Source organism: Girardinichthys multiradiatus, chromosome Y (assembly GCF_021462225.1).
Source record: "Girardinichthys multiradiatus isolate DD_20200921_A chromosome Y, DD_fGirMul_XY1, whole genome shotgun sequence".
NCBI lineage: Eukaryota > Metazoa > Chordata > Actinopteri > Cyprinodontiformes > Goodeidae > Girardinichthys > Girardinichthys multiradiatus.
The window spans coordinates 28,706,569-28,816,126 of NC_061818.1; the positions used below are offsets into that span (position 1 = coordinate 28,706,569).

General features: G+C 38.7%; 16 protein-coding genes and 1 pseudogene across 22 annotated transcripts; 10 read left to right on the plus strand and 7 right to left on the minus strand.

Annotated features, from left to right (window-relative positions):
* Positions 1–6,154: 6,154 nt before the first annotated feature.
* On the plus strand, positions 6,155–21,576 carry LOC124864814 (KN motif and ankyrin repeat domain-containing protein 2-like). Of its 3 annotated transcripts, XR_007037367.1 has the most exons (13): positions 6,155–6,239; positions 9,743–9,821; positions 10,351–11,691; positions 12,632–12,802; positions 12,888–12,996; positions 13,183–13,752; positions 13,830–13,917; positions 15,250–15,469; positions 16,648–16,790; positions 16,917–17,117; positions 17,201–17,299; positions 20,080–20,213; positions 20,912–21,576. XR_007037367.1 is itself a non-coding variant. In XM_047359742.1 (12 exons), the coding sequence occupies exons 2-12, from the start codon at positions 9,785–9,787 to the stop codon at positions 20,134–20,136; spliced, it is 3,036 nt and encodes a 1,011-aa protein (XP_047215698.1). In that variant the 5' UTR covers positions 6,155–6,239; positions 9,743–9,784; the 3' UTR covers positions 20,137–21,576. The 3 variants fall into 3 exon arrangements, 2 of the variants coding, with proteins under 2 accessions (XP_047215698.1, XP_047215699.1); XM_047359742.1 differs by having other exon boundaries at positions 20,080–21,576; XM_047359743.1 differs by having other exon boundaries at positions 12,635–12,802; positions 20,080–21,576.
* A 7,649-nt stretch (positions 21,577–29,225) lies between these two features.
* LOC124864469 (hemoglobin embryonic subunit alpha-like) lies at positions 29,226–29,977 on the plus strand. The gene is made up of 3 exons (XM_047359256.1): positions 29,226–29,378; positions 29,454–29,661; positions 29,771–29,977. The coding sequence occupies exons 1-3, from the start codon at positions 29,281–29,283 to the stop codon at positions 29,897–29,899; spliced, it is 435 nt and encodes a 144-aa protein (XP_047215212.1). The 5' UTR covers positions 29,226–29,280; the 3' UTR covers positions 29,900–29,977.
* Positions 29,978–32,645: 2,668 nt separating this feature from the next.
* LOC124864001 (hemoglobin subunit beta-like) lies at positions 32,646–33,446 on the minus strand. The gene is made up of 3 exons (XM_047358602.1): positions 33,286–33,446; positions 32,955–33,177; positions 32,646–32,867 (listed from the first exon to the last, which is right to left on the minus strand). Exons 1-3 carry the CDS (start codon positions 33,375–33,377, stop codon positions 32,739–32,741), a joined length of 444 nt encoding a protein of 147 aa, XP_047214558.1. The 5' UTR covers positions 33,378–33,446; the 3' UTR covers positions 32,646–32,738.
* A 1,008-nt stretch (positions 33,447–34,454) lies between these two features.
* Positions 34,455–35,628, plus strand: LOC124863979 (hemoglobin embryonic subunit alpha-like). The gene is made up of 3 exons (XM_047358575.1): positions 34,455–34,615; positions 34,699–34,906; positions 35,036–35,628. Exons 1-3 carry the CDS (start codon positions 34,518–34,520, stop codon positions 35,162–35,164), a joined length of 435 nt encoding a protein of 144 aa, XP_047214531.1. The 5' UTR covers positions 34,455–34,517; the 3' UTR covers positions 35,165–35,628.
* Positions 35,629–40,589: 4,961 nt separating this feature from the next.
* LOC124863961 (hemoglobin subunit alpha-like) lies at positions 40,590–43,039 on the minus strand. The gene is made up of 4 exons (XM_047358544.1): positions 42,907–43,039; positions 42,621–42,828; positions 42,302–42,469; positions 40,590–42,269 (listed from the first exon to the last, which is right to left on the minus strand). Exons 1-3 carry the CDS (start codon positions 42,999–43,001, stop codon positions 42,341–42,343), a joined length of 432 nt encoding a protein of 143 aa, XP_047214500.1. The 5' UTR covers positions 43,002–43,039; the 3' UTR covers positions 40,590–42,269; positions 42,302–42,340.
* Positions 43,040–43,686: 647 nt separating this feature from the next.
* On the plus strand, positions 43,687–44,428 carry LOC124863958 (hemoglobin subunit beta-A-like). The gene is made up of 3 exons (XM_047358541.1): positions 43,687–43,866; positions 43,963–44,185; positions 44,295–44,428. Exons 1-3 carry the CDS (start codon positions 43,775–43,777, stop codon positions 44,424–44,426), a joined length of 447 nt encoding a protein of 148 aa, XP_047214497.1. The 5' UTR covers positions 43,687–43,774; the 3' UTR covers positions 44,427–44,428.
* Positions 44,429–45,307: 879 nt separating this feature from the next.
* LOC124863963 (hemoglobin subunit beta-1-like) lies at positions 45,308–50,040 on the plus strand. Its single transcript, XM_047358546.1, has 4 exons — positions 45,308–45,414; positions 45,882–46,089; positions 46,423–46,537; positions 49,904–50,040. The coding sequence occupies exons 1-4, from the start codon at positions 45,323–45,325 to the stop codon at positions 49,915–49,917; spliced, it is 429 nt and encodes a 142-aa protein (XP_047214502.1). The 5' UTR covers positions 45,308–45,322; the 3' UTR covers positions 49,918–50,040.
* LOC124863960 (hemoglobin embryonic subunit alpha-like) lies at positions 50,026–51,439 on the plus strand. Its single transcript, XM_047358543.1, has 3 exons — positions 50,026–50,155; positions 50,233–50,440; positions 51,234–51,439. The coding sequence occupies exons 1-3, from the start codon at positions 50,061–50,063 to the stop codon at positions 51,360–51,362; spliced, it is 432 nt and encodes a 143-aa protein (XP_047214499.1). The 5' UTR covers positions 50,026–50,060; the 3' UTR covers positions 51,363–51,439.
* Positions 51,440–55,420: 3,981 nt separating this feature from the next.
* On the minus strand, positions 55,421–56,186 carry LOC124863959 (hemoglobin subunit beta-like). The gene is made up of 3 exons (XM_047358542.1): positions 56,030–56,186; positions 55,720–55,942; positions 55,421–55,637 (listed from the first exon to the last, which is right to left on the minus strand). The coding sequence occupies exons 1-3, from the start codon at positions 56,119–56,121 to the stop codon at positions 55,509–55,511; spliced, it is 444 nt and encodes a 147-aa protein (XP_047214498.1). The 5' UTR covers positions 56,122–56,186; the 3' UTR covers positions 55,421–55,508.
* Positions 56,187–57,529: 1,343 nt separating this feature from the next.
* LOC124863962 (hemoglobin embryonic subunit alpha-like) lies at positions 57,530–58,732 on the plus strand. Its single transcript, XM_047358545.1, has 3 exons — positions 57,530–58,122; positions 58,201–58,408; positions 58,514–58,732. Exons 1-3 carry the CDS (start codon positions 58,028–58,030, stop codon positions 58,640–58,642), a joined length of 432 nt encoding a protein of 143 aa, XP_047214501.1. The 5' UTR covers positions 57,530–58,027; the 3' UTR covers positions 58,643–58,732.
* A 4,011-nt stretch (positions 58,733–62,743) lies between these two features.
* LOC124864329 (hemoglobin embryonic subunit alpha-like) lies at positions 62,744–63,393 on the minus strand. The gene is made up of 3 exons (XM_047359086.1): positions 63,292–63,393; positions 63,003–63,210; positions 62,744–62,905 (listed from the first exon to the last, which is right to left on the minus strand). The coding sequence occupies exons 1-3, from the start codon at positions 63,384–63,386 to the stop codon at positions 62,777–62,779; spliced, it is 432 nt and encodes a 143-aa protein (XP_047215042.1). The 5' UTR covers positions 63,387–63,393; the 3' UTR covers positions 62,744–62,776.
* Positions 63,394–65,084: 1,691 nt separating this feature from the next.
* LOC124864326 (hemoglobin subunit beta-like) lies at positions 65,085–65,815 on the plus strand. The gene is made up of 3 exons (XM_047359083.1): positions 65,085–65,233; positions 65,322–65,544; positions 65,627–65,815. The coding sequence occupies exons 1-3, from the start codon at positions 65,142–65,144 to the stop codon at positions 65,753–65,755; spliced, it is 444 nt and encodes a 147-aa protein (XP_047215039.1). The 5' UTR covers positions 65,085–65,141; the 3' UTR covers positions 65,756–65,815.
* Positions 65,816–68,202: 2,387 nt separating this feature from the next.
* LOC124864327 (hemoglobin subunit beta-like) lies at positions 68,203–68,823 on the minus strand. Its single transcript, XM_047359084.1, has 3 exons — positions 68,732–68,823; positions 68,421–68,643; positions 68,203–68,338 (listed from the first exon to the last, which is right to left on the minus strand). The coding sequence occupies exons 1-3, from the start codon at positions 68,821–68,823 to the stop codon at positions 68,210–68,212; spliced, it is 444 nt and encodes a 147-aa protein (XP_047215040.1). The 3' UTR covers positions 68,203–68,209.
* A 2,508-nt stretch (positions 68,824–71,331) lies between these two features.
* LOC124864328 (hemoglobin subunit alpha-A) lies at positions 71,332–72,172 on the minus strand. The gene is made up of 3 exons (XM_047359085.1): positions 72,035–72,172; positions 71,721–71,928; positions 71,332–71,574 (listed from the first exon to the last, which is right to left on the minus strand). Exons 1-3 carry the CDS (start codon positions 72,127–72,129, stop codon positions 71,446–71,448), a joined length of 432 nt encoding a protein of 143 aa, XP_047215041.1. The 5' UTR covers positions 72,130–72,172; the 3' UTR covers positions 71,332–71,445.
* A 5,665-nt stretch (positions 72,173–77,837) lies between these two features.
* On the plus strand, positions 77,838–78,719 carry LOC124864437 (hemoglobin subunit beta-A-like). The gene is made up of 3 exons (XM_047359214.1): positions 77,838–77,999; positions 78,139–78,361; positions 78,471–78,719. The coding sequence occupies exons 1-3, from the start codon at positions 77,908–77,910 to the stop codon at positions 78,600–78,602; spliced, it is 447 nt and encodes a 148-aa protein (XP_047215170.1). The 5' UTR covers positions 77,838–77,907; the 3' UTR covers positions 78,603–78,719.
* A 1,892-nt stretch (positions 78,720–80,611) lies between these two features.
* On the plus strand, positions 80,612–96,568 carry LOC124864896 (GATOR complex protein NPRL3-like). 5 transcript variants are annotated; one of them, XM_047359853.1, is made up of 15 exons: positions 80,612–80,663; positions 80,743–80,999; positions 84,825–84,918; positions 86,110–86,148; positions 86,756–86,903; positions 91,444–91,518; positions 92,157–92,304; positions 92,440–92,521; positions 92,608–92,745; positions 93,571–93,727; positions 94,093–94,199; positions 94,412–94,541; positions 95,482–95,671; positions 95,763–95,955; positions 96,222–96,568. In XM_047359853.1, exons 2-15 carry the CDS (start codon positions 80,804–80,806, stop codon positions 96,385–96,387), a joined length of 1,863 nt encoding a protein of 620 aa, XP_047215809.1. In that variant the 5' UTR covers positions 80,612–80,663; positions 80,743–80,803; the 3' UTR covers positions 96,388–96,568. The 5 variants fall into 5 exon arrangements, with proteins under 5 accessions (XP_047215809.1, XP_047215810.1, XP_047215811.1 ...); XM_047359854.1 differs by having other exon boundaries at positions 80,635–80,999; positions 84,849–84,918; XM_047359855.1 differs by lacking the exon at positions 86,110–86,148 and having other exon boundaries at positions 80,635–80,999.
* An 845-nt stretch (positions 96,569–97,413) lies between these two features.
* On the minus strand, positions 97,414–102,329 carry LOC124864897 (annotated as a pseudogene).
* Positions 102,330–109,558: the final 7,229 nt, after the last annotated feature.

Below are 109,558 nucleotides of genomic sequence, written 5' to 3' on the forward strand. Positions count from 1 at the left end.
GGATCAAGGTAGCCCCTCTGCAGAGCTGAACCAAGAGCAAAGGGGACCATATAAAACAATGGCAGTCTCAGAAATGTAATAGCAGTTTATAAGAAGAGCCATTTTATGAATTAAGCCACAGTTATGGTTGTGTTATCTTGGCACCTAGCATTCTGCCCTGAAAACCTTTAAGTACTCTTGGGCCAAAGGCTTAGCTGATTACACTTATGCTGATTAAAATGTGAGCTAACGCTTTTAAACGCTTTTGTTACACTGCCAAAGGTTTTAATAGTTAACTTTAGGTTATTACACAAACATAAGATAACTTTTTTGTTTAATTTGGTGAACAATTATTTCCTCTCAAGAGTTGCTCATTTCTGTATTTACTTTTTGAGAGACAGGACGGTTTTTTACCAGAAGATCTGTAAGGAGCCCTGAAATAAATTGTAAAGCTGTTGAAGGCGTTTGTTTTGTTTTATTTCATGTCTGCTTGGTGCTCAATGACGCCCTGGTTTAGTCAGGTGATCCTACAGTAAGTAACCGAAACCTGCGCCTGTCCTGGGGGCTGCTGGCCCTTTAAGAGGAGCAGCAGGGAGGAGGAGGAGGAGGAGAAGGGTCGGAGCATCTTGGCTTCGGTGTTTTTGTCTCTTGTCAGTGAGCGCTCCTGGGCCGAGAAGGTTGAAAGGATTTCCAGAAAGGGGGCAGGTAAGAGCTGCCCGTAAGTTTTATTTCCCCTGTTTGAATCATAGCTTCGCATCTCTTTCCTTAAACGTTTCGGGGCACTTCAGACGACGCGTCTTTTGGAGACTTTCTTTGTGAAGCGTCGCCTCTGTCCATTCCGCCGGTCCTTTTCTCCGAAGTAACGGGCTATTAATGCACTAAAACAACCCTAAATGCAAATTTGCGTTTAGATAAATTTCCAGAATTGATGCAAGCTTTTTTTTTATTAGCATTTTTACATCCCCGTTTCTGTTGCTACCTTTGGAGGAATGTGTGTCGGATTCGCTTGTCCCGTTTTTTTTCTGTTTGGAGCATCATCAAACGCGCTCCAAATTTAACCAAAAATGTGTTTAATAATCCCACTAATAATAGAATACATTCAGGCTTTAAAGTAAGGCTCTTATTTCAAAGAGTGAATTAATGTATTTATTTTGGTTGCAGAAGATCTGTGCGTTTTGCAACAGCAGCCCAAATTCATGGTTGGATATTAAAGATGAGGGTTCACATAGAAAGGTCTTTACCTCACAGCCTTAACCATTGTTTATAGATTAAAGCCGTTTCAAACGTTGTGAAAGCTAAATAATAAAGTAACTTCTGCTTTTTTTTATTTATTATTTGGCAGTATTTGACCACCGAAGACATTTGTTTTTTGTTTTTTTTTTCAAAATGAAAGAAAAAAGAAACCATTAGGATTACAAAACTTTTCTCTTGCCAAAAACGTGTTGCCGGATTTCAAACTTTAATTTAATTTAGACATTGAAAAAGTCAATTGAGCCTGGAACTACTCTGGGGAGAGGGTGGGTCCCAGGCATCCCGCGACTTCTCATTACCTCCAGATGGTTTTTTCTTCCTCTCCTTACTGTTTGCTCTCAAATCTGCTGGTCGGTAGTCACTGGGACGAGGTTTTATGGATGAAGTAGGACAGGTGGAGTGTAAATTAACGCAGGTTGTCTGCACTTATACGAATATAGTTCTACTTTTTCTTATAAAGCACACTGGTGACTCAACTTACCAATTAACTAGTATCAGCTTAACAGGCATAACTAATAATTTTCTAAGGAAAATCCATAGGATACAATCGTTTACTATTTGAGAATATATAAATATATATATATTTAAAATAATAAACAATTGTATTTTGTAAGCATGCAATACACTTGTTTACTTCTTGGCCTCTCATGTTACATCACACTTCAGGATCGAAAGTATGTGGCATTCTCTCCAGATTTGTCAGAAAACACCTCAGATGTTGTTATTATGGAGGACATGAAGGTCTTGGCAGGATGTGGGGGTGTACTCATCGGCCTGTTTCACTTCATCACACAGTACTCCACTGTCCCGCTGTTGTATAATGACCAGCTGGCTGTATGTAATCATATAACAGGGCAGCTGCATGGCTTTCAGACTTGGCCTCTGACTTCACTTTTGGCTTGTCACGTGGAAAGAGAAGTTGTTTAGGCCTCTAATGGCGCACCTCGTTAAACAAATTTCATTTTGCCCTGCAGTGATGGCTGCATATGTTGAGGGCAAGAGAAAGTTTTTCCCTTCCTGACTTGTAAAAGTCACAATTTGAGAATGTTTTGGTCAGGTCCGTCCACTGCCGGAGTTCCCCTCACCAGGTTTTGGAATGTGGTTGCCTCATTATAGGGTTTGGACCCAGGGGTGCTGTGGTGGAATGCAGAGCTGTAAACCCCATTTGCACAAAAGGCCACACGCCGAGCATTTAAATGATTTGGTGAGACTAATGAAATTACACCTCATGGACTGGTTTGTCACCGTGTGGCTTTATTACAGATTAACTTCTCCAAGTTTTATGCAATGCCTTAAATTTTTATGGGTATTTTTTGGTATATAAACAACTGAGTTTTGTCTGTTTACCCTATTATGACCCAAAGTCCTAAAAATACTCCTATATTCTCAAAATCTTCTGGAAAATCTTAAACTGTCCTCTAAATTAACTAGAAGCTCAAGCTGAAGTTGTTGTAAATGACTTGACCTGTCCTGTTTTTTTTTTTTTTTATTTATAAAATTTTCTAAAGACGTTCTCACTAAGATTGAAATGCAAAAGCACACATACATACGTTACATTCATCTAGTGTGCTGCTTTCCAAGTTAACTGTCACTCCATGACGTTTATGTCCGATAAGATAATTTGTCTAGGGCTGGATTAGTTTATAAGCTGAGGGATAAGCATACAACTCGGTAATACTAAAGTAATAACGGCCCACTGCAGAAAGGACAGCAAAGATAATGCTCCAACATAACAGTTGATTAATTATACCAGTGGAGAGATGTTTATAGCGAACATATGGTCTAAATCTTGCTCCCAGATCCTGGAAAGAGTAATTAATTATCTTGCTGAATAATCTGACTGATCTCATCTAATACCTTGATGACTCAGAAAAGCCGGCTGAACTCTTCTGTCCAGCAAATGTCTTAAAGATGTTGGAATAATCAGCATGGTGGCCGTTTTGTTGTCCTTATTTTTGCAGAGCATTTTCATCAACGCTTCTTCTCAAATCAGGAAGTTATTGATAAGATTGATGAGGGGAAAATACTTAACCAAACTGCAGTGGGATTGTTTCTTCTCCTCTCTGTGCTACAACAGACGCCAACGTGATCTTTTAACCCTAACTTTGCTCTGACCGGCTCTCCACCTAGTCTTACTGCTGTCTGGAGTTTGTCGCTCTCCACCTCCAGACTGGTCATTTTCCTCAAAACATGGACCCGCAATCTGCTTCCCTGTCTCAGCATCACACTTAACACCCCACCCACCCACCACACACCTCCACAACTTACTCAGAAATCTTATCCAAAAACCTTTCTTTTTTTAGTGTGTATCTTTTTTCCGGTGCTGTTCCTTGCCGCTCAGCCCCACCCTTGCTCAGTTTCCTGTTGGAGGTCAGCACAAGGACCAATAAGCTAGACTGGCGGGTATTTACTCTGCTCTTGTTCTAGGAGTAATATGAGCTGGCCAGCCCCTCCTTTTGGCTTCACTCTGTACCACCAGACGGCTTCAGCCCAGTTACTGTCTGCTCCTCCACACCACTGCTGTTTAATGTGAAAAGCAGGCCTTTATGTTTTTTTAAATGAACATCCCTTTAGGTTAGGTTGTCACTGCAGAGAGCATGTCCCTCCAAACGTAGTGGAACACACTGTCTTACCACCATAATATGAGATCATCTGGCTTCAGCGCAGTTTGGCAAAGGCGCTTTGTGTCAGGCAGAGACGTATTCATTTTAGCCTCTTATTCAGGTGATGACAGCGATTTGTTGTAATATGTTTCTGATTTTTCAGACTCTCAGGATAAATCACTTAGGTTAAGTTTTCTCTCTGGAGCAGAATCGTCTTTATTGACCTTTAAATACATTTTAAACTTCTTGTGAACATCTGAAATGGGTGTCTTCTTTGTGGTTTGCTACTCAGTTCAAAAAATGCTTTCTTGTTGCATTGTGTTGCATGTTGAGTTTCTCTGTCGTCTGTCTTTTTTTGGTGGGTAGAACATGCAAATGACGGTATTCTTTTAGGCGTAACCTTTAAAGACAATGAAAAAACTTTATTTACTCCTTGTAGGGGGCCCTTTTAGTCCTTTTTTTATCTTTCTGGTGTTATTTCTAAATTAAAGGCAGCAGAAGTTTAACTGAGGTTCATTCTGAAGGAGAACTTGCATTTTTCTCCCATTTAAGAAGTTACAGCCTTTTCTTCCTTTACATTTCCCATCTTCCCCTCCTCATTTTTCCTCACATTCTGCTCTGCTCTAACCAGATCTATCCCTCTCTTGCTTTATCTTTTTTCTCTACTCAGTTTTGCTCCCCTTGTTACTCTTTCTCCTGGGCTGGGAGGAAGTGACTGGGTTGTTTTTGTGGCCTTGGGGAATACAGAGATGAAAATCCCCTTCCTGTAACCCTTTTTCTCATCCGATCTCAACCCATTATCTCTGTTTTGCAACATAAATTAGCCTGATATGATGACACAAGGACATAAACTGATAAGAGACTTTTTTTTTTTACTTTGCTGAGCTAATGAATGAAAAATTTGCCTTTTTCTCAGCAGCCTGTCGCTGGTGTTTTCTCAGGGAATTAAAAACTGTTAAATCATTTGGTTTTCATGTAATTAATGCTCCTTACCTGAATAAATCAACTTAATAGCCACAGCTGTGTTGGTCAATCTGTGGGAGTCTGCAGGCCTCAGACAGTGTTGACTTGTTGGGGGATTTGTGTGTTTTCATGGGAGGCGTGGGTGTTTTGTCAGTCTCCTCTGTAACAGTTGGTATTTTTTCTTATTCTATTGCAGGTTTTATAACAAAATCATCTGTACACAGTAGTTTCTTGCTGATCTCAGACGTTCTAACAGTTTTTTATGAACATGACTAAATTAGATCTTGACATCAGTTGCCTCAGTGGACGTTCTGTTTCTTTTATTTCCACTTACTTTCAGCATGTGGGTTTTGTAGCAGCACTTCGTCAACTGTTTGTTTGTTTTGAGGCAAATTTTCTCGCCACACACTCATGTACATACAGTTTCTCTCAGCCTCTCTGTCTCTCAGATGCCCCTCCTTGCTTTATATTAGAACCAGCTGTGGAGCTAGCAGCCGAATGAATAGCTCTTTGTGATTTGGCTGTCGTTCTGGGTCTGAAACGATTTGCTTCTTCCACTACCTTCCCACCCCCCTCTCCACCCTTCAGCGGTACTGGCATGACAACACTATTAAACAATGGACTGAACAACCCCAAGCCCTGTAATGATATTATGCAAAGGTCACCCTTTGGTAATTCTCAGAGCCTGCAGACAAAATGTCGACCGCACTTGAACAGACTGGCCCGAATCTTAGCTGAGAATCTGCAGACACTGTCATGTAGCTTATCCACTGAACACTCATGCAGTAGTTAAGTCTCCATGAAGGGAATCCATTAAAAGCATCATGCAATCCATCTGGGCTGCATAGGTGATGGCTGTTCCCACCAAACTGGAGGGTGTGTGTCTATGCTAGGGATTTGGGAGTGTTAGTCACAAGAAAACAGCACTCATTTCCCAATCACATGGGAAGGCAACTCCCACATGTAGCCTTGAATTGATTAGAGTACCTGGAGAAAAATTGCGGAACAGGGTGGGAGGAGAGGAGCTCTTAAAATTAATCATGCGTAGCTCATCTTATAGGGGTTATATTCTTGTATGTACAAACTTGGCAATTAAGCTGATTCTGATTCTGATTCTTCACATCCGAGTTGTCAGTCAAACCAAAGGAATGTTTTAGGATGTCCCTTTTTCCCACCTGTGTTTAAGGTGTTGTGGTCTGTTGGTGCTGTTTTATAACCTGCCCGTTTTTGTCTCAGTCAACAAAGGTTGATGACTAAGTAAAGATATTGCCCTTATGTTTGAATTTCCAGTCTTCTGAATGCTACAGTAGAGCATAGACAGAGAAAGTTCATGTTTTCTTTGTTCATATTTCCCGCAGGTGTTGACTGTTAAAGGGAAAGAGAAGGGAGGAAGATCGAGGAGCCTGGGGAGGAGACATCCCATCCTCACAGCGCAAGCAGCAAGTATGGAACAGAAAATAAAACCCCTTTTTTTCCTAATTCAAAAGCTTCAGCAAAATACCCACCACAATAAAACCTGAGAGTAGTTATACAATGGAAAAATCCTTCATCCTTGGTCCAGAGGTATTTCTTTTGCAGCAATACCACTTTTTAATCTTTTGTAGTGACAATAATATTAATATAATGAGCTAATGAGTCTGTTAATCTTAGTAGGGCTGACTTCAGAATGTAGCCTGGTATGTTAAATGAGTCCTAAGGGTGGTCTCAGTCCTCTGACACACCAAAGAGACAAGAATGTTTATGCAAGCTGTAAATCAAAGCCAGTCCAAATTCCCAGATGGGATGCAAGAGTTTAGTTAAAAGAAAAAAAAACTGAAGCACCAAAACGTTTGCACAGGAGGTGATGAAGTCGCAGCGCAGTGCGGTTAGTCTCGTGACATCTTACAGGACATACCACAGACATGTAATTTGTGCTGGATGACCTGCATTTTAGCCCCTGAGGGCATGCTTAATCTTAATAGCAGGTAATGGAGGGAGTAGACCAGGCGGTGTGGGCTTCCTTTGGTGTGGATTCAATAGGGGGTCGGGCTGGGATGGCCAGGGAGAGGCTTCTGCAGAGTGGTAGATGTTTGAGAGCTGAAAATGGGAAGAAGGTCAGTTGTGCTACAACGCTTATGGGAATATGTGCACACATGGAGACGCATCTGAGGCACCCCCATTTGCCACTGACGCAAAAACAGATGTGGAGGCCTGGTGGTGTGGGTGTTTTGCGAGGATGATGTGGGAGGAAGAACTTCCACAGAAGCAAAAGGGGGAAGGGACATTTTGAAGCACAGAGTAACTTGAAGGGAAAAGGGAGAGAAGAATGTTTTGGAATCAGGACAAATTTAGCGGACGTCAGCCTTTGTGTCTGGATGGGATGTTTGGTGACTAAACTGCCGGCTCTAATTATATCTCATCAACTTTCCCCCTTCTGTCCTCCACCCTCTTGCCCACAAATTCTCACACTCTGTCACAGTCACTGTGTCACTTTCTCACACATTTAGCCATACTGACACCACACTACAATCAGTTTCAAACTTAAGCTGGAGATAAACAGACTTAAAATAAAGCCTGAAGGTGAAGAGCTAAAATTCTTTTTTCTATCATTATATAATTTAAGATTACCAATCCATCTTTTTTCTCCATAAACGCACACTGTATGTAGTATGTTAATGTTAGGCTGAGGAACAATTTATATCGAGGATTGAACGCTAAGAGGGTATAACTGTTTTTAAAAAACAGTTTTTATTATCACATTAAAACTAGAACTTTAAACACAAATGTATAATTTATTTTAGTTGCTTTTAAAAACAACAGTAATGGTCAACCCGACTGCTGTTGATATAAAATATGAATTATTACACTAAAAATGTTATCTATAACATTTATTTATTACATTATGTATTGTTTTTGGTAACTAGACTTAAGCAAAGATTCTGAATTAACAACTGCTAATTGTTTTCTTTTAACACTTTTACACAAATTATTCACTTTTTTGTACAGAATCCATTAAAAATTATTAGTGGCTGTGTTCTACTTAATATTTACATGGAAATGAAATGGTAAATCAGTTGTTGATTTATTGTAACTATAAAGGAACCTTAAGCAGCCTTACTGTCATAATTATTTACATTGTAAGCAGAGCGGCCATCGCATGGATATGGAATAACTAACTTCGACTCTTCTTCCCTCAGTGAAAACATCCACACTGGAGAGTATTGTTGACCAGTTAAATGTATGGTGCATTCACTGACCTGAAATAAGATAAAATTTTTTTTTCTTACCAGCCGATCACCTTTTCAAAATTGTCAGTACCCGTTTTCCTGTTCTGTTCTTTATAAAGTAACACAAATATAAGAATCTGATATTTGTGGGTTAATTAGCTGGACTACCTGCTCAAATACAGTGTATAGTTGCCTGGTTATCAGACTTGTTGGTTGCTCTTTGACAACAATACCTTTAAAATGGCACAACCTAAATAAGAATGTTGAAGGGTGCTCCTTTAGTTTCTAGGACATGCTTTTTCTGACCAGATATGTTTCCAAACAGCGAGATTTTTCTTTTTTTTGTAAGCAAGTGGAAAGTGTAGGGGCCTAATGTTTGGCCAGCTGACCAGCAGTGTACAGCAAGGGGTGAATGCATCGCTTATGTTTAACACAGTCAGAGAAAACTCTTGTCACTTGCATTCTCGCATCTCAGCAAAAAAAGACTTTAAACTGTAGCAACAGAATGATTGAACATTTTTGCACTTTTTAACGATAACTTTATAAAACCTCAATATACCTTGACCCATTTTATCAGCCCATGCCCACCTGGTGGGGCATTTAGTAAATTCCTTGTAAAAAAAAAACAAAAAACGTTAGTTCATTCTTTATACGCTTTCCAGCTTACTGACCCTTACACCAGTCTGAAAAAGAGAGCTTTCAGTCAGTAAGTCAGTCAAATATCAAATTGTGTCTGTGCATGAATGCATACAGTACTGCATTGTCACACCTCCATAGTATGCAGTCATTTCAGTGTGTATGGGTGATGAAGAAGCACAGATGAGGAGAATCACACAGACAAATTTAACTGAACACAGCACTTCCAAAATACCAAGTTTCTTTAGTCAGTGTTTCCAAGTGCCCTACTTTTCACGAACGAGCAAGCACCAGTTATGGTCACAAGACAGAAAAAGGGAGGGAAGAAGAAAAGAGAAATAACCCTGAGTCAAATTGAGTATGTCTCAAGAAATAAAGCAGAGTTTGTTTCTACTGACACTTTTTATCTTAACTTCTATGAGCCATAGATAAATGATGTTCTACTTCACTGCGGCTGGCTTAAACATTCCTGTTCCCACAAAGTGTTGACCTAGAAAGTTAATCTTTTCCAAGAAGATACAAAATCTAAGTGACTGGCACGAGGGGGGGCTCTTTGTTGTTGCTGCCAGCACGTTAAACGCCAAAAGGAAAATCATTATTTTTAAGAAATCAAATGTATCGCCTTTGCAATAACAGCTGGATTCAAGTAAATTCAGGGAACAGTGAAAAATAAAAAAAGAAATGATCAGCCCCCAAAATCTCCTGATCATCAGCTGATACCAAGAAAGAGATACAAAGAAGTGATGTGGAATTGGAGGTGAGAAGGAGCAGAGAGAGACAAAGTTGGTGTGCACAGATGATTCCTAATAAGGCTGTAACTGGCAAATCTCTGTGCTGGATTCAGCTGCCAGGAAACTTTCCCCCTGCAACTCTTCTCATGCTGCTATGAACAGAAGCAGATACACAATCAGCTGTATTTGAGAGACAGAACAAGTAAAATTAGAGGCTGAGAAAGCCATGCAATGTAGTAAAAGAAACTATAGTGTGAGCCGCTCACTCCTTGTATTCAGATCGTTCAACTATTCACCTAAACATTTGGTATTGTTAATAAAGGAAACATTCAGGCAGCTCATTATTAATTGAAACCTGTCTGTCTCCTCACAGGTGAGAGTTTGTGCGTGACTGAAAAGCAGCTGCTGGTTCATCATGGCTCAGGTGCTGCACATGGATTCCGGCTTCCCAGGTTCACTTTCTTTTATATTTCACTGATAATAATAAGAAGAAAGACTAGACATATGCTACGACACAAAATCTATATAACAAAATCCAGAAAAAAGTAAATGAATAAAGTAAAAATGAGCTTTTGGATTATATAGTAAAAAATCAGATTTTCTAAAGAATTATTCAAAAAGTGAGTTTTTTCTTCTCATCTTTCATGGTGCCACATATATCCTTCAGTGTTAGTAGCTGATGAAAGATAGCTCCTATTTGTCTGAATAAGACCAACTAGATGCTAGGCTATTTGCTGGTTCAGTAAATACTTTATTAAATTATTTCTTTTCTAAATTACTTTTTAATTTTGAAAGTAGTTCGGTTATTTAGGACTTTTAGGCCCTTCTTTCTTAAAGTGAGACATAACCACAATCCCTTTGATGTCTAATTAGGTGGATTTTACAGAGTGCATACACTAATACACAAGACTCCAGAGATTATTCTAGTTTTTTAAAGTCTAATCCCAAGATTAGACAAAGATTGATTTCCTTCCTCTGCAGGGAAACTCAACTCACCTGTTCCTCCAACACTGCACACCAAAGAACAGGAGGCGCCCTACTCAGTGGAGACCCCCTATGGCTACCGTCTGGACCTTGACTTCCTCAAATATGTTAACGACATAGAAAAGGGAAACACTATCAAAAAGGTGCCTATACAGCGCAGGCCGCGCTACGGTTCCCTGCCTCGGGGCTACGGCTATGCTGGCTCCTGGTGGACTTCCACAGAGTCTCTGTGCTCCAATGCGAGCATGGAGAGCAGGCATTCCTCTTATTCTTACTGTGCCCCAGGCTACCACACATCACAGAGACCAAGTTTTAGTACAGCTCGGGTGGAGAAGACCCTGTTAGATGCTCGCAGGAAGCTGGAAGAGGAGAAGGAAGGGAGGAGATTCTCTAACCTTGGCAGCATGAACAACAGTGTGGCAGGCTCCAACACCTCGCTTAGCAGTGCGCACAGCTTCAACCGGGCACATGGTGGAGGTGGGGCCTTTACTCCTATGAGCTCGGGCCTCTCAACACCAGTGACTCCGACCCCTGCGCATTTACAACATGTCAGAGAGCAGATGGCTGCGGCCCTCCGGAAGATAAAGGAGCTAGAGGAGCAGGTGAAGACAATCCCTGTACTCCAAGTTAAAATCTCTGTGTTGCAGGAGGAGAAAAGGCAGCTCAGTGTCCAGCTAAAAAGCCAAAGGTTTCTTGGACACACTCTGGGTTTTAGCCGAGGCCGACCCCGTGGGGAGCTGTACATCGACATTCCTGAGGAGGAGGTGGGCACGGGAGCTAAAGGCACCAACAAGACAGCAGGGCCATTGTCTCCAACTGAAGTCTCTAAGCAGGATTCAGGCTGTGAAATCGAGGACACAGTGATTGTGGGTGGAGCCCGACCAGATGCTAAGAGAGAAGTGCGCACCATTGGAGTTGGACCAGAGGGTTCTAGGGGCAGTTGTGATGTGGGGGTCTGGGTTCAGGAGAATGATTTGGGGCTTCTCCCTGAGACAGAGGTGCTCAAAGATCAAGTTGGTCAGCTTGAGGGCAAGCTAAAAATTACTCTGCAGGAGCTGCAGGCTGCACAGCTGCAAAAGACCCTTCAAGCGGAGCATCCAGTAATGGCCACCAGCATAGGGTGGCAGGAACCACAAGACAGCAGCCTGCACACTATGGTCAGCTTCACACAGCAGCCTCATCAGAGAGAACAGAGAACTGTGGGGATCCAGGTGTACACATTGGAGAAACCTACCGTGGTGGAGGTGGGCACGTTCCTTCGAGCAAAGACCTGCAGCTCTCCATCACCTCAACCAGCGGGTGGAGTTACAGAGGGTCACCAAAAAGGACAAACTGAAGGTTTGTGTTAAGCTGATGAAGTAGATCGAAAGACTGAGGGGTTTCCACCAAAGCAGTTCCAGTGCTACTTCAGAACCAGTGCTCACCTATTAACATCAGTTCCTTCTCACCTGGTGTAGAGACCACCTTGTTAAAAATAATTTAGAGTTGCATTTAGTCTGCTTAATTCAAGACAGAACCACAATAAACCATATGTCACTGTCTTCCATTTTCCTGCAGATTCATGTAACTGGTGCTCAATCAGTTGCACAATGCTGCATTTAGTCATCATTTCTCAACTGAATGTACAAACACAATTTATGACTTTGTTTATAAATGTTGAGTCTTTTGATTTTGCCATCTGGCATTTATCAGTCTGCTCAAGAATGGTTTGTAACGATTCCTTTACCAGAATCATAAATACTACTAAGAAGTTGGAAATGCCAGTTTGCATTGCAAATAATGTCCGCAAACACAGTGTTTCCTAATTGAGTGATAATCAGTAACCGGTTTACAGGCATAACCAGACAAACCCTGTGATATGTATAACAAAGTCCATACACTGCAGTCTTATGCAGATTGTACACAGAAAATATCACAGGGCGGATAAAACAAGAGAGATGTTTTGAATGATGTGGCTGTCCAAAAAAATGAAGCCCTTTTTTTAGCTGTTGTTTTTTTTAAAACCATTTAAAAACTTTCTCAAGAACAAGCACCGAAACTGCTTTGGTCTAAATTAAGCTACGAGTTTCTGGTCTTTAACGAAACATTCATTTACACAGGAATGTGCAGAACCTTGTAAGCATATTTTTCAAAATACCTGGATAGTGAAACTGAAACAGATGGTACAGGAGCAACTCTAGTGCTTTAGAACTGATTGCATCAGACTATATGTTTATTATACTGTTTCTCTTTCTTATTTGGAATGATTTTACGTATTGAAGTTCTTCCCATGTCTCAGAAGGTCCCGTTGAATTACCAATTGCAGTCAGCTCCAAGCAGGTTCGTGACGTCCTGAAAAGTGGATTGTCCACTTCTGTACCTGTCAGTAATCCTGCCATCGTTGTAGCATCTGGCGATCAGATCGGTTTGGAGCAAAGCAAAGAGTCCCACGAGGGCTTTTCTAAAGCAGGTATGTGGTTTGAATTGATTCAGTTGTGCTTACTTGTTCTAAAAACATGTCACTGTACATTTGGTTGATGATGTCTTTCTTTTAGCCTCATCTCCCCAGTCCTCGCTGAGATCAATTATGAAGCGGAAAGCAGACGGTGAACCAGGCTCCCCCTCTACAAAGAAAAACCTGCAGTTCATTGGAGTGAATGGAGGGTGAGTGGCTATTACAGCAAAGCAGCAATGAGCCATTTTTATCCACTGAGCACTGCAAACATTAAAGCCAAAGTGATGCTGCAAAAATAAGAAATCAATTTTAAGAAATAAATCAAAGGCAAAACTTTATTTTCTATGAACTGAGTTACAATATTTCAGAGAAATAAAAGGTGCATTTTCTTGCAGCTATGAGTCCACGTCTTCAGATGATAACAGCAGTGAGAGCTCAGACGATGGAAGTGACTCCAGTGAATATCATGAAGCAAGAGAAAAACTTCCAGAGTCCACCAACCAGCACCAGCACATACCTGTTAGTAAGACGTCCCAGCCCCAAGAAGAAAGCACCAGTGTACCTCAACAAACTGCCATAAAGATACCAGCTATAACCCACCTGCTGCATAGCTCCAGCCAGTCTGCAGCTGTGGACACAAAACTGTTAGAAAAAGCTCCTCAGTCACTAGCAACAGAGTCTGTTGACCCAAAAAGTGCCTACGAAACGACAAATTCCACCTCAGCTGCCCCAGTCAAGGATTCTGTCTCCACTGTGGACCAGTTATCAGATAAGCACACCTCCACTAAGAAGGTCACTTCCACATCTAGCGCCGAATCTGCAACAAACGCCGTTAGGTGTTCTTCAGCATGTGTCGCTAAATCTGATGAAGTTGCCGCTCATTCAGAAACATCTACCACCTCCTTTCAGCCAGAGTCCAAAGCAGCAGCTGAGAGTATTAAACATGACACTTCTAAAGCAGTCAGGTAAATGTAGACACAGTTTAATGACAATCTGCCAGTGAGGATTCATACTGATTGTTCCATTTTGTCTGTTTGTGCAGGCTGGAGCTGAGTGAAAACCTGGTGTCAGCTCTGTATACTCTGCAGAAAGCCCTTAGGGAGCCTAATGCTTTCAGCCAACAAGCAGCAGTAGGTCTCCAAACTTATTCAGTCATTAACTACTTCTAGGAAATCATAGAAATAAATAAGTAATTTTTCTCTTTTGCAACAACAGAATCACATGCTTTGTGAGATTTGATCTTAATTCTACAGTGTTTTGCAGAAGTATTCATGCCCATTGAACTTTTCTCAAAATAAGTTAAATTACAACCACACACTAATGTGTGGCTTTTAATGTGATAGAAAACCACCGAATAGAGAATTTTTGTCCAGTTAAAGGAAAATCTTGCAAAGTTTTCAAATTTTGCTCAAATAAAAACCTAAACTATCTGGCCTGTATTTGTGTTCATACCCTGAGTCAGTATTTAGAGACGAGCCGTTTGCAATTGCAGGAGCCAGTCATTTGGAGTCAATGCCCACTTTGCACATGTAGACACTGAATTTTTTGCCTATACTTTGTTGTAAAATAGTTCTGTCACATTGGATGGCGTTATTCTTAGGGTCGAAAGTGAAGCTCCACTCCAGTCTTATGTCTTTTGCAGCCTATAACAGGTTTTTGCAGGGTTGCCTTGTATTTATCTTGATTCATCTTCCCATCATCTTTTACTGGCTTCATTGTCAAGGCTGAGTAAAGCATCCCCTGAGCATGATGCTGCCACCACCATATGTTTATGTGAGGATGGTGTACTCAGGGTGATGTGAGGTGTCAGACACAAAAAGTTTAAATTTGGTCTAATCTGACCAGAGCTGCTTCTTTTTACATGTTTGTTGTGTCGTTGGGGCAAACTAGAAATGGGACTTCCAAAAGTTTCTGTAAAGCAACGCCTTTCCTCCTGCTACGCTTCCATAAAGGACAGATTTGTATCATCCATGATTAATAGTTGTTCTCTTAACATATTGTCCCACCTGACCTATCTGGTGCTGTTTGTTTACTGATGTTTTCTAAACAAACCTCAGATGGATTTAAACTAGGATTAAATTACACACCGGTGAGGTGTTTACCAGTTAGGCAGCTTCTAATGGCAAATGGTTGCACTTAATTATTTGGGGGGGGGTATCAGAGAAAAGGGGCCTGAAAACGTTTGGGGATTTTTCTCAATAAAATACATTGAAGTTTGTGGTTGTAATGCGATAAAATGTTAAAGGTTTAAGTATGAATAATTTTTCAGGGCACTATTTGACCAAACAACAACTAAGCATCTATTTTGTATTAAATCTTTTCCACAGCTAAAACCTCAAACAATGCAAATAATGCCTTTTGCTCTCGCCTCTGAATTCATGACACAGTCATGCCTTTGTACTCGTCCAGCAGTCTGTTAAACATTTATTTGCCTCAAGCATCCTCATTGTGTGTGATCACAGAGGACCGCCTACACCACCGTCCTACAGGAGTGGCTACGTGTGTCCTGTCACAAAGCAGCCAACATAGCGGTTGTCAAGGCCTACATGGATACCTTCGCCTCCATCTCCCCTCAGCTGCTGGAATTCGTGATCAACATGGCAGACGGCAACGGGAACACAGCGCTCCACTACACCGTCTCTCACTCCAACTTCCCTGTGGTGAAACTTCTGCTGGACACTGGTGAGAGTTCAGATATTTTGTAATCACAGACACTAACCTTTTTTGTCACAGTGTGTTAAATAAGGTAAATAATGTGGTTTTGTGTGTTTTTTACTGAAGCACAGACATATTAAGTATTATGGTGCAATTGTTTCATATTGGCATAAAAGCTCTGTAGTATAGGAGGTGAAGTATTAAACAGTTTGAAATTTGCTTTAAGTATTTTACAGGTCTGGAAAAGTATCGAAAAAGAAAATAGACTATGGAGAAATATTATTATTTCCAGACTTTATTCCCTATATTATTGTCTAATAGCTGTGTCCTCCACTCCTCCCTTTTTGTCTGTTTTCCTTGTGTTATTCCTTCTGCCCTTCCTTATCCTTTTCCTTCCTTCGTCACTCTCTTTCCTGTGTCCTTCATTCCTTCCCCAATTCTATCCTTTCTTGAATCTTTTCTCCATTTTTAAGTCTTTGTAGTGTCATTTCTTATTTTTTTCTGTCTTTTATTGTGTCCTCTACCCTTTGTGTCCTTTTGCACTTCCTTCCTAGTGTCCTTCATTTCTTGTGTTTCCCCTTTCCCTTGTCTACCTCGTTTTCTTCCTTCTTCTCTCTTTCTGTGCTTCTTCGTGTCCTTCCTCACTTTTTGTCCTATTTTTCTTTCCTTTTCTTCATTCCTTGTTTCTTTCTTTCCATCATACCTAATATTCTTCCATCTTTCCTTCTGTTCATTCCATCCTTCCCTGTGTCTGTCTTTTTTTAGCTTCCTTCCTTCACTCCTTCTGTCCTTCCTTGTGTCCTTCCTTCCTGCTTTGTGTTCTTCCTTTCTCACATTCTATCTTATTTCTTTCCTTTATTCTTCCTCCCTTGTGCCTTTCCTGATTTTCTGTAAGTCTGCATAGTGTAAAAAAGTATGCCATAGGATATTTTAGCATTTAAATTTTAAAATGGGTGAAATTAACTGTAGAATATGCAAATTGGAGACTGGACAAATTTTGCATTTTTAAATAAAAATATTTGAACCCGAGAAACAGAACTACAATAGTAGAAACATTTATATTAAGGAATTAATCTATTATAATTATGACTAAGACACTTGATTGCATCTCAATTATTAGTCTGTCTTTTACATGTCATACAATGCCATTTTCATCTTCTGCTGCTGCATCACCTGCCACACTGATTGCCCTCTTTACCTGACAGGCCTGTGTAATGCTGACAAGCAGAACAAGGCCGGCTACACAGCCATCATGTTGACAGCTCTGGCCGCCTTTCACTCTGACAGCGACCTCCAGACTGTCCTGGAGCTGCTGCGCACCGGGGACGTCAACGCCAAAGCCAGCCAGGTGCGCCCCCTGCTGCTCCTTAAAGTTTACTGCATCTATGTGCCTCCTAAAACTAATCCGAGTGAAATATTTTCTTTTTACGAAGAAGTGCTGTCTCAATCTTCGGGTCTGCATGTGTGTTTGTAGGCTGGTCAGACAGCGCTGATGCTCGCAGTGAGTCACGGACGAGCGGACATGGTTCGGGCGCTGCTGTCCTGTGGAGCTCAAGTCAACATCCGTGATGATGATGGCTCCACTGCCCTCATGTGTGCCTGTGAACATGGCCATGTGGACATTGTTCGTCAGCTCCTTTCTGTCCCAGGCTGTGATGCAACACTCACTGATAATGTAAGCATTTCAAGTCCACCTACTGTTATAAATCCCACTGTTGGCCACCATCTAAGTAGCTGTCATCTTACTGTGTCATGCAGGACGGCAGCACTGCTCTGTCCATCGCCCTGGAGGCCAGTCAAAACGACATCGCTGTACTTCTGTATGCTCACCTTAACTTTGCCAAGCCTCCTTCACCTGTGAGTACTGAAATGGGCTGCTAAAAGACTGTTATCAAACTGCATTAAGTACAGACCCATTCAATAAATTAGTATATTGTTGAAAACTTCCATTTATTTCAGTAACTTAGCTCACTAAGTGAAACACATTATATTGATTAACTGCACACAAACTTTCAAGCATTGATTTCTGTTAATTATGAAAAAACAACATTTAATATTAGAATATTACGTCAGACTAATAAATAAAACGTTTAATACAGTAATGTGGGCATTTTGAAATATATGTTTTCTTAATGCTTTAAGGTTATTTTCAAAAAATACTCTTAATCTGTAGATTACGTACGAGTTTAAGTATCTCGGGGTCTTGTTCACGAGTGAGGGAAGAATGGAGCGGGAGATCGACAGACGGATCGGTGCGGCTGCCACATTAATGGGGGCACTGTGCCGGTCTGTTGTGGTGAAGAGAGAGCTGAGCCGAAAAGTGAAGCTCTCGATTTACCGGTCGGTCTACCTTCCTACCCTCACCTATGGCCATGAACTTTGGGTCATGACCGAAAGAACGAGATCCTGGATACAAGCGGCTGAAATGAGCTTCCTCCGTAGGGTGGCCGGGCACTCCCTTAGAGATAGGGTGAGGAGCTCGGCCATCCGGGAGGAGCTCGGAGTAGAGCCGCTGCTCCTCCACATCGAGAGGAGCCAGTTGAGGTGGCTTGGGCATCTATACCGGATGCCTCCTGGACGCCTTCCTCGGGAGGTGTTCCAGGCACGTCCCACCGGGAGGAGGCCCAGGGGACAACCCAGTACACGCTGGAGGGACTATGTCTCTCGGCTGGCCTGGGAACGCCTTGGGCTCCCCCTGGAGGAGCTGGAAGAGGTGTCTGGAGAGAGGGATGTCTCGGCGTCTCTGCTGAGTCTGCTGCCCCTACAACCCGGTCCCGGATGAAGCGGAAGACGACGAGTACGAGTACTCTTAATCTGACAAACACTCCTCACTGGAACACATGGAACACTGGAACACTACAGTGGCTAACTAGTGTTTTTTCTAATGGTCTAAAAAGAACCCTAATGTGAAATGTAAAATGTTTGGTGGTAAAATCCTGTGGTTGCAGAGAAAAATGTTGATAACCCAAAACATGACCAAAAATTATCACCTCGAAAAGACAATTTATAAAAAGGTGGTGCTGGTGCAGATTTAATTAAATTTGATATTTTATTTTCTTGAACTAGTGTCAGTTACTCTGGGGATAATCTGAAGCAGCAACGCCCAAATAAGTAACAATATGTTTTTATTTATTAATATTTATTTTCTGTTGTGATTAGTATTTATTACAAAATAAAGGAAACCGAAATAACATAAAATAATAAAATGTACTTCAGCCTTGTCATTATTTAACACTAATAGTAAATGTCAGTACATAGAGTCAGGTCAGGTTGGTTTAAATAGATTTTTTTCCTTTAAAGATAAAATTATCATTTAAAAACTGCATTTGGTCACATTTAAGAGTGACGCAAAATAAAACCAAAAGAAATTTGTAAGGTGGTAAATGCATATTTACACAACTTTTATGTTTGCAAAGTTGCATTTATCTAAACCATAAGACTTCTGCAGAAATGTTTGGAATTGAATGACCTAAATAAAGATATCTGATCAAAATTCAAAGCACTATCTCAGGGAAAAAGAAAACCCAGAAACAGTCTCAGAATTAGCTTTATTGGCAAAGATTGGGTGAACTGACAAGCAAGTGCTCACAGCGTACAGACGTTAAATACAGTATAAATCTATAAATTTTACATGTATGTGAATGTGCAGCCAAATTCTTTATACATAGAGAAAAGGAAAAAAGAAGACAGGCCGGAGGATGTACAATCTCTGTTGGGCCTTCTTCTGAACAGTGCCTATGTGTGAAGACCATCTTATCCAATCCAATCCAACTTTATTTATAAAGCACTTTTGCACCACAGCAGACCAAAGTGCTGTACAGAAACTAGATTCCAACACAGCTCATAATAAAAAAAAAAACACAACACCTTACACAGTGTCAAAAAGCCAAAGAAAACAAGTACGTTTTAAGACGCGTTTTAAAAACAGACAGTGAAGGGGACTGTCTGAGTTGGAATGGCAGCTCGTTTCCAAAGTCTTAGGTCCCGAGAAAGGGTGGCTCCTAGGAACCGGAAGTGGTCCACAGCAGAGACAGTGCTGTAGGGGAATATGAGGGGACGGGGTGTGGGGGGGATGTGTCTGCTGGAAGTCCACCATCATCTCTACAGTCTTGAGCAGGTTAAGCTCGAGGTGGTTCTGACCGATCCAATTCCTGTCTGTATGCAGACTCCTAATTTGTCCTGGATCAAATCAATAGGAGTGGTGTCATCTGCAAACTATCAGTTCAAAAAAACATCAAATATCAACCGTCAGACATGATGTAGAGGAATGATCATTTGTGATGACTTGACAGTGACTGCTTGGCACCTAGGTCCTGAGCTACCAAACCAACTAGTGATACAGTAAAATAAGCAAAATGAATCTCAATTTATTTATGTTGTCCAGTTGCTTCATCATTGCAGGTCTGTTCCTTGTATGTTGAGGAAAACCTAAATCTTCACAATATTCCCAAATGGTTGCACTTGGGCTTTAGGTCACATAATTAATATTAGGAATAGCATATATTTTACAAGCTATTTAATGACTTTGAATGTTGCTCATCAAACCTCCTACATGGTCCAGCTCCCTGGGAATGTGGCTGCTATCTACTTCTTTTTTTATTGATTGATTTTAGTTATTTGTTGTTTGCTTTTTTTAGGTGACGCCTAAGTCTCCTCTCTTGGGTTCTTCTCCTCCATCTGGTGAACCAAAATAATCCACACTCCTGCAGTTGACAGCAGCTCCACAGCTACTCCACTCATGTTTCTCCATCCATATAATAAAAAAAAAACAGTGAGTTTGTACATGTGTTTGTTTCACCCTAAATGTTTTTTGGTACATTGCAATGTGCATATAATTACATGACAGCTTAAACCATTGTCATATGTTAGTTATTTCTGTCTTTTAAAATCTCAGTTATTGTGGGAAGTATACAGTAGGTATGACAAAGCGAACATGTAGTCTCATCAGTCTAGCATTGCAACATTTCAGTTCTGTACGCTGTTTGTGGTGGCCCTTACAAGTCAAAACTGTAAACCAAATTTCATTATCCTGATTAGTGTTACTCAATTCTCATTTTATTCATAATTTGTCTCATTTTAGATGTTATTAGGGGCAAAACACACATGTAAAAAAGCTGTTCTGCAGTAGCATGATTATGTGTGACCATTACTGCCATTTGGAATAACAAAAGCCAGCCGTCTCATAAATAAGTGTCCTTGCATCAACTAGCTCATTGGTGCTACTAAATAACACAAAGGTCACCACCTCCACATTGTGTCACTATTTACACCAGAGTATTTTTATATTATTTGTTTTTATTCTGACCTCATTCAGGACCTCTATTGATTATGCTTTTATTTCCCAGGTAGTGGGAAACTTATTACCAGAAGACAAATACAAATTTTATGCATTGGCAAATTATACCAAAAGATCTCTTTCCTCAACTTTAAGACAGTGTGTAATACATGGTCTTTTTTATTTATTGCCAGGAAGGTGTCCTCAGCAGTGGTAAGAAGACATTAGATTGTATCAGTTTATGCAACGTGTGTTTGTAAGATTAACTGGGTTGAACAGTGACTGTCAGGGAAACAGGAAGTGAGTTTTTCTGAGTCTTCAAAGTGTGTCTTGTGTAAGATATAAATACTGAAATAATATATGCCAACACAAACTCAGAATGGTTATGTCTGAAGTCTAACTCAACAAACGTGCATAGGCTGTTGATGTCAAAATGTCTTTTCCTTTTTAAGGATTTTTTCACCTTTTCATATCTACTTTCTAGTGAAGATTTTTTGATAAACTTCAGATTTTTTTAAATTTAAGTATCTATCTTTTTTATACATATAGAATTTTTAACTTCACTCCAATTGTATGTAATAGCACAGCTGTTGTTTTTTTTCTGCTGGTTTCTGTAAATTATAGACTTTGTCTTCTGTAATATGTGTGTTTTGAAAAACAGTTACTTAATTAATGTGCAGCACATATTTGTCTTCTATTCATTTGGGATTGTGAGCATTTTGTAACATTACAGCCACATATTTCTATGTGTTTTTGGGGGCTTTGAGTGATAGATCAACAGAAAGTGGTGCAAAGCTGTTAAAATTAGGAAAGATGAGACACACTTTCAACAATTTTACAAATAAATGTCTGAAAAGTGTGGTGTGCATGTGTATTCAGCCCCTTTTGCTCTGGTCCCCATAAATAAAATCCAATGCAACCAAAAGGAGAGTCCTGAACAGGGAAATGGTTTAGATCAAAACATATTTATTAGTCACAATGACCCATGAAAATGAAAAATGTCTTCACATTGTGCTTTATAAGATAAACCTATCCAATTTCTATATGGAAAGAGTCAGTTCATTCCAATCATATAGACAAATTTAATTTTACATTACAGTTTGATCCCAGTTATCATACAGTGCAGACAAGTTCAGTTTATTATGTTTACATTAGTTGAAAGGTTTTCTATTTGAGAGGCTCATGAGTCATGGAGTGCTCCATTTATTGCCTTTGAGTATTTAACCTAACAAAAATCCCTCATACAGGGCATGCATGTGGCAACAGTGGACTTGAAAATTAATATTCACAGATGCTCCCCATTCAACCTGACTGACCTTGAGCTAATTTGGCTGGAAGAGGTTTGAAAAATTGCAGTCTCTAGATGTTGAAGCTGGTACGGACGTACCCAGAAATATTTGCAGCTCTAATGACAATGGAATATGTTTCTTCAACACATCGACCCAGGGAAAATGAATACAAATGGAAGCAAAAAATTTTGAAAAACAACATTTCCCTTCCCCTTCACAGTGTTTGTCTTGGTGCTTGTCTATCAAATTAAACCCCAATGAAACATATCAAATGTTGTGGCTGTAACATGAAAAAACTAAGAAAAGTGTACTCTTACATCTGCATGTTTTTGAGGTTCCTCTGGAGGGCGCCGCTGTTCAGTCCGATGATGAACCTTTCCGTTTGTTCCAACATCCCATTCTTGAAGGAAACAACATTAATACTTACTACTTATCGAGTGTTACCACACTTAATTTAATCTGAACACTCCAACTTACTCCATTTAAAATGAAGCATCTTCAAACTTTGTGAATAATTTACATTTTATTTATATGCTTTATGTATTTTTGTTAGAGAGCTTTAGTGAGTTGCTTTATAAAGGGAAAATATAACTCAAACTTTCCCTTGTGTTATTCCTTTAACGACAGTTGTATATATCACATGTCATCACAAAGCCCACAGTAAATTCTGACACATGTTGGAGCCAGAAAGAAATATTACATAAAATCAAATGATCAGATAAGTATTATATGATAACAATAACTATAAAGCTTATTACAGAATTTCTACACAGTGTTGAAAAGTCTGGAATTTATCTAACCAGTATCCAGGTCTGGATAATTAGGAATAAATGCAACTTTTTTCTTTTCATTTCTAAAGGACAAATAAATGCAGTGTTTTTTACATTAGTATATATTTATTACATTATTTATCGTAATTTTCCAAATCACACCTTGCCTTTAACAGTTTACTTGTTAGTATTTTGGTTTTTGACTTACTGTCTGAATGAACACACATTCAAAAATCAAAAAAGGGCCATTTTACATTAGACTTTAGACGACTTCAAATTCAGGTTACAACACACTAAAATGTTTCTGGATGTTTTGACAAAACAAAAAAACAAAATAAAGATACCACAGTCCTTAACAGCAAAAACTTTGCTTTAAAGAATTTGCTTTTATTGTAGAATACATTAAACCCATCTGTCTATCCATCTATTTTCTATACCCATTTCTTCCATACTGGGTCAATGGGGAGCTGATGCCTATCTCCAGCGGTGTCTAGGCGAGAGGTGGGGTACACCCTGGACAGGTCGCCAGTCCATGGCAGGGCAACATACAGGGCAAACAACCATGCACACACTTATTCACACCTAAGGGCAATTTAGAAAGACCAAACATGACTAACATGGGAGGTGAACTGAGGACCTTCTTGTTGCAAGGCAACAGTGCTACCAAACACACCACCCTGCAGTCCTATAACAAATCCTTATTTAGTTAATATAAGGGTCTTGGATTTTGAACTAGAGCTGGTCTTAGTCCAGATGCCAGGAATAGCAGTTAACTGGCACTATAACACACTTAGTAAACTGAAAGCCAGTTTCAGTTCTGCAGTGTCTGTGATTGCTGGAACTTAAAATGAAGTCTACTGTCAAATAGTGCAAGGTAAATGCTTTGCATTGAAATGTCCAGAATGCTATAAAAATTGCAGAAACAAATCTTGAAATTTGAGTCTGAAATTGTATAAAACGTTATAATGAAATTGTGCAGGTACCCTGTTCTGTCAGCCTTGTTTTTATTTTCTTGGGCACCAGAGACTGCAAACCAAAGCTAAACCAAAACATGATGCTAAATATATTAACTCTGATTAGTCTAGTTTAGAATAATTAAATTAATAAACTGGAAATCTGCATCCCAGGTTTAAACAAGTTTCAACCAAAATGGCAGACTCTTGAGGCACAGGATGACGCTTGACCCCTTTCCTCAAACAACAGTGCACTCATCAGTGGTAAATTTGCACTAGTCGTAATCTCTGAGCAAAACACTGTGGCAGCAACAGCTGTTGGCTTCAGACACCTGCTTGTCATTGGGAGGAGCTGATGAGATAACACACTGCTGGATCCACTGCAAGTGAGTTTACATCATAACAGTTTGAAAGACAAAATGGCTACAAGTCAAGAAAACATGTGTCAGCTGTTACATTTATACATGTTGTCTTGGTAAAAGCATAATTACATTTTCCAAACATAAAAAGAGCTATTCTGCCTTATTATAGGCTTGAGAATAGCATAGTCATTGTACTTGGTATAATATTACATATGTAAAACAAATTAACATATGCTTTTTGGTCATTGTGTTTTTAAAATATATATACAGAGGTTGGACAATGAAACTGAAACACCTGGTTTTAGACCACAATAATTTATTAGTATGGTGTAGGGCCTCCTTTTGCGGCCAATACAGCATCAATTCGTCTTGGGAATGACATATACAAGTCCTGCACGGTGGTCAGAGGGATTTTAAGCCATTCTTCTTGCAGGATAGTGACCAGGTCACTACGTGATACTGGTGGAGGAAAACATTTCCTGACTCACTCCTCCAAAACACCCCAAAGTGGCTCAATAATATTTAGATCTGGTGACTGTGCAGGCCATGGGAGATGTTCAACTTCACGTTCATCAAACCAATCTTTCACCAGTCTTGCTGTGTGTATTGGTGCATTGTCATCCTGAAACACGGCACCACCTTCAGGATACAATGTTTGAACCATTGGATGCACATGGTCCTCAAGAATGGTTCGGTAGTCCTTGGCAGTGACGCGATCATCTAGCACAAGTATTGGGCCAAGGGAATGCCATGATATGGCAGCCCAAACCATCACTGATCCATTATATATATATATATAGTCAGTCATTTTCTACTGCTTATTCCATAGTGGGTTGCGGGGGAGCTGGTGCCTTTCTCCAGCAGTCCATGGGCAAGAGGCAGGCTACACCCTGGACAGGTCGCCAGTCCATCACAGGGCAACACACAAACAACCATGCACACACTCATTCATACACCTAAGGGCAATTTAGAGAGACCAATTAACCTAAAAGGAATGTCTTTGGACTGTGGGAGGAAGCCGGAGTACCCGGTGAGAACCCACACATGCACGGGGAGAACATGCAAACTCCATGCAGAAAGACCCCAGGCTGGGAATTGAACCCAGGACCTTCTTGCTGCAAGGCAACAGTGCTACCAACTGTTATATATATATATATATATATATATATATAAATCTCTGCATGGGTGACATTGTGTGGATAACAAACAGCCATAATAACAATATCAGATTTCTGCACCCAGTTTTTGATTGGAAAACTCTTTAAAGTTGTTTATTGTATGATCTAAAGAGAATGATTAAAAAATATAATAAAAAGCCCAATGTTATTTGTGGCATTCAAGCAGATGATGAGTAGAAAATGTCAACATAATAAACGACATATAGAGAACAAAATTGCGGTATTTCTGAAGGAAAATAATGTCATATCCCTGTTTGTGGCTGACTGGATACTAAAAGCACATGCTGTGTGTGAGATAAATCTACTTAATGGTGATTTAAATGCAGCTTTAATCTGACAGTGATGTTCCTCATAGGTGTGTCAAATTATATTGAGAATGTACAAAGCTATATGATCTAACTAGACCTGTGCTCATCATAACTTTTCAGTTATGTTGTTTGTTCCTTTATGTTTTTTCAATCATGTTTATTTAATCTTTAATTAAAGTCTGATTTATAGACATAGTGTTTCTGTTCAGATCTGTTCAGATTTTCAGATCTACCTATCAATGGCTTGAATTTCATTAAAGAAATTGGGGCTTTTAATGATTTTTCTAAACGGTTCTTTTCAATTATAAAATGATTATTCAACATTCAGTGTCAATGAGTTTGCAAAACAGACATGGGGTGCACGTTTAAAGTTTTTGCAAGTTTTCTGTAAACCATATGGTCTTAAAATTATACAGACACGCACTCCAACTAATATCTGATAATTGTCCCTTGGCAAATTACAAAGAAACCACGCAGGTTTTGTTGCAATCAGAAAGGTTCTTGCATATTTCTGGCTGCATATTTGACCAGTTTTCCTACCAGACGAAGCGTCATTAAAATCGGTTGGTTTAATCATAGTCAAGAAGTTTGTGATCTTCTGAAGCAACCTGGGAACCACTGAGGTTCAAACCTATCATAAACTGGAAGGCGCTGTAACACCAGTGTCACCATTCACAGTGAGGTAAGTTATACAGTCACCGACCACTTTATTAGGTACACCTGTCCAACTGCTCCTTAATGCAAATTTCTAATCAGCCAATCACATGGCAGCAACTCAATGCATTTAGGCATGTAGACATGGTCAAGACGATCTGCTGCAGTGACTTTGAACGTGGCATGGTTGTTGGTGCCAGACGGGCTGGTCTGAGTATTTCAGAAACTGCTGATCTACTGGGATTTTCATGCAGTATCATCTCTAGGGTTTACAGAAAATGGTCCGAAAAAGAGAAAATATCCAGTGAGCAGCAGTTCTGTGGGCGCAAATGCCTTGTTGATGCCAGAGGTCAGAGGAGAACGGCCAGACTGGTTCGAGCTGATAGAAAGGCAACAGTAACTCAAATAACCACCTGTAACAACCAAGGCATGCAGAAGAGCATCTCTGAAAGCACAACACGTTGAACCTTAAGGCGGATGGGCTACAGCAGCAGAAGACCACACCGGGTGCCACTCCTGTCAACTAAGAACAGGAAACTGAGGCTACAATTCGCACAGGCTCACCAAAATTAGACAACAGAAGATTGGAAAAACGCTGCCTGGTCTGATGAGTCTCGATTTGTGCTGCAACATTCAGATGGTAAGGTCAGAACTTGTCATCAGCAACATGAAAGCATGGATCCATCCAGCCTTATATCAACGGTTCAGGCTGGTGGTGGTGGTGTAATGGTGTGGGGGATATTTTCTTGGCACACTTTGGGCCCCTTAGTACCAATTGAGCATCGTGTCAACGCCACAGCCTACATGAGTATTGTTGCTGACCATGTCCATCCCTTTATGACCACAGTGTACCCATCTTCTGATGGTTACTTCCAGCAGGATAACGCACCATGTCATAAAGCACGAATCATCTCAGACTGGTTTCTTGAACATGACGATGAGTTCACTGGACTCTAATGGCCTCCACAGTCACCAGATCTCAATCCAATAGGGCACCTTTGGGATTGCATCATGGATGTGCAGCCGACAAATCTGCAGCATCTGTGTGATGCTATCATGTCAATATGGACCAAACTCTCTGAGGAATGTTTCCAGTACCTTGTTGAATCTATGCCACGAAGGATTAAGGCCGATCTGAAGGCAAAAGGGGTCCAACCCGGTACTAGCAAGGTGTACCTAATAAAGTGGCTGGTGAGTGTACTTCAACATGGATTGAGAGGTTAGCAACAATTCAAGAAGAACCTGCTCCTACATGGACACCTTCACACTTGGTTAAAATTTGAAACTATTCACATGGGTTAGGGTTAGGGTTACCTTCTGGAGACTCAGCTATTTGGCCTCAATGACAGCAAGTATTTTTGTGGCAGTGGAGGTTGAGTCTTTAAAAACAAAAACAACAACAACAAAAACTCTTCCAGCTGTTAAGCAGGATGGTGACAAATTTATGCTAAGGGTATGTTCTGCATCTGGAGGTCGTGGTGGATTGCATAAATTAATGCTTACTTGGACAACTGTGGTTTGTTCCAACAAGAAAATGATCCCAAACACACATCAGAACTGGCTTTGGAAATGTTAAAGCAGACTAAAATTAAGCTTTATGAATAGCCCTGACCTCAAAATATCATAGATTATGCTTTAAAGTAATTTCTGTAGCAGGATAGTAGTAAGATATGAATTTATAATTGAACATGTTTGTACAATTCAGACCAGAAAAAAATCTTGAACTTTTCTTTTAAATCCCAGTAAAGTTTATTAAATATATATAATTCTTGTTTGTCATTAAATTTGTGTGTTTAAAATTTCCACCATAAAATACCAATTCATATACATTTTTAAAAACCCTAAATAATTTTGACATTCAGGCTGGTGGTAAGAGTATGCAAACTTTTTCCCAGAATTGCTGAAATTTACAAAAAAAGAAACCAAGCAAAAACAAGATGCTCATTTTAACCTGAACATGTATGTTGTCACAAATGTACACGTACTTTTTTTCGTTCTTTCTTGTTTTATTATTATAAGCAATAAATTCAAAACAAATACAAAGTTGGTTAACAAAATATTACTGCTTTTCTAAACATTAGAAATTTCTCCAGGGTTTCTTGAAGGGTCTACTCCAAGGGATGGAAACGTTATACTTTAAACGTTTAGACGAATGTTTTGCCAGAAATAACAGAGATAGTAAAAAATGAAACTGAAAGTAATGCTAGTTCAGTTTAATGCATTCATATATGAAGTACAAGTTTTTTTGGTGTTTCTCAGACATTGAATATATGCTCAAAGCATAACTTCCATCAGCTGAACTAGAAATAAGACTTATCTTTTCACCATGTGTGGATCCAGCCCTGCAACTGCAGTGTAGTTGATTAGATAAGGCTGTTACGTACTTCTTGGCAGGAGGAGGCACAAAATAACTAAGCTGGGCATACTGGAAGGTTTCCAGACAAATCTAATAATATTACCTGATTGCAGAGCGTGGATTTTAAAAATCTGTCTGGGTTTCCTCTGTCTGTGTTGTGTTATTTTTTTTAGGTAGGGCATCTTTACACAACAATAAAACTGTAAGTAATAAACAGGACTGCAGGCACCATGACAGGAACAGTTTTTTATTATTAAAAACTGAAAACATAGAAAAAAAAAATAATGACTGATTTTCAAAGTCCTCAAATCAGTTATAAAGTCATCATTTCAATTAGTGGTACATAATTCCTAAAAATGAAATCTATTTCATTTTATTTGTTTTATTATTGATTTCTAACATTGCAATGAAGAAGTTATTTTATGTCACAAAATTAGTTCAGTCCAAGTCAGTATAATTCTATATGGTATATCACACCACTAGTTTTCATTGTAACAAGGAGATCAATTGGGGCAGTTGAAAACTGTTTTACTGGATGACGATTTTGTTTATCTCAGCCTGAATGAAATTCATCTGTAGGACCACCTCTAATAGCCTATCTTAGGGGAGGTACAGGGTGTGCCTACACTCTTTCGCAGGCATAAAACCCCTTACAATCTACACTCAGAACAGTACTTAACTAAAGCAGCCAAAATGACCAGTCTTACTGCTAAGGATAAGGACACTGTCAAGGCCTTCTGGGCAAAAATCTCCCCCAATGCAGCGGCCATCGGAGAAGATGCTCTTGGCCGGTAAATGTGATCCGAACCTTGTTCCTCTCACTGTTTTGAATGTACACACCCACTCTCTGTTTTGTTCCCACTCAGGATGCTGGTGGTGTACCCACAGACCAAGACCTACTTTTCCCACTGGAAGGACCTGAGTCCCGGCTCTGGCCCGGTGAAGAATCACGGTGCCACAGTGATGGGTGGAGTTGCTGTTGCTGTGGCCAAAATCGACAATCTGACTGCAGGTCTCCTGGACCTCAGCGAACTGCATGCCTTCACTCTGAGGGTGGATCCTGCTAACTTCAAGGTGAAGATTCAGAACTACTTAATACATATTATCCTCTGTCATATGATGAGAAGAAAGGGTTGCTCCTATAAATAGATCATAACTCTGTTTAATTTTGTTTTCCTTGCAGATTCTCGCCCACAACATCCTTGTGGTCTTGGCCATCACCTTCCCCAGTGACTTCACCCCTGAGGTCCATGTGGCTATGGACAAGTTCCTGGCTGCTGTGGCTCTGGCTCTGTCTGAGAAGTACAGATAAACAACTGGAGAAAAGACAAAGATGCATGGGTCCACTCTTGATATGATAAATAAACAAATGATTGTATTGAGGAATTGATGTCTGTGTCATTAGTATTTTATTTCCCCTTTAGTTTTGTCAGTTTTCAGAAATTGAAATTGGAATTAAGACGGCAAAGGTGTATTTCAAATGTTTTGCATGTCCTTTTTAGAGCAGTGCCTATGAACTGTTTGGATTCATACTGCAATGAAAGGTGTCAGTCTTTACAGCATACCACAGATTTTAAATTATTGAATTAACGTGTTGCAAAATTTCACCATTTGATTTGATTAGTCTTCTAAATTCAATAAATTATAAATAATTTATCTTGGTGCAATCTTCGCAATAGGTTTTGTTAGTTATAATTAGAGACAAAATGATAAGCTAATATATTTTAAAGCACACCTGTTTAATATAGATTTATGATTGAACTTGTTAAGTAGCACAAGATACCCCCTCAAAGGTGCATCTCAATAAATTTAAAATGTAATTTAAAATGGATTTAAGTTCAACAATTCATGAAATGTGTTGAAGCAAGAGATATAACTGCTGCCTTTATTATTGTTCTTATGTAATATTCTATTTTTATGAGAAACTGAATTTTGGGTTTTCATTTTCTGTAAGCCATAATCATCTAAAGCCCTTGAAATATGTTAATGACTTTTTGATAATATCCTAAATTTTTGACATGCCCCTGTAAAATTAGCACATTTGTCAACAATTTTAACCAGCCCCCAGGCATTTAAGGGCCCTCAAGCAGTCAAAATGTTTGGGAATACCTATGGTTGGCTTTGGATCCTAGTGTTACAGCATTTTTTATATGTACACACCAGTTGTCATGGCTACTCTTCCATCATAATTAGCTCAAAACAAGAAATGTCAGAGTAGTTTCTGAGGATGAGGTTAAAAAATTAAAAAGCACTCGCAGAGAGGTTTCTGGTTTCAACAAAATGGTTTGACTTTACTTATAAGAAAAACAGAGCAGGGATCTTTCTGCATGGAGTTTGCACGTTCTCCCTGTGCATGCGTGGATTCTCTCTGGGTACTCTGGCTTCCTCCCACAGTCCAAAAACATGACTGTTAGGTTAATTGGTTTCTCTAAATTGCCCTTTGGCACGAATGAGTGTGTGCATGCTTGTTTGTCCTGTGTGTGTTTGTGTTGCTCTGCGATGGACTGGCAACCTGTCCAGGGTGTACTCCGCCTCCCACCAATAGACAGCTGGAGATAGGATCCAGCTCCACTATGGAAGAAGTGGTAGAAAATGACTGACTGTTCTTTATTTTCTCCTGAGCCGGAGGTTTGCATACGCTAAGATTACAATGATTTTAAACAATTTGCAAAACCTCAGTAATGATATCATGATTTTGTAAGCTTCTGAAAGGTTAACTCACATTTTCTTTAAATAGAGGTGCACCTGTGGATATATTTTAAGGCACCACCTCAAACACACTGCTCAGAAATCAGACAAGATATCATGAAGAGAAAGATGAACCTCTACAAGTCTGGTTCATCTATGGGTGTAATTTCCTGATGTTTGAATATGTTCATGCTTTCATCTGTTCAAATAATTATATGCAAGTAGAGGTAGGTAGGGAATGTCCAGCCACCATACCATTCAGGAGAGAGATGGGTCCTCTGGCCCAGAGATAAATGTGTTTCAGTCTGAAATATGAACCTCAGAGTAAAAGCAGACAACCTTGATTCTGTAGTTTTATCATCTACAGTCTGGGGCTTCTCAGCAAGAAATAAGCCATCACTTCAAAAGCAGATTAAGTAATTAAAAAGACAGATTACAGTTTGCAAACTAAAACTGAAATGTTGACTGTAATGACCACCTTCACATATGAAGGAAAAGAGAAGAAGCTTGAAAGCTTCAGAACGTCATCCAATAAATTATTGAGGTGACAGCATTATGTCGTGTAGGTGTTTTACTGCAGGAGGAATGTCATACGTAAACTTTTAGGTCACATCTCAAGACATCAGCCAAAAAGTTGAAGCTTGGAAATTACCCTTAAATATACCTCCAAATTAGTTACAATGTTGGCTTCAATACAACATCTAAATGTTTTGGAGAGGTAATTTCTAATCTGTAAAACAGAGCTGTAAAGGTGTATGTGAGCAAGGCAGCCTACAAACCTGACTCAGTTGCACATATTTTTTTTGTCTATGTGGTAGATTACACAAATATTATTATGTCATATTTAGGCATTCTGTGCAATAGTTCATGCACCACCTACCAAAAGATTCAGCTTAGTCCACTTACACTACTTTTATTATTAATATATCCTTTGTCCATTTAAAATGTCTTATTGAGATCAAAGTCTCCTTTCAAGACAGATTGAGCCAGAAAGGCAGTAAGACATATGGAGAAAATACATAATAAGAAAAACAACTGATAATCAGCATAAGCAAGTTAAGAGTGTTACACATACTGAGTAGAATTTCTCGTGTTCTGTTAAAAATGCCTTAAACTTCTCCATTGTAACCACTTCTAAAGGACTCACGTCATTTTGAAAAAGACTCCTGAAAATACCTATTCCACATTTACAAGCTTTATGTGATTGTCCTGTAGGTCCACAATGATTATTTTATTCATTTTCTGAAAAGGATTTGTGTTGGCAATCATTTTATGCAGCGCAATAAATATATATATATATTTTTTTTTTGCAGTGCAATAAATCTAATTCAATTTATTTTATTTTAAAAAACACATAAGGGCAAAAATACTTGAATGCATTTAAATTTTTATTGTTTTATTTTTTTAGATCAAAACAATTAGTCTGTCGAGGATCAGCACTCGGGGTCTTCAGTTGAAGCTCTTTAGTGGTACTGCTTCCTCAGGGAGGCCACAACCACAGCTATGAACTTCTGAAAAGCTGCCTGGACATCAGGGGTGAAAGCCTGACCCATTTGAGAAGCAACCACAATGGTCAGGCAGTCTGCCAGGAGCTGCAAAATGACAACCAATCATGAGAAAACAACCACACCACTGAACATGCACTAAATCATAAACAGTCATGTGTTATTCTTCATTACATTGAAGTTGTCAGGATCCACACGGAGTTTATCAGAGTGGAGTACGCTCAGGTCTTTGTATGTGGTCTTGATGTCGTCCATGTTCTTCAAGGCTTTCTCCAGACCTCCAATGACAACCTTTCCGTGAGCTGCCACTTTGGGGTTTGATGTTATAGCAGCAGCATTGTAGAGGTTTCCAAAGCTGCCAAAGTACCTCTGAGTCCAGGGGTAGACAATCAGACACCTGAGGAAACATTTCAAGGGTTAAAGTGCATCAACAAGACGAGAAGCGTTGGATAAACACACAGAAATGTTTTATTTAGGTCCACATAAAATAAGATAGTTGTTCTACCTGGAAAAAGCAGCAGGCCCCACAACGCCAGCATCAATTTTGGAGAAAATCTCCTGAATGGTGGTACGCTCGAAATCAGTCCACTCAACCATTTTTTCAAGTTGTTGGTCTTTTTGTCTTTACCAGCTGCTGTGCTCACAGGTCTGGCACATTGGGGACCTTTTAAAGCAAATCCATCCCCCCCACCCCCAAAAGGCCATAACTGATAAAGTAGGTGGGACAGGCAAGAAAGTGATGTGATAAGCACTTGGGAAAATGATAATGGGGTGTGCCACGCTCCTGGGGCAGAGCTTTTATCAGAACTAAACATAGAAACATGTCCAGCTTGACTCTGTTCCCTTATGCAATGCCTTGCTGCAGCATTCATATGGCTTAAACTATTTCCCATCAAGTCATGTTAAAACCAAAACTACACTCTATTTGACTCAGAGTTTATGTGATTGACCATATACTGAGATTAAATTACTGTACACTATTTATTTAGGAGTTTCAGATTAAAGAGGACTGAATACATACACATGCCACACTTTTTAGATTTGTATTAGTAGAACATTCAAGAACCTTGCATAATTTTTCTCCCACATCACAAACATGAGCTGCTTTGTGTTGGTCTATCACATGAAATCTTTAAGATTATGGCTGTAACAGTAGCCTGTACTGTAGCCTATTTTAGATGCTGCAAGTATAAAATTACTACATAATCCTGTTAACAAGACTTAAATGGAAGAAACATAGAAGATAAGTACTCCACCAGATCTTTTAAATTCCAACAGCAAATTTCCCTTTTTCCAAGTTGGAACATTTTCAGTTTCTGAGCTTACATTTTTTCTTTCAGATAGAGACTGCCCCGACTGTCATTAACTGTTTTTATTTTGCTTTGTTTTTGTATGTTTTAATGACAAATGTAAGATCTGAGCTCCTTTAAGCATTGAAAAATCCTCTTTTCACATTCAGAAAAAAATATTTATATGAGTGAGCTAATTTTAAAATTACTGCCCAAATGTCTGATCTTTTTTTCTATTTTAGAGTAAAAAAAATAGGACTAAGTCAGAATTATCTTTTGAAATCCAACGTCGTTTCAGAGACTTGCAAAGATTTTATCTCACAAAAATGATAGATTAGGTTGACTCGGACCGCCTCTCATGGACTGTCTTAGGGGAGGTCCTGGGTGTGCCTGTGTTCTCTCAGGCATATAACTCCCACACTGTTTGCTGATTACCAAAACAGCCAAAATGACTAGTCTGAACGCTAAGGACAAGAACACCGTCAAGGCCTTCTGGGCCAAGATCTCCCCCATTGCAGCTGCCATTGGAGAAGATGCTCTTAGCAGGTAAATATGACACGACACCTTTGAATTTCAACCACTTATCATTTAGAATTTACCAACCCACTCTCTGTTTTATTCCCACACAGGATGCTGGTGGTGTACCCACAGACCAAGACCTACTTCTCCCACTGGAAGGACCTGAGTCCCGGCTCTGCCCCGGTAAAGAAGCACGGAGCTACAGTGATGGGTGGAGTTGCTGTTGCTGTGGCCAAAATCGACAATCTGACTGCAGGTCTCCTGGACCTCAGCGAGCTGCATGCCTTCACTCTGAGGGTGGATCCTGCTAACTTCAAGGTGAAGATTCAGAGCTATTAGGAACTTCTTGTCACAAAACGGCTTAGTCTGAGCTATGCACCGGTCCTTGCTTTCTGTCAATGTTGCTTATGTAAAGTCCAAGTCCTGTCTCATTACCTGTCTTCACAGATCCTCGCCCACAACATCCTTGTGGTGTTGGCCATCACCTTCCCCAACGACTTCACCCCTGAGGTCCACGTGGCTATGGACAAGTTCCTGGCTGCTGTGGCTCTGGCTCTGTCCGAGAAGTACAGATGAACTGCTGGAGAGGAGATAAAGACACAGGAACTCACTGTGTGTGATCAATAAACAAATGGATCAAAAAATGCAAAAACTTGACATCTGTTTCTTTACTGATGATTTGTGTGCTGTTTAACACAGAAAAGTTTGATAAAGTTTTAAAGAAACAAAATGCTGGGGATTTACTTGTCTAAAGGTTTTTTATGTACCTGCAAAGTGGGACATAAAAGAGAAATGACAAAGGACAGAACAAAAACTTTGATCTGCTTCACTCTCGTTATCTCTCATTAAATTAGGATATCAATTGAAAAGTTAATGAAACTCAGTCATTTAATTAAAAAGTGAAATTTATGCAGTGCTGTGACAAATTTCTTCTGTTTTGCATTTTTGTCATTGTTAAATGTTTGCCAAAGAAACAACTTACTGAACCCCAAAACTTTTGGAAAACTATTTGTGGAGAAATAAAAGACACAAAAGTGTAACTTTCTGGAATGTGTTGATTCATTGCATCTGGTCTAAAACTAGCAGCATTTCAGAAAAAGAACATCTTGCTGCAGTCATACATGGTGGCAGTAGTGTGATGACGTGGGGCTTCTTTGCTGCTTTAGGGTCAGGACAGCTTACTGTAATGAATCAACCATGAATTCTGCCCTCTAACAGAAACACCTGGAGGAGAAGTTCTTGATCTTAAGCTCAAGCACACTGGGTTATGCAGCAAAATACTATTCACAATACGCCCCCTTTTGTTTTGACTACTTCTCTGCACTCTCCATGAGCTTCATGAGGTAGTCACCCGAAAAGATTATCCAACAGTCGTGAAGGAGTTCCTAGAGGTAGTAATGAAAATAAAGCCAAAGCACTGAATGAAAGGGCGTGTCTAAAATTTCCACTGGTAGTGTACATGAGAAGAGTTTAATACTTTGCTTTCAAGTTGAAAAGCTCAACCTGTCAACTAATGCTATTGTTTTTCTTCTTGTATTCGCATTTATCGTATTATTGAAGCCTTTATGAGGCAACTTGGAGCCTTGATGCTCTCCAAGGCGCTGCTCCTCCTGCTGGTTGTTCACGGTACTCCATCCAGCCCCTCGGACAGCTTCATATCACTATAAAGACCAGTACCTAATAAGTTACTTAACAGTAACAGTAACTTAAAAGATTAGACGTATATTTACATTTTTATCATGCTCTACATGAATTACATGCTTGTTTGAGCCAATAGGCGTAACAACAGCAAAATCTATTTATAACTCATGTAAAATGGTTCGTATTGCATAAGTGAGACTGTGAAATCAAATCATACTCAGAGCCTTTTTTAAAGTTATTTGCATCACTTCAGAATTTTCCTCAGATAGAAATCTTTGGTCCAAATATCTGGGTTGCCAGTTTGCCTATGCAGACTTAATAATTGGTTGAAACAAAAATAAAAGAGCAGATTAGGAATAACGTGTTTAATTATACAGGGGTTGGACAATGAAACTGAAACACCTGGTTTTAGACCACAATAATTTATTAGTATGGTGTAGGGCCTCCTTTTGCGGCCAATACAGCGTCAATTCATCTTGGGAATGTCATATACAAGTCCTGCACAGTGGTCAGAGGGATTTTAAGCCATTCTTCTTGCAGGATAGTGGCCAGGTCACTACGTGATACTGGTGGAGGAAAACGTTTCCTGATTCGCTCCTCCAAAACACCCCAAAGTGGCTCAATAATATTTAGATCTGGTGACTGTGCAGGCCATGGGAGATGTTCAACTTCACTTTCATGTTCATCAAACCAATCTTTCACCAGTCTTGCTGTGTGTATTGGTGCATTGTCATCCTGATACACAGCACCACCTTCAGGATACAATGTTTGAACCATTGGATGCACATGGTCCTCAAGAATGGTTCGGTAGTCCTTGGCAGTGATGCGTCCATCTAGCACAAGTATTGGGCCAAGGGAATGCCATGATATGGCAGCCCAAACCACCCATCCACCCCCATGCTTCACTCTGGGCATGCAACAGTCTGGGTGGTACACTTCTTTGGGGCTTCTCCACACCGTAACTCTCCTGGATGTGGGGAAAACAGTAAAGGTGGACTTATCAGAGAACAATACATGTTTCACATTGTCCACAGCCCAAGATTTGTGCTCCTTGCACCATTGAAACCGACGTTTGGCATTGGCATGAGTGACCCAAGGTTTGGCTATAGCAGCCTGGCTGTGTATATTGACCCTGTGGAGCTCCCGACGGACAGTTCTGGTGGAAACAGGAGAGTTGAGGTGCACATTTAATTCTGCCGTGATTTGGTCAGCCGTGGTTTTATGTTTTTTGGATACAATCTGGGTTAGCACCCAAACATCCCTTTCAGACAGCTTCCTCTTGCGTCCACAGTTAATCCTGTTGGATGTGGTTCGTCCTTCTTGGTGGTATGCTGACATTACCCTGGATACCGTGGCTCTTGATACATCACAAAGACTTGCTGTCTTGGTCACAGATGCGCCAGCAAGACGTGCACCAACAATTTGTCCTCTTTTGAACTCTGGTATGTCACCCATAATGTTGTGTACATTTCAATATTTTGAGCAAAACTGTGCTCTTACCCTGCTAATTGAACCTTCACACTCTGCTCTTACTGGTGCAATGTGCAATCAATGAAGACTGGCTACCAGGCTGGTCCAATTTAGCCATGAAACCTCCCACACTAAAATGACAGATGTTTCAGTTTCATTGTCCAACGCCTGTACATAGCATCTACTCTAGTCTTTCCAACAGAGGGCGCTCCAACATAAGTCATTTAACTAACAGGGTGCTTTTTACTATCAACATAAATTTACATTAGGGTGAAATGATTTGTTCTGCTGTTTATTATTGCATTGCTATTAGTGTTGATTTTCGACTAATAGGGAAAGTGAACAAAATCTGAAAAGTAAAAAATAAAAAAACAACTTTATGGCTACTTGTTTACCATTTAATAGGTCCAACATTTGCTAAAAATAGCAAAATAAAAGAGGGTGTGGGTTTCTAAACTCAGATTCTACCATGAATGCCCACCTAAACCCTTTTCAGAGTAGTTTGCTTGTCAGACTTGGATTATCTAAACCTTTCACACCTTCAGAGATCCGATCACTTAAGTGTTTCCAGGAACAAAACTCAACAGATGGAAGCACTTTGTTTTTATGCATCTTAGCTCTGGAACCCATTAAAAGCCCTGAAATCCTTTAAAAATGTGCAGAAAGCATTGGCTTCTTTAAATTAGTGTTGTACACAATGTTTTTTACTGCAGCTTTCTTTTATTTATTTTTTTATTGTTTTTAATGTAAGTTTCTTACCTTTGTTACTTTAATTTCTTGTAATGCACTTGGAATTAACTTGTTCATTAATGGTGCTATACAAATGAACATACGTTGCCTATTAAGTAATGGAAGACGTATGGTTTCTTTTACAGCTCAGTCAGGTTTAGCATTAATTACGGGTACAGAGAGAGAGAGAGAGAGGGAGAAAAACTCATAGCACAATGTGGAACACTGGCAAGGAACCCTTCTTGTCAAGTAAAAAAATGTAGTTGTTATATTTGAATCAGAATCTTCTTTTTTTTGCATCACATGAAAAAATGACAAAGAACGAGTTTAAACATCTGGAGAACATTGCCAAAGTTCAAACATATTTCTCACATGTCAACGCAGAGGCTCTAACACAAACTCTAGCAACAAGTGATTATTATCACTTGGGTTTCTGATCTTCCAAATATGAGTATATCTCTGCTACAGCTGTTACAAATTTCAATAGCAATACTGCTGATGCAGGCCAGAAAGAGAGCCAACGTCACACTTTGAAATTCTCTGTATTGTATGTTTAGATCCACATTAAGACACTTTATAGTTTTTAAAAGTATTAATAATTTTTATCTGTTTTACTATAACATTACATACCCTCCAGACCCCTGAGGTCTTCTGAGAAAAGTTATCTGTTGGTACCTACAGGTGCATCTAAAAAAAATTGAAAATAGTCAAAATATTCAATATCTTTTGTCACTAATGCCAGAAAATTAAACTCATGTGCTGTATTATATAAATTCATTAAACATACAGTGAAATATTTCAAGCCTTTCTGCTTACAGGTAATAAAAACCCAAAACTCAGTGTCTCAGATAATTTACAAGAATATTATATAAGATCAATACAAAAGTATATTTTAAACAGAAATATCAGGCTTCTAAGAAGTATGTTCAGTAACAGTAACACTGTGGTGCCAAGGTGCCAAGTCCTGCTGGAAAATAAATCAGCATCTTCATAAGGCTTGTCAGCAGAAGGAAGCCTGAAGTGGTCTAACATTTCCCAGCAGATGGCTGCATTGACTGTGGTCTTCAGAAAACCCAGTGGACCAACACCAGCAGATGACATTTCACCCCAAATCTCCTCTGTCTCTGGAGACTTCTTCGTGGACTTCAATTAATGTGGATTCAGTGCCTCTCCACTCTTCCTTCAGACTCAAGGACTATGATTTCCAAATGAAATGCAAAATTTACTTTAATCTGAAAAGAGGAATTTGGACCTCTAAGCAACTGTCCAGTGGTTTTCCTCCTTACCCCAGTTAAGACAGAACCGACATCTCTTTTATATAAATTATCGTTATGTAATATTCTTATTTTCTGACAAATCGAACTTTGGGTTTTCATTATTTGTAATAATTAAAATTACAAGAAATGACGGCTTAAAATATTTCACTCTGTGTGTAATTAATCTATAAACCTGTAAAATTAAAATTTAGCCTGAGGCATCATGTGTTTATTATGGCCCTCACATTCGGAAGTGACCTAAGAGCAGCTAAGAGAGCTGATTTGTTTATATGCAAATCAAAAACGTTTTGAACCGAATACTTTCGATATTATCTAGCTTTTCTGCTCATTTCTAGCATTTAATTTAGATATAGTTTTTAGATGAACAGTAATCTTTTTTTATCTTTCTCTTGTAGTTATACCTGATTTAGAATAATGTTGTCTGTATATCTTAATATTTCTTTGTGATGTCCCCTCATTTAAAATTGCGTTTTTGTGAGGTTTTGATTTATTATTATTATTATTATTATTATTAATAGTAGTAGTAGTAATAGTATTAACAGTAGTATTTATAAATTGTTATGTTTGATTGTCTGAAAGTGCTACACAAATAAAATCTGATTGATATACAACTTTAATTAATTAAATCAAAACAGGTGATCACTAAAACAAAAAAGTATTACATTTTGAAGTGTGCATAGGGAATTAAACTGCTTATAAAGATCTTTGCCTAAACATAGTTTCTGGCATGATGGGGGAAGTGAATCAATGTTTACAATGTTTTCTTTTTTATTCTTTTTTTTTTAATATACATTTAACATAAAATTTAAACCAAATACAAAACAATGCTCAGACTTTTTTTCTGTATTTACACCAGCTTTTTTTCCACATAAACAAAGTAAAAGTAGTTGAGAAGTGTTTATTAATTTATAAGCAGAAAAGGACAGATAAACTAAGTTTACACGTATTAAGCACCAAATGTGTAACCCCGGTTATGAAACTGACTGTTGTACCCAGTTCCTAACCAAATTCACTGGACAGAGTTAAGAGGACTGTGACAGTATGTCAGAGCCAAAGCCACAGCATGGTGTAAGACACTTTACAACAGAGTAAACCCTCGAAAGCACAGTCATCACCTAACAATTCAAGATGCATGAAGCATTTAATTAATAGCAGATTTTGTCATGCTTTGTAAAGTAGGATCAAAATGCAGGCAAGAGCTAGTGATCCGCATGGTAGAAACTTGAACAGTAAGATAATGGAAAATCTTACAGATGGGCACGAAGAAAAGAAGATGGAGCACAGGCAGCAAAACAGAAGGAACCAATAATGAACATTGGCAACCAGTGAGCTTTGATACAGAGGAAAGGGTGGAGATTGGCATAGGAAATAATCAAAGGGGGAATGATGAACAGCTGCAGAGGAGAGGAAAACAAGGAGACTGGAAAATGACTAACAAAAAGGAAGCTGATCTGGACCCAAAGGAAACTTTGAACCAAAAGGAAAGAAGCCTGAAACTGACATAAGAAAATGAACCAAAATGCATTGAGGAAAGGACACCAGAAAAAATAACTAAACATAAAGAAATTAACTCTATGGAAACACACTAACAACAAAAAGAAGCAACACAGATAGCTGAACTTAATGTGGAAAGCCCTAAATAATAACAACAACTCAGCAATGATCAGAAAGGAAACACAAAAGAAAAAAGACAGATTAAGTTGATTTTCTTGCAAAAATAAAAGCAGAACCATCAGACAATAGTCCTTAAAGCTTTACTGCCTGATGTGAGCTGTTACTGACTGAAATCAAACAATGATGGAAATTTGCCCACAGACACCCGCTGCAATCACGCATTAATTTAATAATAATAAATCAAAATGCCAGCATGACTAGGTGGGGATATTTTTCTCTGTCTGCAATTTTAAAATAGATACAGGAAAATATAGATTGATTCTCAATCTTTTGTCCTGTATAAACACAGGATCTTATACTGCTAGAAGGATTTAAAGTTTAACAACTAAAGAAGCTGGTTCATGTGTAACGAAGCACATGAGAAATTACCACAGAAAATATGTTCCAAGTTTAAATTATTCCCAGTCTTACAACTATTGATACTGCTGGTCTTTTTAATACTTTAATAATTAACATTTTTAATACAAAAAATGAATGAAAAAGTAAGTAATTAAAAATATCTGCATATTTTTTAATTACTTACTCATTATTCAAACAATAATTAGGCTTTTTCTTTGTGAACACTGAAGAGCAGAGTTTGAAAACGCTGAATAAACTTTCATGTATTTATTATTGTTATTTTTCCTTGTGTATTATTGGTTGCATTGTGAAGAGGAAGCAGTATTGATGAAGTTTTTTTCTGACAAAATCTTAAAGGTGTTTTTATCATCATTCGTAATGATCATAGTCATTTTCCAACAAAGTCTGTACCTTGAACATTGGAGCACACTTCTGGACCCAACCTATTTTACTTTAGGAAGAAAAAAATGATAAATAATGATAACAGAAGAGAAGAAAATACGAGTTGAACATCATCAGATGTATTGTTTTATTGAACATGTCTCCACATGTCTAAAAGGGTGTTGAGATTGTGGGATGGCAAGCTCCTTGCTCCAAATCAGTGCCTCTGGCTGGAGGGACTTTAGCGGTACTTCTCAGACAGGGCCCAGGCCACGTTCTGCAGAAACTTTTCCACGGAAACGTGAACCTCAGGAGTGAAATCTGCAGGGAAGAACATGGCCAAGACCAAGATGATGTTGTGCCCCAGGATCTGCAGGTTGCACAAAAATATTTAGAATATATTAGAGCAGGACCAAAACGCGCAACTTAAAGTGAACACATGGCACGCCGTTTACTTTCACTCCCTCTTTTCATGTGCGTATATTAAAAAGAAAAAACTCGGTTTGCTTTTAAAAATGTACCTTAAAGTTGGCAGGATCCACCCGGAGCGTGAAGGCATGAAGTTCACTGAGGGCGCTCAAAGTACCAGTGAGATCATCGATGCCTTTGACAGCTTTTCCCAAAGCTGCCATGATAGTGGCACCATGCTTCTTCACTTTGGCAGATTGAGGCCTCAGATCTCCCCAGTGTGCGAAGTAGGTCTTCGTTTGTGGGTAGGAAACAAGCATCCTATGTGGTACATAATTCAGGATGAAAACAAACAGCAGCAACATATTTCTGGAAGGGTTTGCATGACTTTATGCCTACCTGCCCAAAGCTTCAGCGCCTATTTCGTTGCTCTTCCCTTCGGCTTTGGCCCAGAGAGCCTTCACCTCGGCCTTGTCTTTGTCGGAGAGACTCATTGCTGCCTTTAGGTTGTCGGTGAGGAAAATGCTGATCAGTAACGCTGCTTTGGTGAATTTATTATTGCCTCTTTATATCAAGTCTAAATGTGCCACGCCTCATCATCAAATCCATGCCAAAGCTGATAACAAAACTGCCTTTGGCTCGATAAAAGTTACAACTCCTCAAATGTCACGTAATTCCGACGTAAATGCTGGATGGTTACAGGAACTACGCCAAGGCGCCTCCCTTGATAACATTTCTAAATTTTTCTACCTATCTGACGGATTTATCTGTGAAGTATACACAATTCACACCAAACAAGACGTTAAACTATTTGCACTTGCTTCCCCTGTTATCCAAGAACACGCTTTTTTTGTTTTTGCAAATAGATTTTTGCAAAAATTGTTGTACCAGCAAATAATAAAAATCAATAACTTCCGATTTTAAGAAAACCAAACCTTATTCTACAAAAGGATCATGAGATACCTATCTGTAACATGTTAACAAGAACAGTAATTTCTAAAACATTAGAGAATTCAAATAAACTTTAGGCTAATAAACGTTGAGGCCGGTGACGCAACACTTTTTGGCATAAATTAATGCCAACTGTCACAGACGTCATTTTTTTGGCAAGTGGACCTCGTCCAATCAGAACCCATATTGCCCGGAGGATGGATCTTGCGGCTGTGAATAAATGCCGGCCATGTAAACATATCTGGACAGTCTAACACCTTCAACACCATCAAACTCGTTTTTGCGAAAAGTCAGAGAAGATTTTCACACCGTCACTATGGTCGAGTGGACAGACGACGAGCGCAACGCCATCTCCACCCTGTGGTCAAACCTCGATGTGGGTGAAATTGGTCCCCAGGCCCTGTCCAGGTAACCTGCGAAGAAATTTCATTCCACAGAATGATGATGTCTTATATTTTTTTAAGAACTGGATGTAGACTTTCATTGTAATTGTTGTGTTTCCAGGCTTCTGGTTGTGTTTCCATGGACCCAGAGGCACTTTCCAACATTTGGCGACCTTTCCACCCCTGCAGCCATTGCTGCAAATCCCAAAGTGGCTCAGCACGGAAAAACTGTGATGGGTGGTCTGGAAACTGCAGTGAAAAACTTGGACAACATCAAGAACGCCTATGCCAAACTGAGCGTTATGCACTCTGAGAAGCTCCATGTGGATCCAGACAACTTCAGGGTATGTTGCAAACTCTGAGGCTCTCATGTTGAAAAGCACATTTTAATGCTTTCATTTCACCAGTCATGATGTCCCTACCACTGTCATTGCACTACTTTTCTCATTTCAGGCTCTTGCTGAATGCATCTCAGTGGTTGTGGCAGCCAAGTTTGGCCCCAGTGTCTTCACCCCTGGTTTCCAGGAGGCCTGGCAGAAGTTCTTGGCTGTGGTGGTCTCCGCCCTGGGCAGACAGTACCATTAAGCGTCTAAAGTGGCAGACCACTGAAGTGGTGCAGCAGTTACACAAGTCATCATGAGATCAGTTTCTGAGCAATGAAATGCTGCCAAAAATACATAAATAAAAACTTAGATGACATGCATGCGTATGTGTGATTATTCACCTCAATTTTATTTGCAAGTCATTTTTAAATAAAATATCAAATTGAGAATAGTTATATGCTTGGATAGGCACCACCAGTGTTTGATTACAATTTTACAGTATAATACAAAAATATATACTTACATTATATTAATATCTTATATCTGGCTTAAAACTTCTCAATCTCTGCTTGCTCTTTCGTTGCAAATAAAATAAAATATAATTACACAAAAGCTAATCTGGATGTTGCCTTAATAAAAGACGCGAAATAATAGCAAGTGTAAAGTTTGCAAAGTTCACTCTCAAAGACAACCAGACAAAAATAAATAAAAAATACTTTTTTCCTCTGACTACCAAAAAGACAGCAAACTGCAACGGACGACAAGAGTCATATAACATATCAGAATTATGTTTATGTTCAGATATTAAATTTATTCTCATTTGTTATTCTCTTTAAACGTTTATTTAAAAGATTTGCTTAACTTCATCTGTTTGAAATTCCACTTAAAAATGTGATCTTACCATTTCTGCTTAAACATATTAACCAAACACATAAACTTCTCTTCATAACATCGACATCATTTTATTTGGGCGGGGCAGGCCTGATTATCCAGATAATTAACGTTTATGGTTTAATCTGCTCTGACCAGCTGGTGGAAACTTGCTACAACCGCCGGAGGCGGACAAAGACGTTATGTTTGAAAAATTTTTTAGCACGGTGTCAGGTCATCCCTATTCCTAAAATCGTATACCAAACCGTTTATTGATTGCATGGCGTCATGGTGAAATGGATGGAAGAGGAGCGCTGCATCATCAGGGGAGTTTGGGAAAAAGTTGATATTGATGAGGTTGGGGCACAGCTATGGGCAAGGTAAAGTTAGATTGTTAGAGTTTAGTCCAAACTAATGCATAGCAAGTCTTGTTCGACTACTATTTTAAAGTTTAATAAGCTATTGAAATAAATACATTTAGCTCTGTTAGCCAATGTTTTTTGCAGGACATTGACCAAAAGCAATGTGGTATGATGATTGCTTATGTAAAATAGCATAGAAGATATTTTTGTTTTAGTTGTACGGCAGTACAGAAAGTGGGGTGACTTTATTTGCATTTTGGTTCATCCGCATGTCATATTTCAGCACCAGGCGCTATCCGTTCATTGCTTTTGAATGAGCAGCATTTGATTTTGAAAATTGCTTCCATGATGAGGAGATTCTTAGAAATTACATTTTATATGTCTAAAAACGTTGTCAGCTTTCAACGAGAGGATTCACACATTTATTTATCCAGTATGGTGTGCGAGACACAACATATCCAGTTGCGCATTTCTCTCATCGACAGAGCTTTGATCGAGCGGTATTTCGGCACTTTTGGGGACACATTCACCACCACAGCGATTTTAAACAACCCTAAACTGGCCGCTCTTGGAAAGATCGTGCTGGCGGCTCTGGACACGGCCGTGAAGAACATGGACAACTTCAAAGGGGCGTATGCTTCTTTGAGCAGGGTGCACTACGAGAAAATCAAAGTGGATCCGGAACACTTCAGAGTAAATGACTAACTTGATGTTTACTAATAGTCTAATGTAAGGAAAGCCGTTTTAGAATGTATTTGATATATAAAAAAAAAAAACGTTTCGCAGTTGTTCTGCACTTGTGTGGTGTCTGCTCGCACTATTTCAATGTGTGGTCCATAGGAGACAAGTGACACTAGAGTTACTTCTAGTAGTGTTTTTTTTTTTTGTGGTCAACGACGTTTTATTATTGTAGAGAATTGTCAACTTGTATATTATTGAATAAATGCTCAAAGAGCTCCATAGAAGTGATAGATTGAACATTTATTAATCCAGATCGGGTTCATGATGTTTGCATTTTGTTTGCAGCTGTTGGCAGAATGCCTTACCATTGCCATCGCCTGCAAACTCAAAGCTGAGCTGAGCCCACAGGTCCAGTCAACCTGGCAGAAGTTCCTCTCTGCTGTCGTGGATTCAATGAGCAGTCAGTACAAATAAAAAGCAGACTCAATCAAACATGGAGGAAAGTCAACCTTTTTATTTGTTTTGAAAAAAATCCATATGTGCTTGTCAAAGTCTGTGGCATAACAGTGCATTTGTGTGAAGAGTGGTTTAAGCTGAGTGAGGTTGCAGCAGAGACTGTACGGATGGTATCTTGTGGTTAATCTGCATTTTTACGACCCTTGGAGGCAATAAGGAATACTACAGAACATGAATTCAAACATGTTGATCTTTAAAGTTTACATCCAGATAAATTAGATACTAAGATGGATTTAAAAGGACTGAAGGCTGAAGTGCCAACATGAACCACAAGAAAAATATTTGAGTTATATCCAAATGTGTTTAGGTTTTATATTTGACACTTTAGTCTAAATGGGCTGCCTTAAATGTTCCTGCTTTTCTATCTGTGACCAGTCTTAGTTGTCGTAAGTAGAGTGAACAAGGAAGTTTTAAGCCCGCAGAAAAATTAGTGGGATTTTTGGGTTTTTTTGGCAAGAACTTGAGCAAAATTAAGATGCATTTTATTCAAAGGCTTAAAAATGAAAGCAGTTAGAACAACTTTAAAAAAAACAGCAGTCAGATCATCTTGGCGGTGTGCAGCATGGCTACTAAACATCAAAATGTTAAATACAACAATAAGAACTAGAATAAACAACTAAAATTAGCAAATTAAGATCAAGTTACAATAAACAATTTGAAAAAATTCTTGTGAATAAATGTAAAATAGTAGAACAATAGAAACATCAATAACTGAAGGTGGTGTGCACAGTGGTGTGCAGAAGTAACAGTAGCAAACAAGTCAGAAATTACTATTATTATCATTTTGATTAAACCTGTATTTAACCAGATAAAGACTCGTTGAAATCAAGAACTCTTTCACCAGTTTGACCTGGCCAAGAAAGGCAACAGCATATGTCACAGTGGACAAGACGGATACACAACAATAATAAAACAAACAATGATATAAGATAAAAGAAAGAAAAAGATATTGTTATTTTCATCATTTTCTTATGATAGAGCAGGAAGCTTCCAGTAAAAAAAAATATATATATCTGACACTTTCAGGTCAGATTGGAGGGAATCCCAAGCAGAAAGGGCAGAGAGACTGAAATCTTTCCTGTTTCAGTTTGTACACGAGGAGCAGAGAAATAGAAAATGCAATTTGGATGTAAGGCATAAGGGCTCTCAGTTCTCTGAAGAAAAGTGGATAAAAAAACTATGATTCAAGCCAGTAAAAACCTTGTAAGCCAGAGTCATCCCTTGTGTATATCACCTTGCATTTAAGAAGAGTACAGGCAAAAAAAAAAGTTGATTTTATCAAATGCTTCCAAACTGTGAAGGAGAAACACAGCCTGGTTCTGTCATAGAAACTGAGCTTTACTCTTAATTTGGTGATCAAATTGTTAACATAAACTTCAAAAGAAAACTCTTCAGTAATTTATCCCAGGTACTTGTAACTGGTGATCGGCTCGAGAGTTTTACCTTGGGCAGTTCTGATTAACGGGATGCTCGCCGAGGGAACAGATATATTTAAAAAACGTATTAATCTGGATTTTCCAGCATATAATACCAATTTCAACTGCTCTTGACAAAACTACACTACATCAAAGGCCAACTGAAGAAGTTCAAATTGAATGTGCACAGCGGTAAATTACAGAATCATCCACAAAAAACTAGCACGTACTATTACTAAAAAAATCCTATTAAAACGTGATTGAAGAGGGCTTAGAATGTTGTTTGACTCCGAAAATCAAATTTCTAAAGGTTTTTAATGTGCATTGGTTTGTCCACTAGAGGGCGCCACAACACTGTTGCAAAATTTCAAAATGTGTTTTGGCTGACTTATTTTTGAATATAAATTTTTGCTTTAAAAAAAAAACGCTTATTCCATAGTGGGTCACGGGGAGCTGGTGCCTATCTCCAGCAGTCTATGGGCAGGAGGTGGGGTTCACCCTGGACAGGTCACCAGTCCATCGCAGTGCAACACACAAACAACCATACACACACCTAAGGACAATTTAGAGTGACCAATTAACTGAACAGGCATGTCTTTGGACTGTGGGAGGAAGCCAGAGTACCCAGTGAGAACCCACACATACATGGGGAGAACATGCAAACTCCATGCAAAAAGACCCCTGGCTGGGAATTGAACCCAGGACCTTCTTGCTGCAAGGCAACAGTGCTACCAACTGTGCCACCATGCAGCCCCATTTAAGAATGTATTCATGCAAAATCATGGAGTTTTTTAAATAGGTGTTTTAATATTTTTAAAGATGTTTTTTTTACTGTAATAGTCACATGGTTAAGACAGCAGTTTCTAAAAGTAGAAAAAAGTGCTGAAACATAATTTTTTTTAAATTTCATTTACAGCAGTAATTGATGATAATTATTAAAGACAGTGGAAAAACTCCACAACTATCTTTGTATTCAATTGTTGATCATGGTTTGTATTCTATTACTGAATTATTATTATTAATAAATGAAATCAGTTCAGAATAAGACAAAATAATGGCCAACTGGAATGGTTTTAGAAATTTGATCTTGTGAAGATCCGGAAGATGAAGCAACCGAAAATCTGTCCCCACCAAAAAAGCAACTAAACCATGCCTCCATATTAGACTGTCAGATTGATAAAAAACAAAACCAAAAAACCCTTGTTATAATTAAATGAAACAGGCAGGAAGTGGAATATTTAACTGTAGCTTGGGCAGCAGTCAACGAAGCCTCTTTGGTTAAACCCCTAACAGTCTCCTCTCTGCGGTTCCCTCCTTTAAAGTTCAGATAAGCCAAGAAACTCATTTCTGTGCAGCAACGTTTACCGCATCATAAAAAAAATACTGCAATCCACTGATAACCAGGAATTAATAAAAAAAAATGTCTAGGTTGTAAATCAGTACCCTGGAAGACGATAGATTTATTATCTCCCAATTATGTCCAGGCCATTTGCTTTTGTGTGTTTGGGTTTTCTGTTGTCATTAATTAGTTTGTATCTTAGAAAAAATATTTTTAGGACCCTTGAAAACAGATCAGGGATCTTATGACATCTTCTATGATTTTGTGGCTGCCTGTGTGTGGTCCAAAACAATAAAAACAGTGTGTCTTTAAATTTCATAATAGTACAAATGCAGGTATAAAATTGGTATAAAAGATGTACCTAACTGTAAATTTGAATACTGTAGACTGTTTTCAAATCATTAATTCTTAATTTTATCACAGTCAAACAAACAAAAAGTCGTGTTTTATATTTTCTGAGAATATCAAGGCTTTTATTTTAAAGTTAAATGCGGTGCATTTTGTGGCGCTAACAGTGAGCTGGTCTTCAGAGCCACTGTGTCAATTTTGCTTACAGCTTATCTCATCTAAGCTGTAACACATCGCTTGGAAGGCTTCCAAACGGAGATATCTCAGAGGTATCTCTGCCATGCCCATACCGTGTTTGTTTTCTATAAAAAACCCCACCACTTGTTGCTGATTACGGCATTCAACCCAAACAATCAACCAAGAAGATGAGTCTCACTACCAAGGACAAGGAGACAGTCAAGGCCTTCTGGGCTAAAGTGGCTCCCAAGGCTGAAGATATTGGCCAGGATGCTCTGTCCAGGTAAAAAGACCCCAAGGTCACAGATGTTACCTGATCTATATTTTTCCAGGTTTATTTATATGCTCACATTCTTTTAGAATGCTGGTGGTGTATCCACAGACCAAGACCTACTTTGCCCACTGGAAGGACCTGAGTCCCGGCTCTGCCCCGGTGAAGAAGCACGGTGCCACAGTGATGGGTGGAGTTGCTGATGCTGTGGCCAAAATTGACGACCTGACTTCCGGTCTCCTGAACCTGAGTGAGCTGCATGCCTTCACTCTGAGAGTGGACCCTGCCAACTTTAAGGTACAGTGGGTGATCAACCCTTGGAGCATTTCTGTAAATACGGCCTGGGAGCTGTGGTTCTGGATTTAAAGCAGGAACTTTGTACAAAACCATTGAAATTCTGGTACATTAAATAGAATTTGATCAAAAGTGATCACAGTCGTGTCTTTCAGACTGCACTTGGCTTTCATCAGATGCTGACATTTGTGGGTTCTGTAAACAGAGTTCTTGTCATGGGTTTGACAGAAGAACATGTCCTTTAAAATTGGCAAAATCATCTGGTACATTTACTTGAACACAAACCATTTGAGTTTTAGTGTGAACTTTTAAATTTTAGCTTCACATGGGTTAGTTATGTGTTGCAATTTTCTTCAAAGTCTTCAACTAATTTTACATGATGTTCCATAATAATACATGTTAGACATTTGCTTTATTTTTATTTTATATAAATATTAATACCATATCCGTTAAACCTTTATTTTATTTTTTCAGTATATTACTTTATTTTTAAGTTGATCCCAGGGCTGTTAGACCAGACATATTTTATTTTATTTTATTCTATTTTTTATAAATTTTTCTTAATTTTAATATTAATACCACATGTGCTAAACCTTGACTTTATTTTAATTTTCTTTATGTTATTTTCTTTTCTATCGGTTTATTTTAGAATTAATACCTCATCTTTTTTAATCTTAACCTTACATTACTTTATTTCAATATTGATCCCACAGTTTCAGATTATTTTATTTTTTAATTTTTTATTTAATAACATAATAACATTGTAATTAATTTTTAAGCACACATTTTTTCACAGATTCTGGCACACAACATCCTCGTGGTCTTCGCCATCAGGTTGCCCAACGACTTCACCCCTGAGGTCCATGTGGCTGTTGACAAGTTCTTGGCTGCTGTGGCCCGTGCCCTCTCCGAGAAGTACAGATAAATGTCACACTTGGAGATGATGATAGACAGGAGACTACAGCCTATAACTGTCTGAACATAAATAAAAGACCAAATGCAGAGAAAGTGTCATTTATTTGGAGGCGTTTGTATGAATTTCTATACAGACATAATACCCTTAGATTGTACAAAAGGGGGTTTTCAAAAGCAGAGGTTCCCAACCCTCTCTGTTTCCAACCCAGAAAATAAAGTAATGACGGGCTAAGCTATCACGCTACAATTTATTTGTTCATTCTGGAAATTTTGTAACCTATTTTTAGGTTAATTTAAGGTCTTTTTGAACACTGGAGATCACTCCACAGCCTCCTGCTTGGTAGAGACAAACAAAAGGGAAGTTTTGTAAGTTTTACTGCGTTTTCATTTTAATCTAGTGTGACAAATTATGAAGTGGTGGGGAAACCTTTATCAGCCAGCACAGTGCTAAGACTTTTTCTGCAGATGTGCACCTGGCTTACATGCATCTCAGGAAAGATTCCGGGCCCGTACCTCTTCACAAAAATTATTTATGTCCTTTAAACTACTCATTTGCTAAATTACAATTAAAGGCTTCAGCTAACTCCACATATTTTCTGTAGAATTGTGGTCTTTGGGCTGGCTGAGCCAATCTTACTGATTGACTGGTTGATCTGGTGCTGCATATGTGCATGATCAGTCTGTGGGGGCCAAATATCTGCATGTTGTCATCCTGACCTAAATGCAGCAGTAAAGGCCCCGATCGTGATACTACAAGTCTTTCTTCTGTACACCAACATAACATTTTCCCAGCAGCTGTTAGGTTTTATGGCATCTTTTTCCAACCGCACACAGGCAGAAAGGTTTTTTAAATTAAAAAAAATAAAAACGAAAGCCACGTGTGCGAGGGGATGGGAGAAATATGAGGACAGAATTAAGGGGTTGGCAGACATAAATCATGTTATGAAAAGGTTAGTATGGATAAATGTTAGTACTTACAGGTCTTCTGTGACATGTGGATAGAGAATTCATCTAAAAACACACATCAAATTTGTTAATTTTGGAGAAGATGAACTCATTATTCTGTACTTTGTGTTTTTTACAGTATTAAATTATCATGAATTACCTTGATTATCCAGTAAGATGTCCATGAAAGAAGTTGTGTCTACTGTCTTATTTTACTGAAGAGGGAATCTCATGAGCGCATATCAGATTTATTGAAAAAGGTATAGAATAATGTAATTTACTAATAAAATGTACTACCTTTTCTCACTATCTTGCTTTCCCCCAGGCGCCCTTTTTCTGACTCTTCGTTTATGCCTCTTTTGATGGAATGTTATTATACTCTTCTTTTCTTTGTTCCTTATTTTCTTTTTCTCTCTTTTATTGTTTCTCTTCCTGTAACTCTATAATCCTCTTCTTTGTTTTTCCCTTTCATATTTTTATTGGTATTACTGATCAGTTTATCTATTCAGCTGTAATCATCCTGTCACTTTTCCATAACTGGCTTGCACAGTTGACAGTTGGCATCACTAGCTGAATCTGACCCTGCTGGCTTTGACCTCTGCAAACCTTTCTATTACTACATCCATGTCCATGGTTTTCCTGACCTCATGTTCAAATGCAATAAGAGCAAGGGAAGACAGCCTGTCCTGTAATGTAACATGGTGGATGTTTTGAGCTGTTTAAGCACTAAGAAGCTTCTTTTACCTGAAGCAACAGTCCCAGGGAGGTTGAGTAATAGTCTTACGGTCATGATTAAATTTGGACACTAGGCAAGCACGTTCTGCTGATAAGCAGTATATAATCTAACATCTCAAATGGTGATGAGATTTGTGCATGTGTGTGCAGGGTGGGGAGAGTGACATTTTTAATATTTTGATATAAAATAGAAAAAATAAAAAATATATAGTACTGTGCAAAAGTTATAGGCAGGTGTGGAAAAAATGCTGTAAACAAATAATGCTTTCATTTATCATTTATCTTCATCAATCAACAAAATGCAGTGAATGAACAAAAGAGAAATCTAAAACAAATCAATATTTGGTGTGACCGCCCTTTGCCTTCAAAACAGCATCAATTCTTCTAGGTACACTTGCACACAGTTTTTGAAGGAACTCTCATGCGATGCTGTTAGGATCAGGGCTCTGATAAATATATATATATATATATATATATATATATATATAATATATATTAATCCTAAAGGGAAATTAAATGTTGTCGTAGCTCATATTTTACAGGTTTCTTCAGAGTCGTTGTAGATGCTGATGGCTGTGGGCAGGAAGGATCTTCTACACCATGCCACAAAGTGGTCCATTAGCTCCCTGTACTCAGCATTTTGTCCATACTGGAAGTCTGAGGTGCACAGAGTGAAAAGGAATGGTGAGAGTACAGTCCCCTGTGGTGCTCCTGTGCTGTCTCACAAGCTGTGGTCTGTTTGTCAGGTAGTCTTTGATCCAGGAGATTGTTTAGGCCTCCACCTGAGTCTTCTGGAGTTTCTGACAAAGCAAATCAGGGTGAACTGTGTTAAATGCACTGAAGAAATCGAAGAACATGATCCTCACAGTGCTGCTGGCTTTGTGGGTTTGTTGAAGCAGGTTTATGATCATTGTGCAAAGTGTGATTCTTCATAAAATGAAAAACATTATGGAGAACTCTGAGCATCCTCTTCATGAGACTGTCCTACAACAACAGAGTGTCTTCAGTCAGAGGCTTCTTCAGATCTGCTGTAAGACGGTCGCTACAGGAGATCCTTCCTGCCCACAGCCATCAGCATCTACAACGACTCTTTGAAGAAACCTGTAAAATATGAGCTACAACATTTAATTTTCCTTTGGGATTAATAAAGTACTTTTGAATTGAATTGAATTGATTGGATTGAATTGAATTGAATTGAGCTCACGAGCAGACAGGCTCTGGTACCATAGCACAAGAAACTTGTTGACATTTAATCCCTGTCCGACTCAGTAACCACAAAAATAAAATGGAAATTCCACTTGCTGTGCTCGAACCTTTCCTTATTAAAACCATTACAGAAGCACAAAATTCTACGACAACAAAAATAAATAGCGGAGCTGCACCGTCTCTTACATATCTTAATACATTAATACAGCCACACACAGCATGTCTCTGGCAGTCATGTGACTGTGAGGGTTGCCAGGTCTCACATTATTCAGGCCCCAGGCAGTTGCCTACCTTTGCCTATGGTAAGTCTGCACCTGTGAACTGATGTTGAGTCCTGGTGGTGGACTCACAATTAATCATGTTTGTCAATGATGGAGATCTTTTGGGTTCAAAAAGCACACCAAGAAGGTCAATAGCCTAAATAAAAAAAAAAAAAACTGATACAGGAATTTTCAGATTACAAATTCTCTAACTTGGGAGAAATAAAATGTGTTCAGAGATTTTATGTCAAATTTAATATTGTTTGCCCTACTCTCCGAACTCCGGTAACCCTGTAATTAAGCCTAACATTATGAGAGTGATGCCACTGGGTAAACATCCACTCACTCAGATGTTCTTTTCTTTCTTTTCCACCATTGAAAATATTCATCCAACTTTGTTCAGAACATACCAGGCAGGTTATGACCTATAAAAGCTGACATTTTCTCCAATACAGTATACGTAGAAACTCAGCTTTTATGTTCTGGTCTATTAAGGAATTGTTTCCAGTATGTATTTTCTTTCTTCTTTTATTTTACTGATCAACAATACTTTAACCCATTATCATCAACTAATAAATTAACTAATTATGATTTATCAGTGTGGACAAAATCAGAATCAGATTTCAGACCACAGAATGGGCTTTCTGTATTCAAGATCTTTTTTTTAATACAAGGTTAGTTTAAGCAATTTGGTATCAAATATGATTAACACAGTTATGGATTATTGACAGGCTATTTAGCTAATGAAATAATTTAATATAAAATTTTAAGATAAAATGTTATATTATAAAAAAAATAAGCTTAAAATTGTCAATGTTTCTTTATGACTTAGCATCTGATTTACATTTATTTCAAACTAAATAATACTAATCATTATAAACATTTTCATAAAGTATGGACAAAATGTGAGACAACCAAAGAATTTGTTAAATGTTCTCATTAATTTATTTAATCATCCTTCTAAAAAATGAGAAGAAACAGAGCATGAGAGTTTCCTCTGCGGAGGCCCTCTAGTAGTATTGCTTTCTCAGGGAAGCCACCACCACAGCCAGGAACTTCTGGAAAGCTGCATGGACTTCAGGGGTGAAGGCTGCCCCCATCTGACCAACTACAACAACGGTCAGGCAGTCTGCCAGGAGCTGCAACAGAAAACAACATGCGTCAGAAAGCAGCAGCAACATTTAAAACAGTGTTATAATCAGTGAAGGTGAACAGCTTTACATTGAAGTTGTCAGGGTCCACTTGCAGTTTCTCAGAGTGGAGTACGCTCAGGTCTTTGTATGTGGTCTTGATGTCGTCCATGTTTTTCACGGCTTTCTCCAGACCTGCGATGACAACCTTTCCGTGAGCTGCCACTTTGGGGTTTGATGTTATAGCAGCAGCATTGTAGAGGTTTCCAAATCCACCAAAGTACCTCTGAGTCCAGGGGTAGACAATCAGACACCTGAGGAGGCATAAAGAGATCATTTAAGAAACATTTTCAAACCACAAGCGATTCCATTTTTGGGTGAAGAAAAGAAAAATTTTTTACCTGGAGAAAGCCGCAGGACCAACAACCTCATAATCAATTTTGGAGAAGATGTCCTGGATGGTGGCTCGCTCAAAGTCTGTCCATTTAACCATTTTGGCTTCTTTTGCTTGCTCGTTCCCTTTGTCAAGTGTCTGTCAGCAGGCCCAGAATATCCAACTTATACCCAGTCAGTTTCTGCTCCTCCCAGAGTTATCAGATGGGTGGAGCTGAGCAAAAAGCCGGTGGAATATTGATTTATGGATCTTCTCAAACGATAAAGATTAAATATCTGTTCTTTTTTAAGCATCAGAAAAAGTTGGTACAGTTTGTAAAAGAATGTTGTAGGTGAATTTACATAAAAAAAAAAAACTTGAAGAAGCACAATACAGCTAAGGGTGTCATGAAAGTTAAATATTGCTTTGCATTACATGTCAGTCTTTTATTCAAAATAAGCAATGCTCTCAATGCTGATCTGAAAATAAACTTTTTTTTTTTTTATCAAAAAGGCTCACTTAAAGTGGATTAATCTGATTTTTCTTACATTTATTTAGGTAAACCTTAGCTTTGTATGATTTGTAACAGCTTTAGTTATTGTAAATGAGACTGAGCCTGCAAAATGTTAACAATATATATAAACAAAAATTATTAAATTGGTAAAGTAAGTAATTGAGCAGATTCAACCTTCATAAACATAATTCAGTTATTTGGAGTGAAAGCTTTTAAAATGTACCTGTATTTAGATTTAGCTCCACTATGGATCATATTGTTGCTATAGTTTACTTTCAAAGAATAAAATTGTTTGATCTCTTTTAATTCAAAAGGAATAACATCACTAATATGGTTCATAAGTTTCTCTTAAATTCAACTCACGCTATTTGTGCAAATTTCTTTCTCTTGGCGTTTTCAGCATAAAAGCTGAAACGTTTTTCCAGCCCTGCTGTTTGAATCAGATAAAAAGTGCAGGTGGAGGGAAGAGGTAACAGACAGTTTGGGTTTGTCTAACGTCTTCGAGCTCGTAAAACAAGGAGGGGTACGTTAAAACAAATTTAAGAAAATGCATGTTTCCTTCCACACAAAGCAAAAGAAATGCAAATAATTTAAGGCCAGCAATTGTTTCTAATAACATTTAGATTTCTAATATACTGTAAGGTGTAACTTTAAATTATGATTTCATGGAAAAAATGTGGGAGTTTTTTTTTTTCCTATTTCCCTGTATAGTAAATAATTACCTAATAACAAAAGATCTAGGTAAGTGGTGTCCAAACGATTTATTTGTCCTGTGGACCAAAATCTTCAAGTCAAAACTAAAATACCAAAATCATGTTGTGAATTTCATTTTCCGGCTCAACACTAAACTAAGTGTGCAATATTTTAATTAAATGAAGAAAATATCATATTTTTTAGTAGGAATAAGATGTGTAAATCATAGATTCAAAGCTTAAAAAAGGGTTTTGCACAACTACAACATCCCCATGCTTATGTTTTTCCTTTTCTATTCTGGTTTCCCTACCCAGCATTCAAATAAATAAATTGAATCTTTCAATGTCTGTTCATTTAATGCAATAAAAACAAAAAAAAATAATAATAAGAATAATATTAATAATGATAATAATAATAATAAGAAGGAGAATACTACATTTTAGATGTGTGGATGCCTTTCAAAACACTTAAGGAAATCTTACAAATAAAAACACATGTGATTAAAGAATTAAATTATGTATTTAAAATCAAGCTTCATAACACAAACATTTACTTATTTCTGGGTAAATTTGAATTTCCTTATTAAAAATTTTGCAATAAAGGCAAACCATGTGAAGATTCTTCATTGTGCCCTCACCACTCTGATGTCAAACATGCTGTGTGACAAAACAGATTTTTGTCTTTATCTAGCTTGGGAGACGTCAAACACGGATATCTTTTAGGTGGATCCTAGGTGTGTCCGTGTCCTATGTCATCTATAAAACCCCTCACAGTCCCGCTGAAGGTTCAGCCTGAAAAAAAGCAAAGATCAGCACAAAGATGAGTCTCACAGCTAAGAACAAGGACACAGTCAGGACCTTCTGGGCCAAAGTTTCTAGCAATGCCGAGGCCATTGGCACAGATGCTCTTTCCAGGTAAATATGCTAAAAACATAAATTTGTTTTGTCTACTTCTGTGAACACCTAAGGTTTAACAGTTCTTATTGTCTTTAGGATGCTGGTGGTGTACCCACAGACCAAGACCTACTTCTCCCACTGGAAGGACCTGAGTCCCGGCTCTTCCCCGGTGAAGAAGCACGGAGCTACAGTGATGGCTGGAGTTGCTGATGCTGTGGCCAAAATCGACAATCTGACAGCTGGTCTCCTGAACCTTAGTGAGCTGCATGCCTTCACTCTGAGAGTGGACCCAGCCAACTTCAAGGTACTGCATAATGATGTTTAATTTTAGCAGTGCTTTTTAAACGTATTTTATGTATTTTTATTCAATTACATCTCAACTAAACTTGCAATTATCTGCTCTTTTCAGATCCTCTCCCATAACATCCTTGTGGTCTTGGCCATCATGTTCCCCAGTGACTTCACCCCTGAGGTCCATGTGGCTATGGACAAGTTCCTGTCTGCTGTGGCTCTGGCTCTATCTGAGAAGTACAGATGAACTGCAAACTGGAGCAGAAGTTCAGGATAGAAGACGTGCTACGTTTATTTTCTCCGTTTGAGTTTAAATAAAGTAATTAATACAGTTAAATGGTTGCTTTTTATTTTTCTGTTCTCTTTCAAGATGTTGTGGTCCAGTTGAATTTTGGTTCAGCACTACATCAGGTCAGTTTAGAAAACAACATATCTGTGTGCATCTACATGATCAAACATGCCCAATATGCAAACATCACTATAAAGAAATAATAAAAAATTACTAAAATCTTACCATTATTACATGAGCAAGAAGATCTGCATGTTTACCCTGAAAACAAGTTGTTTGCTTAATGGAAACTGGTTTCCATTATTTTCTGTTGTCAGCGTCTGAAATATTATAAGCTGAAATATAATGACCTGGTGAGAATTTTACTCCAAACATATTTTCCGAAATTAAAAGAAATCTTCATAAACCTGTAAGCACACATTAAAAAATACATATTCAAAGAAAAGTAAACATTATAGCTGGTAAACACACATTTAGATGGATTTCACCTAAATTTGATCATTACAATTTGTCAGCCTTTTTAAATCATCGGACGTCTGCTCTAAGTGTTTTGGTAAATTTTTACACAGCCCTCTCTGAACAATGTTTTTATGCAGGAGAAACTATACCATCACAATTACTTTGATTTGCATGTTTTTTATAATTAAACAGAGGTATTTGTTTCAAATTAGTTTGTTTTAATGTTAATATCTGCCTTTAACATTGATAATGGTCATTTATATCCAGGCCAGCAGTTCATAGTGCATCAAACACACATTGGTCTTTATAGTCAGATCTCACCTAAAAACTATTTTGGAGCAAAGCTACCAGAAAACAGACCCTCAAGATAGAGCAGACCTATAAATTGTCATACAGAAGCAGACTAATTTGTTGATCTCCCTGATACAAGAAATGGAAAAAGCCTCAAAGAAAATTATTGTATTGAGGTAACATAATTCCATGCTAAAGATAATAGAAAAAAACAACATTAAATTTAAATACTTTTGTTAAATGAGGGGAAAAAAAACAAGGTAAGAAATAATTGATTTTGACAAACTGGTGGCATAGTTGTTAGTATCAGAATGTCTATAAACATTTAATTAGTAGTGTATGACTTTATTTTCTCTTTTATATATAAATCTCTGATACAGAAGCTTATTTTTTATACCATGGCCACCTGGCTTGAGGACGGCGCATATGTATCTAGCCACCACACACAGTGAGAAATAAGCCCACAGCTGGGCTTATTTCTGTTCCAAAGACTTCAGAAACCTTGTTAAACTTTTGAAATACCAAGAGATTTAAAAATAAAAATCTGATGGCTTCTACCAGTAAATGGGTCATAACTGGGTTGTTCAGCAGAAAATTGATCTAAAGTGTATAACCAAATCAGTGAGAGAGAGACTGTGCAACAAGGAATGGTCAAATGTTCCTTTTCCTGTTTGTCTCAAATTTTGTAAAAACTAAAAGAGTAGAGTAAGATCTTTGCCATGTAAAACATAAGTTGACAGCAAAGGGGCCATTTTTTGTGCCACCGGTTATTTTGTAAAAAACAGTAATGTCTTAACATGATTTCTTTCCCCCACAAATGAAAATATTCAAATTCAAGGTGGGATTTTCTGCACTTTAGAGTGTGAGATTTTGCTTCTGCAACACAAAAGGGAATTCATTTTCAGGCTTAATGAAAGTGGTGGAAAAGTTTTACTAACTGACAGCAAAGCAGATTCTAATTTCTAATATAAACCAATTAACAGAACTAATACAAATAAATCTGATTTAGAATTGCAACAATCAGACATCAACTACAGTGACAACAGAAAAACAGGAGGTTTGGTATGTTTGTTATTAAAATTGTCACTTAAGGCAATCGTTTAGACTACACAATGAAATTAGGAAACAAAATATTTTAAACAGACTTTAAACTTTTATTTATCTACTTAATTTTGTTTTGCTGGCTTTGATTGTGCTAGTAGCAGCATAGAATCGGTAAAGTGCACTTAAAGTGCACTTAAATCCTAAAACAAGAATCATGAGCACTTTTTTTATAAATAATTTATTGTAAACGCATGGACACATGTAACATGGTTTACATAAATGTTATACACATGCCAAGCTTGAATGACTCAGGGTGTTGTAAAGTGATATTATTGTCACATATCTGATGCAGAGGTCATTTTGTTGAACCCAATCAAAACCTTCAGGTGAGGGGGCATATTGTAATATTCACAGGTCAGTGTAGTTTTTATGTTTTGGTTTTTGTATTAGAAGCTCACTCAATATTACCCATTTAAAATCAAGGTCCTTATTAAAAAGTTAAAGAGCTTAGTTTTGTTTTGCATTACTTTTTTTACTGGCCAGCTAACGCCATTTTTGACATATTGTTGAGCGTCATGCAATTAATTGAGATTTGGGCAATGTTTTAGCAAGCCAGTTTGCTCTTACAGGAAACTGCAAACAAATTTATGAAAGAATTTGCAGCTTTGGTGACCATTTCTGCTGTTTTTGCCTCTACAGTGTTTATCTATCTTAACAACACACATGTGTACAAATAAGTGAATTAATTAGGAGTTTTAAAACACCTCTTTCCTTTGAATGGATTGAAGTTTTCTCATTTTGATTGGATTGAACAGTAAACCTGTATGTTAACAGTTTTATGTGCTGTATTCACCTAGAAAGTTAAAGTATGACTTTAACTTGATTTAAAAAGGTTTTATTAAAACAATATGTAGTGGTTCCTTACTTCACAGCTCTTAAGCATGTGTGCTCACATGTGCATATGTGCACGCGCAGTCTGCGTCTTTATCCCACACGTGCGTTACTTTACGTTTCTTTCGATAAAATAGTCAGTATATTTTGTGTTTCTACTATGATTTTTCGTCTATTTGGCCAGGGATCAGATGTCAGAATGTAGCAGCTTGTTTTTACAGTGACAATGGTGTGTGTAGTACTGAATGAGAGACTAACTCTAAAATTGGTCAGTCTGAGCTTTTATCAGCTTGTCCTTTGACAATCTAAGAGTTTTTCTCTTTATCCTCTTACTGAACAAGCCTGAAAACAAACGTTCCTATCAAATATGGACAGACTCTGTATGAGCGTCAATAATCGACGGTGCCAGGACAAACTGGTACAGACAATGGATAGAATTATCTATTTTCTCAAATCGTGATACAAATCTGTCCCCCTTCTAACCAATTTGTGTTGGATAAGCTGTGGGAAAATACGCCCACATCAACCCCGCAAACACACGCCCCACCTCCCTGCATCAATTCACCCTGTGGCTGCCCAAATGACACTATTTTTATTTCTCTTTCTAAATAATATTTGATTCAGGACGCTGTGTCTGCATATTGCTCTCGGTCTAAATGAGTCATTTTCATGAATGTGACAAACAGTATTACAACACAATGCAGGTAGGTGTATTACTTTACATAATTCTTATTCCATAAACACATTATACTATATATAAAGCGGCACTTGATCAAACTAAAAGTTTGCTTTTTGCGTCTATTTGTCATATTTACTCTCATAATAATGTTAAATAAAAGGACCCCATGAAAAGAAGGAATATCTATTAAGAGGATTTCCACGAAGTTGTTGAGGACTTCATTTTTTTGCATCAACCTCCTGTTTTTAAAGCTGCTGAGCCTTTGTCCTTCTGTCTTTAGACTTTCACTGTTTGTATTTGTCATTTTGCACATACATATCTCATTAGCCTGTTTTACCAAACTTAAGTGAAGACAGAGGAAGAACATTGCATATAAACAAAACACAAACTCCAATAGATTCATTATAGAATATGTTACTTTCAAAGTACTTCTTAGTTATTGAAATTGTGTTTCAGTGTTATTGTTAAATTAAAACAGAGTAAAACACATAGTAAGTCATTTTAAAAATGGGCTCTAGGTGAACTTTAGCTCTTTCTTACAATCAAAAGATCCATACTTTTGTCATATTTGCCATTTAAACCTTGATATAAGGGAATGTACAAAACAAACATACAACACCACACAAACTCCATCAAAGATTTAACTAAATTCAATGTTTTATTCAAGTTTAAAACAGACAAAAGCAAGAGCACCATGCTGTCCACCATCTCCTGCTCCAGTTTGCAGTTTATCTGTATTTCTCAGACAGAGCACGGGCCACAGCAGCCAGGAATTTATCCATGGCCACATGGACCTCAGGGGTGAAGTCGGTGGGGAACATGATGGCCAAGACCACAAGGATGTTGTGGGAGAGGATCTGTGGAGAAAAATGAAATATAAAAATCCTGACATCAGTTTCTGTGTAAGATTTCTGTTGCATTTCAATCAACTGCAGCAAGCGAGCTGCTTCTTACCTTGAAGTTGGAGGGATCCACTCTCAGAGTGAAGGCATGCAGCTCACTGAGGCTAAGGAGACCTGATGTCAGATCGTCGATTTTGGCCACAGCATCAGCAACTCCAGCCATCACTGTGGCTCCGTGCTTCACAACCGGGGCAGAGCCAGGGCTCAGGTCCTTCCAGTGGGAGAAGTAGGTCTTGGTCTGTGGGTAAACCGCCAGCATCCTGTGTAAAACAAAGAACACAAACATTTTAAACAAATGCAATAAATACCGACCCTATTTATGACTATAGAGCCATGTTTACCTGGACAGAGCATCTGCGCCAATGGCCTCACCATTGGAAGATACTTTGGCCCAGAAAGTCTTCACTGTTTTCTTGTCCTTGGCTGAGAGACTCATCTTTCCAGCTGATTTAGTCTAGGTTTGAATGTGGTGTTTAGCACAAGCATATGAGCTTTTATAGATGGAACTGGACAGGGACACACCCTGGTCACCTCTGAGATATCTGCACTCAGAGGTGTTCCAGTTAAGATATGAGATAAGGAAAAAACTGAGCAGTAACGGTCACTCTGGAGACCCAAGTATTACACAAACACCACTAGCTGGAAATCACTAAATTTACAAATGAGGAAAAATTGGCCAGCAGATAACTTAAAGGTAAATTTACCAATAAAATAAATAATGAATTTTATTTTTAATAGCTGATGATGAAAAATCTCAGATAACAAAAAAAAAATGCTTCGAATATTGGTGAATATTTTTTATGCTACAGATACATTCTAAATCTGCTCTGGGAGATGTCAACATTTATTTATTAATTAATTTATTTATAAATAAAACTACAAAGGAAAGAGTAATATGTACTGTATCTAAGGAAGGCAACAAATTGGTGGAAATTTGGAACTAAATGTTTTCTTCAACTTTTTTAATATATACATTCTTAATAAAGAATTTATAAAGACGTCTAGAACGGCAGTTCTGTCCAGGGACGTTGGACTGCCTTGTTCATTACCCCAAAAAAGTTATTTACACTGCGATAATCTAACATAGCTACAAAAAGGGAAGCAGCTCAGTTAGAGCAGCTGATTGCGAGCCTGGTGCGTGGGCGTTCACGGGGACTGGTGAAAGCAAAGTAGCATAAACCAGCCTGAAGTTAGCCGTGAAACCTGACTCCTGAATCAGATTGAGCTAATTGTAAGTTACAGCTAATCATTTATTCTTCCAGTAAAGCAACACGTTGAGGTTTCCTCTAATGAAGATCTTCAGGGTCATGATGAGGGAGAGAGCAGAGGGAATTTCACTTGAGCTACAGTTAAGTGGACTGGCCGTCAGAGAAACCAGTAGGACTCCTCTCTGGGAGCTTCTAGCTCAGTGGTGTCCAAACCTTTTTTTTTTTAAATAAAAAACTTTAAATGCCACAATCTACGCTGATGTAATGTATAATGTAAAAAAAAAAAAAAATTTATCAGCGACTTTTACTTGGTTTTAAAAATTAAAACCAAGTAAAAGTATTCTACGCCTTTCTTATTTGGTTCACAATAATTCACATTTATTCAAAAACCCAGCATAGGGAGAGAACCATTATTACATTTCCTATATTATTTTAATTTTAAATTACTTATAAACTGTCATTGTCATTGTAAAATTAAACTGTTTTGGGCCTGGGCTAAGGCCTCAAAGTTTCAGGATCCTAACAATACCTCTGCCCTGACTTTTATTTGTTGCTTATTTTTGTTTTTCCATTGGTCCTTTATCAGGCAGATATTTTGATGGAGTATAACTTATAAAAAAGTGCACGGCAAAATTTCTATTAAGGAATTGATAGTATAGGCATTAAGTTAGTCTCATTGTACTCTGGAACAATGAAAGAGTTCATGTCTTCAGGCCCAGTTCTTATTTTATTGAAAATTCTCTGTTGCTTCAGTCATGAAATACGTTTTTTTCCAACATCTTGCACGATTTGCGCAATGGTCATTTGGTGTTTTCTTAGCAGTTCCAAATATCCATGTATCAAGAAGCTAAGACGTAACCTCTATCCAACTCCACCCATCTGATAACTCTGGGAGGAGCAGAAACTGACTGGATATAAGTTGGATCTTCTGGGCCTGCTGACAGACACTTGACAAAGGGAACGAGCAAGCAAAAGAAGCCAAAATGGTTAAATGGACAGACTTTGAGCGAGCCACCATCCAGGACATCTTCTCCAAAATTGATTATGAGGTTGTTGGTCCTGCGGCTTTCTCCAGGTAAAAAATGTTTTCCTTTCTTCACCCAAAAATGGAATCACTTGTGGTTTAAAAATGTTTCTTAAATGATCTCTTTATGCCTCCTCAGGTGTCTGATTGTCTACCCCTGGACTCAGAGGTACTTTGGTGGATTTGGAAACCTCTACAATGCTGCTGCTATAACATCAAACCCCAAAGTGGCAGCTCACGGAAAGGTTGTCATCGCAGGTCTGGAGAAAGCCGTGAAAAACATGGACGACATCAAGACCACATACAAAGACCTGAGCGTGCTCCACTCTGAGAAACTGCAAGTGGACCCTGACAACTTCAATGTAAAGCTGTTCACCTTCACTGATTATAACACTGTTGTAAATGTTGCTGCTGCTTTCTGACGCATGTTGTTTTCTGTTGCAGCTCCTGGCAGACTGCCTGACCGTTGTTGTAGCTGGTCAGATGGGGGCAGCCTTCACCCCTGAAGTCCATGCAGCTTTCCAGAAGTTCCTGGCTGTGGTGGTGGCTTCCCTGAGAAGGCAATACTACTAGACAGCCTCACATCTTACAAAAAGAGATTGTATAAATAAAATAAGTCATTTTTTAAAATTATTTTGCTGTTTCCATTTGTTTCTCATGGCATAGAAACTGATATTTAAATGTCTATTTTCACTTGTAACTCTAATTAATTAATTTAAAGTACAATTAATTTAAAATTCATTTACAACAGCATAAATGTCTAAACTAATTTCCATCCACAGATGAAACTATTTAAAAAACATAAAATAGATCTCTCTAAAAGTGTGACATTTTTCCTGTTCATGTGTGTGTGATGCGCAGAAATTCATATTGACATTATTTGAATTTGTAAATATCTCATTCTTAGCGGTGGTCTGCTGGTGTAAATTCTGCATGTCTGTGCACAACTCTTGGTTATTAGGTTTGGGGAAAATTAAATAAAGGGCGTGACTTCTGGCTACTGAAACTATAGGATGCATGTTGAGTCTCGTTGATAAACTTTCACAGTCAGATTTGGCTTTGCAACACGAATAATAAGGTTTTTTTTACTGTAATGTGATCTTTAAAAGTTCCAAATATTACTGTAAAAAAAAAGTTATGTATTTTATACAGAACTAAATCCACATTTAACGCCACACTGAGAATTAAAATTCCTATTGGATTATAGCTTCAATATTTAAGTTTGGATATATGAACCAAACCTTATATGAAACAATGAAGTCCAGTCTAGGGATTCCCAGGTGTTTAGGCTACTTTTTCTCCAAGAGCAAGAAAGAAAAAGCAAAGCAAACCAAATCAATTCATTCATTCTATTTTCTATACTTACTAAGAAAACAAAAATAATAGCCGTAATTATCCTCAGTCTTCACGTTGTAAAAAATGTAAAAGCGCATGTTAATTCACTTTTTACAAATAGTTATAGGAACTTAATTCCATTAAACTGTTTTATAAAATTAACTTTTTTGTTTTAAATAAACTGAAATTTTGGGATATTCATTAAGTTTTGATCAATTTTAAAAAAGCTTATTCGAACTTGTTTGCTTTGGATTCATGACAGATTTACTAAAGGGTGGAGACTAGTTTAGTTTGTGGTTATAGTAAACAGCATTATGCTCTAATAAATTGATTATTCTAAATAAACTATCGTAGAATTTTTTTTTTTATCATCTCAAAACATGGCAGATGTGCAGGTTGATACAAATTAAAACGGCACATTTTTGATCATTGATCAGTAAAGGTTGTATTTTATCTAAAATGTTGGAAAAAGAACAAAGAACAAGAATGTTGCGTGACCAGAACCAGGAGATCGTGACCTCAAACAGATGCAGATGTGATGCTATGCTCGCTCAGATGTCCACTGGATCCTCAGAGGTTGAAGTACCACCACATCCTGGTGAGACATTGGCAACTGGACTTTGATGAGGGCAGAGATTCAGGAACTCCTGGAATGCAGCTACACCAGGAAGCCAAATGAAAAAGACTACATGCAGATAATACAAGACTGTGGTTAAAGTTGTGAAACACTGTGTTGCTTGTGAGCCAATATTACTTAAATTGTAAAGTAATGAGGTTCCTTAAATAAACTCTGTTGATTAATCTAGGCTTTAAGTTTGGTGTGGCTAAGTGGGAAGACTGGTGGTCAGGTTTGATTTCAGCTTTCCCCAAGACAAGATGATGCCTCCTTGGTAACTCAGCCCCTTTGAGTGTCCCCAACTAAAATATAGAGATTTTTTGCATAGAGGAAAACTGTGTTTAAAAGCCAAATGGCAGCATTTCAGTAAACAAGAAACCTTTAGGTTAACGTAAATAAATCAACATAAATTCAATAGCTCAGGTAAATTCAGTTTTCTCAACTTTATTCACATAAAGTGCTATAAATTCAAACAATGTCAGCCATGTTTACACTGTTTAAAAGTTAATATTTTATTTGCTTGAGTTAATTAACTGAAGGCAGCAAGTTTCCTTAAGGGGTCTGAGTTGAACTCGCACATCTAGTTGCACACATGATGCTTGGGTTAGGGTTATATTCATCTTGCCCCTTATGTCTTTTCTTAATTTATACAAAACAATTACCATTTTTATTAAGCCTTTGAAGAACAAAGCAGTTTTAAATCTACTTAATTTATAAAGAGCTTTAGCCTTTTAGTCATGAGAACCTTTACAAATATGTGCAATTTGAACAAACCTTATTTCTAATGCATGGCTAAGAGGCTACAAACGTATTAGTGTTATGAGTGAATGATGTGGTTATTGATATTAGTTTTCTTATTTTTAATAAATCAAGAATAAGAGGTTTTTAGATAGTTAGAGAGTTACCATTGAAATTATCATGTGGAGGTTTCTAAAGGATTATGTTAATGTATGACATTTTCTTTTTTTTTTGCTATGATCACAAAGAAAAGCACAGATGACCAAACAATTAGTGAGATTCTTCATTTATTTACTTTGAAAGAAACAAAGCATAAAGGTTTTCTCTGTTAAGGCTGTCTAGTAGTACTGCTTTCTCAGGGAAGCCACCACCACAGCCAGGAACTTCTGGAAAGCTGCATGGACTTCAGGGGTGAAGGCTGCCCCCATCTGACCAGCTACAACAACGGTCAGGCAGTCTGCCAGGAGCTGCAACAGAAAACAACATGTGTCAGAAAGCAGCAGCAACATTTACAACAGTGTTATAATCAGTGAAGGTGAACAGCTTTACATTGAAGTTGTCAGGGTCCACTTGCAGTTTCTCAGAGTGGAGCACGCTCAGGTCTTTGTATGTGGTCTTGATGTCGTCCATGTTTTTCACGGCTTTCTCCAGACCTGCGATGACAACCTTTCCGTGAGCTGCCACTTTGGGGTTTGATGTTATAGCAGCAGCATTGTAGAGGTTTCCAAATCCACCAAAGTACCTCTGAGTCCAGGGGTAGACAATCAGACACCTGAGGAGGCATAAAGAGATCATTTAAGAAACATTTTTAAACCACAAGTGATTCCATTTTTGGGTGAAGAAAGGAAAACATTTTTTACCTGGAGAAAGCCGCAGGACCAACAACCTCATAATCAATTTTGGAGAAGATGTCCTGGATGGTGGCTCGCTCAAAGTCTGTCCATTTAACCATTTTGGAGTTCTTATTTTTTTGTAGATTTGCTTCGTTTGTCTGGCGTGGGCCAGCAGGCTCATTACACCTATCTTATATAGGTTCCACTCCTCCCATAGTTATCAAAGTGGAGTTTGACAGGGTTTCAGATAAAAGTTGATTTATGGATTTGCAAAACCTTTAAGTTGAGACAAGAAGTGCACAGTTTGAGTTATCTCTGGAGCTAGAACATAATCTAAGGGGATACTTGCAAAATGGGGTTTCCACAGGTAATTTATATAGGATGTTTGTGAAAATTATAGTTCAAAGTTTTTTTGTGGTATTTTTTTCCTGACCTACCTTGTTGTATGTTTTTATTTCGAAGCTCTGATTGCATTGTGTACAATTTAACATATTTATTATTTATTTAATTATAAACATATTATTAAGCTTATATTTTAGTGGCTTTGCAGCAGCTTTAAAAACAAAGTAATTCATCAGCATGTGGGAAAATTGTTTAGATTTAAGACAAGACATCATTAATAGTTTGCAAACTGACTGCAGGAAATGTTTGTCTGATAGAAAGATGTTTTGTATCACATCAAATAAAATCAAGCACATAAAAGACAAAACAACTAAAAAGTCATTAGTGTAACAAGATGGGGTAGTGGGTGTTTTTCTAACTCCTCAAAACCTTTCCTGCTTTAAATGTTGCTTTCACTTAGATTTATTGCGAGCAGTTCTCTTGAACATCTACATTCACACCTTTGCATTTGCAATATTTTAATCGTAGACATGTAGGTTTCAGCTATGAACTGCTTCCCTTTGTACCATTTAATTATTGTAAATATGCAAACATGCAGTCATTACTAGGCATGACATGCAAAGCATCTGTTCTGTTTGTACAGTTATTGTTCAGGCTGCAAATCATTTATCGTTGGGTTTTGTTTGCTTGAGGCTGCCTTTTTGTCTACAAATCACAATTTCTTTTACTGAAAATAAAACTGAGGTTGAAGCATTATCCCAAACTGAAGGTGTTAAACTGCATAAGTAGAGGGCGCTACAATGCCAAGACACTTGTAGCTGAAGATCACTAAACAACTTGCATTGGTATTAGCAGTGCATGTAAAAACGTACAAAAAATCTCTTTTGTGGTCCAAGACTAAGACCCCATCATTTTAATGTGATACATATTAATATAGCATACCTTTCCCATTTTTTCTTTCCTTTCATTATTTATTTATTTAGTAAGATTCCAGATCAATGGCAGCCACATAAACATCACAGAACCTGAGAGACGATGACAGAGTGAAACCCTCCCAACAAACCCTCACTGCAACAGGAGCTGAGGTCCAGTTTGCTGTTGACCATCTTTGCTGTAAAGTTAAAACAAATACAACGACTGCATATTGTCTCCACATGTAATAAGTCTTATCTTATGCCACAGATCTTTTTATCAAGCTCCATAACGTGGTTCTTAAAGTTCTTAAAGTATAATTATCTATATATATCTATATATCTATATATGTGCAAATGTTTTAGGCTGGTGTGAAAAAATGCTGTAAACAAAGAATGCTTTCAAAAATGGAAATGTTAATCATTTATTTTCATCAACAAAATGCAGTGAATGCACAAAAGAGAAATCTAAATCAAATCAATGTTGTTTCAAACATCTTGGAGAACTAACCACAGATCTTCCGTGGATGTAGGCTTTCTCACATCCTGCTGTCACTTCATGTAATCCCAGACACACTTGATGATGTTGAGATCAGGGCTCTGTGGGGGCCATACCATCACTTCCAGTAAGTCTTGTTCTTCTTTACGCTGAAGATAGTTCTTCAGTTTGCACAGCACTGTGTATATGTGGATATATATATATATATATATATATATATATATATATATATATATATGTTTGTGTGTTGCCCTGTGATGGACTGGCGACCTGTCCAGGGTGTACCCAGCCTCTCGCCCATAGACTGCTGGAGATAGGCACCAGCTCCCCCGCGACCCACTATGGAATAAGCAGTAGAAAATGACTGACTGACTGACTATATATATATATATAGTCTGATTAAGAGTACTTTAATATAATAAATAACCTTTAAGCATTTATAAAACATATCTTTCAAAAAGTCCACATTTCGGTATTAAAACGTTTTTTTTTTATTGGTCTGATGTAATATTCTAGCTAATCTCCCAGTCCTTTACTATGACAGCTTTTATATATTCTAGCTGTAAGCAGACAATCCTCATAATTACTGCAGAATGCAGCAATGACAGGGCTTAATGATTTGAAATATATTTATTATATTTTAGGGATGATTAAATCAGCTAATACATTTGACATTTTCTTGCTTTCATTAAGTGTTTATTATTTCATATAATTTAATATTAGTATAATGTTTCTAATTTTATATATACCAAAAATTACTTTTATTACCCTTCTGTGTGAATATTAGGAAACATAAAGTTCATCTGAGGATGTTACCGTCACTTTGTAGGTGAGGTGCAGAAGACAGAAAAGAAGTCACAGCTTTTTATGGACAATTATTATTTATTTGATTTATTCAGCCAACCTTTTAAGTTCCAAGGTGGTGTTTAAGTTTTTTCTTGGATGACTTGCAGTTTATTGTGCAGTCGGTCCTCCTGAATGGCTGGATCTTAGCGGTATCTCTCAGACAGAGCTAGGGCCAAATTCTGCAGGAACTTGTCGACGGAGACATGGACCTCAGGGGTGAATTCATTGGGGTAGTACATGGCCAGCACCAGGATGATGTTGTGAGCGAGGATCTATTGCATAAGAAACAAACAATGCATAAAAGTGGGCAAGTCCCGCTTGTCCAATAACTTTTTTAAATATTGATATTGCATGCACAGCAAATTTTGACTTCATGATAAGACTTTCAGGGAACTCTACATGGTGTGTTTCTACTCACCCTGAAGTTGGCAGGGTCCACTCGGAGCTTGAAGGCATGCAGCTCGCTGAGCTTGGACAAACCACCAGTCAAGTCATCGATCTTTGAGACAGCGTCCGCAATGGCTCCCATGATTGTAGCCCCATGCTTCTTCACCTGTGCAGACTCAGGGCTCAGATCAGACCAGTGTGAAAAGTAGGTCTTGGTTTGCGGGTATGCAGTCAGCATCCTAGAAAACACACACAGCAATAAGTTGATCTGGATTAAAGAATAAAGCAATAAGCATGAGCTGTTTAAAATGAACAACTGAGGATAAAAAGAAAAAGAAAACCTACCTGACCAGGGCCTCGCCCCCTATCTCAGCAGTTTTAGGGGACACTTTGTCCCAGAAAGCCTTCACTACGGTCTTGTCCTTTCCAGAGAGACTCATTTCTGCCTTTTTTCAAGTTTTCTCAGCTGAAGGAAAAAACTCTGCTATAAAATTACTGGTGAAGACGATTTATAACTGTCTATGTTTTATATCAAGCCGAACTGCACCACACCCTATCAAATCCAGACCCCACCTCTTTGGCAGAAAGTACCAGAAGTTTCTTTAAGTCTTGAGATAAAAGATAACCCTTCCCTGTCTTTGAGCATATTTCTGATAACAGTTTATTTCAGTTTCTAAAAGTATATTGTGCAGTTTACTTTTTTAAATCCATCTCTACAAAACAAACAAACATAAATGAAAAGTTATGAAAAGTATTATGCCCAATGAGGAATTTTCCAATATACAATTTTTATATAATTTGATTTTGAAGAAAAGGATGAGTTGTTTGCATATCTCAAAAAGTTGTAACTGCATTTTATGAATTGGTTTCATTCACTGAAAAAAAAAAACTAAAACCATATGTTAAATTAATACCAGGAAGTGACACTAACTAATATAAATAAATATCATCATGAATAACCTAGCTGTTGATTTTGTATATTGTACATTTTAAAACAGCATTGAAGATATACAGGTCCTTCTCAAAATATTAGCATATTGTGATAAAGTTCATTATTTTCCATAATGTCATGATGAAAATTTAACATTCATATATTTTAGATTCATTGCACACTAACTGAAATATTTCAGGTCTTTTATTGTCTTAATACGGATGATTTTGGCATACAGCTCATGAAAACCCAAAATTCCTATCTCACAAAATTAGCATATCATTAAAAGGGTCTCTAAACGAGCTATGAACCTAATCATCTGAATCAACGAGTTAACTCTAAACGCCTGCAAAAGATTCCTGAGGCCTTTAAAACTCCCAGCCCGGTTCATCACTCAAAACCCTATTCATGGGTAAGACTGCCGACCTGACTGCTGTCCAGAAGGCCACTATTGACACCCTCAAGCAAGAGGGTAAGACACAGAAAGAAATTTCTGAACAAATAGGCTGTTCCCAGAGTGCTGTATCAAGGCACCTCAGTGGGAAGTCTGTGGGAAGGAAAAAGTGTGGCAGAAAACGCTGCACAACGAGAAGAGGTGACCGGACCCTGAGAAAGATTGTGGAGAAGGGCCGATTCCAGACCTTGGGGGACCTGCGGAAGCAGTGGACTGAGTCTGGAGTAGAAACATCCAGAGCCACCGTGCACAGGCGTGTGCAGGAAATGGGCTACAGGTGCTGCATACCCCAGGTCAAGCCACTTTTGAACCAGAAACAGCGGCAGAAGCGCCTGACCTGGGCTACAGAGAAGCAGCACTGGACTGTTGCTCAGTGGTCCAAAGTACTTTTTTCGGATGAAAGCAAATTCTGCATGTCATTCAGAAATCAAGGTGCCAGAGTCTGGAGGAAGACTGGGGAGAAGGAAATGCCAAAATGCCAGAAGTCCAGTGTCAAGTACCCACAGTCAGTGATGGTCTGGGGTGCCGTGTCAGCTGCTGGTGTTGGTCCACTGTGTTTTATCAAGGGCAGGGTCAATGCAGCTAGCTATCAGGAGATTTTGGAGCACTTCATGCTTCCATCTGCTGAAAAGCTTTCTGGAGATGAAGATTTCATTTTTCAGCACGACCTGGCACCTGCTCACAGTGCCAAAACCACTGGTAAATGGTTTACTGACCATGGTATCACTGTGCTCAATTGGCCTGCCAACTCTCCTGACCTGAACCCCATAGAGAATCTGTGGGATATTGTGAAGAGAACGTTGAGAGACTCAAGACCCAACACTCTGGATGAGCTAAAGGCCGCTATCGAAGCATCCTGGGCCTCCATAAGACCTCAGCAGTGCCACAGGCTGATTGCCTCCATGCCACGCCGCATTGAAGCAGTCATTTCTGCAAAAGGATTCCCGACCAAGTATTGAGTGCATAACTGTACATGATTATTTGAAGGTTGACGTTTTTTGTATTAAAAACACTTTTCTTTTATTGGTCGGATGAAATATGCTAATTTTGTGAGATAGGAATTTTGGGTTTTCATGAGCTGTATGCCACAATCATCCGTATTAAGACAATAAAAGACCTGAAATATTTCAGTTAGTGTGCAATGAATCTAAAATATATGAATGTTAAATTTTCATCATGACATTATGGAAAATAATTAACTTTATCACAATATGCTAATATTTTGAGAAGGACCAGTAATACACTGCTGGTCAAACGTTTTAAAACACCCTTCTCATTTAATAGTTTTCTTTATGTTTATGACTGTTTACAATGTATGTATATTCTCACTGAAGGCCACAAAACAGTGAATGAACACATATGCAATGATGTAGCAAACAAAAAATTGTAAAAAAGAACTTTGATTATGTTTTGTATTTTAGATTCTTTAAAGTAAAACCTTTGACAGGTAGTGTAAGTGTATATGTATATGTATGAAAAAAAGGTTCACACAGCAGCGCAGCCCTCCTCACACTGCTGAAAGACATCGTTTTGCAGGTTACGTTCACCTTTTGACATGAAGGGCCTCACAGTTCGTTGGGGAGTGATACATTATTTATCTGAATTTAATGATAACTTTCCCATTAAAACATACTGAACAGGGGTGTGAGTGTGTGTGTGTGTGTGGGGGGGGGGGGGGGGGGGGGGAGGCTCTTAAACGAGCATGTTATCGTTTCATGGGAGCGTGTTCTTTGATAAATTTTTTATGTCTCACAGTTTCTGGTCTGTACATAGATGATGAGGAAACATTAATGGACACATTAACACAATCATACTTGGAGGTTGTTTGAAATGAGGTATGATTTCATAATGATATGACTTATATATTTACCAACACTTTACCTGAGGGAGTGGAAAATTCCTGATTATGGCAAAACACATCATGAAAAAATGTGTGTTTATGAATGTAATTATAATATGTGTGTTATCATAGGCTTTATTATTTTTTAATGTAGCTGTTTATTGATCCAGCGAAATACCCTATATAAACATCCAGCTCCTAAGAATGTAGGATGATTTATCTTATGTCATAAAAAATAGTCTAAATTCAGAATCAAATTCAGCCTAACATAAAACTCACAAAGCTGATAACATAGTGTGAAGTTATCATCAACTTTTGTTTTTTAGAAAAAATCCATAAAAACACTATTCTTCAAATAAATTTTCAGTATTGTGCAAACGAGTCAAAATAGTTTCTTTGTCCAAAAGGTACCAGACATTTTTGTAATATTTTTGTCATCTTAATCAACAGGCTCATTGAAGATCTTTCTGAAGATATTTTAAAGTTCTTGCCCATCTTCATCAGAGTCCTTAACACCTGAGTCAGTACATAATGGATTTATTAGCCCAATATTCATTTTGAATATTTAGCTTTATTGTAATGTATCCTTTTTATGCCACTTTTTATAGGTGCCTTGTTTTTTACTTTTATGAATCTGGTTGATGTATTGATGCCACCAACAGAAGGTTATAACAGAAAAAGTACATCTGGCCTTTGCTCTTTGAACTTCAGCTGCTTTTTCTCTGATCATTTGTCCATTCCTTGTAACTGAGCGTGACAACAATGTTGAGCAGTGTGTACTTTAAATATTTGTGTGAAATGAACAAGCAGAGGTCCAAAAAAGTTTTCAAAGACACAGGAGAAATTCAATCAAAGACCTGGCACTGGCACTGTCTTCTTCCTTTGTATGTGGAGCTTTATGGTAATAACTCTTGGAAATCTATTTGCTGGCACTACAGTACTTTTATATGTCAGTCAAACTGTGTTATTTTTGGTGTTTATCATTGTATTGTAAGACATGGTAACACATTACATCACAAACTACATAAAGATTCAATTGAAAGTATTTTTTTGTTGTTGATTGTTACGCATAAACTCATTACTGGCTCAAACTGGTCAGAAACAAGCTGAAAAACTCCTTTAAAACTCTTCTCGCACTGGTGTGAAAATGAGTAGATTAAAATAGGTCTATTAGTTGAGACTGCTGTAATTTAAAGGCATACATTTAACAGGATTTTGTAATGAATCTTAGATTTACAGTTGGTACACCCAAGCATTAGCGGTTTATGACAGGTCTGTACAGGGGACAGCCCAAAAGAGAGGTTTCAGACACAGTCCACTTGTTTGAGTCTAGGTCCTTTAGAGGTGCAGTACAGACCGAAAGTTTAGACACACCTTCTCATTCAAAGAGTTGTCTTTATCAACAGAATGCCAAGAGCGTGCAGAGCAGTAATCAAAGCAAAAGGTGGCTACTTTGAAGAACCTAGAATATAAGACATATTTTCAGTTGTTTCACACTTTTTTGTTCAGTATATAATTCCACATGTGTTAATTCGTAGTTTTGATGCCTTCAGTGTGAAGCTACAATATTCATAGTCATGAAAATAAAGAAAACTCTTTGAATGAGAAGGTGTGTCCAAACTTTTGTTCTGTACTGAATCTGTTGTCTATACCTACTTATCTTTACAAAACTGCTGGTGCCAGTCTACAGCATCATTGGGCAAGAGGCAGGGGAACATCCTGGACAGGTCATCAGTCCATCACAGGGCCACACAAAGACACAGTACAAACAACATGCATGCACACACTCATACCTAAAAAGAGACCAATTGCCCTACCAGTCATGTGTTTTTCTATGGACTGTGAGAGGAAACAGGAGTACCCGGATAGAACCCACTCATGTGAGGAGAACGTGCAAACTCCATGCAGAAAGACCCAAGGCTACATTTTAAACCCTGGACTTTTTTGCTGTAAGGCAACAGGGCTACAAACTGTGTCGGCGTGCAGCCCAAATGTAGAATTAGGGCACTAAATTAATTTTTATAAAAATAGTTCTTGGGAGATATCTACAATATTCTTACTTCAACCATAGAATAAGATTTTGTTATCAAGATTGTTTTGCATAGATGTGCAAGTCAGCATAAGATATAGCGGTTAAAGTAACTCTGGATCTCACCATAATTTCCTACTCTTCTTTAATTGCCTCCATTAAGCTCATTTACTGTAATATTGAGTAACATATAAGGAACATAGATATTAACACCAAAAAAAAAAACCATCATCCCAGTCCTTTACTATGACAGCTATTATGTATGATTGAAACAAATTAAAGCTGATGTTTATTGCCAATAATTATTAAATAGACTAAAGTAACAGAGCAGCCTGCCCATATGATTATATAAAATACAGTATTTCAAAAATACCAAGATGTGTGAAACTGCAGATAAAAATGAAGAGAAATAGTAATGTTTATCAAAAGGCTTTTTTGTTCATATTTGATCAGAGCATATTGGCCTTTCTCTTGTTTGCTTAAACAGCGTAATGTATAGATGAGAAACCAAAATAACCCTCATGAGAGAATGTATGTAACCTATAAGAACAGTGATAGAAGAGTGTTTGTGAATCAATCTGACTGTTTTAGTAGATGTAGAACTCATTCTTGTTTAGATGTCATTAAAAGATCTGCAACATATGAAAAAGAGAGAAAATATTCAATGAAAATGTAATTTCTATAAAGTGGCATAAAATGTTACCCTTGATAAATTTATAAAACATGTTCATTTTCTTCTTATCAACCTTTTCCAGAAAGCCCAGCAGTGATCATATCAACGTTGTTAAGAGTATAACCCATCATGGCACTGACTTCTGTCCAATCAGGCACCTCCATAGCAGAGAGGAGTGGCACTGGGAAATTAATAAAAAGCTCTAAGATTACATCCACAAAAAGTTTTCTAAAAGACCTGAGACATTTTAAATTATTCTCTGTAGAGAAAAGACAAATTTAATTCATCACAATGGTCGAGTGGACAGACACTGAGCGCAAGGCCATCACAACTCTGTGGGGAATGATCAATGTGGGTGAGATTGGACCCCAGGCTCTGAACAGGTGACATTTTCATTCATTTATCCATTATCTTCTTAAGGTATAACACATTTTGACATGATCTGGTAGCATGCCCCTAGTACTGAATTTGATTTTACATGTTGCAATTATGTTAACCTTTAAAATTTGTCTCTTGAATCAGGCTTCTGGTTGTGTATCCCTGGACCCAGAGACATTTTGGATCATTCGGCAACCTGTCAACCTACGCTGCCATCGTCGGAAATGCCAAGGTCGCCAATCATGGAAAAACTGTGATGGGTGGTTTGGAAATTGCTGTGAAGAACTTGGACAACATCAAGAACGCCTATGCCAAACTGAGCGTTATGCACTCTGAGAAGCTCCATGTGGATCCAGACAACTTCAGGGTATGTTGCAAACTCTGAGGCTCTCATGTTGAAAAGCACATTTTAATGCTTTCATTTCACCAGTCATGATGTCCCTACCACTGTTATTGCACTACTTTTCTCATTTCAGGCTCTTGCTGAATGCATCTCAGTGGTTGTGGCAGCCAAGTTTGGCCCCAGTGTCTTCACCCCTGGTTTCCAGGAAGCCTGGCAAAAGTTCTTGGCTGTGGTGGTCTCCGCCCTGGGCAGACAGTACCATTAAGCAAAAATAAAAATATGCAACAGTCTTTGACTTGCAACATTTCTTGGGAAGTTTCCAAAATCCACTTTTTGCTTGTTTGAAGCTGTTGCAAACTGCAAATAAAAATTGAAAATCCTAGCCTATATGCCTTTGTTTATTATTGTTTGTTTAAAGTAGCTTTGAATTTCATTTAATCACTTTTCAGTCTGTAGTTTATATATGAAGGGTCAAGAAGAAAGAATAATCCTTGGAAGTCTACCACAATTATTTGAACACAAAATGCAGGAATATGTCAGTACCAATAGAGCTACCTGCTAAAACACACATCCGTCTCAGAAAGCACTGGCGGTTTAAAATCTTTCTTTCAATGAAATATATACTGCTCAATAAGATATATATTTTTTTAGATTGGACAACAAAAACTACTGGATAAGTGCTGCAACCTTCTAGTTTGATATCAAAGGGTGTGGCAAACTGAAATTAATGATAAGTCATCAAAAATAGTGCAGGCTCCTGTGAGTGCAACGTCTTCTATTTGAATTGGGAATTATTGAATGAAAAACTATCTGTGTTTCAAAATAAAAGCCTTTAGACAAGTTTACATGAATATGAAATATCATATCGTCATACAAAACGTTTATTTCTGATATTAATACAGGATCTGTCCACTGCCCTAGTTTGAAGATACAGTGTAACTAATTTAGTCATGGCAGTAACAATTTTCTGGTGGTACTTACTCATAGACTGAATTTGAGTAACAACCTGGAAAGTTAAAAATAAACAATATGTGCCAAAAAAGCACCATCTAACAGAAACACGCTGGTTCTGCCTTTACATGCTGCATAGATGGGTTGAAATGCAGATGCATTTAAATAACTTGCAGTTTCAAATTTTATTAATTGAACTATCATATAGATTTAAAACAGACATAATATAATTAAGACCTTTATTTCTGTTACTTTTGATGATAATGGGTTACAGCTAGTGACAGCACAAAATTAAGTTTCTCAGAAATTCTAAATATGGATTTGTATTAAGAAATTTCAGCCAACAGGAAAGCATATCTACGCAATAAACAGTACATGCACTTAATACTTAGTTGGGCCTTCTTTTGCATTAAATACTGCATCAATGTATCATGCTTTGCTGAGGTGTTAAGATTGCTTTATTGGCGGTCTACAGCTTGTCGGCATCGTTGGCTCTGGTGTCTCGCAGGTTCCTCTTGAAAATATGCCATAGATTGCCTATAGGGTTTAGTTCAGGCAAACTTGCTGACCAGTCAAGCTGGAAAGTTACTTTGGACTTGAGCGAACAAACCAGCACTAACAGGAGACATGATTGCTCAAATCATCACTGACTGTGGAAACCTCTCATAGGACCTCAAGCATATTGGATTTTGTGTTTCTCTACACTCCTCTACTTAAATTTCCAAATGCTAGTTTTTTTTTTAACAAAAAGAAACTTTGGATCACTCAGTAGCAGTCCAGCCATTTTTTTCTCCCAAGGACAAGATAAGATAGTTTTGAACGTGACAGTTCAAGCCTATGTCTTGTATATGTCTGTGTATTATGGCTCTGGAAGCACTCAACTCAGAGTACACCTCTTCTAAATCTCCCTCAAATGCCTGAGTGGGCTTTACCTTACAATCCCCTCAAGTATTCAGTTATACACATTTTTCTAGTACTTTTCCTTCCACTCCACTTCCCTTCAGTACTTGTGGATACAGACAGCACTCTGTGAACAGCTAACTTCTTTAGCAATGGAGGGTTTGTGGCTTGCTCTCTTTAAAAAGGGTACCACTGTCAGCAGTCTTCGCTATGATTGTATAACATGACATTTCTTCATTAAAAATATTTTTTTGTATTAGGTATTATTTTAGTTTTCTATGAAGCTGAATTGTGCATTGTCATAAGTTTGTAGACTGGAAAACGTAAATTTATCTCTTACGTATTTTTCTTTAACAATTTCAAGAGCAGATACATAAAATCATTGGATGCAGGATGGAACATAAAATCGAGTTAATGTTTCCAGCCGAGCTTTTCTTCAGGTAACACACAACAATGTCAACAACAGCTCTATGAGGTAATTGCGCGATTTTGTAGGTTCGAAATTAACTGTAAAGTGATCTCGTTATTCTTCTTATTTTTTTTTTTTATCGTAGATATAAGCGGTAAAAGGAGCTGCAGCTAAATCAAGCTAACGGACCCTTTTGGAATGCTAACATGATGCTAAGCCCATCGGCCGAGTCACCAGATGACAGAAACTCCCTGTACAGTCAGTCACAAAATAACAGACATAAAAGCGGGGAAAAAGCCAGTCCTATCAGCGTCATACTGGTTAGCTCTGGGAGCCGGGGGAACAAACTTTTGTTTCGGTATCCCTTTCAAATAGCTACTGAATGTCCGTCTTCTCTCTCAGGTAGGCGCTGCATTTTCATTAGCATCAACTCAGACTATAGCATGTTTTACCGATTCACACCTGCATGCTACTAGTATCCTAAATGGCATGTATCTACACACCCATAATTAAGTAAACAACACCAGACAAATTTAATTTTGATTATTATTATTATTTTGTAATTGCAACCTGGTGCTTGTAATTAAACCCACTTATTTAACTGATTACCAGCAAATGAGACCACCTCCAGAAAAGCAAGGTTTGACAGTTTTCTAGTCCAGAGCAGGGGTCAGCAACCTTTAATTTTAATGCTTATTCTTTAATAAGACATTTAATCTTCATTCATCTTCTATACCGCTAGTTGCATGGTGGGTCACAGGGGAGCTGGTGCCTATCTCCAGCAGTCTATGAAAGAGAGGCAGGGTACACCCTGGACAGGTCGCCAGTCCACCGCAGGGCAACACAGAGACATACAGGACAAACAGCCATGCACACACTCATTCACAGCTAAAGGCAATTTAGAGAGACCAATTAACCTAACAGTCATGTTTTGGACTAGAGCAAATTATGTCAAAAAGCACATAGTTTACAACCCACTGACAAAAAAATTACTTAAACCTTTTAGAACCAAGGATAAAATGGAGATTTGAACATATTTTGTTATAGTTGTAAAATTGCCAGGAAATGTCCTAAGTCTAAAAGCTTTGGGCAGTCCAAAAGCTTTCCCAGGAGTACTTGAACTTGACATTCCAACATCTGGTTACCAAAAATGAAAATTCCTTACATTATTAATGTCATTCTTTGTGGAAATGTTATGCATATATTGCATGAAAAGGCCTAGGAAAAACTGCTAAAGCTAGCATTTTTTAAGTTACCTTTAATTTTTAAAACAGTTCTTCTATTTTTGGCCAAAGTTATCAAGAGCTACAGTAGAAAAACTTAAAGAGCCACAGGTTGCAGACCCCTGGTCTAGAGCATTCGTGTTTTAACACAATACCAAGCAGGAAAGACAATGGCAATGACCATAGAGATGAATATATTCCATCTCTAAATCTGAGAAAGGTTTTAAGATCATCATTGTACAGAGAGAAAGATTATTTAAAAGTGTAAAACATGTAAGACAGCTGCCTATCACCCCAGAAGTGAACATTTTAGCAAATTTATCTCAAGGTCAGACTGGGCAGTGCTCAGAGAAATTGAAAAACACCCAGGATTTCTATCTCAGATTTTGGAGGTCTCACATTAGCATGTTTAGTATTTAATTCAATTCAGTCTTATTTATATATCACCAACTCACAACAAATGTCATGTCGAGGCACATTACAGAAGTATGCAGTCAATTCAATCCAGTCATATACAAAGATTCAAAGTCAATTACATAAATTTGATCGTAGTTCTAAAACAGTGCAGTCAAGTTCAGTTTATTATTCAAAATGGTAAAAGGTTTGCTATCTAAGGAAACCCAGCCAATTGCATTCAGTGACTGACTTTCAGCAATGACTCCTCTTAAGTAATTGTTAAATTTCAAAGTTTATGACAGGAGTAGACAGTCAGATTTGAGCCAATCTAACAGGACAATGGTGTCAAACACTGCAGAAAAAACAGAAACTGGATGTTGCAAATGTCCAGACCTGGGGCCTCATGTATGAAAAGGTGCACAGCTTTCATACTAGAAGTTTGTGGTAGGCAGAAATTCTGAAATTTGCTGCGCACAAAAAAAAAAAAAAAGATGTACGAAACTTTGCGTAGACATGTTACCGCACACATAACCTTCATACATCCCAATTTGCGGTGAATTTGACATAGCTGCACTTGGACCGCCTGGTTCCCGCCCCTAAATATATATGCAAAGTAGTATAAATAGCCGGAAGTCATCCATCACATGTCCAAATAACCATGGCAACGGTGCTGTGAGAGGCAAAGAACCAAACCTGTTCCGTTCGGTGGAAAAACGCTAAGAGAGACTGTCTACAGACCATGAGGGATGTTTGTAGTGAATTACAGGAAACCAACAACTTCTTGGATGACAACAGTGACTCAAACCTTGCTGGAAAAAAAAATGTTTTGTCTGCTCAAACCCATTTAGTTCTACAATGTCTGTATCTAAACTAAACCGCGCTGTCTAGCTGCTGCACTAAGCTTATTCATAGCTCAATGCTGATCATTATAATGACGTGAATGTGCCTCCTATTCTTTCTATTAGGAAGACTGTCACCACACACACTATGTGAAGTATTTTAAATCTTTAAAACCGCTCAGGATGTCACATAAAAAAAATAGAAAATTGCCTAAGCCAGCCATCATTTATGGAGGTTTGTTCCAAACACAACTATTATTAGATTAATTATAATTATTTTGATAGTATAAAGGAATCATGAGTTGAGGAGGCCATTGTGTCACTGCATTTGCACATCGCACATAGGTTGCACATATATTGAATTACATTTCTATTTATAAAAGCATTTTCACTTGGAGCTGGTGCCCTTATGGAAGTATAAGTACAGTCCACAGCTCTGATTACATTCAGAAATCTTCTCGCTATAAATGAGAGCCACAGTTTAGGCGAATGTTATATATCAGAGTAATATACGGATGAGGACGACCCATAGGGGTGGCATGGCCCAGCTCAGGGATGACTGTTAAAAACCTGACCTGTCAATCAGTCCTTCTGCGATGCTTCAGTTGAAAGGACCGCAGCATAATGAGAACTTTAATTGGTACCGTAGACACACGATTCCTCTTGGTTTCCCTCTGTAACACTGAGGGCAGCTCCGTGCCCTGGGCAATCTAAACCATGTATCATCATGTGCCAGCAGGTCAGTACAATCTCTAAATAAAACTTCTTCCATCCTCCAGCTGTGCCAAAGCCATCATTCCACAGTTATGCCCAACTTTATGCAGCTATTTACGGACATGTGTGATTGTCTACAACTTGTCCACCTTAGGAATCATCACACCTGACTTGTTAAGAATGAATCTGCTGATCAGACAACGTTTTCTTTTTCAGTGAGAATGCAATTTCCCCTTAGATGATTCGCATGCATTTGATGCTCCTCAGCGCACAGATCGATGCGCAATTAAACCCACAGGTGACAAAAACAGAAAGTTTTACAGGTTACGTCCAACTGAGGTTGTTTCCATCATTTTCTGAGGTATGTTACGTTATTGTATGAGGATGTAAATGGGATTCAGTTTGATCGCTTGGGTTTAAACCATAAACCTCAAACTCATGAAAAAACATCAGGTTTGATGCTTCATCAATTAAATAAAGTGGATTTAGAGTTTTAGTTTTCTGTAGTTTATTATTAACGACTGAAAAAGTTTGCGTGGCTTCCGCACATTTTCACGGCAGGTCAAAGGTTTGCGTGGATTTACGCACACTTTCACACAACATTCACTTTTGTACATGCCAAGTTGTGCATAAAACATTGCGCCGCAAGATTTTTGTGCTTAAGTACGCTTCGTACATGAGGCCCCTGGTCCTGACTGAAATGTTTTTGACATTCAGAAAATGACTAAAATGATTGTACAAGTTATTGAAGCATGAGGTGTATGATGTTTTTCCTATGACTGTGCAGCATTCTTAGACAATAACATTATGTATTTTATTGTTGAGTCAACATGTTTTGACTGTTGTATAATCTCATGTCAGAAAACCAGAGTCGAAAAGGTGGCTAAATAATCTTAGTTTCATGTTTTGGGATACAAATTATAGTAACGATCTGATGATTTGATAAAATAAAAGGTTTGTAATGTTTCTTTGACACATTTCTAGGCTGATAATTCTACATCAGTTGAATCACTTGCCTGCTGTCATCTTGTGACTTATAAAAAGCCTTTTTACAGTGACATTACAAATGTGTCCTTCAGCAAAACCACGTAATCCGTATGCACTGAACACAACTGGGGATGTTCTTGAAGAGCAGGATGGTGACTCGAGGTAAAATATTATCTCCATATAAAGTTACATAATTGGTTTAGTAACCTGTGAAAACTCTTCTAATCTTAAATAAAGCTGAACTGTTTTAGCTGTGATACTTTTTACAACCTGAAAAGGGGCAAATAGAGAACAAAACAGTAACAGTATAGTCTATGTATGTTTTTTTTAAATAAATGTAATCTTGAAAATGTATTTTCATCACTTCACACGTCTAAATGTTGCATTTTCAGCTGTCGTTTGATTGTGCTTGCTTTGAACGCATAGAAAATTAAGAAGCCTCTAAAGCCCCACCACAGATGCTTTATTTCCTATGCTTTTCACAGCGTTTGTTCCTCACTTTTGCTTAACACCTTACATTACATTAAGAAACTAAAGATTTTTTTTTACTTGAAAATGAAATGCATGTACCTATAGCATGTGCCCATGCCAGAATTGGGCTACATGTGAATAAATGTATTCACAAAAAAAAAAGATCTTGTAGCAATAAGCCATAGTTGAGAAATAAAGCTGATTACACATCAGCAGACCGTGAACCATGAACCTTACAGTCTTCTCTGTTTTATTCATTTTTATTGTGCTGTCACCTTACAGATGGGGATGCTGGTAATTTTTAGTTGGTTTATGTTGGTTTAAACACTGTAATAAATATTAACAGCTAGGAATAAACATGGTTTTATCAGCCTGTGGAGACGGAGTATAACCGCATGCAACAGGCATAACTTTATTCACTCAAATTTATGTTATGGATTTCACTTCTAAAAAGCTACTAATGTTTGTGCTTGAGTAACTCTTTTATTTTTCTTCAATAGATAGAGCTCTTAAAAGATCTCAGTGAGTGATGGGAATAACATGACGATGGAATAGGGTCAAAAAGAGTGAGGATCATATGGGATAATTGCAATTGATGTTGCAATATTCTACAGAAATTGCAATAGCATCAAATTGATAATCGTTTGATATGTAAACTCACCATACCTACTGGAATGTCCATTACTGACAAAGCTATTTATAGGTATGTGAAATGTACTAGAATCAACATGCAGACCAGCATTTCTACATCACAGTATCACATGTCTGTTTGGGTTGTTTTAATGTCCATTTTCTGCATTTAGCCCAACTGTGTGTTGCATTTTCCCTTCTGTTTGCTTTTTTTGTTCTTCTTTTTTTGGGGGGGCCCAATTCCCATTTCAGGGAGCAATGTCCAGTAACTGACGAACAGTTGGTAGCAGGGTAAGACCGAATCATTCTCAACCACCTCTCCTTCTCCTAGATCACCCCGTGTCCTTTATTTTACACCATCTTTTCTGTTTTCTGTGCCCTGTATCGATCTCCATCCCTGATCTCTGTACAGTTCCTGTAAACAATACACAGAATATAAATCAGTGCTTGCACTAAAATAATCGGTTTAAATGTAAACTGATAATTCAGAACATGTAGACTTGACAAATAAGGACAAAATTCAAATCAAATGCAACAGAATACTTGTCATTGGTTTTTAAAATGGTGGTGGTGGAAAAGGTCCATAGTTTGTTTAATCTTTTTTTCGAGAAGTTAACACCTAAATTTTTATTCCCTTTGATTGCAGCATGAGTTACTTTGGTCAAACCAGCATGAGTTTGTCACATTTCTCATTCATATATCATTCACTGTTTTCTGCCAGGAAGCCTCTTCAATTTCTCACCTCTCAGCAGCCAAATAAGCTTTTATATTATATGTTAGTCAGATGCAACCTATAGACAGGAATGTGAAAATTGTAGCCAGATAATCTGAACTTCTTTCAGTTGTCTCAGCAGCTTCCACTTTGCATTTATACTGAGTCTGTGCTTCCTTACTCGAGGTTTTCTGATAGCACCCTGGCCACCATCCTGGCTACCAAGTCTGACATTTGCGGAAAGAAGTTTGAACTGAAGATTGACAATGTTCGATTTGTGGGTCACCCTACTCTTCTGCAGCATTCTCCCAGCATTCATCCAGCATTCATCCAGGTAGGAAAAAATAAAAAGAAAGAGATTCAGTGAAGGAAGGAATGAAAACAAAGTTTTCTTATATTATTTATTGCTTAGCTTTACCTGTCTTCATCACCTTTATCAAAGTTTAATGTAGTTGGGATCCTATGCGCTGTGCTAATCACAAGGTCAGGCATTCACAGAGCTTTGAATGTCTGAAAATCCCCTTTCTGCCTTCAGTTGCATCCCTTATGGTCCATTCCTTACTTGTCTTGTCCTGGATTTTGACAATTGCAGGACATGTTGCATTGGTGAATTTTTCTGACACTCATTACAATAATACTTTAGAAGTTCACTTTTAATTAATATGTCTTGGGTTATCAGAACTAGTTTTTTATGGAGATAAGCTGATGCCCTGGCCTGGTGTGTACTCATTTCCAGTTTTCTTTAAAGTCTTAAATGACAATGCATATTTTTGTTTATTTCTTCTTTTTTTGGATGAGGACAATAACCCCATAAATCAGGAGACCTGTATCCCAGGTCGTTTAGTTGTTTTGAATCCAACAGAAATGAAGGACTTATTAAAAGTTTTTTTCACCATTTTACTTGATCAGAGATGATCCAGGGAGAATTGTTTCATTGGTGCATCTCTGATTTTTAGCTTTTTTATGTTCATTCAGTAAATTAATATTGTAAGACAGCTTACCAGGGTGGTTTGCCCTCTCAAGGTTGAAGGAGAGCTTCTCCCTCAAGTAGAGGAGTTCAAGAACATCTGGGACATGTTCACAAGTGAGGGGGGAATGGAGCAGGAGATCGACAGACGGATTGTTGCGACCGCAGCAGTAATGCCGACGCTGTGCTGGTCTGTTGCGGTGAAGAGAGAGCTGAGCCCAAAGGGCGAAACTCTCGATTTACAGGTCTGTCTACTTCCCTACCCTCACTTATAGACATGATCTTTGGGTCATGACCGAAAGAACAAGATCCCGGATACAAGCGGCTCCCACGGGAGGTGTTCCAGGCACATCCCACTGGGAGGAAGCCCAGGAGAGGGCCCAGGACACGCTGGAGGGACTATGTCTCCCGGCTGGGCTGGGAACACCTCGGGCTCCCCCTGAGGAGCTGGAGGAGGTGTTTAAGGGAAATGGAAGTCTGGGCATCTCTACTTAATCTGCTGTCCCCGCCACCCAGTCCTGGATAAGTGGAAGAGGACGAGTATGACTTTACGAGAAAAACAATGGTAAAAATATATAATAACAGTTATGATCCTAGCATGTTCACATATTAGTATCTATACTACAAAATCTGATGGACTTATTGTGTTTTCTAGGTAGGATTTTTAATTTATGTGGCAAGCACATTTCAGTTGCCATTTTGTGAGCTTAAAAATCTAAACATGCTTTCCCCAGCATTGTAGTTTAAAATAGTTTGTCATCAGTCACTTTGGGCGTTTTCTTTTTTGTTCCTTTACTCATACAGGTGGCATGGATAAAAAGCTGTTTAATCTTAGTTTAAACTTTTATAATGAAATGTATGTTTCTGTGTTACAAAGACAGTAAAGTAAAGAAGGTTAACTTTAAAAACGGTCAATGTTTGTGCAAAGTGCAGAGTATAAATTATCACCCAGGCCTGCGTTAACTAATGAAAATCTACAGCTTCTGCCTTTGTTAATAGGTCCTTCCTCCCATTAGCACTTGTAATTGCTGTAATTATTGTTGTCTTAAGTACACGCTTCCTAAATGAGATCCACTGTGTTATTTTCGGTTATTTAGTAGCTCCATGCCTGTTAGCACACATCTACTGGGTTCACATGGAACAACACTACTGTAGAAATGACTAATAAACTAAAAAGCAAAACAAGAATCAGATTCTATTTATTTCATATTTCTCTCTGTCATATCTGTTAAAGTACTTTCTTTGAATGACCATTACTTTCTCCTGTAGCTGACATTAGACATTTCCCAAATTGTACCTGTATTATTTTTCCTGCTCTAACTCTCGGACCACTGTGTGGTGTAATGTTTTTTAATGCCAAGAGATAAATCTGTAGCAAAACAACCTGAATAACATCCAGGTCCAAAGACACAGACTTGTTAGCTGGTAGAAATAAAAACAAGCAGACTTATTGTAACTAATAAAACTGATATTATGTTTGATTTGATGTATTTCGGAGATGGAATATTTCCATGTAGTTCTAATTCTACAATACAGCTCATAGCTTTTATGATATCAGTTATAAAGGTGACCATAATGAATTATTTTGTTTGTGTATTAACCCATTAACGTGTTTTCCTTTTACTTATTTTGCTGTGAATCATCTTTCAGTAGCAGATTGATCCTAATATTATCAGCGCCCCCTACTGTACCTTTTTGGTCAGTTGTTCAGCCTGAGGTATTTACTGTTTTTCTGGCAATGATGAGAAGGCCAAGGCAAACTGTGAAGAACAGCACAAAGCTCTCCTATATGCTGACATCATCATGATTTTCTGTGTTTTGTGCATATGCAAACTCCAGATAGTCTACAGATTGTTAGACTTTGACGTTTAAAAATTATTGGGAGAGCTTTCAATAAACTGTAAGGTGCTAAAATAACACCTTGAAATGAACGGGATATACAGGTCCTTCTCAAGATATTAGCATATTGTGATAAAGTTCATTATTTCCCATAATGTCATGATGAAAATTTAACATTAATATATTTTAGATTCATTGCACACTAACTGAAATATTTCAGGTCTTTTATTGTCTTAATACGGATGATTTTGGCATACAGCTCATGAAAACCCAAAATTCCTATCTCACAAAATTAGCATATTTAATCCGACCAATAAAAGAAAAGTGTTTTTAATACAAAAAACGTCAACCTTCAAATAATCATGTACAGTTATGCACTCAATACTTGGTCGGGAATCCTTTTGCAGAAATGACTGCTTCAATGCGGCGTGGCATGGAGGCAATCAGCCTGTGGTACTGCTGAGGTCTTATGGAGGCCCAGGATGCTTCGATAGCGGCCTTTAGCTCATCCAGAGTGTTGGGTCTTGAGTCTCTCAACGTTCTCTTCACAATATCCCACAGATTCTCTATGGGGTTCAGGTCAGGAGAGTTGGCAGGCCAATTGAGCACAGTGATACCATGGTCAGTAAACCATTTACCAGTGTTTTTGGCACTGTGAGCAGGTGTCAGGTCGTGCTGAAAAATGAAATCTTCATCTCCATAAAGCTTTTCAGCAGATGGAAGCATGAAGTGCTCCAAAATCTCCTGATAGCTAGCTGTATTGACCCTGCCCTTGATAAAACACAGTGGACCAACACCAGCAGCTGACACGGTACCCCAGACCATCACTGACTGTGGGTACTTGACACTGGACTTCTGGCATTTTGGCATTTCCTTCTCCCCAGTCTTCCTCCAGTTTCTGGCACCTTGATTTCCGAATGACATGCAGAATTTGCTTTCATCCGAAAAAAGTACTTTGGACCACTGAGCAACAGTCCAGTGCTGCTTCTCTGTAGCCCAGGTCTGGGGAATGCGGCACCTGTAGCCCATTTCCTGCACACGCCTGTGCACGGTGGCTCTGGATGTTTCTACTCCAGACTCAGTCCACTGCTTCCGCAGGTCCCCCAAGGTCTGGAATCGGCCCTTCTCCACAATCTTCCTCAGGGTCCGGTCACCTCTTCTCGTTGTGCAGCGTTTTCTGCCACACTTTTTCCTTCCCACAGACTTCTCACTGAGGTGCCTTGATACAGCACTCTGGGAACAGCCTATTCGTTCAGAAATTTCTTTCTGTGTCTTACCCTCTTGCTTGAGGGTGTCAATAGTGGCCTTCTGGACAGCAGTCAGGTCGGCAGTCTTACCCATGATTGGGGTTTTGAGTGATGAACCAGGCTGGGAGTTTTAAAGGCCTCAGGAATCTTTTGCAGGTGTTTAGAGTTAACTCGTTGATTCAGATGATTAGGTTCATAGCTCGTTTAGAGACCCTTTTAATGATATGCTAATTTTGTGAGATAGGAATTTTGGGTTTTCATGAGCTGTATGCCACAATCATCCGTATTAAGACAATAAAAGACCTGAAATATTTCAGTTAGTGTGCAATGAATCTTAAATATATGAATGTTAAATTTTCATCATGACATTATGGAAAATAATTAACTTTATCACAATATGCTAATATTTTGAGAAGGACCTGTATAGCCAGCCCAGGCAGGCTTTTTTCTGTTTCTGTTTATTATTTCTGTTCCTTTATATTAGCACAAAAATAATCTATTAGCCATTTAAAATCAAGCGATAAGATATCTAGCTTTCTTTTTTTCCAGACATGTTTATGTGTGTCTCTGTTTCTCTGAAAATTGGATTTCATATAATTCTGCTTTGTTTGAAAATAGATGTTGACATTTGATTTGTTTCTTTTTCTATTTTTGTGATATTTCTGTTTTAAGACAAGTAATTCAATAAATTTAAGCAACTTGTGTAAAAATATCATTTAATAGTCATTTTTACTATTGTATTATTTAATATCTAAAATTTGCTCTCAGATAAAAGCTGATTTTTTTTGTGGCTTATAAGATTTGGTCTTTCATAATTTCAGGTTTCCAAAACCGATCCTTCGCCCAAGAGAGACATGCCTACAATGATCTTGTTTAATGTGGTTTTTGCACTAAGGGTAAGAAAATCTTTATTAAAAATGTAGATTTTAAAATGTCATTCTGTATGTAATTGAAAATAATAATATGGCTTTGGAGCAATATCTATTTGAGCATTCAAAGGTTCTGATGTTTTTACCAATACGTTTTAAAATATTTTATCTGACTAAGGGTGGGACATGTTAAGTCAGTCTTCTGGTACTCTGTATTTTTTTGAATAAGAGGGGTGTGTGTGATAACGCTCCACTATCAGTGACTGCATGAGAACTCGAGGAGGAGAGGGCAGTTTATTCTGCTTAATCATGCTGATCAACAAGGCCCAGCCCGGTTCCTGCCCATGCTGAGTCATGGTTCTCTGTAAGTCCCAGGAAGGCTCAGAAGAGCCGAAAAGTGCGCCGTCAGCTTTTGTCCATAATATCTGCCCGGTTTAAATGACTGTGCTGTAAACACCCATAAAAAGAACCAAACGTCCTTTATAATATTTCTACTATTGCTTCTTTTCATTTGGATATTTTAATGTGCATTGTTTTCTATTCTCATTGGACGTTAAATCTGAAAATGCTTTCCAGTCACCTGAGCAACACAAGAAGGAACTGGGAGTTACTGATTAATACTTCAAACATGGAAAACACTTTCTTCATGTCGTTTGTGTCTTCAGGCAAACGCCGACCCGTCTGTAATCAGCTGCATGCACAACCTGTCTCGGCGCATCGCTATAGCCCTTCAGCATGAGGAGCGCCGTTGCCAGTATCTGACCAGAGAAGCCAAGCTAATGCTGGCCATGCAAGACGAGATCACCACTATGAGTGAGAGAATCTCTCTGTTCTTGCACCATCTCTGAAGCGCCGTCTCAATCAAACATTCTAGTTTTGAAGTATTAATTGTGTTCTGTTTTATTCTCTATCTAATACTTAATAACTGTGCTTCATCTCTGCTATTAGCATATGGAAACCCTCAGTCCCCATTTAAACAAATTCTTCCAAAATGTAAACTAGCCAGGGACTTGAAGGAGGTCCACGACAGGTGGGAAGCAAATAAATATATCTGCTTTATTATTTTTTCCAGGTGTCGAACAAATCCACAGATTGTGATTTTTTTTTACTTTGCAGACTTTGTACAACCGGTGTGGTACGGCTACATATTAACAACTGGCTGGAGGTCAGCTTCTGCTTACCTCATAAGATCCACAGGGTTGGTGTTAACTACATCCCCCCAGAGGCATTAGAGCGCAGTCTGAAGGCCATAAGGTATATTGATTAATTCACACATTCTATGTTTTCTATTTGTAATATTTTATTTTTCTAGCAGTGTACACGAACAAACTCATTTGTTGTAAATGACTTAGGAAAACTGATCTGTGTCAAATAAAGCTGAACACACATTTTTAAATATCCCTCTCCCCTCTGTGGAAGGCTTTTTATCAGGTGTTAATAATGACCACATTTTGAAAATATTTACTCTTTATTTTTCTAGTTATAACAGATTTAATTTACTTTTAAAATATGTATATTTCAGCAAGTACAAATCAGTTGTCAAATGGAGTTACCGGTAAGTCATACAAAACACAGTCCCTTAAATTTAGTACACTACAAAGTAGTACTACAAGGTAGTATACTGAAAAAAATGCCATAGGTCGACCAACCACTGCAGAAATGTACTGAATCACACAGCATGGTCCATTTCTCCCTTTGATCCATGCTGATCCCTCAGCTATTACGCTACATGTTGCTTTGCCTTGTTTCTGACAGAAAGAAGGCAAAAAAGATATTTTTTATTGTTGTTGTTAGAAGTTCATCTTTTTCAGTTATGGTCAAATTGTGCCCTCCATGTTCTTTAGGCTCAACTATGTTTCTTAATGCTTAAGGCTTCTTAATGTTGAAATATTTTCTGTAGGCCATACTGCCACCTGTAGGAAGTTTAGAAAACTTGCTGTTGTTTTGAAAAACATTCATGTCTCTTTTTTTATTCTGTCTTTTCAAAGTAAAATTAAAGTAAAACATTTTCAGACTTTCCTGTTCCCTTACAAGAGATTCTGTGGCTTGAGAAGTAATTGGTTTTCTGTGACCCTGCAGGCCTTATCATGCCCTGCTGCTGCTAGAAAGTGAGAAGGCACTATTGGGCCAGCTTCCTCTGGACTGCTCGCCTGCGATGGTGCGCCTGATCAAGACCTGTTCAGCAGTGAAAAACCTACAGCAGCTAGCCCAAGACGCTGACCTGGCCTTACTTCAGGTGCTCAACAAATACACAGCCTTCGTCGCTCTGAAATCATACTTTAACATTTCAAGCCATGTCTTAAATCTGAAAGCAATTTAGGGATTAAACACCTTTTGCATTTTACATTATGTACAATAAATCTGTTTAACAAATAGAGCATATCTAAGAAAGTTTAAATAAAAATCCATGTTACAACTGAAACTTAAAGAAATACTTGGACTTAGAGGACCCTTTTAGATGTTTAGTGAGTTATGTCAAAAATTGAATTCATAAAAAAAAAACCCAGTGTTGCATGTTTAGCTACCTACTGCCATCTAGTGGGATATATATATATATATATATATATATATATATATATATTATTTTTTCTTGTCACTCAGATCTTCCAAATTGCTGCTCACTTGGTTTATTGGGGCAAGGCGATCATCATCTTTCCTCTGTGTGAGAATAACGTCTATATGCTCTCTCCTCATGCCAACATCTCTCTGTAAGTGTCTGAAATCCAGCCTGTAGAACTGGTAAAACATAATATAGCTGGGCCCTTGGATTTTTAGATGCCCCAATTGCTAATTGTGGTCCTCCTCTAACAAGAATTACTCATTTGAAACCTTGTGTAAAGTTAGCAGTTAACATACTGGAACTATGTCCGTATAAAATCTCGGTCATGTATAAATGCATTTATTATTCCTTCCTAACCAGTTACTCCCCTTTGGCTGAGCATTTTGCTCAGCAGTTTTCTGGCTATGATCTGCCCTCCATGTTGGCCAAATTCTCGCTACCGGTCTCACTGGCAGAATTCAGAAACCCTCTGGAAGCTCCTGCACAGGAGGTAAGATAATTGCTGTAGTTATATGGGCTAATGGTTTGTTAGGTCATGATGTCCATGTTTACTTTTAGCTCCATAAACATTTGTGGAGACACTTTTCTGCTTGTTTTATGGTATGTTCCTGCTCCAACACACCTGATTCGGATTAATTATTCCAGGTTTTTAAAGCTGTACTACAACATGCTCTAATACAAAACGCGCCCTCTATTGGTCATCATATAGAATGCAGGTTTAAAACAACTTAAAAAACCCTCGGTTTTGGTCCGTTATACAAAGATGGATAATTAATCCAACGTATATTTCATTGCTGGTATAACCCATTTTATTTTCAATAATCAAAAAAATTAAAACTTTAGAAGTAGATTGACATGAACATTATTTTTCTCAGAATAAAGCTGTTTTAGAGCCATGCATCCATTGTCTATACCTCCTAATCCTTGCAGGGCCCCTAGGAGGGTTGGGAAGGTGGGTTGGAGGGATCTGGTGTCCATCTCCAGCAGTCATTGGGCGTGAGAGGGGGTACATGCTGTGCAGGTCACCAGTCCATAATAGGCAACACAGGACAGACTACCATGTACATATACACACACTCATACCTAAGGCCAATTCAGTGAGACCAATTAACCTAACAATCATGTATGTGAACCATGGGAGGAAGCTGGAGAACCCGGAGAAAACCAAAGCAAGCAAAAGTAAAATCAGAGGTTTCAGGTTAATTTTGGATTTCAATGCAAATTAAGACTTTTTATTGTAAAAGGTTGAAAATCTAATTGACCCATGCTGTTTTTCAGGGTGGTTGAGGTTGTTATAATTTGCTCAGACACATTATCTGAAATTCACTGCGCCATTTGTTGTAGATCAATGTCACAGCTTGGGGTCTTGTTTTGAGCTTGTATGCTACCATCAGTTAATTTAAAAAGGGCTCTGCTCTGTCTCTAACTAGGTCCAGCTGATCCAGATGGTGGTGTGGATGCTCCAGCGCCGCCTGCTCATCCAACTACACACTTACGTTTGCCTTTTAATACCACCTAGTGAAGATGAGCCTGCACAAAGGGAGGAAGAACTTCCACTGGCTGCTCGAGTTGGAGGTCGCAGTCTCAGCACTCCAAGCGCTCTCAGTTTTGGTTCTCCAAGTAAGATCTTCCCACCCTCTACCTCTCTACTCTCAGATAAAAAAAGAGGTCAAAGAGAATAATTGACAGTCCACCTCCTTCATGTTTGCAGCCAGCAGTGATGACATGACCTTAACTAGTCCCAGTATGGAGAACTCCAGTGCTGAGCTGCTGCCCGGCGGAGACTCTCCTTTGAATAAAAGGATGACAGAAACGCTCCTTACAAGCCTGTCAGAGCATGAAAGGCAGATTATACTGAACATCCCAGCAACGCAAAATCCAGAGGATCTGCGAATGTTTGCGAGGTTTGTACCAAAAGTTAAGTTTAACCATGTCATTGTTTGGCTGCATTTTCAGGTGTAAAAGCAAATCAAAGACACTCCTTTTATATTTTGTTCACATGTTTGTGTATTGACTGCAAATTGCATGGCTTTAGTCCACTCTGTGCAGATTTTATCTATATGTATCTTGCACCAGAAATGTAGAAATCAGTCTTTTTGCAAGAGCTTACAAACTGCAGCAGACTGAGAAAATTTATTTCATTGTGCACGGTTTGTTGACTGCTTTTTAGGCTGCTGCACTATTTTCGGGGACATCACCACCTGGAAGAAATCATGTACAATGAGAACATGAGGCGATCGCAACTCAAGACGCTGTTCGACAAGTTCCGGAGCGTCCTTATTGTGACAAACCACGAAGATCCCATTATTTCCATCTTTCAGTCACCCATGGAGTAGACTTTCAGACCAACTGGAAATTATGACAGTTTGAGAGCTGGTTACTCTGCAGCGTTCTCAGACTCAAGGAGGGTTTACAGCAGTGACACAACGGCATTAATATTTGAAGAGTTACAAAATATAGAGTATTTTTTATCTTGGAAACGTTTGTTTACAATATTAAATTATTTTATGCCAGCCAGACATGCCTTATGGGTTAACTGTGAATGGTGGAAGGGCTGTCGAACTGGGAGTCTGACACAGTCTCCCAAACCCAGAATATAAATTATCTGTGCTGGCTTCATATGTGTACACCAAGCACTGAACGTTCCAGGCCTCCAGCTACCTCTCTTTTAGGAATCCCAAAGGTGTAGATGGAAAGACTGCAGAGAAAAAAATATAGAGTCTAAACATCAAATAGCTTGTTTTTGCACAGGCTCAGCTTTGATGGAAAGTGAGCTTTCCAAATATCTGTAAAAATCACTGTGAGGAACATTTCTCATGTGTGAATGCTTATTGGAAAACAGATGGAACTACCTGAGACAGACTACTGTATGTATGATTTTTTTTTTTATAACAAAACTGTCAGGTCTAATCTTTTACCTTACAGTACAACTTTTGATTAAACTGCATTTCAAAATAAAAATGGGAAATAAAGTTTTTATCATTTAAAATTTTGTCTGGGCTTCCGTTTGATTACCCTAAAGTGTTCATACATTCAAGTCAGGATAAGTTTAGAAAATAGGTTTGTATTTTAAGACTTAAATCCCTATCCCATTCTCTAAAAGTTGCATTCATCCCAAGTTTATCAGTCCATTCATCCATTTGTCCATTATCCATCCTTCCATCTATCAGTCTGCCATCCAACGACCCATCTCTGTACACATATGAGCCAAACAATTAAATAAACGTTTGTATTTATACTAAGAACAGGCCTAAAAGGACTGAAATATCTGAGAAAGTAATTTTGACATGAACAATGTGTAAGTCACATTGCATGACAAAGGTAATAACTTATTTTTCTTTTGATGTAAGATTTAGCATATCTGCAAGACAAAGGTATCAGATTTTATTGGCTCCAAATGGTTGACTTTTAAAAAGTAGCTTAAAGTCCTTTTTTAGGTTAATTTTCTGTTCTTTCTCTGCACATCTCATGGATCTGAACTGTCTGCTGCATTTACAGACAGAGACCGTCTCTCTGCCTCTTTATTCACAACACTAACACAGGGGTGCCCACGGAGATAAAAGCGCCATGGTTTCTTAGCCCATTCCCCATGAGACTCGATGCCGATGCGCGGAGCTGAAACTATATCGTGGGGTTTTGGGGGACTTTCATCGGCCTCCAGCCACACCTCTGGGTCAGAAGCCAAGTCTCTACGGTCAAAACAGCGAGGTATATTTAGAGCCTGGCACAGCTTTGAAGGCCCGTTGCAGAGCTCTTTGTCCTTCAGTTGACGGGCTCCCTCTTGGCGTCTAGCCGCTCTCAGCTTCCTCATCGCAGATTGGCCCTGCAGGGGCTCCAGAGAGCGCAGCAGCACAGCAGCACCCTCCCCTGAATAAAAACACAGCACACAATCTGCATCAGTCAGCAAGGCACTGCTTTGTTCCTTCCTTTTTTCACTACTAACCAGTTACAAAACGGCTGACTTGCTTAACGTTGGATAAATACAGAGTTGACCTAAGCACACTGAGAAGTAAAATATAATAAATATGAATATGTATAGGCGTACTGCCTTGGAATTAGGCCCTGTTGGTCTATAGTAAATGTACCTTCACTGGAAACATTCATGCAAAGATAAATCCCATAGATTGGATACACGTAGATTGTACCCGGCTTCATGAACATGGCGGTGTTCCTCTCAGTGCGTTTGCCCCCTGCTGAGTGTGAGGCTTTGTCCTCCCCTCCAAGATATGCTTCAGTTTCCACTATCCTCCCTCATAGCTCAGACCCGTCTGCACACCTGCGGACCAGCACCTGCAGGGAAAAGTCTAATTTTATTAAATGTTTTATCAGAAATGAATAGGCTGAGTGTTTTAATTCAATGTTTTTGTCCTTCAACAATTAAGTATTGGTATCTTTGTGACCTAAAACTGGATGTGGGGTATCTTTATTTTATTTTAATAGTATATTCTGTTATCCCAATACCATAAGGCAACCAGACCCACCATGCTGTATAGCTACCAGGACAGTTAAGAATTGTGTGGTGTCAGTAGGTGAGGGCATTGAGATATATATATATATATATACACACACATGCTGCTCAAAAAAAATAAAGGGAACACTTAAACAACACAATACAGGTCCTTCTCAAAATATTAGCATATTGTGATAAAGTTCATTATTTTCCATAATGTCATGATGAAAATTTAACATTCATATATTTTAGATTCATTGCACACTAACTGAAATATTTCAGGTCTTTTATTGTCTTAATACGGATGATTGTGGCATACAGCTCATGAAAACCCAAAATTCCTATCTCACAAAATTAGCATATCATTAAAAGGGTCTCTAAACGAGCTATGAACCTAATCATCTGAATCAACGAGTTAACTCTAAACACCTGCAAAAGATTCCTGAGGCCTTTAAAACTCCCAGCCTGGTTCATCACTCAAAACCCCAATCATGGGTAAGACTGCCGACCTGACTGCTGTCCAGAAGACCACTATTGACACCCTCAAGCAAGAGGGTAAGACACAGAAAGAAATTTCTGAACGAATAGGCTGTTCCCAGAGTGCTGTTTCAAGGCACCTCAGTGGGAAGTCTGTGGGAAGGAAAAAGTGTGGCAGAAAACGCTGCACAACGAGAAGAGGTGACCGGACCCTGAGGAAGATTGTGGAGAAGGGCCGATTCCAGACCTTGGGGGACCTGCGGAAGCAGTGGACTGAGTCTGGAGTAGAAACATCCAGAGCCACCGTGCACAGGTGTGTGCAGGAAATGGGCTACAGGTGCCGCATTCCCCAGACCTGGGCTACAGAGAAGCAGCACTGGACTGTTGCTCAGTGGTCCAAAGTACTTTTTTCAGATGAAAGCAAATTCTGCATGTCATTCGGAAATCAAGGTGCCAGAGTCTGGAGGAAGACTGGGGAGAAGGAAATGCCAAAATGCCAGAAGTCCAGTGTCAAGTACCCACAGTCAGTGATGGTCTGGGGTGCCGTGTCAGCTGCTGGTGTTGGTCCACTGTGTTTTATCAAGGGCAGGGTCAATGCAGCTAGCTATCAGGAGATTTTGGAGCACTTCATGCTTCCATCTGCTGAAAAGCTTTATGGAGATGAAGATTTCATTTTTCAGCATGACCTGGCACCTGCTCACAGTGCCAAAACCTCTGGTAAATGGTTTACTGACCATGGTATCACTGTGCTCAATTGGCCTGCCAACTCTCCTGACCTGAACCCCATAGAGAATCTGTGGGATATTGTGAAGAGAACGTTGAGAGACTCAAGACCCAACACTCTGGATGAGCTAAAGGCCGCTATCGAAGCATCCTGGGCCTCCATAAGACCTCAGCAGTGCCACAGGCTGATTGCCTCCATGCCACGCCGCATTGAAGCAGTCATTTCTGCAAAAGGATTCCCGACCAAGTATTGAGTGCATAACTGTACATGATTATTTGAAGGTTGACGTTTTTTTGTATTAAAAACACTTTTCTTTTATTGGTCGGATGAAATATGCTAATTTTGTGAGATAGGAATTTTGGGTTTTCATGAGCTGTATGCCAAAATCATCCGTATTAAGACAATAAAAGACCTGAAATATTTCAGTTAGTGTGCAATGAATCTAAAATATATGAATGTTAAATTTTCATCATGACATTATGGAAAATAATGAACTTTATCACAATATGCTAATATTTTGAGAAGGACCTGTATAACTCCAAGTAAATCAAACTTCTGTGAAATCAAACTGTCCACTTAGGAAGCAACACTGATTGACAATCAATTTCACATGTTGTTGTGTAAATGAAAAAGACAACAGGAGGAAATCTTTGGCGATTAGCAAGACACACTCAATAAAGGAGTGGTTCTGCAGGTGGGGACCACAGACCACTTCTCAGTACCTATGCTTTCTGGCTGATGTTTTGGCCACTTTTGAATGTTGGTGGTGCTTTCACACTCGTGGTAGCATGAGACGGACTCTACAACCCACACAAGTGGCTCAGGTAGTGCAGCTCATCCAGGATGGCACATCAATGCGAGCTGTGGCAAGAAGGTTTGCTGTGTGTGTCAGCGTAGTGTCCAGAGCCTGGAGGCGCTACCAGGAGACAGGCCAGTACACCAGGAGACGTGGAGGAGGCCGTAGGAGGAGAACAACCCAGCAGCAGGACTGCTACCTCCGCCTTTGTGCAAGGAGGAACAGGAGGAGCACTGCCAGAGCCCTGCAAAATGACCTCCAGCAGGCCACAAATGTGCATGTGTCTGCACAAACGGTTAGAAACCGACTCTATGAGGATGGTATGAGGGCCCGACATCCACAAATGAGGGTTGTGCTCACAGCCCAACACCGTGCAGGACGCTTGGCATTTGCCAGAGAACACCAGGATTGGCAAATTCGCCACTGGTGCCCTGTGCTCTTCACAGATGAAAGCAGGTTCACACTGAGCACATGTGACAGATGTGACAGAGTCTGGAGACACCGTGGAGAGCGATCTGCTGCCTGCAACATCAATCAGCATGACTGGTTAGGCAGTGAGTCAGTAATGGTGTGGGGTGGCATTTCTTATGTGCTCGCCAGAGGTAGCCTGACTGCCATTAGGTACCGAGATGAGATCCTCAGACCCCTTGTGAGACCATATGCTGGTGCGGTTGGCCCCGGGTTCCTCCTAATGCAGGACAATGCTAGACCTCATGTGGCTGGAGTGTGTCAACAGTTCCTGCAAGATGAAGACATTGAAGCTATAGACTGGCCCGCCCGTTCCCCAGACCTGAATCTGATTGAGCACATCTGGAACATCATGTCTCGCTCCATCCGCCAACATCACGTTGCACCACAGACTGTCCAGGAGTTGGCGGATGCTTTAGTCCAGGTCTGGGAGGAGATCCCTCAGGAGACCATCCACCATCTCATCAGGAGCATGCCCAGGTGTTGTAGGGAGGTCATACAGGCATGTGGAGGTCACACACAATACTGAGCCTCATTTTGACTTGTTTTAAGGACATTACATCAAAGTTGGAGTTTTTCACTTTAATTTTGTGTGTGACTCCAAATCCAGGCCTCCATTGGTTAATAAATTTGATTTCCATTGATGACTTTTGTGTGATTTTTGTTGTCAGCATTTTCAACTTTGTACAGAACAAAGTATTCAATGAGAATATTTCATTCATTCAGATCTAGGATGTGTTATTTGAGTGTTCCCTTTATTTTTTTGAGCTGTGTGTTTGTGTGTGTGTGTGTATGGTTAAAATATTCATACATTTAGCTTCATTGGTAAGTAATGTGGTGTTTCTTCCCATTTAGACATATAAAACAAATACTGAGAAGCTTCTCAAAAATTGCTGAGCTGCTCTGGAAAAGGTTGATGCAGAAGCGCGCCATAAAAAACGGCAAAGCAAAATTAAGACATATTTCACAGGTACCTTGCCGAGGAATGCTTTAGCCAAACTGATGCAAGGCTGACTGTAAAAATCCTGCTCCAGTCTGCGCCGAGGCTCGCCGTTGAAATAATGGCTTCGCTCCGGCTCGAACCTCTGGACAGATTCACATGGAACCGACTGACTGGTGACCTTTGCAGAAGCTCTACGATTCCGTTCAGACTTGGTTCTAAGTAACACCAAGTCCGACTCTTTATGTGTAACAGCAGCAGTAGCTACTGCCAGGTCCTGGACTTTTCTTTTTCTGCCTGCCATAGTCGTTGCTCATATTACAGCGGACCTTGAGCTTTAATATAGTTAAGTATTTTTATACACTCAATAGCTTACGCATTTCAAAACATTCATTTTAATATTGGCTGTTCTGGTGACTGCGCTTGCTCTGACATCCAGGAAGTGAATGTGTGTTTCTTAAAGGGACCGCTCAACAATTTAGGTCGAAATGTGGGAGTTGTAGCTCTTTTCTGGGATTCGCTAAGTTGACCAGGGCCGACACTATTGATCCCCAAACGGCTTCTGCTACTTTTATCCTTTATATTTAAGCTAGTGGTGTCAAAATGAGGCTTTTTGAAGCATAGAATCATTTTGAACCATTGTGTCATAAAGTGATTCACTACCCGAAGCTTCATTCAATTCCCTTGGGTGACATCTACTGGCAGTAGTGATTGTTGCACCAAATGAAGCCCTGCGAATGTGATGCACCTCTTGTGTAAATGATAGCACTTATGTATGTATATATGCGTGTTGTACATATGTGTTTTTAGCAACCCATTAAAGATTCTGAGTAATTAACTCATGAAAAAATTATAATTTAAAAACAATGTGAACTGTAGGGGATTAGAGATGAAAAATAGCCATTAGGCTAATTCTGGCTTCCTAAACTTGAATTGTCATTTGTTTTATGAAATTCCACTGTCCCATTTTAAATAAATGACAAGAAAAATAAATAAATAAATGAATGAAGTGAAATTTTTTGATTTGTCATTCATATCTATCCAGGACTTATACAGGTCTAGGGTCAGGAAAAGAGCTGCAAAAATCTCTGCAGACCCCACACACCCTGCACATAAACTGTTTAGAGTTTTACCTCCAGGCTGTCGCTACAGAGCACTGCTCACTAAAACCAGCTGCCACAGAGACAGTTTCTTCCTTAAATTCACTGAATCGCAGCAGATGTTTGAAACTCCGCTAGTCAACTCAAAGCAGTCAGCTGACTCGGTCTGAATGAAGCAGTGAAGTGGTTCACACGACATAGGGGACGTCACATGAATCAAGCTCTGGCCCACTGCTTCACCAAATAACTACCCTGTCGAGTTTGAAGCGTGCTTTGAAGCCTCGGTGTTAGGGGTGAGATCACTAATTTAAGCCATGATTCTAGTATCTAATTTGTGGCCAGGTATGCATGTGGAGAATGAGACCCCAAATACCTTGATCTTCTTTACTTTACTTTCCTTTATCATACCACTGCAATGTAGTATTTTTTGGAGAGACAGCAAGCACAAATTGAGCTCGGCCCTGCTGATTTTTTGTCATCATGTAAAGCACTGACTTGTCTTGTTGCTGAAATGTGCTATACAGATAAACTTGCCTCGCCTCAACAAGGCTATTTTTTGTCTTTTTAATTGTAACTTAGCACAGTTCACGGTGATAAAGTGAAAATAATTCTAATAATGAAAATTTTCTTCTAACAAAAAACTTTTAACAGAAAACTTTAGCTATGTCATACAAATAGTCACCAATATTTCCCCTGGAGAACAAAATCTGGTTTTTGCTGTGCAGTCTCACATTCTGGCACATGGTTCTGTAGACACTCATATTCATTTCTGACTAGTCTCTCTGACCAGCTTCAATAGCATTGAAGCTATTGCCTTTAGGTTACACAAGAAGTTCCTATGCTAAAAACACAACATCGACCTCATGATGTTTTCAAAGTCACTGCAATTAAAATTGTCTTCTTAATGGGTCATGGGTCAGTCACAACTTTTTTTTTCTTTTTGCTCCTCTTGGTTTGTTTGTTGCTGTTTTTATAGCAGGAATATGTGCGAATGAGTGCAGTTTTAGTGTAGATTTGACCATATTAAAATACACCATTGAGTATACACAGAAAATAAGAGAAACTAACCCATTTAAAACCTATGGAGGTAACTGTGGCTCAGTGGAACGAGCAATCGTCTTGAACTATGAAAGTTGTGGGTTTGATTCCTGCTTCCTCCTGCCATATGTTGATATGTCCCTGTGCAAGGCATTTAACTCTAGTTACTGTGTATGAATGTGTGTACGACTGGGTGAATGTAGCTCTATCTCTTAAAGAATGTTATGATGTTGTTCGTGTTGGAATAGTTAAATACAGGTCCTTCTCAAAATATTAGCATATTGTGATAAAGTTAATTATTTTCCATAATGTCATGATGAAAATTTAACATTCATATATTTTAGATTCATTGCACACTAACTGAAAAATTTCAGGTCTTTTATTGTCTTAATACGGATGATTTTGGCATACAGCTCATGAAAACCCAAAATTCCTATCTCACAAAATTAGCATATCATTAAAAGGGTCTCTAAACGAGCTATGAACCTAATCATCTGAATCAACGAGTTAACTCTAAACACCTGCAAAAGATTCCTGAGGCCTTTAAAACTCCCAGCCTGGTTCATCACTCAAAACCCCAATCATGGGTAAGACTGCCGACCTGACTGCTGTCCAGAAGGCCACTATTGACACCCTCAAGCAAGAGGATAAGACACAGAAAGAAATTTCTGAACGAATAGGCTGTTCCCAGAGTGCTGTATCAAGGCACCTCAGTGGGAAGTCTGTGGGAAGGAAAAAGTGTGGCAGAAAACGCTGCACAACAAGAAGAGGTGACCGGACCCTGAGGAAGATTGTGGAGAAGGGCCGATTCCAGACCTTGGGGGACCTGCGGAAGCAGTGGACTGAGTCTGGAGTAGAAACATCCAGAGCCACCGTGCACAGGCGTGTGCAGGAAATGGGCTACAGGTGCCGCATTCTCCAGGTCAAGCCACTTTTGAACCAGAAACAGCGGCAGAAGCGTCTGACCTGGGCTACAGAGAAGCAGCACTGGACTGTTGCTCAGTGGTCCAAAGTACTTTTTTCGGATGAAAGCATATTCTGCATGTCATTCGGAAATCAAGGTGCCAGAGTCTGGAGGAAGACTGGGGAGAAGGAAATGCCAAAATGCCAGAAGTCCAGTGTCAAGTACCCACAGTCAGTGATGGTCTGGGGTGCCGTGTCAGCTGCTGGTGTTGGTCCACTGTGTTTTATCAAGAGCAGGGTCAATGCAGCTAGCTATCAGGAGATTTTGGAGCACATCATGCTTCCATCTGCTGAAAAGCTTTATGGAGATAAAGATTTCATTTTTCAGCACGACCTGGCACCTGCTCACAGTGCCAAAACCACTAGTAAATGGTTTACTGACCATGGTATCACTGTGCTCAATTGGCCTGCCAACTCTCCTGACCTGAACCCCATAGAGAATCTGTGGGATATTGTGAAGAGAACGTTGAGAGACTCAAGACCCAACACTCTGGATGAACTAAAGGCTGCTATCGAAGCATCCTGGGCCTCCATAAGACCTCAGCAGTACCACAGGCTGATTGCCTCCATGCCACGCCGCATTGAAGCAGTCATTTCTGCAAAAGGATTCCCGACCAAGTATTGAGTGCATAACTGTACATGATTATTTGAAGGTTGACGTTTTTTGTATTAAAAACACTTTTCTTTTATTGGTCGGATGAAATATGCTAATTTTGTGAGATAGGAATGTTGGGTTTTCATGAGCTGTATGCCAAAATCCTCCGTATTAAGACAATAAAAGACCTGAAATATTTCAGTTAGTGTGCAATGAATCTAAAATATATGAATGTTAAATTTTCATCATGACATTATGGAAAATAATGAACTTTATCACAATATGCTAATATTTTGAGAAGGACCTGTATAGCTCAGAATTTGAGCATGAATCAGTTCAGTTTTAATCCCTGAGTTGATATTGCACAGTGCTGTATAAAGTACTATTTAAATCATTTTACCAATAATTGTTTTCATTTTGATAAAAAAAGAAAGATTTGACAACTGGGTTGTAAGGTATAAATTATTCAGGTACAGTTTTAAGAGATTAAATGTCTTATTAGTCTTCAGTGAATTTACCACAACACTTGACACATATAAATACAAAAAGGCAAAGTATAAAACACAGTTAGGCTATAAATAAGTATCTGCATACTTATTCAATTTCTGTTCTCCTTTCTGCTTATAAAACACTGTGTTGGTTGCAGTCAAATTTCTGATGGCATGAACCTAGTTTGTTCTATTGTTGGAAACACCCACCAGAGGAACTGACTCTTATTATTCATGTGATAACTCCAGCACATCAAGTCGGTTCATTTGGGTCACGTATGGTCCAATCTAGTGCCTAATTTAGATATTTTCTGGAATTTCTTCCTACTTGTTAGATGCGTTGGTGATAAAACCAGAGAGATCAGACTGAGATGTTTCAGACATGTAAAGAGGAAGAAAAAGAAGAAGCTTCCTGCTGCAGAATGTCTTGGTTTTGCTTTTGTTTGGGGGTTTTTTTTTTGCGTCATTTGACTAATGACAGGATAAAAATAGAGAGAGCGTGTCCTCTGCTGCCAGCGTCCTGGAAGTGGACGGCGCCTGTTTGGCCCCAAGCAGCGTTTGCCCATGTGGCTCTCAGGAACACTAATTGTGTGTGACATGGCTCTGTAACAGGAACAGGGTACGCTTTCATGAGGAAAGTACAACTTGCAAAATGGTGGCAGCACAGAGCTCAGGACAGTGTGTATTTAAACCAGCCAGAAATAGAAAAATATTTTAAATAGCTTCTTTTAGATATTGAAATGTAATTGGGGTTTTATTTATATATATACACAGGTCCTTCTCAAAATATTAGCATATTGTGATAAAGTTCATTATTTTCCATAATGTAATGATGAAAATTTAACATTCATATATTTTAGATTCATTGCACACTAACTGAAATATTTCAGGTCTTTTATTGTCTTAATACGGATGATTGTGGCATACAGCTCATGAAAACCCAAAATTCCTATCTCACAAAATTAGCATATTTCATCCGACCAATAAAAGAAAAGTGTTTTTAATACAAAAAACGTCAACCTTCAAATAATCATGTACAGTTATGCACTCAATACTTGGTCGGGAATCCTTTTGCAGAAATGACTGCTTCAATGCGGCGTGGCATGGAGGCAATCAGCCTGTGGCACTGAGGTCTTATGGAGGCCCAGGATGCTTCAATAGCGGCCTTTAGCTCATCCAGAGTGTTGGGTCTTGAGTCTCTCAACGTTCTCTTCACAATATCCCACAGATTCTCTATGGGGTTCAGGTCAGGAGAGTCGGCAGGCCAATTGAGCACAGTGATACCATGGTCAGTAAACCATTTACCAGTGGTTTTGGCACTGTGAGCAGGTGCCAGGTCGTGCTGAAAAATGAAATCTTCATCTCCATAAAGCTTTTCAGCAGATGGAAGCATGAAGTGCTCCAAAATCTCCTGATAGCTAGCTGCATTGACCCTGCCCTTGATAAAACACAGTGGACCAACACCAGCAGCTGACACGGCACGGCAAAAGTACTTTGGACCACTGAGCAACAGTCCAGTGCTGCTTCTCTGTAGCCCAGGTCAGGCGCTTCTGCCGCTGTTTCTGGTTGAAAAGTGGCTTGACCTGGGGAATGCGGCACCTGTAGCCCATTTCCTGCACAGGCCTGTGCACGGTGGCTCTGGATGTTTCTACTCCAGACTCAGTCCACTGCTTCCGCAGGTCCCCCAAGGTCTGGAATCGGCCCTTCTCCACAATCTTCCTCAGGGTCCGGTCACCTCTTCTCGTTGTGCAGCGTTTTCTGCCACACTTTTTCCTTCCCACAGACTTCCCACTGAGGTGCCTTGATACAGCACTCTGGGAACAGCCTATTCGTTCAGAAATGTCTTTCTGTGTCTTACCCTGTTGCTTGAGGGTGTCAATAGTGGCCTTCTGGACAGCAGTCAGGTCGGCAGTCTTACCCATGATTGGGGTTTTGAGTGATGAACCAGGCTGGGAGTTTTAAAGGCCTCAGGAATCTTTTGCAGGTGTTTAGAGTTAACTCGTTGATTCAGATGATTAGGTTCATAGCTCGTTTAGAGACCCTTTTAATGATATGCTAATTTTGTGAGATAGGAATTTTGGGTTTTCATGAGCTGTATGCCAAAATCATCCGTATTAAGACAATAAAAGACCTGAAATATTTCAGTTAGTGTGCAATGAATCTAAAATATATGAATGTTAAATTTTCATCATTACATTATGGAAAATAATGAACTTTATCACAATATGCTAATATTTTGAGAAGGACCTGTATATACATATGGACATATGGACATATGGACAATGAAACTGAAACACCTGTCATTTTAGTGTGGGAGGTTTCATGGCTAAATTGGACCAGCCTGGTAACCAGTTTTCATTGATTGCACATTGCACCAGTAAGAGCAGAGTGTGAAGGTTCAATTAGCAGGGTAAGAGCACAGTTTTGCTCAAAATATTGAAATGCACACAACATTATGGGTCATACCAGAGTTCAAAAGAGGACAAATTGTTGGTGCACGTCTTGCTGGCGCATCAGTGACCAAGACAGCAAGTCTTTGTGATGTATCAAGAGCCACGGTATCCAGGGTAATGTCAGCATACCACCATGAAGGACGAACCACATCCAACAGGATTAACTGTGGACGCAAGAGGAAGCTGCCTGAAAGGGATGTTCGGGTCCTAACCCGGATTGTATCCAAAAAACATAAAACCACGGCTGACCAAATCACGGCAGAATTAAATGTGCACCTCAACTCTCCTGTTTCCACCAGAACTGTCCGTCGGGAGCTCCACAGGGTCAATATACACAGCCAGGCTGCTAGAGCCAAACCTTTGGTCACTCATGCCAATGCCAAACGTCAGTTTCAATGGTGCAAGGAGCACAAATCTTGGGCTGTGGACAATATGAAACATGTATTGTTCTCTGATGAGTCCACCTTTACTGTTTTCCCCACATCCAGGAGAGTTACGGTGTGGAGAAGCCCCAAAGAAGCGTACCACCCAGACTGTTGCATGCCCAGAGTGAAGCATGGGGGTGGATCAGTGATGCTTTGGGCTGCCATATCATGGCATTCCCTTGGCCCAATACTTGTGCTAGATGGGTGCGTCACTGCCAAGGACTACCGGACCATTCTTGAGGACCATGTGCATCCAATGGTTCAAACATTGTATCCTGAAGGCGGTGCCGTGTATCAGGATGACAATGCACCAATACACACAGCAAGACTGGTGAAAGATTGGTTTGATGAACATGAAAATGAAGTTGAACATCTCCCATGGCCTGCACAGTCCCCAGATCTAAATATTATTGAGCCACTTTGGGGTGTTTTGGAGGAGCGAGTCAGGAAACATTTTCCTCCACCAGTATCACGTAGTGACCTGGCCACTATCCTGCAAGAAGAATGGCTTAAAATCCCTCTGACCACTGTGCAGGACATGTATATGTCATTCCCAAGACGAATTGATGCTGTATTGGTCGCAAAAGGAG

Bases quoted from the DNA above. Each gene is read 5' to 3' on its own strand.
- LOC124864814 (XM_047359742.1), top strand. From the start codon at position 9,785: ATGGCTCAGGTGCTGCACATGGATTCCGGCTTCCCAG. The intron at 13,753-13,829 runs GTAAATGTAGAC...CTGTTTGTGCAG, and splicing joins GACACTTCTAAAGCAGTCAG to GCTGGAGCTGAGTGAAAACC. The intron at 17,300-20,079 runs GTGAGTACTGAA...TGCTTTTTTTAG, and splicing joins TTGCCAAGCCTCCTTCACCT to GTGACGCCTAAGTCTCCTCT.
- LOC124864437 (XM_047359214.1), top strand. From the start codon at position 77,908: ATGGTCGAGTGGACAGACACTGAGCGCAAGGCCATCACAACTCTGTGG. The intron at 78,000-78,138 runs GTGACATTTTCA...CTCTTGAATCAG, and splicing joins GGACCCCAGGCTCTGAACAG to GCTTCTGGTTGTGTATCCCT. The intron at 78,362-78,470 runs GTATGTTGCAAA...TTCTCATTTCAG, and splicing joins TGGATCCAGACAACTTCAGG to GCTCTTGCTGAATGCATCTC.
- LOC124864896 (XM_047359853.1), top strand. From the start codon at position 80,804: ATGATGCTAAGCCCATCGGCCGAGTCACCAGATGACAGAAACTCCCTG. The intron at 86,149-86,755 runs GTAAGACCGAAT...TCCTTACTCGAG, and splicing joins GACGAACAGTTGGTAGCAGG to GTTTTCTGATAGCACCCTGG. The intron at 95,672-95,762 runs GTAAGATCTTCC...TCATGTTTGCAG, and splicing joins TCTCAGTTTTGGTTCTCCAA to CCAGCAGTGATGACATGACC.
- LOC124864327 (XM_047359084.1), bottom strand. From the start codon at position 68,823: ATGGTTAAATGGACAGACTTTGAGCGAGCCACCATCCAGGACATCTTC. The intron at 68,644-68,731 runs GTAAAAAATGTT...ATGCCTCCTCAG, and splicing joins GGTCCTGCGGCTTTCTCCAG to GTGTCTGATTGTCTACCCCT. The intron at 68,339-68,420 runs GTAAAGCTGTTC...TTTCTGTTGCAG, and splicing joins TGGACCCTGACAACTTCAAT to CTCCTGGCAGACTGCCTGAC.
- LOC124864328 (XM_047359085.1), bottom strand. From the start codon at position 72,129: ATGAGTCTCTCTGGAAAGGACAAGACCGTAGTGAAGGCTTTCTGGGAC. The intron at 71,929-72,034 runs GTAGGTTTTCTT...TGTGTTTTCTAG, and splicing joins GGGGGCGAGGCCCTGGTCAG to GATGCTGACTGCATACCCGC. The intron at 71,575-71,720 runs GTGAGTAGAAAC...CTTATGCAATAG, and splicing joins TGGACCCTGCCAACTTCAGG to ATCCTCGCTCACAACATCAT.
- LOC124863979 (XM_047358575.1), top strand. From the start codon at position 34,518: ATGACTAGTCTGAACGCTAAGGACAAGAACACCGTCAAGGCCTTCTGG. The intron at 34,616-34,698 runs GTAAATATGACA...ATTCCCACACAG, and splicing joins GGAGAAGATGCTCTTAGCAG to GATGCTGGTGGTGTACCCAC. The intron at 34,907-35,035 runs GTGAAGATTCAG...CTGTCTTCACAG, and splicing joins TGGATCCTGCTAACTTCAAG to ATCCTCGCCCACAACATCCT.
- LOC124863959 (XM_047358542.1), bottom strand. From the start codon at position 56,121: ATGGTTAAATGGACAGACTTTGAGCGAGCCACCATCCAGGACATCTTC. The intron at 55,943-56,029 runs GTAAAAAATTTT...ATGCCTCCTCAG, and splicing joins GGTCCTGCGGCTTTCTCCAG to GTGTCTGATTGTCTACCCCT. The intron at 55,638-55,719 runs GTAAAGCTGTTC...TTTCTGTTGCAG, and splicing joins TGGACCCTGACAACTTCAAT to CTCCTGGCAGACTGCCTGAC.
- LOC124864329 (XM_047359086.1), bottom strand. From the start codon at position 63,386: ATGAGTCTCTCAGCCAAGGACAAGAAAACAGTGAAGACTTTCTGGGCC. The intron at 63,211-63,291 runs GTAAACATGGCT...TGTTTTACACAG, and splicing joins GGCGCAGATGCTCTGTCCAG to GATGCTGGCGGTTTACCCAC. The intron at 62,906-63,002 runs GTAAGAAGCAGC...TTTTCTCCACAG, and splicing joins TGGATCCCTCCAACTTCAAG to ATCCTCTCCCACAACATCCT.
- LOC124864001 (XM_047358602.1), bottom strand. From the start codon at position 33,377: ATGGTTGAGTGGACTGATTTCGAGCGTACCACCATTCAGGAGATTTTC. The intron at 33,178-33,285 runs GTAGAACAACTA...ATGTTTCCTCAG, and splicing joins GGGCCTGCTGCTTTTTCCAG to GTGTCTGATTGTCTACCCCT. The intron at 32,868-32,954 runs GTAATGAAGAAT...GTCATTTTGCAG, and splicing joins TGGATCCTGACAACTTCAAT to CTCCTGGCAGACTGCCTGAC.
- LOC124864326 (XM_047359083.1), top strand. From the start codon at position 65,142: ATGGTTAAATGGACAGACTTTGAGCGAGCCACCATCCAGGACATCTTC. The intron at 65,234-65,321 runs GTAAAAAATGTT...ATGCCTCCTCAG, and splicing joins GGTCCTGCGGCTTTCTCCAG to GTGTCTGATTGTCTACCCCT. The intron at 65,545-65,626 runs GTAAAGCTGTTC...TTTCTGTTGCAG, and splicing joins TGGACCCTGACAACTTCAAT to CTCCTGGCAGACTGCCTGAC.
- LOC124863960 (XM_047358543.1), top strand. From the start codon at position 50,061: ATGAGTCTCACTACCAAGGACAAGGAGACAGTCAAGGCCTTCTGGGCT. The intron at 50,156-50,232 runs GTAAAAAGACCC...ACATTCTTTTAG, and splicing joins GGCCAGGATGCTCTGTCCAG to AATGCTGGTGGTGTATCCAC. The intron at 50,441-51,233 runs GTACAGTGGGTG...ATTTTTTCACAG, and splicing joins TGGACCCTGCCAACTTTAAG to ATTCTGGCACACAACATCCT.
- LOC124863963 (XM_047358546.1), top strand. From the start codon at position 45,323: ATGGTGAAATGGATGGAAGAGGAGCGCTGCATCATCAGGGGAGTTTGG. The intron at 45,415-45,881 runs GTAAAGTTAGAT...TCTCATCGACAG, and splicing joins GGGGCACAGCTATGGGCAAG to AGCTTTGATCGAGCGGTATT. The intron at 46,090-46,422 runs GTAAATGACTAA...TTTTGTTTGCAG, and splicing joins TGGATCCGGAACACTTCAGA to CTGTTGGCAGAATGCCTTAC.
- LOC124863958 (XM_047358541.1), top strand. From the start codon at position 43,775: ATGGTCGAGTGGACAGACGACGAGCGCAACGCCATCTCCACCCTGTGG. The intron at 43,867-43,962 runs GTAACCTGCGAA...TTGTGTTTCCAG, and splicing joins GGTCCCCAGGCCCTGTCCAG to GCTTCTGGTTGTGTTTCCAT. The intron at 44,186-44,294 runs GTATGTTGCAAA...TTCTCATTTCAG, and splicing joins TGGATCCAGACAACTTCAGG to GCTCTTGCTGAATGCATCTC.
- LOC124863962 (XM_047358545.1), top strand. From the start codon at position 58,028: ATGAGTCTCACAGCTAAGAACAAGGACACAGTCAGGACCTTCTGGGCC. The intron at 58,123-58,200 runs GTAAATATGCTA...TATTGTCTTTAG, and splicing joins GGCACAGATGCTCTTTCCAG to GATGCTGGTGGTGTACCCAC. The intron at 58,409-58,513 runs GTACTGCATAAT...TGCTCTTTTCAG, and splicing joins TGGACCCAGCCAACTTCAAG to ATCCTCTCCCATAACATCCT.
- LOC124863961 (XM_047358544.1), bottom strand. From the start codon at position 43,001: ATGAGTCTCTCCGACAAAGACAAGGCCGAGGTGAAGGCTCTCTGGGCC. The intron at 42,829-42,906 runs GTAGGCATAAAG...TGTACCACATAG, and splicing joins GGCGCTGAAGCTTTGGGCAG to GATGCTTGTTTCCTACCCAC. The intron at 42,470-42,620 runs GTACATTTTTAA...TGCAACCTGCAG, and splicing joins TGGATCCTGCCAACTTTAAG to ATCCTGGGGCACAACATCAT.
- LOC124864469 (XM_047359256.1), top strand. From the start codon at position 29,281: ATGACCAGTCTTACTGCTAAGGATAAGGACACTGTCAAGGCCTTCTGG. The intron at 29,379-29,453 runs GTAAATGTGATC...GTTCCCACTCAG, and splicing joins GGAGAAGATGCTCTTGGCCG to GATGCTGGTGGTGTACCCAC. The intron at 29,662-29,770 runs GTGAAGATTCAG...TTTTCCTTGCAG, and splicing joins TGGATCCTGCTAACTTCAAG to ATTCTCGCCCACAACATCCT.